Raw genomic sequence first — 143,742 nt, forward strand, 5'->3', positions numbered from 1 at the left:
CATTCTGTCCACTTCTGTGGAATTACCCACCTTGTGTGCATTCTGTCCAGTTCTGGGGATTTACTCCGTGTGTCCATTCTTCCCATCTGGGGAATTAATCTCTGTATCCATTCTGTCCATATCTGGGGGATTACAGTCTGTGTCCAATCTGTCCATTTCGGGCGAATTTCCCTCCCTGTGTCCATTCTGTCCATTTCTGGCGAATTTCCCTCTCTGTGTCCATTCTTTCCAGTTCTGGGGATTTAATCTCGGTGTCCATTCTGTCCAGTTCTGTGGAATTACCCTCTGTGTCCATTCTGTCCAGGTCTGGGGAATTTCCCTCAGTGTCCATTCTGTCCAGTTCTGGGGAATTTCCTTCAGTTTCCATTCTGTCTAGTTCTCGGGAAATAACCTCAGTGTGCATTCTTTCTACTTCTGGGGAATTACCCTCAGTGTCCATTCTGTCCCGTTCTGGCGAATTACCCTCAGAGTCCATTCTGTCCAGTGCTGGGTAAAATTGTCTTTTCTGTGACCATTCTGTCCAGTTCTGGGGAATTACTCTTAGTATCCATTCTGACCAGTTCTGGGGAATTGCCCTCAATATCCATTCTGTCCAGTTCTGGGGAATTACCCTGCTTGTCCATTCTGTTCTGTTCTGGGGAATTACCCCCTCTGTGTTCAGTCAGTCCAGTTCTGGGAAATTAACCTCTGTGTCCGTTCTGTCCAGATGTGGGGAATTACCCCCAGTGTCCATTCTGTACATTTCTGGAGAATTACCCTTAGTGTCCATTCTGTTCCGTTCTGGGGAATTACCCTCAGTGTCCATCCTGTCCAGTTCTGTGGAATTACCCTCTCTGTGACCATTATGTCCAGTTCTGGCGAATCACCCTCTCTGTGTCCAATCTGTCCAGTTCTCGGGAATTACGCACAATGTCCATTTTGTCCAGTTCTGGGGAATTACCCTCTCAGTGTCTATTCTGTCCAGTTCTGGGGAATTACCCTCAGTATCCATTATGTCCAGTTCTGGGGAATAACCCTCTGTGTCCATTCCATCCAGTTCGGGGGAATTACCCTCTCTGTGACATTTCTGTCCAGTTCTGGGGAATTACTCTCTCCGTGTCCATTCTGTCCAGTTCTGGGGAATTATAATCTGTGTCCAGTTTGTCCAGCTCTGAGGAACTACTCTCAGTATACATTCTGTAGAGTTCTGGGGAATTACTCTCTCCGTGTCCATTCTGTCCAGTTCTGGATGATTACGCTCTCAATGTCCATTCTGTCCAGTTCTGGGGAATTAGCCTCAGTGTCCATTCTGTCCAGTTCTGGGGAATTACGCTCAGTGTCCATTCTGTCCAGTTCTCGGGAATTACCCTCAGTGTCCATTCTGTCCCGTTCTGGCGAATTACTCTCTGTGTCCATTCTGTCCAGTTCTGTGGAATTACTCTGTGTGTCCATGCTGTCCAGTTCTGGCGAATTACTCTGAGTCCGTTCTGTCCAGTTTTGGGGAAATACTGTCAGTGTCCATTCTGTCCAGATCTGGGGAATTACCCTCTCAGTGTCCATTCTGTCCAGTTCTGGGGAATTACCCTGCTTGTCCATTCTGTTCAGTTCTGGGGAATTACCCCCTCTGTGTTCAGTCAGTCCAGTTCTGGGACATTAACCTCTGTGACCGTTCTGTCCAGATGTGGGGAATTACCCCCAGTGTCCATTATGTACATTTCTGGAGAATTACCCTTAGTGTCCATTCTGTTCAGTTCTTGGGAATTACCCCCTCTGTGTTCAGTCAGTCCAGTTCTGGGACATTAACCTCTGTGACCGTTCTGTCCAGATGTGGGGAATTACCCCCAGTGTCCATTCTGTACATTTCTGGAGAATTACCCTTAGTGTCCATTCTGTTCCGTTCTGGGGAATTACCCTCAGTGTCCATCCTGTCCAGTTCTGTGGAATTACCCTCTCTGTGACCATTATGTCCAGTTCTGGCGAATCACCCTCTCTGTGTCCAATCTGTCCAGTTCTCGGGAATTACGCACAATGTCCATTTTGTCCATTTCTGGGGAATTACCCTCTCAGTGTCTATTCTGTCCAGTTCTGGGGAATTACCCTCAGTATCCATTATGTCCAGTTCTGGGGAATAACCCTCTGTGTCCATTCTATCCAGTTCGGGGGAATTACCCTCTCTGTTGCATTTCTGTCCAGTTCTGGGGAATTACTCTCTCCGTGTCCATTCTGTCCAGTTCTGGGGAATTAACCTCTGTGTCCAGTTTGTCCAGCTCTGAGGAACTACTCTCAGTATACATTCTGTAGAGTTCTGGGGAATTACTCTCTCCGTGTCCATTCTGTCCAGTTCTGGATGATTACGCTCTCAATGTCCATTCTGTCCAGTTCTGGGGAATTAGCCTCAGTGTCCATTCTGTCCAGTTCTGGGGAATTACGCTCAGTGTCCATTCTGTCCAGTTCTGGGGAATTACCCTCAGTGTCCATTCTGTCCAGTTCTGTGGAATTACCCTCCTTGTGTCCATTCTGTCCAGTTCTGGGGATTTACTCCGTGTGTCCATTCTTCCCATCTGGGGAATTAATCTCTGTATCCATTCTGTCCATATCTGGGGTATTACAGTCTGTGTCCATTCTGTCCATTTCTGGCGAATTTCCCTCCCTGTGTCCATTCTGTCCGTTTCTGGCGAATTTCCCTGTCTGTGTCCATTCTGTCCAGTTCTGGGGATTTAATCTCGGTGTCCATTCTGTCCAGTTCTGTGGAATTACCCTCTGTGTCCATTCTGTCCAGTTCTGGGGAATTTCCCTCAGTGTCCATTCTGTCCAGTTCTGGGGAATTTCCTTCAGTTTCCTTTCTGTCTAGTTCTCGGGAAATAACCTCAGTGTGCATTCTTTCTACTTCTGGGGAATTACCCTCAGTGTCCATTCTGTCCCGTTCTGGCGAATTACCCTCAGAGTCCATTCTGTCCAGTGCTGGGTAAAATTGTCTTTTCTGTGACCATTCTGTCCAGTTCTGGGGAATTACTCTTAGTATCCATTCTGACCAGTTCTGGAGAATTACCCTCAATATCCATTCTGTCCAGTTCTGGGGAATTACCCTTAGTGTCCATTCTGTTCCGTTCTGGGGAATTACCCTCAGTGTCCATCCTGTCCAGTTCTGTGGAATTACCCTCTCTGTGACCATTATGTCCAGTTCTGGCGAATCACCCTCTCTGTGTCCAATCTGTCCAGTTCTCGGGAATTACGCACAATGTCCATTTTGTCCAGTTCTGGGGAATTACCCTCTCAGTGTCTATTCTGTCCAGTTCTGGGGAATTACCCTCAGTATCCATTATGTCCAGTTCTGGGCAATAACCCTCTGTGTCCATTCTATCCAGTTCGGGGGAATTACCCTCTCTGTGACATTTCTGTCCAATTCTGGGGAATTACTCTCTCCGTGTCCATTCTGTCCAGTTCTGGGGAATTAACCTCTGTGTCCAGTTTGTCCAGCTCTGAGGAACTACTCTCAGTATACATTCTGTAGAGTTCTGGGGAATTACTCTCTCCGTGTCCATTCTGTCCAGTTCTGGATGATTACGCTCTCAATGTCCATTCTGTCCAGTTCTGGGGAATTACGCTCAGTGTCCATTCTGTCCAGTTCTGGGGAATTACCCTCAGTGTCCATTCTGTCCAGTTCTGTGGAATTACCCTCCTTGTGTCCATTCTGTCCAGTTCTGGGGATTTACTCCGTGTGTCCATTCTTCCCATCTGGGGAATTAATCTCTGTATCCATTCTGTCCATATCTGGGGGATTACAGTCTGTGTCCATTCTGTCCATTTCTGGCGAATTTCCCTCCCTGTGTCCATTCTGTCCGTTTCTGGCGAATTTCCCTCTCTGTGTCCATTCTGTCCAGTTCTGGGGATTTAATCTCGGTGTCCATTCTGTCCAGTTCTGTGGAATTACCCTCTGTGTCCATTCTGTCCAGTTCTGGGGAATTTCCCTCAGTGTCCATTCTGTCCAGTTCTGGGGAATTTCCTTCAGTTTCCTTTCTGTCTATTTCTCGGGAAATAACCTCAGTGTGCATTCTTTCTACTTCTGGGGAATTACCCTCAGTGTCCATTCTGTCCCGTTCTGGCGAATTACCCTCAGAGTCCATTCTGTCCAGTGCTGGGTAAAATTGTCTTTTCTGTGACCATTCTGTCCAGTTCTGGGGAATTACTCTTAGTATCCATTCTGACCAGTTCTGGAGAATTACCCTCAATATCCATTCTGTCCAGTTCTGGGGATTTACCCTTAGTGTCCATTCTGTTCCGTTCTGGGGAATTACCCTCAGTGTCCATCCTGTCCAGTTCTGTGGAATTACCCTCTCTGTGACCATTATGTCCAGTTCTGGCGAATCACCCTCTCTGTGTCCAATCTGTCCAGTTCTCGGGAATTACGCACAATGTCCATTTTGTCCAGTTCTGGGGAATTACCCTCTCAGTGTCTATTCTGTCCAGTTCTGGGGAATTACCCTCAGTATCCATTATGTCCAGTTCTGGGGAATAACTCTCTGTGTCCATTCTATCCAGTTCGGGGGAATTACCCTCTCTGTGACATTTCTGTCCAATTCTGGGGAATTACTCTCTCCGTGTCCATTCTGTCCAGTTCTGGGGAATTAACCTCTGTGTCCAGTTTGTCCAGCTCTGAGGAACTACTCTCAGTATACATTCTGTAGAGTTCTGGGGAATTACTCTCTCCGTGTCCATTCTGTCCAGTTCTGGATGATTACGCTCTCAATGTCCATTCTGTCCAGTTCTGGGGAATTAGCCTCAGTGTCCATTCTGTCCAGTTCTGGGGAATTACGCTCAGTGTCCATTCTGTCCAGTTCTGGGGAATTACCCTCTCAGTGTCCATTCTGTCCAGTTCTGGGGAATTACCCTGCTTGTCTATTCTGTTCAGTTCTGGGGAATTACCCCCTCTGTGTTCAGTCAGTCCAGTTCTGGGAAATTAACCTCTGTGTCCGTTCTGTCCAGATGTGGGGAATTACCCCCAGTGTCCATTCTGTACATTTCTGGAGAATTACCCTTAGTGTCCATTCTGTTCCGTTCTGGGGAATTATCCTCAGTGTCCATCCTGTCCAGTTCTGTGGAATTACCCTCTCTGTGACCATTATGTCCAGTTCTGGCGAATCACCCTCTCTGTGTCCAATCTGTCCAGTTCTCGGGAATTACGCACAATGTCCATTTTGTCCAGTTCTGGGGAATTACCCTCTCAGTGTCTATTCTGTCCAGTTCTGGGGAATTACCCTCAGTATCCATTATGTCCAGTTCTGGGGAATAACCCTCTGTGTCCATTCTATCCAGTTCGGGGAAATTACCCTCTCTGTGACATTTCTGTCCAGTTCTGGGGAATTACTCTCTCCGTGTCCATTCTGTCCAGTTCTGGGGAATTACGCTCAGTGTCCATTCTGTCCAGTTCTGGCGAATTACTCTCTGTGTCCATTCTGTCCAGTTCTGTGGAATTACTCTGTGTGTCCATGCTGTCCAGTTCTGGCGAATTACTCTGAGTCTGTTCTGTCCAGTTTTGGGGAAATACTGTCAGTGTCCATTCTGTCCAGATCTGGGGAATTACCCTCTCAGTGTCCATTCTGGGGAATTACCCTCTGTGTCCATTATGTCCAGTTCTGTGGAATTACCCTGCGTGTCCATTCTGTCCAGTTCTGGGGAATTACCATCAGCGTCCATTCTGTCCACTTCTGGGGAATTACTCTCAGTGTCCATTCTGTCCAGTTCTGGGGAATTACCCTCTGTGTCCATCCAGTCCACTTCTGGGGAATTACCCTCTCTATGTCCATTGCTGTGTACGGTCTCTGTGACTATACATTATCTTTACAGTCTATCTGACTGTGTAACCTGTGTATGGTCCCTATGACTGTGAATACTCTGTACAATCTGTGACTGTAAATCCTGTATATGGTCTCTGTGATGTTGAATCCTCTGTACAGTCTATGTCACTGTGAATCCTGTATACAGTCCAAATAACTGAATCCTCTGTACAGTCTCTGTCACTTTGAATACTGTGTGCGCTCTATATGACTGTGATTTCTGTGTATGTTCTCTGTGACTATGAGTCCTGTGTATTGTCTATGTGACTGTGAACCCTGTGGATGTTCCATGCGTCCGTAAATCCTGTGTACGGTCCATGTGACTGTGAGTCCTGTGAATGGTCCCTGTGAGTTTTATTCCTCTGTATGGTCTCTGTGACTGTGAATGCTGTGTACGGTCCCGGTGTGCGTGAATCCTGTATACAGTCTCCATGACTGTGAATATTGTGGACAGTCTATGTGACTGTGAATCTGTATATGGTGTCTGTGACTGTGAATCCAGTGTACGGTCCCTGTGGCTGTAAATCCAGTGTATGGTCTATGTGAATCTGAATCCTGTATACAGTCCTTGTGAATGTGAATCCTGTGTATGGTCTCTGTGACTATGAGTCCTGTTTATGGACCCTGTCAGTGTGAATCCTGCGTACGGTCTATGTGATTGTGAATTCCGTGTACCTTCTCTCTGACTGTGCATCCTCTGTATGGTCTCTGTGACTGTGAATCCTGTCCCAATGAATGTGACTTCTGTGTACGTTCTCTGTGACTGTGATTACTGAGTAAGGCCCATGTGTGTGTGAAACGGTCTCCATGACTGTGAATACTGTGGATAGTCTATGTGACTGTGAATACTGTGTACGGTATATGTGACTGTGAATTCAGTATAAGGTCCATGTGACTGTGAGTCCTGAGTACGGTCCTTGTGACTGTGAATCGTGTGGACAGTCTCCGTGCCAGTGAATCCTGTGTACAGTCCCGGTGTGCGTGAATCCTGTATATGGTCTCCATGCCAGTGAATCCTGTGTATGCTCCATGTGACTGCAAATCCTGTGTACGGTCTCCGTGACTGTGAATTCTCTGTACAGTCCATGTGACTGTGACTTCTGTTCCCTCCTACCCCTCCTTCCTTACCACCTACCCTCTCTCTCTCCTAAATACACTAAATACACTCTCCCCATCCCATTCCCACTCCCTCTCTCCTTACACCCTACCCCCTCCTTATCTCCTACCCTCTTCCCCCTCCCTAACCTCTAAACCTCCCTCCTTTCACCCTACCCCCTCCCTTCCCTCCTTTCACCCTACCTCCTCCCTCTCTCCCTACCCCTTACCCCTTTCCCCATCCTTTCACCTACCCCCCTCCCTCCTTGCCCCTACCCCCTCCTTCCCTTCTTACCCCCACCCTCCCTCCCTCCTTAACCCATACCCTGCTACCCCATTCATTCTTACTCTCTACCCCCTCACCACCTACCCCCTTCCCCTCCCTCCCTCCTTACCCCATACCCCCTTCTCCTCCCTCCTTTTTCCCCCCACCCCCTTCCCCTCCCTCCCTCCTTACCCCGTACCCCCTTCCCCTCCCTCCTTCTTCCTCCCACCCCTTGCCCTCCCTCCCTCCTTGCCCCATACCCCTTTCCCCTCCCTCTTTTCCCCACCCCTACCTCCTCCTTCCCTTCATACCCCACACCTGCCTCCTTACTCCCCACCCCACTACTTCTTCCTTCTTACCCTCTACCCTTTACCCCTTCCCCCTCCCTCCTTACCCCCTACCGCCATCCCCTTACCACTTACCCCCTTCCCCCTCCCGCCCTCCTTACTCCTTTGCCCCCTCCTCCTCCCTAATTACCCCCGACCCCCTACACCTTCACCCTCCTCCCCGCTTACCCCTTCGCCCCCTCCTCCTCCTCCTCCTCCACCACATTCCTCCCTCCTTACCCCCGCTCCCAACCCCTTCCCTCCCTCCTTACCCCTACGCCCCCTCCTTTCCTCCTTACCCCTCCCTCACCCCTTGTCCTCCCCCTCCCCTTCCCCTCCCCCTCCTCCTCCTCTCCCTCCTCCCAACCCTCCCCCTCCCCTCCCTCCTCCCCACCCTCCCCCTCCCCCTCCTCCTCTCCCCCTCCCCCCCTCCCCCTCCTCCTCTCCCCCTCCCCCCTCCCCCTCCTCCTCTCCCCTCCCCCCTCCCCCTCCCCCTCCTCCTCTCCCCCTCCCCCCTCCCCCTCTCCTCTCCCCCTCCCCCTCTCCCCCCTCCCCCTCCTCTCCCCCTCCTCTCCCCCTCCTCTCCCCTCCCCCTCCCCCCCCTCTCCCCCTCCCCTCCCCCCTCCTCTCCCCCTCCCCTCCCCCTCCTCCCCCTCCTCTCCCCCTCCCCTCCCCCTCCCCCTCCCCCTCCCCCTCCTCCCCCCTCCCCCTCCTCCTCCTCCCCCCTCCCCCTCCTCCTCCTCCCCCTCCCCCTCCTCCTCCTCCCCCCTCCCCCTCCTCCTCCTCCCCCCTCCCCCCCTCCTCCTCCCCCTCTCCCCCTCCTCCTCCTCCCCCTCTCCCCCTCTCCCCCTCCCCCCTCCCCCTCTCCCTCTCCCCCTCCCCCCTCCCCCTCTCCCCCTCCCCCCTCCCCCTCTCCCCTCCCCCTCTCCCCCTCCCCCTCCTCCTCCCCCCTCCCCCTCCTCCTCCTCCTCCTCCTCCTCTCTCCCCTCCCTTTCCCCTCCCTTCCCTCCTCTCTCGTGACCTTGACCACGGCGTATCTTGAGTTTCGTTTCGACTCCCGTCTGTCTCCGCCCCGTCATTCCCTGTCGCCGATTGGCTTCGCTTAACGTCGGTCAGTCGGGCACTGCCAATCCGACTGCCTCTGCCTCCGCCAGCCCCGCCCCTCGCCTGCTCATTTAAATCTGCCGGAGTAGGCAGTAGCCGGTACCGGCCGGGATCGGAGTCGAGTCGTCACCGTCACACGTCGACAGTTGCTGCTTGCAACACGTCCCAGGTGAGGCCTCCTGCCACCGGCCTTTGCACGGTTCCCAGCACTCTCGGGCGCTGCAGTGAGTTAGAGTAGCTGGGTTCCCGGGGAGAGGCATCAGTGCCCAGGTTTGGGTGTGACCCAGGTGGGGTGCGTGGGTGCCCGAACTGGAGAGGTTGGGGGTGGCGGCTGCTGAAGTGTCGAGATGCTTGGGGTACAGTGGGTGAGTGCAAGGGGGTATTGGGGTTCACTGGGGCTGCAGGGATTGCGTGTCAGTGGGGTCACTGAGTTGTATGTCAGTGGAGAACAACCGGGGGTCCCGCACGCTTGGGAGTGCTGACATGCTGAGCCCAGGTTTGGGGCGGGTCGGGTCAGGTCAGTAAGACAGAGGGACTGTGGTATGTAGTGGGGTTACTGGGGCAAGAGACTGGTTAACAGGGGGAGTCAGTGTAGCAGTCTGCAGTTAGGTGAGGTTTGGAGATAGTGTGGAGTGATACTGGGGCTGGATATCTCCAGGCTTACTGGGACACGGATTGGGGTGTGAATGGACACAGGAGTTGTGGGGATACAATATGGGGTGGGTTGTCACTGATGTGGAGGATGATGTATAGACTACAGGGGGAGTAGATCCTGAGGGAGGGAGTGGGGTTTATGAATGGTAGGCTGGTTGAAGTGGAGCTACTGAATGGCCCTGCTTAAACTCTAGCTGAGGGCTCCACCCTGTCCTGTATTGGAATTAGCTGGCAAGCTTCCAGTGCCTGTGCCTTTCTCAAGGCTCCGCTCTGGTCTGTCAGTGCCGCTGCTCCCTGCCTGTGGGGTATGCCCCAGTTCCCCCTGCAACTTGGCCATGGATGAATGGACATGGACCCCAACCTCACCTTCACCCACACCCACCCCTCCTGATGCACTGTGCTTCCCAAGTTAACCCGTGCCTCACGTGAAATGCTGGAGGAACTTGGGAGCCTCTGACTGAAATATTGCCTCTTCATTTTGCTCCACAGACGCTGACTGACCTGCTCCAGCATTTTGTGCGTGTCTGTCTGTGTGTGTGTTCTACAGAGTCTCATGCCTTGAGCAGCTTCTCTCCCCTTCGTTAGCCCTCATTTCCTTAAAATGTAATTTGATCCCCATTCCGTGTACGCATGATTTCTCAGCTAAGGCATGATCTCCCTGTCCATGTCAGCTCCCTCTCCCTCTCCCGCTTCCACTTTCTACTCACTGGCCAGGGAATCTTATTCTTTAGATACTTACAGCATGATTACTGACCCTTACGATGCTACAAGCCCAAATACACTCGTGACCAATTCACCTACTGAGCCTTTGGACTGTGGGAGGGAACTGGAGCAGCTGAAGGAAACACCACACGGTCACGGGGAGAAGGCCAGACAGCGGCAGGAATTCAACCAGGGCCCCTGGCACTGTAAAGTGCTGTGCCAGTCACTATGCTGCTGTGGCTAGGAACCAGCAGGTCAGGCAGTGTCTGTGACAGGAAGATAAAGGGTTAATGTTTCTGGGACCCTTCACCCAAGCTGCGTGTGGGGGTGGGGGGGGTGTATGTAGATTACATATTGAAGCTCTTGTCTTCCACTCTAGTTGCCAGCTCTCTGTAAAACTTTTCTCACCCCCCCCCCAAACCTTTCATAAACATAAAATTCTGCAGATGCTGGAAATCCAGAGCAACACACACACAAAATGCTGGAGGAACTCAGCAGGTCAGGCAGCATCTATGGAGAGGAATGAACAGTTGAAATTTTGGGCCAGGACCTCTCATCTGGGCTGCCTCTATGGCAAGTCTTGGGGGTTGATGGCAGAACCTCCCTGGTGATCTGGGCGTTTTACCCCAACACCAGCTGCTTCTGGGGTATAATCGAAGGGCTGCCTGATGACTAGAATGATTGGGTGCAGGTTTGAGGGGGATCCTTTGGCTGATTTGCATTGATTACTAGGGAGGTTGGTATTGGGTCGCCTAGTATTTGATGTGTGTCTTTACACCCCGCTCCTCGCCCACCAGCTGGTGCCACGATGCAGACCCCAAGTCAGAAGCGGGCCACCCGCTCGAATGCCTCCACCCCACTGAGCCCCACCAAGATCAGCCGGCTCCAGGAGAAGGAAGACCTGCAGAACCTGAACGACCGGTTGGCCGTCTACATCGACAAGGTGCGCTCGCTGGAGCTGGAGAATGCTGGCCTGCGACTCCGCATCACTGAGTCCGAGACGACCGTTAGCCGCGAGGTGACCAACATCAAAGCCATGTATGAGACTGAGCTTGCTGACGCCCGGAAGACACTCGACAACGTGGCCAAGGAGAAGGCTCGGCTGCAACTAGAGCTGGGCAAACTCCGTGAGGAGTACGGTGACCTCAAGAACCGGTAGGTGCTCTTCTGGCCATCTTCTCCCACCGTCTGACTTGCAGGAAGTGGAGTGTGATGTTGGCGTTCATATCGAGGTGTAGAAGGATTTGATGCTGAGGCTTTGTAAGGTGCCATTCAGACTGCACTTGGAGTATTGTCACAGTTTTGAGCCCCTTATCTAAGGAAGGATGTGCTGGTTTGGGCAAGGGTCCAGCGGAAGTTTGAGAATGAAAGGGTTAATGTGTGAGGTGCATTTGGTGGCTCTGGGACTGTCCTTGCTGGAGTTTAGGAAAATAGGGGGCGATCTCGTTGAAACTATTGAATATAAAAGGACTAAACAGTGGATGTGGAGGAGATGTGTCTTGTAGAGGGAGACCCCAGGATTAGAGGACACAGCCTCAGAATACAAGGGTGTCCCTTTAGAACAGAGATAAGGAATTTCTTCCCCCAGAAGGTGGCAAATCTGTGGAATACATTGCCACAGGTGAAGTTGGAGGTCACCATTTGGTGTAGTTAAAACAGATTGATAGGTTCTTGATTAGTAAGGGTGTTGAATGTTACGGGGGGAGACGGTAGGAAGATGAATGAAAACCATGCCATAGGTACAAACTCTTCACACTGGCAGGATCTGAACCTGAGCCACTGGCACTGTAATGGTGTCACACTGCGTTATCGTGCTGTCCCACTTAAACTTTAATCTTAAAATATTTTATGATCTTTCTGCAAATCTTCGTTTTCAGTGTGATAATGAAAACAGCCCTGAGAATAACACACCAGCTTGTACAACCTCTGCAGGCTCTTGTGTGTCATGTGTCTCCTGTGACCCTTCCATGGAGCTCCCCTCCCATCCCTCCACACGTCATCAGTGGTTGTAGTTTCACTCCGAGGCTAACACAATGTTGGCATTCATTTTGAGAAGACTAGAAATAAAAGGGATGTAATGCTGAGGCTTTATGGCACTGGTCGGACTGCACTTCACGTATCATGAGCAGTTCTGGGCCCCTGATCTAAGAAAGGATGTGCTGGTTTTGTGGATGGTACCTGAGATTGATCCGGGGAATGAAAGGGTTAGGGTACGAGGAGCACTTGATGGCTCTGGGCGTGTACTCATTGGGGTTTAGAAGAATGGATTTGGGGGGGGTTCTTAGTTGAAACCTATTGAAATGCCTAGACAGTGGATGTGGAGAGGATGTTTCCTATAGCGGGAGAGTCTAGGGCCAGAGGACACGGCCTCAATACAAGGATATCCCTTTAGAACTGACGAGGAGGAACGTCTTTGGCCAGAGGGTTGTGACTCATGGAATTCATTGCCACTGGCAGCTGTGGAGGCTGTCATTGGGTATATTTAAAGTGGCTGGTGGCTTCTTGATTAGTTGATGCATAAAATCTTAAAGAGAAGGCAGGTGAATGGGGTTGGGGGGAGAATAAATCAGACAGAAGACTCAATGGGCCAAATACTCTAGTTCCAACCCTTTTCATGCCACGGACCCCTACCAATAACCAGTTTAGGAACCGTTGTTTAATCCTATGTGGCACCCTGCTTGCTGTGGCTCAGGCCTGGGTGTGGTCCTCAAACGCTGAATGACTAGCAGGCAAAACTTCACTAAATGGTGTGATAATCTGAGGAGCGAGGGAAGCGTCAATTGGTGCTTTGTTCTGTTGGTTTGACAGATTTAAACTGAGAAGAAAACACCCATGCCACTGTCCATGAATGTTGTCAAAATCTATTCCAGGACACAAGTTATTTGGAACATGAGACTCTGCAGATACTGGAAATACAGTAACACCACATGCTGGAGGAACTCAGCAGGTCATGAGGGTAATAAACAATCAACATCTTGGGCTAAGATCTCTCATCGTGAAGCACCTCAGCCTGAAATGTTGACTGTCTGTTCCTTTCCACAGATGCTGCCTGACCTGAGTTCTTCCAGCTTTTTGTCTGTTATTCAGGAGATGATTGGACTGATTACAAGTGTTTTTTCTTAAAACCAGTCTGTCTCAGGTGTGTGTATGGAGGAGGGTGTTTATCTTGAAGCTCGTGTTCAGGGAGTTGAGACGGGGTCCAAAGGAGGACAGATCAGGGATGTCCCGCAGCCTCTGTAGGGTGGCTCCCAAGCACGTCTGACTCTGAAACCAAGCCAGCATGAGGAAGGGAAGCAGCTGGCTTTTTCTACCATATTGTCATTGGCATAGAGACTGTGTACATTTCTGGTCACCACACTATAGGAAGGAGGTGACTGCACTGGAGAGGGTGCGGAGGAGATTCTCCAGGATGGAGGGAGAGACTGGATGTGTACCCTCTCTCTGCAGCTGATATGGTACATGATGAGAAAGTTTTTGGAATAGTGTGGATATAGTTAGAAGGAAACTTTTTTTTCTTGTCCCTCTGGCAGGGTGTTTAAATCTAGATGGCGTGCAGTTGGAGGGAGTCTGAGGAGGATTGAATCATGGGCACACTGCCTGAAGGAGTGGTGGAGGCAGACTCTCAACACATTGTAGTGTTATCTGGATGAGTACTTGAATGATTAAAGATTAGCTGCATTTGTCACGTGCAGCAAAGGATATCAAACAACTTGCTGAGGATTGTGCTGGGCAAGTGTCACCGCACTTCTTCCACCACTAACCGCAACCTGTGTGTGTTTGAACTGTGGGAGCAGCTGAGCTCCTGGGGAAATCCCCACAGTCACGGGGAGAAGGTATAAACTCCTTGGGATTCCAGCTGAATCTTGTAGCCTGCGCTGCAAAGCGATTCATTCAAGCACTGGGAATGGGATTGGTACAGATGGGGTTGGCAGGAACATGGTGGGATGAAGAGCCTAGTTCACTGTTTTCCCAAGGAATAGCCCGTGGTCCATTCAGAACTGTTAATCTTCCTGCTCCCGTCAACCTGGACCATAGCCCTCCATACCCCTCCCATCCACGCACCTATCCAAACTTCTCTTAAATATTGGTCCGTCCCACATCCACCACTTGGCCTAGCAGCTCACTTCACTCCCTCACCTCCCTCCAAGAGAAAACCCCCCTCGTGTTCCCCTTAAACATTTCACCTTTCACCCTTAACCCAGACCTCTAGTAGTCTTGCGCAACCTCAGTGGGGGCAACAGCTTGCGTTTGCCCCATCTATACCCCACATAATTTAACGATCAATCTTCCCCTTGCATTTGCCCTATCTATACCCCACATAATTTAGTGTACCCCCGATCAATCTCCCCTCTGTTCTAGGGAATAAAGCTGTAAACTAAACTAGTCAACCTTTCCTGATAACTTGGGCAGTGAAACCTCATTCCTCTTCTAAAGTACTGGGGTTTCCTGTGGCAGTGGTGTTGCCTCCTCCATCCCCGCCCCCCCACACCCCTGCCCTAGGGTGGAACTTGGGCTTCAGAGTTCACGCCCTGGTCCTGTTCTTGGAAATGCCTCTTGTTAATGAGTCTCTGGTTGCCCATTCTCCCAGGGTTTTCAGGAGAAAGCAGTTGCCCAGAGCCCTCATTCTGATGGTTCAGAAGGACACTGTTACATGGTGGTTGAACAGTCCCCCTAGTAAAATGAGATGGGCTCTTGCTCTCCCAATTACTTAACTGTGCCCCTTCCACCTTGTTTGCCCGCACTGCACTGTAACTGTAGCTCAACATTGGCTTTACTTTCCCTTTTGTCTGACCTTGATGAACTGATCTAGTGAAAGCTTGGTGTTGGGTTCTCACCGCTGTCTGTAAGGAGTTTGTATGTTCTCCCTGTGGCCGTGTGCGTATCCAAAGAGCTGCTTTCAGGGTTGGTGAGTTGTGGTCAAGCTACGTTGGTGCCAGAAGTGTGGCCACATTTGAGCTGACCAGCACAACCCTCACTCAGTCGATGCAAGTCATGCATTTCACTCTGTATTTTAATGTACGTGCAACAAGTAAAGCTAAATTTTAAAATGTTTCCCTGTATGGATGTGACTTGTTGGTACCTTGTCATAAGTGACAAAATAAACCAATCGCAAACAAGAGAAAATCTGCAGACACTGTAAACCTGGGCAACGCACGAAATGCTGGAGGAACTCAGCAGACCAGGTAGCATCTTTGGGGGGGGGGGGGAAGAGTACAGTTGATGTCTTGGGTTGAAACTCTTGGGTAGTCCTGCCAATCCCACTGTTCCTTGTATGTAAGCATTTTCCAGCCCTCAAACCACTTCTGAAGGGCTGTCTGCAAGTAGCACAGAGGGTAGAACCATTAGCTCTCAGCTCGAGGGTTTGATCCTGACCTCCAGACCCTGTGTGTAGTGCTTCCCGGTATTCCCTGCTGGTTTGCCCGGGTGCTCCAGTTCCCTTCACACCCCAGTGAGGTATGGGGCTGGTAGGTTAATTAGCTGCTGTAAAGTGTGTGTGTGTGTGTGTGTGTGTGTGAAGAAAACGAGAATTGTTGAAATGAGACTGATTTAAGATTTTCATTAAGGACCCCCACCACCCAGGACACGCCCTCCTCTCAATACTACCTTCACAGAAGAAGGTTCAGGGGGCCTGAAGAGTTTCAGGACCAGCTTCTTCCCCTTTGCCACTGGATTACTGAATGAATAATAAATCCATGAACTATCTGACTTTGTTCTATATATTTATATTTGTCATCTATTGCACTGTATTGCTACCATAAAACAAATTTCCCGACATGTCATTGATTATTAACCTGACTCCAATTAAATTAGCATGGGTTGAATATCCCGTAATAAGAAAGCATTATTTGCATTAACTCAGTATAATAGCTGGGTGTGTTATTTTCACTGGGTGGGGACCTTGAATTTATCCTGAACACAGCTCGTCACATATTCAGCAACTGATAACCTTTTCAAATTTTAAAACAAAACAAGGCCTCTCATTTGTTCAGGATCTCGGCTGGCTGTCAGTGAAATCGGTTGTAGGAGGAGCTGTTTTCAATTGGAGTTGCTTTTCTATTCTCCCTACTCTGGGCCAGTAATGCAAGTTCAAACCCTGTTGACTTGTATAACGCCCTCGCCTCGCCCTCGTCTCGCCCTGTCTCTGAACAATTTCTTCATTCACGTCCCCAGCCCACTATGTAAATGCGGCAGGAGCCACTCAGAATTAAACTGCCCTGTATGCAGACTCACACAGATTCTGGGGAGTTCTTATTGGGGGGGGGGTGTCGCTTATAGAGGAAGGGGACAATATTTAATCTTCTTGAATGTCAGCAAGGGGAGTATGCTGTCCAACCTCAGTTCTAGACTGCAAAAATCAAAACTCTAGCCAATATTTGGGGTAATAATTAATACAAGGGAGAGGGCCTTATTGACGCAACTGTGAACTTGTTGGTCAACACTGATTGGCTTAATTGAATACTCAAACTCTCAACTTGGACACTGCCCCCGGTGGGGCCCCTCGGCTTCCCGTCCGCCCCCGGCGGGGCCACACCTCTTTATGAGCACCACCAGTCCCCATTGGACTGCCCTGGAGGGGGGGGGATAATAATTATTGGCCTTGCCAGCAGCTCTCTGATCTATCTTCATCATCCCAGCCGAAGCATTTTGGTTGTGTGTGGAGCTACTGGAAAACTGTGGTTTGTACGAGCTGGGCCAGGGCGTGGCCCAGATGGGAAAGGACCACCTCAATGTTTTGTGGCACTTGGAGGCACCATAAATACCTCCTTCTGGCTACCAGGGTTTTGTTTTGTGAGGGTTAACTCCCAAGGCAAGGGGTCCTCTTTTGCCCAAGACCTAGCAGTAAATGTACCCGCTTCCCCATCCCAAGATATAGCTAAGGAAGAGAGGGTCTCCTGTCCACAATGGGAAGATTTCTAGGTTGGGTTCCCTTGATAACAGCAGGAGTGAAAGGGAGCCTCTTGGATCACTCAGCAATGGTGCTGCGCAGTTGGTTACTAATTTAATTAGTTCAGCACAACGTTGCAGGCTGAAGTGCCTGTTCCTGGTCTGTGTTCTGTGACAGTTCTGGGAGAAAAGTCTGGGAGAGTATGTTGCTTGGCGATGTTATTAATGGAACATGTTTCTAAAAATAGCTCCCCACAGATTTGTTGTGCATGCCTGAACTCTGGCTATCTGTATTGAATGTGTCCCACCACCCCCATTGCCATTTCCCCCTCCCTCCAAGTCTGTGACAGTTGACACGGGGGAATCGTATGGACCCAGTCTCCATACAGGATACAGGCCCCTTGGCTCACCGAGTGCATACTGACCATCTACCCTTCATTTTCTTCCCCCATTTCCCAACGTCCGCTGCTCACACTAGGGAGACTGTTTACAGCGCTGATGTAACCCATCATCACTGGGATGTGAGGGGGGACCAGAGCCCCTGGGGAACCCCGCATAGTCACAGGGCAGGCGTGTACACTCCACCCAGACTGCGCTCGAGGTCGGGATAGGAGCTATGAGGCACCCTCACTACCTCCTCTGGACTGGCTTGGCTCCAGCTTTATTTTTAGTCGATTTGGAAATCCAGCACAGTAGCAGAGGCTCGTCTGGCCCAATTATGCCCACGTGCCCAATTAGCCTACTAACACGGACACCTCTGGAATGAGGGTGGGAACTGGAGCAGCCGGAAGAAGCCTAGGTAGTCACAAGGAGATCGTCTAAACTGCTTGGGGAGTGGCAGGAATGTAATATCTCCTGCTACGCCCCAGCCTGCCTTGCCTAAGGGTGACCACACTAGCGGGGGTGGGGGGGGGTGCTTGAATGGGTTTTGACTGTGAAGGGTTGTCCATTAACTTTCCCTACTTTGCAGTTACTTCACTCTCTCTCACTCTCTCAAGAGATAAATTGACACTTTTGCGAGTGTCAGGACCCCTTGTGCTGCTTCTGGCTGCTTTCGGTCAGGATTATTTTATTAAAGGTCTCTGACATCTGAGTTAGAAATCTGTCTGCTGATAATGTTTGTGGTCGTTCCACTCCCAGTTGTACAGAGGTAGGTGTGTGTGTGTGGTGCATTTGCCTACCTTCAACCCCTCCACCTCCCTCCTCCCTTGCCCTCAGAGTGATGAGTGTTTCTTCCCCCCCCCCCCATGATTCCCACCAATTTGTTCTTCTGCAGACTGGCGGAGAGATTCGCCAGGATGTTGTTTGGGATGGAGGGCTACAGTTGTAAGGGGAGTCTGGACTGGCTGAGTATAGGTGGGTGACCTTGAAGGCTTCTAAAATTTGAGGCTGTGGTGTTGGAGAGTCTACGAGAGGGCATTGGTTTGACAGGACAGAATTGAAGAACGTACCTAGTTTACAGACCCTGCCCAGTTACACCCACATTTCCAATAACCTGCCAACCCATGTGGGAGGAAACAGGGGCTGCTGGAGGAAACAGAGCTGCCAGAGGAAGCCCCCCGTGGTCGCAGGCAGACTCAGCACAGGCAGCAGCGGGAATTGAACCCGGGTCACTGCTGCCGCCAGAGCATAACACTAACCACTGCACCACCGCGCTGCCCCAAACACACAAATGCATCATTTGTGTCGGTGACCAGCAGCCCGGAGGGAAGGGGGGCAGCCCATAACATAACATTCCCACAAATCACTTTTCCCTCAGGGTGCCTGGTACACAGAGTACCAGAGGCAGATGCTAAAGTTGTTTTAAAATAAATACTTGAACATGAACTTAGAAAGAAAGTAAATAGAAGACCTTTCCAAATATCGTGATTTAAGCAACCAGGCCTCGTGTTTGAGTGCCAGATCATAGATGTTTCCTACAGTGAGAGAGTCTAGGACCAGAGGACACAGCCTCAGAACTGAGGAGCATCCATTTAGAACAGAGATGAGGAGGAATTTTTTTATTTAGCCTGATGGTGGTGAATCTGTGGAATTCATTACCATAGACAGCTGTGGAGGGCAAACCATTGGGTATATTTAAAGCAGAGTTCTTGACTGTCAAAGGAGAAGGCAGGAGAATAAGATTGAGAGGGATAATCAGTCAGCCATGATGAAATGATGGAGCAGATTCGATGGGCCAAATAGCCTAATTCTGCTCCTATGCCTTGCGGTTATAGAGAGATGGGCCAAATGCAGGAAAATTGGTGTGGATGGGCATGTGGCTGGCATGAGCAGGCTGGGCCAAATGGCCTTTCCCTGCTGTATAACTGTAACCATGACAACAGAGATAGACTGCAGGCATGAGAACAGAAAGGAGTTGTGAGAGGAGAGGTTGGCTGGGTGCAAGGCAGCAAGGAAATTACTTTTGGATGAGTAAGGTACTAAATGAGTGCGGTGCGTCAGTCCTCGTAAGATGATGCTGCAATCTCAGCAGAGGAAGACGTCTGAGGATCTAAAAATGGACGGGAGTTACTAATCCCCTGGTCCCGGTGCAAGATGTGTGAGGTTCCTAGGGGAAGTTGGAGTCTCTGGTCCATACATCAGGGTGGTGCTTTGGGACGAAAACAGCAAATGCCACACTAACTTTCAAATGAAGTTTGTGGTTTCTGTTGGGAGGGGTTTTCTCTTGGACAAGGGTGGATTGGTCAGAGCCAGCAAAGAAGAATTGCATTCAAGATTTAAAATGAAGTTCTACGTTGCCTGCAGAACTTCGCTGTGTTTCACTGGCATCATTTTGCATCTGACTCATTTTCAAGGACTCATCTAGAGCTCTTCATTTATTGCCTAATGTATCTTTTTTTGTTTGCAGCTTGTTGTCTTTTGCACACTGGACATCCAAGCTGGTGAAGCATTTCATTGATTCTGTTATGGTTATTATTTTATTATAGATTTATTGGGTATGCCCACTAGAAAGTGAATCTCAGGGCTGTATTTGATAATTTACTTTTAACTTTGAACTTTCGTTATACACAATTAGTTCATTATAATAAGACTTAGTTACTGTGGGATATGTTGACTTTCATCAAGGGATTTGATAAAGTCACACTCATAGGCTTGTCACTGTTTCCAGCATCAACATAGCGTGCCCACATGTTACTGACCCTAACCTGTACGTCTTTGTAAAGTGTGAGGAAAAAGGAGCACCTGGGAGCAGGGGGAACCTGTGCTGTCATTTGAGGAATGAACAAATACCGTACAGGTGACAGCAGGAATTGAACCAGGATCTTACAGCTGGTGCTGTAGCGCGTTACGCTGCCATGCGCCAAATGGCTTTGATCCATTCTTAGACAGATGCTGGAAATCCAAGCGACACTCACACAATGCTGGAGTAACTCGGCAGAGCAGGCAGCATCCATGGGGGTTGGGGGAAGCACAGTCAACACTTCAGGTTGAGACCTTTCATCAGGACTGAGGAAAAAGATGAGAAGTTGGACCACAAAGGTGGGTGGGAGGAGAGGAAGAAGATTCCTGATCTTCCATCTTCTTGATCTAACTTCTCATCTATTTTTCCAGTTCTGATGAAGGTTCTTGGTCCAAAATGTTAACTGTTTTCTGTAGATGCTGCCTGGCCTGTTGAGTTCCTCCAGCAATTTTTTTGTTCCTTGATTAATTCTAAACTTGAGTCTTCACCCTAATATGGAACTGCCCCTCATTCGCCCTTTCTCGGCTGCTTGATGCTTTGCACACCAACTCTCTTGCTCCAGTTCAGTCGCTTTCCCCATTACTGCAACTTTGAGTGCCAATGGCGCTCGTGAATGTCTTCCTGCACTTTCCCAGATTGAATCATCCAGATCTATCCCTGCTGCTGTTGTCGTTAGTTCCATCAGGGTCCCCTGCCCTTAGGATCTAACAACTATCCCCTCCCAGCTTCTCAATTTGTCCCCCACCCACACACCTTCCCTCTCCTGCCACCTTGTACTCCTTGCTGTTTTCCCCCTTCTGTTCCAATCCTGACACATTGACTGTTTATTCCTCTGCATAGATGCTGCCTGACCTGCTGAGTTCCACCAGCACGTTGTGTTATTCTGGATTTCCAGCATCTGCGGAATGTCTGGTATAGGAAAAAGGATCTGGTGCTTTCCCAGCATGTGTGACAAATAAACTCTTGTGGGGCTTTCAGCCTGATGAAGATAGCAGAGTTTGTTATGAAACCTCGGTCATAATCGATACCTGTGCCCAGGTGGAAGCCCGAGAAGTTTGTTTCTCTGGTTTGGGAGCTTGTATCCCTTTCTGCCGATTGGCCACCTTGTCTCGCTGCTTCCTGGCAGCTGTGGAGCCTCCCAGGTTCCTGACCCTAGCGAAGAGGTGTTTGACAGACTATTATATCTGCCTCCCACCATCATCCTTGGTAGTGCATTTCAGGCACCCACCACTCTCTGTATTTATATCTTTTATTTTTAAAAAAAAGTGCCCTGTATGTCTTTTAAACTTTTTACCCCCTCTTACTTTAATGCTTAACCCTTCAGTGTTAGACATTTGGACCCTGGGGGTAAATGACACCAGCTGTCTACTCTGCCTCATGATCTTCTCCAAGGTTCCCCCACTCGGAATGTAACCCAAGTTAGTCCCACCCTCCGTCCAGCAGAACTTCTAATGCAGGCAGCATCAACTTTTTACCCCTCAAGGGGCCTTCATGGCTTGTGGGGTGGAGGGGAAGTGGGGGTTTAAAGGTGCTGTCAAATGTCAGTGTGCAAGTAAAGGTCCAGGAGGCAAGTTAGCCAGCTTGGCAACAGTGAAAAGCAGAAATTCAGCAATTGGACTTTGATTCCCAGATATGTTCTTGGCCTTTGCCCCAGCATTAGAGATAGAAGTTCTGGTTTCAAGTAAGTTTTGTGCTCATCAGTAACTGTGCAGATGCAGGTTGTGTTTCAAGAGTCCAATAAGAGTTGAATTATTGCTGTAATGTGCCCCTCAGCTCTGTGCTAGGACGTTCAAGGAGGCTTCTCACCCAAGAGATGGCAGGCAGACGGACAGCATCCAGGGAGAGAAATGGGCGGTCAGTGTTTTAGGCCGAGACCCTTCAGGGGGCTCATTTCTCTCCGTTCCGCCTGACCAGAGCTCCTCCAGCATTTCATGTGTGTGTTTCTCCAAATTTCAGAGTCCTCAGAATCTCTTGTGCCTCAAGACAGTAAGTGTATTATGTATTATGTCTATGTCACCACATACAGCACTACCCTGAGATACAGGAAAAAGTAAATAGAATTTGTGAAAGCTATGCATAAAAACTGAAATAATCAATGTGGAGGAAAAAAAACTCCAGAAACAAAAGTAAAAGACTGGAGCTGATGAGATGCAATTTGTCTTGAGTAGCAGGGAGCAAAATTTGAAGGCTGCTGAGCAATTATTTCTGGGAAGTGTTTGTAAAACTGGTTTGTTATCATTTTCACTGAGCTACAGCAATAGTACCATAGTGGTTAGCACAACACTTGCTGTGCCAGCACCCCGGCTTCGTCTGCGCTGCTGTCTAGAAGGAGCATCTATAATCTCCACGTGACCACGTGCCTTTCCTCCGGGTGCTCTGGTTTCCTGCGACATTCCCGAGGTATACAGTTGGTCACATGGGTGTGATTGGGCAGAGCGGACGTTGGGACAGCAGGGACTCTTTCTGTTGTTGTTTTTTAAAACACACCACACCAGCAGGTTCAACCGGTTATAACCCTCAACCATCAGGCTCTGAACAAAAAAAGGGTTAACTTCACTTGCCCATCACTGAAATGTTCCCACAACCTAAGGACTCTTCGAGCAACACACATCAAACTTGCTGGTGTAAGGGATGAGTAATAATGAGTAAGGGATTTGAAAGTGGGAGGGGGAGGGGGCGGGGGAGATCCGAAATGATAGGAGAAGACAGGAGGGGGAGGGACAGAGCCAAGAGCTGAATGTCCCCTGGTCCTCCTGTCCCATGATCCTCTCATACCCCTTTTGCCAATCACCTGTCCAGCTCTTGGCTCCATCCCTCCCCCTCCTGTCTTCTCCGATCATTTTGGATCGCCCCCTCCACCTCCCCCTCCCACTTTCAAATCTCTTACTAGCTCTTCCTTCAGTTAGTCCTGACAAAGGGTCTCGGCCTGAAACGTCGACTGTACCTCTTCCTCGAGATGCTGCCTGGCCTGCTGCGTTCACCAGCAACTTTGATGTGTGTCGCTTGAAATTCCAGCATCTGCAGAATTCCTCGTGTTTGCGTTATTAAGGACTCTTGGTCTTGTTTTCTCTGCTTGTTGCTTTAGTTATTATTACTTTTCGTTTTGTATTTGCACAGTTTATCTTTTGCACGGTTGAGTGGCCCAAGTTGGTACACTCTTGATTCTGTGATAGTGTTAGTTACGGAGAAAGTGCAGGTAGACAATACGCTGCAAGGGTCACGGCAAGGTCGACGGTGAGGTCCATGTTTAGAGGGTCATGGAAGGGTGTGATAACAGTGGGATAGAAGCTGCCCCCAAGCCTGGGGAAGTGAGCTTTCAGGCTCTTCGTGCCTCTGCCTGATGGGAGGAGGGAGCAGGGAGAATGGAAGCTTGTGTCATATCTGTATCTGTCATGTAATGTCCGGGGTGGGAAGGGTCTTTGATTGCTGGCCGCTTTCCTGAGGCACCAGGAAGAGTAGCTAGTTGATTTCTGTGCTGGGCCGTGATCCTTTTGTATCTTAGAGTAGTCTAACAATCTAGACTTGTGTAGGACTGTGATAGAAGTTTGAAGCTGGTGTATGAAGTGCTGAGGGGAACTTCAGAGAGCAGGAAGATGTGCACAGTTTGGTCGGCTGGCTAGAGAAGTGGCAAATGAGGTTTAATGCAGCAAGGAACAGTCACGTGCATCATGAGGAACATGGAGCACCACAGCACAGTACAGGCCCTTCGGCCCACAATGTTGTGTCAGCCCTTTAAACCACTCCAAGATCAATCTAACCCTTCCCTCCATTTTCCTACCAACCACATGCCCATCTAAGTCTCCTAAATGCCCTTGTATACTGCATCTACCACCACACTGGTGAGGTGTCCACACATCCATTACTCTCTGTGCGAAGAACCTACCTCTGACATTCCACCCATACTTTCCTCCATTCACCTTAAAATTGTGCCCTGTGGTATTAGTGATTTGTACCTGTTTGGGGAGGGGGGTCACTGGCTGTCACTCTATGCATCTTGTACCCTTCTATCAAGTCAAGTCACCTCTTGTCCTCCTTTGCTCCAAAGAAAACAGCCCTAGCTCGCTCAGCCTATCCACATGAATCATGCTCTCTAATTCAGCCAGTGTCCTGGTGAATCTCCACTGTCCCCTCTTCAGCTTCTCTCTTTCCTAAAATGAGGAGACCAGAAATGAGCCCAATATTCCAAGTGAGGTCTAACCAGGGTTTTGTAGATTGAGGCTCTCAAACTCAGTTCCACTGAATAATAGCCACCATGCACTGCCTTAACAACTCGATCGACTCGCGTAGGAACTACGAAGGATCTATCAATGTGAATAAATCCCCCTGGTCCTCCACAGTAAGAATCCTGCCAACTGGGGTCAAGTTACAGAACAGGGTAACTCTCAAAAGCCATAGGACTGGTCACTGAGGGGTTGGAAAGGCTGACGAGAGGCTCATTAACTGAGCACAGAGTGAGCTCAGCACCAAGACCTCACCCCAGAAGGATAACTGGCCCAAGTGTTGGTGAGGGTTGGAATCCGTGCGGTGCTGGTAGGGATGCTGGTGAATAAAAACAGGATGTATCAATGGGTTGGTATGGACTCAGTCCATGAGCCGAATGGTTCTGACTCTCTCACAGGAGAGGTCTGACCTCACTGCGGAAGGAGACTGGGGGGATTTGACTGGACATCTGTAACCATGAGGAAGGATGGGAATGGCCTGGGTGGGTTGTCCTGGAATGGGGCGGGGGGGGGGGAACATGGTTAGAGAGACTTGACTGTGAGGGAAGGTTTGATCACCAAGTGCAAGCAGCTCGGACTCTGCACCAGCTCATTCCTGTGGTTGTGGTTTGGTGCAGTTGGTTAGGAAGTTTCACAGCAGGGTGCCCATGTTATTCGTTTGACTTTTCTGTTGCCGGGATGCCTTCCTGCATGGTGTGGGTTCCTCTTCCCAGATGGGGCAAGGGAATCCTGGGAATAAAAATCTAGTACTCCCCATCAACACTTCTGCCCAAACAATCTTCAGGCCTCAAACAGGCCCTTCAGCCCTTCTAGACCATCCAAGCTGCTCCTGTCAGAATGGGGTTTAATTGTCTCTGCCATCAAGGCCCCAAGGCAAAGGAGAGTAATTAGTCATTCGGCCCATCAAATCTACCCTTGGGTGTTTTTGTGTGTAGCAACAGTGCAGTGCAATGCATAAAATTGCTGTAAAGTGCAAATAATAAAAATATTGAGCGCAGCAAGAGAGTGAAGTGGTGAGGTGTTCGTAGACCATTTCTAAATCTGGTGGTGGAGCGGAAGCTGTTCCTCAAACGCTGAGTGTCTTCAGGCTCCTGTAACTTGTTGATGGTGGTAGTGAGGGGAGGACGTGTCCTGGGTAATGAGGGTTGCTCGTGCTGCCACCTTCCTGAGGCATTGCCTTTCGATTTCCTCGATGGAGCTGGCTGAGTTTACCACTTTCTGCAGCTTTTTCCGATCCTGTGCAGTGGCCCCTCCGTACCAGACAGTGATGCGACCAGTTAAAATGCTCTCCATGGTACACCTGTAGAAATTTGTAGTCTTTGACAAACTTCTAATGAAGTTGAGCTGCTGTTGCACCTTTGCAACTATAACCATATAACAATTACAGCACGGAAACAGACCATCTCGGCCCTTCTAGTCCGTGCCGAACGCTTACTATCACCTAGTCCCACCAACCTTCACTCAGCCCATAACGCTTCATTCCTTTCCTGTCCATATATCTATCCAATTTTACTTTAAATGACAACATCAAACCTGCCTCAACCACTTCTGCTGCAAACTCGTTCCACACAGCTACCACTCTCTGAGTAAAGAAGTTTCCTCTAATGTTACCCCTAAACTTTTGCCCTTTAACTCTCAACTCATGTCCTCTTATTTGAATCTCCCCCACTCAATGGAAAAAGCCTATCCACGTCAACTCTATCTATCCCCCTCGTAATTTTAAATACCTCTATCAAATCCCCCCCTCAACCTTCTACACTCCAAAGAATAAAGACCTAACTTGTTCAACCTTTCTCTGTAACTTGGGAGGTGAAACCCAGGCAACATTCTAGTAAATCTTCTCTGTACTCTCTCAATTTTATTGACATCTTTCCTATAATTCGGTGATCAGAACTGTACACAATACTCCAAATTTGGCCTCACCAATGCCTTATACAATTTCAACATTACATCCCAACTCCTATACTCAATGCTCTGATTTATAAAGGCCAGCATACCAAAAGCTTTCTTCACCGTCCCATCCACATGAGATTCCACCTTCAGGGAACTATGCACCATTATTCCTAGATCCCTCTGTTCTACTGCATTCTTCAAAGCCCTACCATTTACCAGGAATGCCCTATTTTGATTAGTCCTACCAAAATGTAGCACCTCACATTTATCAGCATTAAACTTCATCTGCCATCTTTCAGCCCACTCTTCTAAGAGGTCTAAATCTCTCTGCAAGCTTTGAAAACCTACTTCATTATCCACAACTCCACCTATCTTAGTATCATCTGCATACTTACTAATCCAATTTACAACCCCATCATCCAGATCATTAATATATATGACAAACAACGTTGAACCCAGTACAGATCCCTGAGGCACACCACTAGACACCGACCTCCAATCTGATGAACAGTTATCCACCACTACTCTCTGGCGTCTCCCATCCAGCCACTGCTGAATCCATTTTACTACTTCGATATTAATGCCTAACGATTGAACCTTCCTAACTAACCTTCCGTGTGGAACCTTGTCAAAGGCCTTACTAAAGTCCATATAGACAACATCCACTGCTTTACCCTTGTCAATTTTCCTAGTAACCTCATCAAAAAATTCAATAAGATTTGTCAAACATGACCTTCCACACACAAATCCATGTTGACTGTTCCTAATCAGACCCTGTCTAACCAGATAATTATATATACCACCTCTAAGAATATTTTCCATCAATTTACCCACCACTGACGTCAAACTCACAGGCAGATAATTGCTAGGTTTACTCTTAGGACCCTTTTTAAACAATGGAACAACATGAGCAATACGCCAATCCTCCGGCACCATCCCCATTTCTAATGACATCTGAAATATTGCTGTCAGAACCCCTGCTATTTCTACACTAACATCCCTCAAGGTCCTCGGGAATATCCTGTCCAGACCCGGAGACTTATCCACTTTTATGTTCCTTGAAAGTGCCAATACTTCCTCTTCTTTAATCATCATACTTTCCATTACTACCATTGTTTCCTTTACCTTACACAATTCAATATCCTTCTCCTTAGTGAACACCGAAGAAAAGAAAGTGTTTAAAATCTCCCCCATCTCTTTTGGCTCCGCACATAGCCGTCCACTCTGATTTTCTAAGGGACCAATTTTAGCCCTCACCATCTTTTTGCTATTAATCTAGCTGTAGAAACCCTTTGGATTTATTTTCACCTTACTTGCCAAAGCAGCCTCATATCTCTTAGCTTTTCTAATTTCTTTCTTAAGATTCTTTTTACATTCTTTATATTCCTCGAGCACCTCATTAACTGCAAGCTGCCAATACTTTTTGTAGATCCCTCTCTTTTTCCGAACCAAGTTTTCAATATCCCTTGAAAGCCATGGCTCTCAAACTTTTAATCTTTCCTTTCAACCTAACAGGAGCATAAAAATCCTGTACCCTCAAAATTTCACCTTTAAATGACTGGCATTTCTCTGTTACATCCTTCCCATAAAACTGCATCAATATGTTGCACCCAGGAAAGATCTTCAAAGATGTTGACACCAGGAACTTGAAACTGTCATCTCCAAGGAGTAAACTGTACTCTTAGACTCGTATTCCCTCAGAACAGTCTGACATGCCTGTCCCCGCTTTCCTCCCCCTTCATCCCGAGGGGTTGTGGCTCCACACGTGAGCCTCCTGATCATGGGGGTGAAGGCAGGCGTTGCTGACAACTGTGTACAACCTCCTTCCTGTTTCAATGTTCCTGTGCAGTGCCCTACCCACCCGCACTACCCTCCATCCCAATGGACCACGCTTTTCCCCCGTCCCCTGCCCTTGGCTGCTGCTGATCTACAGATCTAAGTGGAGCCTAAATGAAAAGACCTTCCTTCTGGGGCAAGCAGAGGGAGGATCTGTTTGTAGTTTAGTTGTGGCTGCTGTTGCATTGGCGCAGGCCCCTGCCTGCTGCCTCTATTGCCGCCCCTGTTTCTGATCTTTTTCAGTCTGCTCAATCCAAAATGAGCTCGACAAGTTCAAAACAAAATCAAGCTGCCAACATTCCATCTTTCTTGGACGGCTTAGCAGGTTTGTTCTCCCGACGAACAGAAGAGACTGTCTGTAGCCAGGGTGGGTTGCTGGCCTCCTTGTAATACAGGAGTCCATTCCCCCCTTCCAGTCTGTGCTAGCTCGCTGAAAGAGCTCCACTCACTGCTGCTTCCCCATTTGTGGGAGAGTCTCTGATCTGAGGGCACACCCTCAGAATAAAGCAAAAGATTTAACAATTGGAAAATTGGCTTTCTTTGCCGTGTGTTCATTGAAGTAAGCAGTGAAGTGTTTAGTGCCATTGGCTGACCCTGTCCGAGGGTTGTGCTGGGCACGCTCACTCATGTTGCCAATCTTCTGACGCTAACATAGCGCGTCCTCAACCCGACTGTCATTGGAACGTGAATAAACCGGAGCACCGGTAGGAATGCCGCGTGCGTGGCAGAGTGCGTAGACTCCGTGTAGACAGCCGTGGGAACTGAACCCAGATCACTCGCCCCCGTAAAGCGTTACACTAGCATGGCGCGAGGGTGAAATTCTCCAGCCGGAGAGCGGGGTGGATCTGCAGTCTGCGTATTTAGAGGTGGCAGCCGTCCCGGATCCTGTGTTCATCCTTGTGTTAAATAGTCCTGTCTGCTACCACGTAGGCCATTCAGCCTGCTGAGTCGGTACTGGCAATCTGTCTCACCCTCTGCTCATTCTCTCCATATTCCTACCCCTCACCCACATCCTGGGGGGCTGATTAACCAACCCAACCCGCTTGTCGTTGTGCTTGTGCAGCACTTGGTGGGGGGATGGAACCACGCAGTTACGGGGAGACTCTCTCTCTCTCGCACGTGTGTGTGGTTCGCACGTTCTCTCTGCGACCACAGTGCGTTCCCCTGGGTGCTCATGTTTGGTCCATTGTGGTCCGGTATACAGCAACTGCTCTGCCTGTGACTGTCGGAAACTGCAGAGAGAGTTGTGGGCCAGCGCAGCACATCGTGGGAGTCGGCCTGGCCTCCGTCTACGCTTCCCTCTGCCTCGGGGAAACCACCCAACATCAGCGCCCTGGACGTGGGGTGGCACGTTTGCGTAGCGCAATTACGGTGGCAGTGACCCCAGTTCGTTTCCTATCGCTGTCTGTAAGGCATTTAGACATTCTCCCTGTGACTGTATGGGTTTCCTCCGGGTGCTCCTGTTTCCTCCTACATCGCAAAGACCTACGGGTTAGTAGGTTAATTGGCTAAAGGCGTGTAATCGGAAGGTGCAGGCTTGTTGGGCCAGAAGGGCCTGTATCACAGACATCCCACCTCTCCCGGAAGTTCCAGGAGCCTCCTGCAAATTAATAGTGGCTCCCTGATGCCCGCAAATTATATACAATGTCCCGGAAATTGATTTTTTAGAGAGCGAGCGCAAGAGAGAGCGCGGGTGTGAGTGAGATCGACCACGAGCGAGAGAGTTCCAGAAAAAGTCAGAGTGGCGGAGTGTTCCAAAAAAAAATATGAAACGTACGTCACCCCAGACTACACTAAAGTGAACCCCTGCCTAATAGGGGTCAAAAATAATGACAGTGTTGCTCGCTGCACTGTTTGCAACAGTGACTTTTCTATTGCCCATGGTGGGTTGAGACTGTAAAAGACATGTTGAGGTGAGTTTAACAGGTGTCATTCGTTCATTAGCATAGCTAACGTTATTTAAACTAGCTGGCTGGCTGCTAAGGAGCTACTCTATTGCAGACATCCCACGACTCCCGGAAGTTCCAGGAGTCTCCCGCAAATTGATGTTGCTACCTCCCTGAAATGAGTTTTTGCAGGGTGGGATGTCTGGCATCATTAAAATTAAAATTTAAAATGATATTCTCTCTTCTCCCCCTCCCATCGGGCAGAAGATACAAAAGGCTGAAAGCACATACCAGCTGGCTCAAGGACAGCTTCTATCCACTATTAACAGACTATTGAACAACCCTCTAGTATGTTATGAAAGACTATGACCTCTCAATCTTGCCTCGGCGTGATCTTGCACCTTACTACATGCCTGCACTGCACATTCTATGCAGCCATTACACTTCACTCTGCATTGTTGTTGTTTTACCTTGTTCACCCTCAGTGCCCCGTGCCATGGCCTGCTGGGTATGAATGGTATGCAGGATGTGATTTTCACTGCCTTGGTACACACGAATAATAAACCTGGCTGGCAAAGACACTGGGATTCAGTCACCTTTCTAATTGCCCCCTCCTGCAGGATTCCCGGATAGGATTTCACTGCTACACTCCTCCCCAGGCCTCTCCTGGCCCCGGCCATGCTCGTTGTCCATGGCAACCGTGGCCCTCGCAGCCTCCAGTAAGGAACATTACAAGGCAGCTGCACAGTTTATGGGCTTGTTTTGGCTAGATTTCCAGATGTAATCTTCACAAGAGTGGGATCCTGGGGCCTGCGCTGGGTGAAAATGTTATTTTTAAAGTGGACTGCTTTCTGTGGGCCCCACAGTGAACAAAGTGTTTGGTAGGCTGACCTTCATCAGCCAGGGCACTGAGTGTAGAAGTTGGGGCGTTATAAAGAGTTGTTTATAAGGAGTAGTTATTATAGGATGGGTATTATTAAGCTGGGAAAGTGCAGAGAAGATTTACCAGGATCATAACATGCTGGGGGGACACAATGGATCAGGCAGCATCCATGGAGGAAAGCAAATGGGCAAGACCCTCCAGGACTAGAAAGGAAGGGGGCAGAAGGCAGATTACCGAGAGGGGTAAGAGTACAAGCTGGCAGGTAAGGAGTAGGTGGGTGGATGAGAGAATGATGTGAGAAGCTGAGGGGTGATGGATGGAAGAGGTAAAAGACTGAACAAGGAGGAATCAGATGGGAGAGAACAGTGGACCATGGAGCAAAGGAAAGGAGCTGAGGAACTGAGTGGAGGGTGTGGATAAAGGGCAGGTTGTGAGGGGAAACAGACAGTGGTTACCAGAAGTTGGAGAAATTGATGTTAATGCATCTGTGTGGACAGAACCAGGCGTTGTGTCTCCAGCTGGAGACGCATCGGGCCTCATCATAACAGCAGAGGAGGCCGTGGACGGCCATGTCGGTGTGTAGCCGTGTAAAGTGGTACACTTGGGCTGCAAACAGTCCTTCCAGGTGAGGTGACCCTGTTGGGCCATCTGCATCCGGTGCTGCCACTGTGGCAGCCCCTGCATCAGAGGGACCCCCGCAGACCCGGGGACAGCTTCATTGTGACCTTTGTAACAGCAGATCCCAATTCCCACAATGACTTGTCTGTCCATGGCCGCCTGCACTGGAACAATACCTTGGATTGCCTGGGTAGTTTTCAACTTGATGGCATCAACATCGATTTCTCTAACTTCCACTCTTTACCCCCATTCCCATGGCCCCTCTCCCTTCTCTTGCCTGACTTGGCTCCCAGGAATCCCACTATCCCATGGCATTGTCTGGATCCATCTTATCCACACCCAGTGAGTGTTTTCTGTACCGTGTAATTTGAGGATGGAACAGCCAACTGGAGGAGTGGCAGTGGGGGAGTTGGGAGGAATGGGGGGGGTGATGACCAAGGGTAGGGAGTGACAATTGGATGCCCCCATGTTTGAGGCACGATGAGGCGCAAACATTAGCAATATTGATGAGTAGTTGCGGGGGGGGGCAGAATTCTAGGCATGTTGGTGAGGGATGGGGTATGTTGAAGGTGTGGGGGGAGGGCCGGGCAGAGTGTCCGTCATGTTGGTGAGGGATGAGGTATGATATGGTTGTGGGCAGAGTCACTGCCATGTTGGTGAGGGATGGGGTATGTTGAAGGTGTGGGGGGAGGACCAGGCAGAGTGTCCGCCATGTTGGGGAGGGCTGGGCAGAGTGTCAGCCATGTTGGTGAGGAAAGACAATAGTGGATTGTCCCATTTGGGGAATAGAGTGAGCATGTCCATGTTCCAGAGCAGTTGGGTCCAGAGGCTCCATGCCCTGTAGACTTCAGGAATGTTTTCTGTATCCGCAGCCATTCCATGTCTGTGATTCCACCACACTGAGCTGTGGTTTGCAGACTTTGACAAAATGTAGTCTCTCCGGGCCCTCAGCCAGCTGGGAACTTCTGTCAATCCCTGCACTTTTTCCCTTGCTTTAGATCTGTGCCGAGAGAGGAGCTGTACTTTCCAGGCTCCATTGGCAGATCCCGCAGCTGATTTTGAACGAAATTCCTCTCGGTAACGTGCTGTGGGTGGTGTACATCCGCAGTGAAACCCGAGGTCTCCAGTAATGTTTAGTAGGTCGGGCAGCGTGTGGAGATGGAAATGGAGCTGCGCCCAGGCCTGTGCTGAAATGGGCAAACCAAGCAACAATTATTGACCGACTAATACACTGTATTTCAGAATCAAATTCACTATCACAGACTTAAATGTTGTGAAATTTAATTTGTAGCAGTACAATGCAAAGACATGAAACTAATATAAAATCCAAAAATAGCAAGGTAGTGTTCATTGGCAGAGGGGAAGATGATGTTCCTGAATAATTGTCTTCAGACTAAGTGTAGCAAGTAATTCACCGATACTGTCACTCCCCAAGCAAGAGGAGGCCCCTGTATCTCAAGGCAGGACCTTTGCTCCACTCGGAACCTTCCAATCTTATCCCGACCCTGCCCCACGCCTGGGATACTGCTGCAGAACTTCCTCCTGCTCTGGAACAGCTGAACCCTTCTCTGCTCTGAAGGATTTGTCTGGACAGAGTCCGACAGCTGTTCAGCATATGTGCTCCTGCCCTAGGCTTTGCAAGTGAAAGGAAGGCCACAGCCCTATCGGAACTGCTAATCCTCATTGGGAGGTATCCATCATTAAGGGCACCCACCAACTGGGACATGACGTCTTTCCATTGCCACCATCAGACAGGAGTCTGAGGACACACACTAAACATTTTGAAAACCGCTTCATCTCCCCCGCCATTAAATTTCTGACCAGTCCATGAACAACACCTCACTGTTATTGCTCTTTTTTATGTCTTTATGTATGTACTCCGTATGTATATAATTTGAGAAATGTATATTTTCTGTATTGCACTATACTGTTGCTCCAAAAAACACAAGTTTCACAATGCCTTAGTGATGATATAGCTGATTCTGGACCCACAGAGAAAGTTTCAGTGGGCAAGCCGTGTTCACCAGCCTCCTCTCCGTGGACTCCCTCTGCACTTCTTGCTGCCTCAGTAGAGATCAAGGACCCCATTCTCCCTTCTCCCCTCTCCCTTTGGCTAGGAGATAGAAAAACCAGAAAGCAGGTAGCCGAGCCTCGAGGACGGCTTCCAGCCTGCTGTAATAAAACTATTGAGTGATCCCTGGTGTGATCAGATGGATTCTTGACCTCACAGTCTACCTCGTTATGATCTTGCACCGTATTGTTTAACTGCTCTGCACCTTCTGTCGCTGAGGCACTTCATTCTGCATTCCTCTTGTTCTGCCCGGTGCGCTGTGTAACGATCTGATCGGTGTGAAGACAAGCTCTTCACTGTGTCTCAGCACGTGATCATTCCGATTCCGACAGCCCCTCTAAACACCTGCTCCTCGAGTGAGTGGTAAAAGAGGCACTTTGTTATTTCCAGCCGACAGCTGTTTGGGCCTGATGGTCACAGCTCTGTACCAACAGCACAGGCGAGGGTGGCTTTCCCGGGCGCTGTGTCGTGACCCATATCTGTGAGAGTCTCAGCCACGGCTACAAGCTGCCACTGTAAGTGTTTGCTCTGCCAGTCCATTTCAGGCAAATTTATCAGCCACCCAGTCCCTCGGGTTCTTCTTTCCCTTTGCATCAACTCAGACAAAGAGAAACAGGCCCTTTGTCCCATTTAGTCTCTGCTGACCGAGCTGTCGCTTAGCGCTGATCTCTGTGTCCGTGTCTCACTGGTTCCCTGGCGTGTTGGTCTGGCCTGTTGCTGTGTGCCTCTTTCACATTTCCTGCATTGTGACTGCCTCAGCCACAGCTCTGGGCTGCTCCTGGGGAGCTCTGCACAAAATCACTGTATTTAAAGCAGAGCTTGATAGTTTCTTAGTCAGGGCATCACATGTTTAAGGGAGATGACAGGAGAATGGGGTTGAGAGGGATAATAAGTTGGCCATGACTGAATAGCAGAGTGAATGGGCTGAGTGGCCTATTTCTGCCACAACTTCTTATGGAGAGGCTTTGTTTTGTTCTCACTGCAGTGTGGACCTTGTGGAAGTTCTAGTGGATAGACTTTGTTCGTTCTCACTGGAGTGTGGGGGACCTTGTGGAAGTTCAGATTTAAGTTTGTCGTGGCTCACGTACTCAGGTTAGAAATGCTACAAAATTTAGCTTCCTGCAACAGCAACGCAGTACATAGCAAACACAAGTTAACATAAACTTAAATCATACTTAACACCCCACGGAATAAACATAATATCAATGCAAAATTAGAGAGAGGGAGGGTGTGGATGCTGACTAGTGTGAGGGGTAAGAAGCTCTGATACAGGTAACAGGTGCTTCCAGCCCAATTAACTTTTTTTTAACATTATGAAAACACTCAGTCCTCTTTTATTGTCATTTAGAAATGCATACATGCATTAAGAAATGATACAATGTTCCTCCAGAGTGATATCACAGAAAACAGGACAAACCAAAGACTAACACTGACAGAACCACATAATTATAACATATAGTTACAGCACTGCAAAGCAATACCATAATTTGATAAAGAACAGACCATGGACACGGTAAAAAGAAAGTCTCCAGTCCCAATCGATTCCCGAGTCCCCGACAGCAGGCGGCAAAAGGGAGAAACTCCCTGCCATAAACCTCCAAGGCACCGACAACTGACAACTGCCAATGCCGACACTGAGTCCGTCCATCCAAAAACTTTGAGCCTCCGACCAGCCCCTCCGATACAGCCTCCCGAGCACCACCCTCTGCCGAGTGCCTTCGACCCAGCCCCGGCCGCTGAAACAAGCAAAGCCGAGGATTCGGGGCCTTCTGCTCCAGAGATTCCGGTTACCACACAGTAGCAGCGGCAGTGAAGCGGGCATTTCAGAAGTTTCTCCAGATGTTCCTCTGTAAACTCACGTCCGTCTCCATCAAATCAGAATTGTGCACGGTACACTACTTGACAGATTACAGATATCATTCACCGGAGAGGCCGCACGTGCTGCGTCACGCCGTCATCTTCTCCTCCTTTTACAAGGAGTGTAGCTGTCCATTTAGCCAGGGCAGGACTCTCGAACCAGAGGGCACGGGGTGTCAGTAGGAACCCTCGCTGTGTGTGTGTGTGTGTGGCGCACATTCTCCCTGTGATCACACGCTTTTACCCCTGGATGCTATGGTTCCCTCCCCGATCTGAATGACCTGGATTAATCAGTTGATCTCTCCCCATCCCACACTGTGCCTGGGCGAGGGGTAGAATCTGAGGGGGAATAACGTTAGGATTGGTATAAATGGATGGCTGGTGGTCAGCATGGACTGGATGAGCTGAAGGGCTCTGTCCCTCTTCACTGTCCAGATCTCCTCACTGGCTCAACAGTCCCCATAACCTCCAGTTCCTTGACCCTGTCTGTATGCTAGTGGTGGCTGTCCGGTTTTCCAGCATTTCCTCCATCTTCCCTCGTTGCTCCTGTGCGCCACATTCCAGTTTGATGACCTCCATCCTTGAAAGGGCCCCAGACAGCACAACAGCTCCCTGTTGACAAGGATTGCCATCACAGAAGCTGCCTGCACAGTCTGAGCGTCCTGTCATGGTTTGGGACTAGAGAAGTTGCCTGCACTGGCTGAGTGTCCCATCACAATATTTCTGATTCAACAGCCTCACCGGTTAGTCATCCCCTCTCGGCTCAGTGTGTGCAGGGGCCCCACCCCTCCTCAGATGCTGGTTCGAGGGAGAAGCTGTTTAAAAGCAGCGGGTGGAATGTGGAACCGGGGTGGCTGTGGAGACAGGTTCATTCACAGCACCCAAAAGAACAGGTTGGAGGATTGACGGGAGTGGGCCTCGCTCCGGAGGGCCCAGTGATCCCCGTGCACTGTGCAGCTCCTGATTTAGCTGGCAGTGACTGCAGGACACGTAATTAACTCCTGGCATTTGCCTTCATTCCTCTGCCTCTGCCGTTGAGAGCCAGGGAGGGAGAGAGCACCCCAGACAATCTATTGTACTGTGCAGGCTGCTCCAGCAGCTTCACGTTTCTGTGTACGCAGTTGTTTTCCAAACAAAAAATCTGTTTATTATTAATCTGTAAAACCAGAAAACGCTGCCAAAAAAAAACTCGTCTGATCAAACAGCGTCTGTAAAGACAGAGATCAATGTTTCCAGATACTGCCTGGATTAGAGAGCACGTCTGGCGAGGTTAGGTGGAGTGAACCGTTCTTTTTCTTTGGGGTGAAAGAGGGTGAGAGGTGATTTCGTGGAGGAGTGTAAGAGGTGTAGATTGAGTAGATAGCCAGAGGCAGCTAGAAGAATCTAGAGGGTTTGAGAGAACAATGTTGAAGAAATAAAGCCTCACCCCAACCTGAAAATAAGCACTCAACAGCAAAGAGCTCCAGCTTCCACTTCAGACCCTGCAGGCCTGAATCCCCAGGTACTCCAGGTCCCTCTGTCCCTCTGTCAGACAGCCCATCCGGGGATTAACTGGCCGCTGCACTGCTACAGAGCAAGGTGCAAGATCCGGCTGTGTGCTGAGGATGGGTGGGGTTAGCTAAGGTGGAGAGATCCTGGGGCCCTGCCCGCCAAGGAGCTGCTCGACGGCAGGAGGCAGTGCAGACCCCCAGACTCCAGTTTTCAGGGTAGGTTTAGGCTGTAGGGGCGTCTGTCACTGGGGAGGGGTTCAGGCCCATGTACAGAAATGATATGGATGGGTGAGAGGGGCAGGAGAAGTGCTGAGGGGGTCCTGGAGATCACTGAACAGTGAAGGGTAAAAGTAAGGTGACCCCCACCCCCCGCCCCGTCTCCTCGGCGTTATTGTGTCAAGGGAGGGAACTGACCCGGGGGAGTCATTGTCTCCGAATGAGGGGACGGAGACGATGAGAGACAATTCCTCACCCGGAGGCTCTGTCGCTGTAGAGGTTCAAGGCAGTCGGATTCGGTGTGTCAGAGGAGTGAAGAGAGGGTAGCACAGGGGGGTATAGCCACTCCCTCACGGCCCCAGAGACCCCAGGTTCAATCCTGACCTCCAGCATTGTGTGTGAGAGTGAGTGTGTGTGTGTGTGTGTGAGTGTGAGTGTGTGTGAGAGTGAGTGTGTGTGTGCCTCATTCAAACCTTGGACCCAGAGAGACCAACAGGGGAAAGGGCAGGGCCAGGCCCTCACTGAGCTAACACAGGCTGGAAGGAGCGAATGGGCTCCTGAACAGTCCAGGCGGGTGTAGACAGTCTGCTGCATGTACACTGGGGCAGACTTGCTGGGTATGTTGGCAGCTCGATGTTTTATCTGAACTTGCTGGTCTCTCTGGCTTTCTCCCCCCCCCACAATCACTCTGTTTGTGTCCCAGCCTCTCAGGGATCTGTCTCGTTCCAAATCCCTAATCTCTGGAACGTCACTCTCGGCGTCAGCAGCTCTTGACTCACTTCTCCCAGTTTACTTTGGGATCGTGTCCATCCCGGAGCCTCTGTCAGAGGAAGTGAGACGTCACTCCTGGCCCTGAGCACCACTCCGTTTCCATGGCAATCTCAGCAAACACCAGTCACCCTTTCCATCTGACTCGGAAAGTGAGCAGAGTAACCCCGGATATCCCGGAATGGGTTCCCGCCTCCAGATTCCCAGCCTACAACGGGAGACAGCTATCCCAGGATCTATTCTGGGGCCCTGGCACATTCACTCCCAACCCCACTCTGCTCAGCCACTGACTCCTGTTTTCTCTGGAGAGAGTTTTGACATCCGTTCCTGAAACTGGGTGTCCTGTTGCCTCCGGGACAGGAGTATTACGGCCACTTTGGGTCACACAGCGTGCAGACAGGCCCTTCAGCCCAACTGGTCCATGCTGACCACCTAAGCCAGTCCCATGCCCCACATTTGGCCCATATCCCTCTAAACCTTTCCTATCCGTGTACCTGTCCGTATCCCTCTAAACCTTTCCTATCTGTGTACCTGTCCATATCCCTCTAAACCTTTCCTATCCGTGTACCTGTCCATATCCCTCTAAACCTTTCCTATCCGTGTACCTGTCCATATCCCTCTAAACCTTTCCTATCCGTGTACCTGTCCGTATCCTTCTAAACCTTTCCTATCCGTGTACCTGTCCATATCCCTCTAAACCTTTCCTATCCGTGTACCTGTCCATATCCCTCTAAACCTTTCCTATCCGTGTACCTGTCCGTATCCTTCTAAACCTTTCCTATCCGTGTCCCTGTCCATATCCCTCTTAAATGTTGTTGATGTACCTGCCTTAACCACTTCCTCTGGCAGATCATTCCATAGACTGACCACCCTCAGGGTGAAATATTTGCCCTTGTGTTCTTATTAACTCTTTCCCTCTCTGTCCCTCTGCCATCTCATTCCTCAACCCCGGGGGGGTGGGGTGGCACTGGGGGTAAACTGTCTGAATTCACCCCATCTCCACCTCTCGTGATTTTGTGTACAGCTCTGTAAATTCACCCCTCAGTCTCGTACACGCTGGGGAATCAAGTCCCAGTCGGTCAAGCTCTCCCTGTGGTCCTGGCAACATCCTTGTAAATCTCTGCATTCATTCCAGCTTTCCGGTATTTTTATGTAGCGATACACGGTGTAGGCCCTCCCGGCCCCTCGGGTAACGCCACCACAGCAACCTCTAACCACAAGACAATTAACCTCAATAGGTTCAATTTAATGCCAGAGAAATGAATTCAATGTACATCCTGAAATGCTTTTTCTTTGCAACCTGTAGCAGAGTGACCAAAACTGAACCCAGTATTCCGGGTATCCTTTATATTTTATGTCCTGCACTGTACTGCTGCTACAAAACAAGTAATTTTACAATATGCTCAGTACAAGAGGACGTGGCTTTAAGGTAAGGGGTGGGAAGTTCAAGGGGGATATTAGAGGAAGGTTTTTTACTCAGAGAGTGGTTGGTGTGTGGAATGCACTGCCTGAGTCAGTGGTGGAGGCAGATACACTAGTGAAGTTTAAGAGACTACTAGACAGGTATATGGAGGAATTTAAGGTGGGGGCTTATATGGAAGGTAGGATTTAAGGGTCGGCACAACATTGTGGGCCGAAGGGCCTGTACTATTCTATGTTCTGTATGGCAGTGATAATAAACCCGATTCTGAAACGGGGCTTCACCAGCTTGTTGCTTCAGTCCACAACCAGTCCCCAGCGAGAAAGCATGGAGTTCCACCCACATCCCCTGGCAGGTATCTGGGTGGTAGGGGTCCATGGCATGAAAAAGGAACTCAAACCCTTTGGTTTTAGTTGTGGTGATCCGTGTCTCATGGTCTTGTGTGTTGGGGGCATCCCACAAGTGTTGCCACGTGTCTCGGACCAACGTAGCATACCCACAACTTGCTAACGTTATTCATACTACTTTGGAGTGTGGAAGGAAGCCCATGGGGAGAACGGACAGGCATTGGCAGCAACTGAACCCTGGTCTTGTGGCTGGTGCTGTTGAAGGGTTATGTGAGCCGCTGAGCTACTGTGACATCCCAGTGTGGGCGCTGAGCCCCCGAGCCGTGTACCACGCTACCGGTCACCTCCAGCTCGACCCCATTGCAGTAGCAACGATGCTGCCCCTGATCACCCCATCTTTGTTTACATCCAAGTCATTAATGTACATTGCCTATAAAAAGTATTCACCCCCCCCTTGGAAGTTTTCATGTTTTATGGATTTACAACATTGAATCAGAGTGAATTTAATTTGACTTTTTTTTGTCACTGATCACCAGAAAAAGACTCTTATATGAAAGTGAAAACATTTCTACAAATTGGTCTAAATTTATTACAATTATTAAACATAATTGATTGCATAATTGTTCACCCCCTTCAAGTCAGTATGTAATAGATGCACCTTTGGCAGCAATTACAGCATTGACTCTGTGTGGATAGGTCTATCAGCTTTGCATATCTGGATGCTGCAAATTTTTCCCCATTCTTCTTTACAAAACTGCTCAAGTTCTGTCAGATTGCATGGGGATCGTGAGTGAACAGCCCTTTTCAAGTCCAGCTACAAATTCTCAATTGGATTGAGGTCTGGACTCTGACTTGGCCACTCCAGGACATTAACTTTGCTATTTTTAAGCCATTCCTGTGTAGTACTGGCTTTATGCTTGGGGTCATTCTCTTGCTGGAAAACAAATCTTCTCCCAAGTCACAGTTCTTTTGCAGACTGCATCAGGTTTTTCTTCAGGGTTTCCCTGTATTTTGCTGCATTCATTTTACCCTCTACCTTCACAAGCCTTCCAGGGCCTGCTGCAGTGAAACATCCCCACAGCATGATGTAGACACCATGCTTCACAGTGGGGATGGAGTGTTTTTGATGTGCAGTGTTTGGCTTATGCCAAACATACCATTCAGTCTGATGGCCAAAGAGTTCAATTTTGGTTTCATCAGACCATAGAACTCCCAGCTGACTTCAGAGTCTCCCACATAACTTCTGGTAAACTCTAGCTGAGATTTCATGACAGCGTTGTTTTTTTCAACAGTGGCTTCCTCTTTGCCACTCTCCCATAAAGCTACGACTGATGAAGCACCCCAGCAACAGTTGTTGTCTGAGCAACACACAAATAATGGAGGAACTCAGAAGGCCAGGCAGCATCTGTTGGGGGGGGGCGGGGGAAGAAAAGTACAGTTGATGTTTCGGGCATCTGCAAATTTTCTCTTGTTTGTGAGTTGTGTGCACAGTCACTGAAGCTTGTAACTCCTCCAGAGTTGTCGTGGGTCTCTTGGTGGCCTCCCTCACTCGTCCCCTTCATGGTGCTCTCATCAGAAGCATCGCTAATGTCATCATCATTCCCGACGGACTTCCAAGAAGAATGGTCACTCAGTTTTTGAGGACAGCCTGCTCTAGGCAGATTTACAGCTGTGTCATATTCTCTCCATCTTTTAATGATCGACTTAACTGTACTCCAAGAGTAATTTTCTTGTATCCATCTCCTGACTTGTGCTTTTCAATAATTTTTTCATGGAGTTGCTTGGAGTGTTCTTTTGTCCTCATGGTGTAGTTTTTGCCAGGATACTGTTGGACCTTCCAGATACAGGTGTATTTTTACTATAATCAAAAACACCTTGACTGCACACGGGTCTCCAAAACAGATCTTCATTTCACTAATGACGTGACTTCTCAAACCAACTGGCTGCACCAGTGATGATTTTGTGTGTCATATTAAAGGGGGTGAATATTTATGCAATCAATTACTTTGCGATTTATATTTGTAATCAATGTAGATTACTTTGTAGAGATCTGTTTTCACTTTGACATGAAAGAGTCCTTTTCTGTTGATTAGTCTAAAAAAAAGCCAAATTAAATGCACTCCGATTCAATGTTGTAAATCAATAAAACTTGAAAACTTCCAAGAGGAGTGAATACTTTTTATAGGCACTGTATCTCCCAACGAGCTGGTCCCTGCGGGGCACATTGGCTACAAACTCCACTACCCACTCTGCCTCCTATCCCTGAGTAAATTGTGGATTCAGTAATCAGCTTAGTCAATGAGAATGGGGGGGGGGAATAAAGTGGGTTGGGTGGGGTCAGAATAGAAAGATGGTTGGCTCAGAATAAAGGGCTTGCTTCAGTGGTGCAAGGCTCAGTCGACAGAGCAATCCGGCCCAGCTTTCCTGCCTCCTCCACATCCTCTTGTGGGATCTTGCTGTGTGGGGAACGCTGCCTGCCCGGGGCTTTGTCGTGTCCTTCTGACGCAGAGACTTTACCACACCCACACCATGGGCTGGTTCACATTACTCCAAATTAGCCAGACAAAGGTGCCTTGTTTGCTATCGAGCTTCCGGTTTATTAATACAAGCTGCAGAAACAGGCAGTGAGCTCTCAGGCTGCCAGCAAACATCCACCATTACGGGGAACCTCTCCCTTTCAGCTTTGTTTGTCACGTGTACATCAAAGCGGACAGTGGGATGTGCCGTTTGTGTTAATCGAGGGTGTGCTGGAGCAGGCCACAAGTGTCAGCACACATTCTGGTACCAGTACCACCTCCATTTGGCTCAGCAATCGCACTCTGCAACCTGTCCGTCCCTCGCTCCCCTCGGCTCACACCTGTAACGTAACAGCCCAGCTCCTGTACTGGGCACCCTGACTGGCAAAAGCCTGTGTGCCAGGTGCCACCTTCGCCGCCCTGTGCTCTTTCAGGGAACTATAAGCCTGTACCTCTAGGTCCCCCAGTCCTATAACACTCCCCACAGCCCCAACATTTACTGTCTAAAGTCCTGGCCTGCCTTGCGTCTCCCGTGAGTCACCACATCTTTCTTAAAAGCTTCAGTTCTGCCCGGCACCTCCCCGTTGGAGGCTCTGGCACTGAACGAGAGAAGGGAGAGCGGTTAGAAGCAAGCAGTGGAAGAAATGAGTGGATTGCGGGTTAACCAGGGGGGAACCTGTGGTCAGAATTTAGTTATTTATGCTGATTAAAGAGTTAGACAAATTCCAGCAAGGTAGTTAGGATAATTATAGTCACAAGAAAGTCTGCAGATGCTGGAAATCCTGAGCAACGCACACACAATACTGGAGGAAGTCAGCAGGCTGGGCAGCTCCTATGTATGCAGTAAGCAGCCAACCATTCAGGCCGAGCCTCCTCATCAGGACGGGAAAGGAGGGGGGAAGAAGCCAGAGTAACTAGATGGGGTGGGAGGGGAAGGAGAAGGTGTACAGTCTGGAAGGTGATAGGTGAGAGGGATGGTAGGTGGATGGGGGAGAGGAGAGGAGCTGGGAGGTGCTAGTGGAGGAGATAAAGGAATCTGATGGGAAAGGAGAGTGGACCATGGGAGACAGGGATGGAGGAAGAGAACCAGAGGGAGGTGAGAAGAGGAGGGCTGAGAGGGGAGCCAGAATGGGTCCACCCAGTCTGTGCCAACCATCACCTGTCCACTTACACCTGTCTCATTTCAGCTCTCCCAGATTCGACCCCTCGCCCACAACCCATCGACCCCGCACACTCCCAGATCAAACGCAGGTTTCCAGGGCCGGGAGGCGGCAGTCCTACTGTGTCACTGGGCCGTGTTACTGGTTCTGGCTGCGGATTCAATGCTCGAGGGTGGGCTGGTGTCAGCTCGTCAATAAAGGCCAAAGGTTAGAGGGGGTTACCCCTCAGTAGCTGCCCCCACCCCGGCTGCAGGATGCCTGCCCCGCCCAGGGTGCCACTGTGCAGCAATCCTGCAGCTAACGGAGGAACTTGTGACTAATGTCTGTGGTATGCTGGCTCCCTCTGTTGCCAAGGCAGATACAGGGTGAGTCACCAGGGGAGGCTCTGTCAGGCTGTTCTGGGAAACGACTGTCTGTCCCGCCCCCTTGAACATACATGGAGCAAACTTAATTTTACTGTCTGCCTCAACACTAGTTCACAGGCGCACCTACCCAAGGTGTAAATTAGCTTTTTGCACCAGCATAGACACTACAGCACACTGCAGGGCCTTGGGCCTACAATGTTGTGCCAACCTTTTGATCTACTCCAAGATCAATCTAACCCTTCCCTCCTATTTTTTTTAATCATTTTTAATATGCAATACCTTAATATACTGTACACTATAATGTGTATTAAAAATGATTTAAAAATAGGAGGAAAGGGCTAGATTGATTTTGGAGTACTTTCCCCTGACATCACCCCCCCCCCCCCAATACGTTCCTCTGACATTCCCCCTCATTATTTCCTCCAGTTTCCTTAAAATGGTTCCCCCTGGTGTTAGCCCTGGGGAAAGATCCTGGCTCTCCACCCAATCAATGCCTCATATCTTGCGCTCATTTTCCTTCGCTCCAGAGACAGACAGACAGCATTACAAACATCAGTCGACATAAAGCATAAAGTAATCATCGGTGTGAGAGAGAGAAATAGTGTGACTGAGATGGGGTATATGTTTTTCAGGAGCCTGATATCAGTGGGGAAGAAGCTGTTGCTGAGGCTTGAGGTGTGGGTCATCGAGAAGTGGGTATTTCCTGCATGATGTGTCCTCCTCCCTCGTGTATAGGCTCCTCAGTGGTGGGGGGGAGCTGTAACCATTATGTAAATGGCCGAGCCCCACCACTCTCTGCAGCCTCTTGGGCATTGCAGTTCCCACACCGGGCCATGTCAGAATGCTCTCCATCTGTAGGCATTTGTCAGAGTCCTCGATCGCGTGCTGAATCTCCTTGAACTTCTGAGAAAGTAGAGTTGCTGGCGTGGCTGCATCACTGGGTTGGCAGATTCTCTGAGGTGCTGACACCCAGGAACTCAAAGCTGCTCTCCCTTTCCACGGCTCACCCCTCAGTGAGGTCCGCGGGTGGGAGGCAAGGTCCCTGTATGGGAAGTTCTGTGGGTAACTGTCCCACAGTGAACTGCCTGACACAGAGCCCCACAGCATAGAAATTGGCCTTTTGGTCTAACTAGTCCACGTTGGCGAAGATCCTCATCTAAGCCACCACACGCACAATGCTGGAGGAACTCAACAGGTCAGGATTTCCAGCATCTATGGAAAAGAGTTCAGTCGTGTTTCGGGCTGAAACCCTTCATCCAGTCCTGATGAAGGGTCTCAGCTGGAAACGTCAACTGTTCTCTTTTCTACAGATACTGCCTGGCCTGCTGAGTTCCTCCAACATGTTGTGTGTGTTGCTTGGATTTCCAGCATCTGTAGATTTTCTCTTGTTTGAAGGTTCTCATCTAAGCTAGTTCAAGTTGCCCATACCCCTCTAAATCTTTCCTATCTATTTAACTGTCAATTGTCTTTAAAATGTTCTTAATGTACCTACCTGCCTCTAGCAGCTCGTTCCATAGACTGACCACCCTCTGGGTGAAGAAGTTGCCCCTCAGGTTCCTATTAAATCTCTTCCCTCCAACCTTAAACCAACCCAGGGGAAAAGACCGTGAGCATTTCTGCCCCTCATGATTTTCTACACCTCTACAGGGTCACCTCTCAATCTCCTACACTCCAGGAAATAAAGTCCTAACCTGCTCTACCTCTCCCATCGAGTCCGGGCAGCATCCTGGTAAATCTCCTCTGCGCTCTTTCTAGTTTAATGACATCGTTCCTACGGCAGGCTGACCAGACCTGAACACGATACTCCAAATGTGGCCTCACCAACGTCCTGTCCACCGGCACAGTGACCACCCGCCTTTTACACTCTGCCCTGACTGAGGAAGGCCAGAGGACCAAGAACTCCTTCACCCCATCCACCTGTGATTTCACCTTCAGGAAACCATGTACCTGTTCCCCAGGGTCCCTCTGTTTTGCAACACTTCCTGGTCCTGTTCACAGTGATAGTTCTATACTGATTTGAATTAAACTCCATTTGCTATTGCACAGCAATCTGACCCCAGTTTCCTGTGGGTCTCAGGGGGTTTGTAGATAGGAGAGGAATGTTGGGGCAACTTTCAAAGGCATTGGCACTCGCGGGTGTGCTCCAGGGAAGGGGGGGAGGGCGTGAATTGGAAGACTATGGGGATGAATTGACAGTGGGTTGAGGGAGATCAGCCAGGGTGGGGTGGGGGGGCCGTGAAGGGCTTCCATCAGGATCAACAGCTAGAACTGAGACAACAGGAACTTTCATACACACCCTGGTGAGTATTATCAAAGTCAAGGTCAGTTGGGTCGTCAGCGGCACAAGTACATTTATGTGCAGAAGAACTTGCAACAGCATCACAGCATTCACAACATACAAAGGAAACATTATACACGGTTTTTACAAGAAAAATACAATTAGAACAAAATAAAGCCCATTGGAAAGAGGTCACAAAGTTTCTGTACTCAGATGGTGATTGGGGTTGTGCCGGTCGGTTCAAGAACCGAATGATTGAAGGAAAGTAGCTGTTCCTGAACCTGGTGGGGTGGGACTTCAGGCTTCTGTATCTCCTGCCCGATGGGAGCTGTGAGAAGATGGCCTGGCCCGGATGGTGGGGATCTCTGATGATGGACGTTGTCTTCATGAGGCAGTGGCTCCTGTAGATATGACCGATGGTGGAGAGCGATGTCCCTGTGATGTATTGGACATAGTCCATGACTTTGCAGAGGATGTTGGGAAGATGGAATGAGCTGCCAGAGGAAGTCTTCAAGGTGGATACAATTACAATATTGTAAATGACACTAGTACAGTTACATAATACGAATAGGGAAGGTTTAGAGGGATACGGACAGGTACACGGATAGGAAAGGTTTAGAGGGATACGGACAGGTACACGGATAGGGAAGGTTTAGAGGGATACAGGCAGGTACATGGATAGGAAAGGTTTAGAGGGATATGGACAGGTACACGGATAGGAAAGGTTTAGAGGGATACGGACAGGTACACGGATAGGAAAGGTTTAGAGGGATATGGACAGGTACACGGATAGGAAAGGTTTAGAGGGATATGGACAGGTACACGGATAGGAAAGGTTTAGAGGGATATGGACAGGGACACGGATAGGAAAGGTTTAGAGGGATATGGTCAGGGACACGGATAGGAAAGGTTTAGAGGGATATGGACAGGTACACGGATAGGAAAGGTTTAGAGGGATACGGACAGGTACACGGATATGAAAGGTTTAGAGGGATACGGACAGGTACACGGATAGGAAAGGTTTAGAGGGATATGGACAGGTACACGGATAGGAAAGGTTTAGAGGGATACAGACAGGTACACGGATAGGAAAGGTTTAGAGGGATACGGACAGGGACACGGATATGAAAGGTTTAGAGGGATACGGACAGGTACACGGCGAGGAAAGGTTTAGTGGGATATGGACAGGTACACGGATAGGGAAAGTTTAGAGGGAGATGGACAGGAACGTGGATAAGAAAGGTTCAGAGGGATACGGACAGGTACCCGGATAGGAAAGGTTTAGAGCAGGGGCTCCCGACCTTTTCTAAGCCATGGACCAATACCATTAAGCAAGGGGTCTGTGGACCCCTGATTTAGAGGGAAATGGGCCCAATGTGGGCACCTGCGTCCAGATGATAGCATGAACGAGTTGGGCTGAAAGGCCTGTTTCCATGCAGTCATTTCTCTGGTCCCAAGGGAGAGTGGACCAAATTCATACCCTCATTCCCTTGTATGCCCACTGAGTTGCTGCTGACTCTCGGAATGGATGTTGGGGGTCCCACACAGGATTAATGTATCTGAGTGAGACTGCAGTTGAGAACACGGCTGAGCAGTGGTCCTAATCTTCTCTCCCCCTCCCCTGCTCCCATCTCCAGGAATGCAAAGAAGGAGTCTGATCTGGCAGCCGCCCAGGCGCGTCTCAGAGACCTGGAGGCCATCCTCAATTCCAAGGATGCTGCGCTCTCCACTGCACTGGGCGAGAAGAGGAACCTGGAGAATGAGTTGCGGGAGCTGCGAGCCAAGGTCGCTAAGGTAGGGGCTGGTGGGGATTGTGTCGTGAGCTGCTGCTCCTTTCCCCCGCACCGGGCGGCCTTCGAATGGCAAAGTTTATCGTCACAAGCACAAGTGTAATGAGAAACATACAGCAGTGAGAGATACAATGTTCACATGAAAAGTATTAGTTATAAATTGTGGTTATGAGTCATCCTGGGGACCAAATCCACTGTTCTCTGAAACTGACTGCATAGTTTGATAAGATTGGAGAGAAGGCATGTGGCGTGTTTGCCTTTATCAGCTCTTCAAAACTCTGAAAGTTATGTTGTAGATTTATAAAATTCTTCTTAGACCACATCTGGAGTAGCTAGGTCCAGTTCTAGATCGGTGTGCTATGAACCATCCCCTCAACTTCCCGTTCTAGGTCAGTGTGTTGTTGACCATACCCTCCATTCCTGGTTCTACAAACGTAGTTTGGTCTGTTATAAACAGTTCTTCCCATTCCCTGTTCTAGATTGGTGTGTTATTGACCATACCCTCTCCATTCCTGGTTCTAGTTTGGTCTGTTATAAACGGTTCTTCCCATTCCCTGTTCTACATTGGTGTGTTGTGATTGGCCCCCTAGATCTAGATTCCTGGATCTAGAGCAATATGTTATAGACGGCCCCAACCATTCCCAATACTAGATCAGTGTGCTGTGAACCGTAACCCCCATTCTCCATTCTAGATCAGAATCCAGAACACCCTTCTCCATTCCCGGTTCTAGATCAGTGTGCCATGAGTTATCTCCAACACTTGAGGTCTTTACTTAGCCAATGAGGGCGTACGGTGTTGCTGGTTCCTGACCAATGAGGGCACACCACATTCTCAGTGCCCAGCCAATGAGGGTGCAACATACAGAGATGTATGAATCATGAGGAGCATAGATAGGGTGAATGTGCTCAGTCCTCTTCCCCCTCAGGTTGGGGAATCAAGAACCAAAGGGAGTAAGTTTAAAATGAGAGGGGAGAGGTTTAATAGGAACCTGAGGGGTAACTTCTTCAGCCAGAGGGTGGTCAGTACATGGAACGAGCTGCCAGAGGAAGTGGTTGAGGCAGGCACATTAACTATATTTAAAAGGCATGGGAAAGGCTTAACAGGATATGGGTCAAATAGGACTAGCTTACCTAATACTGAAACTGAATACTCAGCACTGAAAGGCCTGGATAGGGTAGATGTGGCGAGGATGTTTCTATTAGTACGAGAGTCCAGGATCCAAGGACACAGCCTCGGGATAGAGGGATGAGAACTGAGATGAGAAGGAACTTGTTCAGCCAGAGGCTGGTGAGCCTGTGGAATTCAACAATCAAGTAATTGTGTATATTTAATGCAGGGATTGACAGGTTCTTGAGGGTGAGTGTTACGGGGAGGATGAAGCTGAGGAAAACAGAGCAAATTTGGTGGATCAAATGGCCCAGTTCTGCTCTCAGAGCCGAGGGGCATGGGTGAGTTCGGCCAAAGAAATTGGAATTAGTTTATAATTGTTACGTGCTCTGAGATGCGTGGAACAACTTGTCTCGGATTCCTGTTTATGGAAATCGAATTGTTAAATCAGTGAACAACAGGAATTCTGCAGATGCTGGAAATTCAAGCAACACACATAAAAGTTGCTGGTGAACGCAGCAGGTCAGGCAGCATCTCTAGGAAGAGGGATATCCTCTCGTATCGCTTTTGCCTATCACCTGTCCAGCTCTTGGCTCCATCCCTCCCCCTCCCATCTTCTCCTATCATTTTGGATCTCCCCCTCCCCCTCCTACTTTCAAATCTCTTACTATCTCTTCTTTCAGTTAGTCCTGACGAAGAATCTCAGCCCGAAACGTCGACTGTACCTCTTCCTAGAGATGCTGCCTGGCCTGCTGCGTTCACCAGCAACTTTTATGTGTGTTGCTTGTTAAATCAGTGCAATGGATTAGTTCAAGGTAAAACAATAACAGTGCAGAAGGAAGTAGGCAACAGATACAAGACCAGAACCAGGTATTTTCTATCCGATTGTTATAAGGCAGATAGTCCTGTAACAGTGGGGTGGAAGCTGCCCTTCAACCTGGTGAGTGTGATTCCAGATTTGAAGTGCGCAGATGAGAGAATGTCTGAGATGTGTCGGGTCTTTGATTCTGCTGGCTGCTTTACCAAGGCAGTGAGGAGTGTAGACAGAGTCGATGGAGGGGAGGCTGGTTTCGGTGATGTGCTGATCTGGGTCCACAACTCTCTGCAGTTTCTCGTGGTCTCGGACGGAGCCATAACAAGCCGTGATGGATCGGGATAGGATGGTTTCTTTGGTGCATCAGTAAACACCAGTGAGGGTTGATGGGGGAGTTGCTGAATTTCTTTAGCCCTCAGAACGCTGTGTGACTCACAATGGGGCAAATGGGAACCGTTGGCGGGGTGGGGGGTTCCTCCTCACCGGCACCAAGCTTTGCAACTCTTTACACTTGGGATCTTGCTGTGCCTCCCCAGCTGGAGCTGTCCCTGAGCGACACCAAGAAGCAACTCCAGGACGAGATGCTGCGGCGTGTGGAGATAGAGAACCGGGCACAGACCCTGCAGGAGGAGCTCGAGTTCCAAAGGAACCTCTACGACGAGGTGGGCCCACCGGGTGACCGACCCCAGCCCTCCGCCTCCCTAAGCAGGACTCTCCTCATTCCCTAGACCTCACGCTCTTTCTCATCCATTCAACCCCCCACCCCTCAACACGATCACACACCCCTCTGTGACGTCACTCTCCACTCCCCCAACTTCTGGTAAACTTTCTTCTCCCCCCCCCACCTTACAACAAGAATTCATCTCCACCCTCACTCTGCCCCCACCCTGCTCCTTCCTCCACTTTCCCCTCTCCCTCCACCCTCCCCCTTCCCTGTCTCCTCCAACTCCTCCCCCTCTCCTTTGTCCCTACCCACACCAAACCCCACCCCACCCCACTCCTCCTACACCGTCCCTCCTCTCCCTAACCCTCCCCAATCCTCCCAAACCTATCCCCTCCCCGTTCCTCACCCCTCGTTACCCCCATCGCCTGATCTCAGGATTGAGAGCAAGCCCAGACTCCCATGACTGTGCTCCCCGCTCCTCTCGCCCACTCCCCTCTAGTCACTCCTGGCCATATCCCTGCCTCCTTTCCAAAGCCTCTGACCCTCCACTCCCCTTTGTGTCCCCCTCGCAGGAAATCCGGGAGACCAAACGCCGACACGAGTCACGGCTGGTGGAGATCGACTCGGGCAGGCAGCGGGAGTACGAGAGCAAGCTGGCCGAGGCCCTCAATGACCTACGCAACCAGCATGAAGAGCAGGTCCGCCTCTACAAGGAGGATCTGGAGAAGACCTACAACTCCAAGGTAACTGGCTCCCCCTCTCCCATTGGTCAGGGCCGCCAGAGGGCAAGGGGCAGATGTTACACTTGAGAGAGATTGAGAGGGAGCAAGTTCGAGGGAGGTTAACATGGGGGCGGGTGTAAATTTAAAGATTAAGGCCGGAGGTGCAAGTTCAAAGGACAAGGTAAGAGGGGCAAATTCTGTTGGGATGAAGGTGAAAGGAAACAAATTTGATGGAGATTTAGGTGAGCAGGATAAACTCTATGGAGAGTAAAGTGAGAGGAGGCAAATTTAAAGATTAAGGTCAGGGGAAAGTTCAAAGTTTAAAGTGGGGGGGTGTTTGAAGGGCAACGTGGGAAGGCAAGTACCAAAGAGATTAAAATGGGCGGTTAAGATGGAAGGCAAATTCAAAGGACAAAATTGAACGGGGCAAGTTTGAAGGAGATTGTGAGGGGAATAAATTTGATATTACAGTGAGGGGGGTAAATTTGAGGGGGATTAAGGTGAGGGGGGTAAAATTGAAGGATTAAGGTGAGGGGGTAAATTTGAAGATTAAGGTGTGGGGTAAATTTGAGGGAGATTACAGTGAGGGGTAAATTCGAAGGGGATTAAGGTGAGGGGGTAACTTTGAAGAGGATAAGGTGAGAGGGGGTAAATTTGAGGGAGAGTATAGTGAGAGGAGGTAAATTTGAAGGAGATTAAGGTGAGGGGGTAAATTTGAAGGGGATTAAGGTGAGAGGGAAATTTGAAGGGGATTACGGTGAGGGGATAAACTTGAAGGAGATTAAGATGAGAAGGGGTAAATTTGAAGGAGATTAAAGTGAGGGGGTAAAATTGAAGTGGATTGAGGTGATGGAGGTAAATTTGCATGAGATCACAGTGAGAGGGGTTAAATTTGAAGGGGATTACGGTGAGGGGGGTAAATTTGAAGGAATTTAAAGTCAGAGGGGGTAAATTTGAAGGAGATTAAGGTGAGGGGGTAAATTTGAAGGGATTGAGGTGAGGGAGTAAATTTGAAGAAGATTAAGGTGAGGTGGTAAATTTGAAGGAGATTAAGGCGAGGGGGTAAATTTGAAGGAGATTAAAGTGAGGGGGTAAAATTGAAGTGGATTGAGGTGATGGGGTAAATTTGCGTGAGATCATGGTGAGGGGATTAAATTTGAAGGGGATTACGGTGAGGGGGGTAAATTTGAAGGAATTTAAAGTGAGAGGGGGTAAATTTGAAGGAGATTAAGGTGAGGGAGTAAATTTGAAGGGATTGAGGTGAGGGAGTAAATTTGAAGAGGATTACGGTGAGAGGGGATAAATTTGAAGGAGATTAAGACGAGAAGGGGTAAATTTGAAGGATATTAAGGTGAGGGGGTAAATTTGAAGGGGGTGGGGGGGGAAATTTGAAGGGAATTATGGTGAGAGGGGATAAATTTGAAGGGAGTAGATGAGGGGGCTGAGAATGCAGCCTTGTGGAGCACCAGCGTTTAGAACCAAAGGGGGTAACTTCACTTGCCCCATCGTTGAAATGTTCCCACAGACTGTGGATTCATTTTCAAGGACCTTCCATCTCATGTTCTCAATATTTATTGATTATTTATTATTATTTCTTGCTTTTTGTATGTGTACAGCTTGTTGTCTTTGTTCACACTGGTTGAACGCCCAAGTAGGTGTGGTCTTCTATTGATTCCGTTATTGCTATCATTCTATGATGGATTTATTGAGTATGCCTGCAAGAAAATGAATCTTAGGGTGACCGAGATGTACTTTGAAAATGAATTTACTGTGAAGTTAGAATGTTCACTCCCAGGAACCCGACCCTCCCAGCCTCAGCACGGTGGATGTGAACAGGAGTCTCTTCTCCGTCCCCTTGTCTAAAGTCAATGGCCATCCCGTTAGTTCTGCAGACACTGAGGGAAGGCTTGGTGAGGTAAATCTCTGTCTCCCTCGGGTACTCCAAGCCCCGCTCACCGGACATTATCGTCCTCTGTTGCAGCTAGAGAATGCCAAGTTCTCGGCCGAGCGGAACAGCAACCTGATCGGAGCGGCCCATGAAGAGCTGACCTCCACCCGCCTCAGGCTAGACAACCTGACCACCCAGATGAAACAGCTACAGAGCGAGGTAAGGGGGCCCTGCCTCGAAGGGAGGGAGGGAGCGAGCGATAGGCGCCCTTGCAGCGTGCGTGGGGGTGGACAGGCATTATCATGAACCAATCGAGAATCGTGGATCGGGGGCGATGAGGAGCCCATCCAGTCGCGAGACCGCAGATGTCACCAGCCTCTCGGCGGTCAGGCAGGAGATGCCAAGGGAGGAGAGGAGTCAGTTTTCCGGGTCTGAGATTGGGAATGGGGAAGTGGGATTAAAGAAAGGAATGTCACAGAGAAAGGTCAGCAGTGGAAGGGGTGGGTGGAATGAAAGGAAATATCTGTGGTAGGACAGGACAAGGTTGTGAGTTGGTAAGACAGATTTGGCCTCTTGGTCTGTGGGTCAGGGTGGGTCACCCAGATGTGTCGGAAGTCTTGTCCACTTATCTGTATTTAAATTAGAGTCAAGTTATTGTTACTGGACCAGGGTAGATGCACAGATTCACACAACACTCCAAATGGTCCACACTGAACTACGTTACCATCTACGCCAATCCCATTTGTCCATGCATGGCCACTATCCCTCTAAACCTTTCCTATCCCTGTCCCTGTCCGTATCCCTGTAAACCTTTCCTATCCGTGTACCTGTCCATATCCCTCTAAACCTTTCCTATCCCTGTCCCTGTCCGTATCCCTCTAAACCTTTCCTATCCATGTACCTGTCCGTATCCCTCTAAACCTTTCCTATCCGTGTACCTGTCCGTTTCTCTCTAAACCTTTCCTATCCGTGTACCTGTCCGTATCCCTGTAAACCTTTCCTATCCGTGTACCTGTCCATATCCCTCTAAACCTTTCCTATCCGTGTCCCTGTCCGTTTCTCTCTAAACCTTTCCTATCCGTGTACCTGTCCGTATCCCTCTAAACCTTTCCTATCCGTGTACCTGTCCGTATCCCTGTAAACCTTTCCTATCCGTGTACCTGTCCGTATCCCTCTAAACCTTTCCTATCCGTGTACCTGTCCGTATCCCTCTAAACCTTTCCTATCCGTGTACCTGTCCGTATCCCTCTAAACCTTTCCTATCCGTGTACCTGTCCGTATCCCTCTAAACCTTTCCTATCCGTGTACCTGTCCGTATCCCTCTAAACCTTTCCTATCCGTGTACCTGTCCGTATCCCTCTAAACCTTTCCTATCCGTGTCCCTGTCCACATCCCTCTAAACCTTTCCTATCCGTGTCCCTGTCCACATCCCTCTAAACCTTTCCTATCCATGTCCCTAAGTGTCTTTTCAATGTTGTTAATGTACCTGTCTCATATAACCTTTGTCTGGCAGTTTGTTCTATATACTGACCAGCAAAAGGGTTGCTCCTTAGATTGGGGGGGAGTAGGTTGGTGTGGACTGTCAGGAGGAAGGGGATGTTGGGTGGTGTATCATGGTTTTGGGGAGGCTGGTGTAAATCCTGTACCCATGCCTACGCACGCTTTGGGCTGCATTTGAGTGGATTTTGGCGGCTGGAGCGTCTGTGATTGCAGGGCTCTGCGTACGGCTGAGCTCCCGTCTGGAGCTCACTGGGTGACTTGGCCCTGCATCACTGCGACCCCTCCCTTTGCAAGTGTGCGCCAAGGGACGGGGAGATGAATGGAGGTGTTTTGAGCTGTGGGTGTAGAGTGAGGAGACCTGGTGAAGCTCATGGTTAACAGAACTGGCGAAGGGGGAGGGGTGGGGCTCCACACAGCGACAGGTTCGTTAGGAGCTCTGAAAGCAGACCTGTGTAGGGAGTGGCCTGGCAAGAGGAGGTGGAGGTGCCTATGGCGATGGTGGTGCTCTGCTGTTTCTGAGGCTGACCTCTGGCCTGTGCCCACCTTGTTTGAACTGTGCCTTGTTGTCATTGCTGACCTGCTGCTGACTTGTGAACTACTGCCATTATTGACCTGATGTGACCTGTTGCTATAGCTGACCTGTGACCTATCAATTGACTGACCTTTGACCTGTCGTGGCTGACCTGTGACCTGTCAATTGACTGACCCTTGACCTGTGGCAGCTGGCAGCCAAGGAAGTGAAGATTCAGGACCTGGAAGCAGCCCTGCAACGGGAGCGTGACACCAGCCGTCGGTTGTTGAACGAGAAGGATCGGGAGATGGCCGACATGCAGCGTCGCATGCAGATCCAACTCGACGAGTACCAGGAGCTGCTCGACGTTAAGCTGGCACTGGACATGGAGATCAATGCCTACCGCAAGATGCTGGAGGGGGAGGAGGAGAGGTACGGTGACCCCGTGACCCTTCCCCTTGGCCATGACCCCTACCCATTGCAACCCCCCACTCAGGTGCAACTATATCCTCCACCGACTTCATTTCCAATCCCACCCCACTGTCGAAGCCTCCCCTCGCCCGCGACCCCCATAAGCCCCACATCACCCTCGGACCCTTGACCTTCAGGAACCCAGGACCCAGTAACTCTATTGTCTCCCCGCTTTGCCCCCAGGCTGAGGCTATCGCCCAGCCCTCCGCCGCAGGTGGCAGTGTCGCGGACCAGCACCAGCCGCTCGGTCCACACCTCGCAGACCGCCCAGACCAAGAAGCGGCGTCTGGAGGAGCTGGAGGACGAAGGGCCGAGCAGCAGCATTACCCAGCATGCCACAGCCCGCGGCCGCGTGCTGGTGGACTCCATCGACCCTGATGGCCGCTTCGTCCGACTGAAGAACAAGACTGATGAGGTGAGACCACAGAGCGTCTCCCCCTCCATCTTCCAAACAATCCTCAATACCCTCCGCTTCACTCCCAACCTATCCTCAATAACCCCCCTCCTCACTCCCAACCTATCCTCAATACTCTCCTCCTCACTCCCAACCTATCCTCAATAACCCCCTCCTCACTCCCAACCTGTCCTCAATAACCCCCCTCCTCACTCCCAACCTATCCTCAATAACCCTCCTCCTCACTCCCAACCTATCCTCAATACCCTCCTCCTCACTCCCAACCTATCCTCAATAACCCCCCTCCTCACTCCCAACCTATCCTCAATAACCCTCCTCCTCACTCCCAACCTATCCTCAATACCCTCCTCCTCACTCCCAACCTATCCTCAATACCCTCCTCCTCACTCCCAACCTATCCTCAATACCCTCTGCTTCACTCCCAACCTATCCTCAATAACACTCCTCCTCACTCACAACCTATCCTCAATACCCTCCTCCTCACTCCCAACCTATCCTCAGTACCCTCCTCCTCACTCCCAACCCTATCCTCAATACCCTCTGCTTCACTCCCAACCTATCCTCAATAACCCTCCTCCTCACTCACAACCTATCCTCAATACCCTCCTCCTCACTCCCAACCTATCCTCAATACCCTCCTCCTCACTCCCAACCTATCCTCAATACCCTCCTCCTCACTCCCAACCTATCCTCAATACCCTCCTCCTCACTCACAACCTATCCTCAATAACCCCCCCTCACTCCCAACCTATCCTCAATAACCCCCTCCTCACTCCCAACCTATCCTCAATAACCCCCCTCCTCACTCCCAACCTATCCTCAATACCCTCCTCCTCACTCCCAACCTATCCTCAATACCCCCCTCCTCACTCACAACCTATCCTCAATAACCCCCTCCTCACTCACAACCTATCCTCAATAACCCCCCTCCTCACTCACAACCTATCCTCAATAACCCCCTCCTCACTCCCAACCTATCCTCAATAACCCCCTTCCTCACTCCCAACCTATCCTCAATAACCCCCCTCCTCACTCACAACCTATCCTCAATAACCCCCTCCTCACTCACAACCTATCCTCAATAACCCCCTTCCTCACTCCCAACCTATCCTCAATAACCCCCCTCCTCACTCCCAACCTATCCTCAATAACCCTCCTCCTCACTCCCAACCTATCCTCAATAACCCTCCTCCTCACTCCCAACCTATCCTCAATACCCTCCTCCTCACTCCCAACCTATCCTCAGTACCCTCCTCCTCACTCCCAACCTATCCTCAATACCCTCTGCTTCACTCCCAACCTATCCTCAATAACCCTCCTCCTCACTCACAACCTATCCTCAATACCCTCCTCCTCACTCCCAACCTATCCTCAATACCCTCCTCCTCACCCCCAACCTATCCTCAATAACCCCCCTCCTCACTCCCAACCTATCCTCAATACCCTCCTCCTCACTCACAACCTATCCTCAATAACCCCCTACACCTTCCAACCTATCCTCAATAACCCTCCTCCTCACTCACAACCTATCCTCAATACCCCCCTACTCACTCACAACCTATCCTCAATAACCCCCTCCTCACTCCCAACCTATCCTCAATAACCCCCTTCCTCACTCCCAACCTATCCTCAATAACCTCCTCCTCACTCACAACCTATCCTCAATATGCCCCTCCTCACTCCAAACCTATCCTCAATAACGCTCCTCCTCACTCCCAACCTATCCTCAATAACCCTCCTCCTCCCAACCTATCCTCAATACCCTCCTCCTCACCCCCAACCTATCCTCAATAACCTCCTCCTCACTCACAACCTGTCCTCAATAACCTCCTCCTCACTCACAACCTGTCCTCAATAACCCTCTTCCTCACTCACCCTCTCCCACTCCCTGCCCTACCCCTCCCACAACCCCCACACTCTCTAACTGTCTATCTCCACTCGACCAACTCTGTTCCCCCTTTGTAACCCACACTCCATTCCCCCTCCCTCCTGCTCTCTGCTGCCCTTCCCTCCCGTCTTGCCTTCTCTGAGCCCCATCTCCCCTCCAGCTCTACATCGTCTCACTACCCTTCTCTTTTTCCCCTTGCCCTACCCCCCTCTTCCCGCCCTGAGCCTCTAGCCCCTCACACCCACCTGCTTGTGTATCTCCCCCTCCCACTCTTCCCACTCTCTCCCCAACTCCCGTCTGCCTTCCCACACTCTCCCATTCTCTTCCCCTCCCCCCCTCCACCGTCCCCCTGACTCGGACCCCCTGTGTCTGTGTGAGCCTCACTACCCTCTTGTCACACCTCCCCCAGGACCAGCCCATGGGCAACTGGCAGTTGAAGAGGCAGATCAATGGCCGGGCCACCATCTCGTACAAGTTCCCTCCCAAGTTTATTCTTCTGGCTGGACAGTCTGTCACGGTGAGTGTCCTGTCAATTCTGTACCTCCTCCCTCTTGCAGCCCCCGGGTCTCCCCGCTCTCATTCCTCCCTCGGGCTGTCTGTGTGGGACCTGGGGACCCAGAACCCCTGATCAGTTTGGGGTAATCTGGGCTGTACAAGATGTGAGGGTGGGGGGGGGGTGGCAGGGATGAACAGGGGCTCGCGTTGTTGCTTTTGTGTCATCCTGCTGAGTATCGTGGGCACGCTATGCTGGCGCCAGTACGTTTGGCAACACTCGCGGGCAGCTCCCAGCGCTCTCTCGCAGACGACGCATTTCACCAGCACCAGATTCCGCAGATGCTGGAAGTGCGTCACAACACACACAAAACGCTGAGGGAGCTCAGCAGGTCAGGCAGCCTCCATGGGAATGAATACCTAGTCGACGTTTCGGGCCGAGACCCTTCATCAGCAGCTTTTCCCCTCTTTCTTTCCAGTGCTGATGAAGGGTCTCGGGCTGGAATGGTGACGGTTGATTCATTTCCACAGATGCTGCCTTGGCCTGCCGAGCTGCCCCAGTGTCTTGTGTGTGTTGTGACGCATTTGACTACATGTTTTAGACTATAAGACAAAGGAGCAGAAGTCAGCCATTCGGCCCATCGAGTCTGCTCCGCCATTTTATCATGAGCTGATCCATTCTCCTATTTAGTCCCACTCCCCCGCCTTCTCACCATAACCTTTGATGCCCTGGCTACTCAGATACCTATCAATCTCTGCCTTAAATACACCCAATGACTTGGCCTCCACTGCTGCCTGTGGCAACAAATTCCATAGATTCACCACCCTCTGACTAAAAAAATCTCTTTGCATTTCTATTCTGAATGGGTGCCCTTCAATTCTTAAGTCATGCCCTCTCGTACTAGACTCCCCCATCATGGGAAACAACTTTGCCACATCCACTCTGTCCATGCCTATCAACATTCGAAATATTTCTATGAGGTCTCTCCTCATTCTTCTAAACTCCAAGGAATACAGTCCAAGAACGGATAAACGTTCCTCATATGTTAACCCTCTCATTCCCGGAATCATTCTAGTGAATCCTCTCTGTACCCTCTCCAACGTCAGCACATCCTTTCTTAAATAAGGAGACCAAAACTGCCCACAGTACTCCAAGTGAGGTCTCACCAGCGCCTTATAGAGCCTCAACATCACATCCCTGCTCCTATACTCTATTCCTCTGGAAATGAATGCCAACATTGCATTCGCCTTCTTCCCCACCGACTCAACCTGGAGGTTAAGCTTAAGGGTATCCTGTACGAGGACTCCCAAGTCCCGTTGCATCTCAGAACTTTGAATTCTTTCCCAATTTAAATAACAGTCCCCATTTATTTCTTCTGCCAAAGTGCATAACCGTACACTTTCCAACATTGATGCACAGATGATAAACTTGCATCTTGAACCTTGGGTGTTGTTCTTAACCAATGCTGGGCGGTACAATTCATGGTAAGTCAAGTTTATTGTCAAGTACGGTAAGGTAGAGGTATCATGAAAAACAGCCAAACACTCAGAGTGTAACTCAGTAGGAGAGTCCGAGTTCGAAGGGCACAGCCTCAGGGAAAAGGGACGTCCCTTTAGAACTGAGAAGAGGAGGGATTTCTTCAGGCAGAGGGTGATGAATCTGGAATTCGTTGCCGCAGGACGGTGGAGACCAAATCACTGGGTGCACTTAAGGCAGAAATTGATAGGTCCTTCATTGGTTTGGGGGGGTGGGGGGGTTAAAGGTTACTGGGAGAATGAGGCTTAAGGCAAAATCAGCTGTGATTGAATGACAGAGCAGAGTCGATGGGCTGAGTGGCCGCAATAACTAAAGTCCTTATAGTCTTCACATTAGACAGAAAGTTATACCGTACAGTTTTATGAAACAGGGTGCAAAAGCAGAGAGAAAACAAAGACGCAAGTCCACAGCGTGTATGACGTGGTCTGACGGGCTTCATTGCTGAGGTAGTGATTAGGGTCGTGCCGGTTGGTTCAAGAAACAAGTGGTTGAAGGGAAGTCGCTGTTCTTGAACCTGGTGGTGTGGGACTTGTGGCTTCTAAAGATTCAAAGATTAATTTTATTATCGAAGTATGTATGCAGAATACGACTCTGAGATTTGTCTTTTCTATAGCCACAAGATACAGAAAATCATATAGGTAGGTGAGAGAAAGGCATTAATACCCCCCCACACGAAAAGAAAAAGAAACAAAAACTAGCCAACCCCAAACACCTCCAACCCCTCCCTTGCAAAAAAAACTAACAGATCACCCAAACCCCCAGGCTGCCAATTGACAACAAGAAAGAATAGGCGAGGTATGGTAAAAGCATAGAACTGAAAGTGGCCGATATGAACTACAGTCCAATCCATAAATCTCAGAATCTCGATAACCTCTCTGAGAGCTTCAGGACCCAGCAGCCCCTCTGAGAACTACCCTCTCTCCTCCGCATTTTCCTCGATGTTTCAATCTTCCTCTTCCTCCTGCCTGATGCTAGCATGAGAAGGCGGCATGGTCCAGATGATGGGAATCTTTGATGAAAGAATCCTGCTCTCCTCCACCCTCCCCTCCTTCCACGCTGGCATAGCCCACCTCGGTGCCCAGGGAAGGCTGCTCTATGGGAGGAGAGTTGCTGTGGGGTCGGACAAAGGCGGCACTCAATCACTGAATGTGTTCGAGGCTCTCAGACTGCGTCAGAAGGAACCCTAAAGCTTCAGGGTACAGGCTAATGGTGTTAGTTTATTAGTCACAGATACAGGTGCCTAGTGGGGGAATTTAGGACCAGAGGGCACAGCCTTGGAATACAAAGGTGTCCCTTTAGAAGGGAGGAATTTCTTTACCCTGAGGGCGGTGAATCTGTGGACAACGGCCACTAGGGTTGCCAACTTTCTCACTCCCAAATAAGAGACAAAAGTAGCAGTCAAATACAGGACACTTGTGTTTACCCCGAGAAAGACTACCATGACCATGAAGCCTTGCGTGGGCACCTGTGTGCGCATGTGTGACATACACATACGTGATGTGTGCATGCGTGTACATGCCGATTTTTTTCTACAAATCGGTTTTGGCTTAATCTTCCCGATTCTGTTAGTGAAACTACACTGTACATACATTATTTCTACTTTATATAGGCTGTGTATTTATCATATTCCTGTGTTTACTATATGTTAGTGTTATTTTAGGTTTTATGTGCTATTTGGTATGATTTGGTAGGTTATTTTTTGGGTCTGGGAATGCTCAAAAATTTTTCCCATATAAATTAATGGTAATTGCTTCTTCGCTTTACGCCATTTAGGCTTACGAATGGTTTCATGGGAACGCTGTACCTTAGCGGGGAAATACGGGACAAGGGCGATCCCGTATGGGACACCAATTTAGCCCAATATACGGGATGTCCCAGCCAATACAGGACAGTTGGCAACCCTAACTGCCACAGACATTTGTGGAGGTCAGGCCAGTCACTGAGTAGGCTTAAAGTGGAGGTTGATGTGTTCTTGATTAGACATGGTGTCAAAGGTTACGGGGAGAATGGGGTGGAGAGGGATAATAAATCAGCCATGATCGAATGGCAGCGCAGGATCGAAGGGCTGAGTGGTTGAATTGTGTTCCTGTGTCTTATGATCTTGGATACTGTCTGCATGAGAGGGTATGAACTCTGACTTTCAGAGTCTGGAAATCACATTACAGCTATGTAAAACTGGTCAGGCCACTCTCGGAGCATTGTGTGCAGGTCTGGTTGCCCCCTTAAAGGAGGGGTGTCGAGGCCTAGGAGAGGTTCACCAGGAGGCTGCCTGGATTCGAGGTGTGAGCTATAAGGAGAGAGTGGACAAACCCAGGCTGTTTTCTCAGGAGCAGCGGAGACTGAGAGGAGGCCTAATAGAAATTTAGTTTAGAGCCATCCATGAGTAGGTGGATTGTTCCTCCCAGGGTAGAAGTGTCAAGTACCGGAGGGTAAAGCTCTAGTGTGAGAAGAGGGAAGTCTAAAGGAGAAGTGCGAGTTCAGTTTTGTTACGGTGTTGGAGCCTGGAATGGGGTGGCGATGGAGATGCAGATGTGATAGAGGCTCTAAGACTCGTGAATGTGCAGGTAGAAGGAATTGGTGTAATTTGTCATTGTTTGACACGATGGTGAACTGTATTGTTCTCTGTTTATGGTTATCTGATCCTACCCTCTCATTTCCCTTGCCTTCCCCTCAGATCTGGGCGGCAGATGCCGGTGCTGCCCACAGCCCTCCGACTGACATGGTGTGGAAGACTCAGCGGAGTTGGGGCACAGGGGAAGATATCAAGACCATCCTGTTCAACAGCAGCAATGAGGTGAGACATCACTGTCCCTCACCCTGACCCAACCCTACCTCCCCTCCTCACCCTCACCCTAATCCAACCCTACCTCCCCTCCTCACCCTAACCCAACCCTACCTCCCCCTCACCCTAACCCAACCTCCCCTCCTCACCCTAACCCAACCTCCCCTCCTCACCCTAACCCAACCCTACCTCCCCTCCTCACCCTCACCCTAACCCAACCCAATCACCCCTCCTCACCCTAACCTAACCCAACCTCCCCTCCTCACCCTAACCCAACCCTACCTCCCCCTCACCCTCACCCTAACCCAACCCAACCACCCCTCCTCACCCTAACCCAACCCTACCTCCCCCTCACCCTAACCCAACCCAACCACCCCTCCTCACCCTAACCCAACCCTACCTCCCCATCACCCTAACCCAACCCTACCTCCCCTCCTCACCCTCACCCTAATCCAACCCTACCTCCCCTCCTCACCCTAACCCAACCCTACCTCCCCTCCTCACCCTCACCCTAACCCAACCCAATCACCCCTCCTCACCCTAACCCAACCCAACCACCCCTCCTCACCCTAACCCAACCCTACCTCCCCATCACCCTAACCCAACCCTACCTCCCCTCCTCACCCTCACCCTAATCCAACCCTACCTCCCCTCCTCACCCTAACCCAACCCTACCTCCCCATCACCCTAACCCAACCCAACCACCCCTCCTCACCCTAACCCAACCCTACCTCCCCATCACCCTAATCCAACCCTACCTCCCCTCCTCACCCTAACCCAACCCTACCTCCCCATCACCCTAACCCAACCCAACCACCCCTCCTCACCCTAACCCAACCCTACCTCCCCATCACCCTAACCCAACCCTACCTCCCCTCCTCACCCTAACCCAACCCTACCTCCCCCTCACCCTAACCCAACCCTAACTCCCCTCCTCACCCTCACCCTAATCCAACCCTACCTCCCCTCCTCACCCTAACCCTACCTCCCCTCTCTCACCCTAACCCAACCTCCCCTCCTCACCCTAACCCAACCCTACCTCCCCTCCTCACCCTAACCCAACCTCCCCTCCTCACCCTAACCCAACCTCCCCTCCTCACCCTAACCCAACCCTACCTCCCCTCCTCACCCTCACCCAACCTCCCCTCCTCACCCTAACCCAACCCTACCTCCCCTCCTCACGCTAACCCAACCTCCCCTCCTCACCCTAACCCAACCCTACCTCCCCCTCACCCTAACCCAACCTCCCCTCCTCACCCTAACCCAACCCTACCTCCCCCTCACCCTAACCCAACCCTACCTCCCCTCCTCACCCTAACCCAACCCTACCTCCCCCTCACCCTAACCCAACCCAACCACCCCTCCTCACCCTAACCCAACCCTACCTCCCCTCCTCACCCTAACCCAACCCTACCTCCCCCTCACCCTCACCCTAACCCAACCCAACCACCCCTCCTCACCCTAACCCAACCCTACCTCCCCTCCTCACCCTAACCCAACCCTACCTCCCCCTCACCCTCACCCTGACCCAACCGTACCTCCCCTCCTCACCCTCACCCTAATCCAACCCTACCTCCCCTCCTCACCCTCACCCTAATCCAACCCAACCTCCCCTCCTCACCCTAACCCAACCTCCCCTCCTCACCCTAACCCAACCTCTCCTCCTCACCCTAACCCAACCCTACCTCCCCTCCTCACCCTCACCCAACCTCCCCTCCTCACCCTCACCCTAATCCAACCCAACCTCCCCTCCTCACCCTAACCCAACCTCCCCTCCTCACCCTAACCCAACCCTACCTCCCCTCCTCACCCTAACCCAACCTCCCCTCCTCACCCTAACCCAACCTCTCCTCCTCACCCTAACCCAACCCTACCTCCCCTCCTCACCCTCACCCAACCTCCCCTCCTCACCCTAACCCAACCCTACCTCCCCTCCTCACCCTCACCCAACCTCCCCTCCTCACCCTCACCCTAATCCAACCCAACCTCCCCTCCTCACCCTAACCCAACCCTACCTCCCCTCCTCACCCTCACCCAACCTCCCCTCCTCACCCTAACCCAACCCTACCTCCCCTCCTCACCCTAACCCAACCTCCCCTCCTCACCCTAACCCAACCTCCCCTCCTCACCCTAACCCAACCCTACCTCCCCTCCTCACCCTAACCCAACCCTACCTCCCCCACACCCTCACCCTAACCCAACCCAACCACCCCTCCTCACCCTAACCCAACCCTACCTCCCCCTCACCCTAACCCAACCCTACCTCCCCTCCTCACCCTAACCCAACCCTACCTCCCCTCCTCACCCTAACCCAACCCTACCTCCCCCTCACCCTAACCCAACCCAATCACCCCTCCTCACCCTAACCCAACCTCCCCTCCTCACCCTAACCCAACCCTACCTCCCCTCCTCACCCTAACCCAACCCTCCTTCCCCCTCACCCTAACCCAACCACCCCTCCTCACCCTAACCCAACCCTCCCTCCCCCTCACCCTAACCCAACCCTACCTCCCCTCCTCACCCTAACCCAACCCAACCACCCCTCCTCACCCTAACCCAACCCTACCTCCCCATCACCCTAACCCAACCCTACCTCCCCTCCTCACCCTCACCCTAATCCAACCCTACCTCCCCTCCTCACCCTAACCCAACCCTACCTCCCCATCACCCTAACCCAACCCAACCACCCCTCCTCACCCTAACCCAACCCTACCTCCCCATCACCCTAACCCAACCCAACCACCCCTCCTCACCCTAACCCAACCCTACCTCCCCATCACCCTAACCCAACCCTACCTCCCCTCCTCACCCTAACCCAACCTCCCCTCCTCACCCTAACCCAACCTCCCCTCCTCACCCTAACCCAACCCAACCACCCCTCCTCACCCTAACCCAACCACCCCTCCTCACCCTAACCCAACCCTACCTCCCCTCCTCACCCTCACCCTAATCCAACCCTACCTCCCCTCCTCACCCTAACCCAACCCAACCACCCCTCCTCACCCTAACCCAACCCAACCACCCCTCCTCACCCTAACCCAACCCTACCTCCCCATCACCCTAACCCAACCCAACCACCCCTCCTCACCCTAACCCAACCCTACCTCCCCTCCTCACCCTCACCTTAATCCAACCCTACCTCCCCTCCTCACCCTAACCCAACCCTACCTTCCCTCCTCACCCTCACCCTAATCCAACCCTACCTCCCCTCCTCACCCTAACCCAACCTCCCCTCCTCACCCTAACCCAACCCTACCTCCCCTCCTCACCCTAACCCAACCCAACCACCCCTCCTCACCCTAACCCAACCCAACCACCCCTCCTCACCCTAACCCAACCCTACCTCCCCCTCACCCTAACCCAGCCCTACCTCCCCTCCTCACCCTCACCTTAATCCAACCCTACCTCCCCTCCTCACCCTAACCCAACCCTACCTCCCCTCCTCACCCTCACCCTAATCCAACCCTACCTCCCCTCCTCACCCTAACCCAACCCTACCTCCCCTCCTCACCCTAACCCAACCCAACCACCCCTCCTCACCCTAACCCAACCCAACCACCCCTCCTCACCCTAACCCAACCTCCCCTCCTCACCCTAACCCAACCACCCCTCCTCACCCTAACCCAACCCTACCTCCTCCTCACCCTAACCCAACCCTACCTCCCCCTACCCTAACCCAACCCTACCTCCCCCTACCCTAACCCAACCCTACCTCCCCTTCTCACCCTAACCCAGCCCCCCTCACCCTAACCCAACCCTACCTCCCCTCCTCACCCTAACCCAACCCTAACTCCCCCTCACCCTAACTCAACCCTACCTCCCCTCCCAGTGACCCCAGACCCAGGGAAGGCCATGCCTCTCCCACCGTGATCCATCCAGCGCCCATCTGAAGTAACACACACAAGATGCTGGAGGAACTCAGCAGGCCAGGTAGCACCTAGAGAAAAGAGTTAACAGTCGATGTTTTGGGCCGAGACCTTTCAGATGAAGACTCTCAGTTCAAAACGTCAACCAACACCCAAAATGCCGACTGTTTACTCTTTTCCATAGATGTAGCCGGCCTGCTGAGTTCCTCCAGCATTTCATGTGTGGCTTTAGATTGCCAGCATTTGCAGATTTTCTTGTGTTAGTGATACACCATCCACCTCAACAGCTTCTTCCAATGGTTGTAGGATTACTCCTTCCCTCCCGAACCCTCCCCACCTCCCACCAAATACCTCCATCCCTCCAACCCTCCCCACAGGGAGACGGCAACCCTGTCCAAGTATTCCTTGTCAACAGGCCCTTCAGCACAGCCAGTCCGTGTTAACAATCGACTGACCCTTTACTGTCCCAGACGGTGGGGGAGGGGGATGTCCCAGACGGTGGGGGTGGGGGGTGTTCCAGACGGTGGGGGAGAGGGTGTTCCAGATGGTGGGGGGCGGTTCCAGACGGTGGGGGAGGAGTATGTCCCAGACGGTGGGGGAGGGGGATGTCCCAGACGGTGGGGGTGGGGGTTGTTCCAGACGGTGGGGGAGGGGTGTTCCATGGAGGGAGGTGTGTGTCGGCGGGAGGGGGAGAGTGAGGTGTGGGAGTGTGGTTGGCCGGTTCTGGGCATTGACCGATTGTTCTTATCCTGTCCCACCAGGAGATGGCGATGCGTAAGGTGACCCGCTCGATGGTGATTAATGACGATGATGAGGACTTCGATGGCGAACTGCGCCGGCGCGATGTGCACCAGGTATAGGCAGTGAAGCCACCGAGGAGCCAGCGGCGAGTGGATCAGTTCCCCTCGTCCCTCACCTCCCTCTGCCCTCGCCTCCCCCTTCGCCCTCCTCCCTCGCCTCCCCCTTCGCCCTCCTCCCTCGCCTCCCCCTTTGCCCTCCTCCCTCGCCTCCCCCTTCACCCTCCTCCCTCGCCTCCCCCTTCACCCTCCTTCCTCCCCTTCACCCTCCTCCCTCCCCCTTCACCCTCCTCCTTCGCCTCCCCCTTCACCCTCCTCCCTCCCCTTCACCCTCCTCCCTCGCCTCCCCCTTCACTCTCCTCCCTCCCCTCGCCCATTTTCCCTATCCACTCCCACCCTGGTGAGGGAACGAGGAGGTTTCTGTGCCACACCACGGACAGGTGCCCTCCGTTGCTGATGAACCTCAGGTCTTGCCCTGTGCTGATGCCATCCTAGTGATGATGCCACACCCACACCCCCATCCCTCTCCCACAGGCTCCGTGTGGGTGGGCCAACCTGCAGCTCCAGCATGCAGCCAACTGGCCGAGCGGCCTGAGGATTTGATTGGATGCCAGTGATTTAACCCCGCGTGGTGTGGCATTTGGGAGGGGTGCCTCCATGTTTCCCTGCCCTCTGACTGTTCTCTGCCTGTATGGGAAAGGGTGGCTCGTTCCTGTGGAGGAGGTGGGGGTCAATGGGTGGAAGACGGGCTTGTGGGAGGGGGTTTGAGTGTTGGGGGAATCTCCTCACCTTCTAACCCCTGTTTCTCTCCCTACCTCCTCGGGCTTCCGGTACCTGAGTGAGATTTGGCCCTTCCCCGTCCTCCCTGTCCACTGCATCCAGTGGAAGGCACTCAGTGAGACTTCTGTTCCGGGGAAGGAACCCTCGCCCACGACACAGAACCCCTCATCTCTGCGTGCTTCCCAGATTTGGAGCACACACACCTCTCCTGCTTGTTTCAGCACCCTCCCCTCACCCCAACCCATCCCCTACCCTGCCCAACGTGGTCCTCTGATCAGCCCCATGTCCACGCTCCTCTCTCTATCTGCTCAGTTCCCTGCCCTCTGTCAACAGCATCTCCTCCCCTGGCCTGAGGCAACTGGGTTTCTATCTCCCTCCCACCCACCCAACCTTGAGAGCAGTACCACCTCAGGCTTGAGTGGTGGGGGTTCCTCACCCATTCATCAAGCCTCCACCTAGTTCCATTGTCCTGAACCATCCCACGTCCCTTTAATTTTCTCCCCCACCACTCCCCTCCATGCAAAAACTCCACTTGAACATTCCTGAGACTCCTGCAAGGGGGGGGGAAGAATTCCAAAGATTCCACACCCTCAGGATGAAGTTGTTCCTCCTCATCTGCGCCCTGAGTGGTCTACTCTTCATTCCAGGGACACCCCCCACAACATGTTGCACACCCCCTCCCCACCAGCTAATGATGTCACCTTCTCTCCCCCTACGCTCCATCAGAATTAACTACCTTGCCAAAAGGATCCTCCGGACAGACCCGCAGGGACTGGTCTGAGATCTCCAGACAGTAAACAGTCACTCGGTCGGAATTTGAAACGTAAAGGACTCCAGGCACGAATTCACACAGTTTGACCGGTTGGATGACTCTCCCAGCCACAACTGATCTTTGACTTCCCAGTCCACTGATTGATCAAACCCCCCCAAACCTGGCCTCACTTTGGGACCCCCTCTGGCCCTCTTACTGAATAGAATGATGGCCTGAGGGTTAGGAAGAGGGTTTACCCTGTCCAAGTGGCCAATCCCTCCCTGGACAACGAGGGATGCCAACAGACCATCCCTCTGTTCTGTAAACCCCAGCCTGCGAAGGTCAGGGCCCCTCCTCCCTGCATACTTCTTTCCCCATGGCATAGGGAGAAGGAGTTGTGCAATAATTCCCAGCTGGAGGTCTAACCACCAGTCTCCGAAACTCCCCCAGGTCTCCTCTCGAAAATCTGTGGGCCTCCCAACCCGGTCGGCCGCTGAGCACCGCTGGGAGCTGCCCAACTGCCCATGCTCAGGACAGAGGGGAAGAAATCCCAAATCCTAAACAAACCCAGCCAGGGAGAAGGCTGGGAATTCTGCCCTGATACAGGATACTAGCTGATCTGTGCCACACAGGTTATTCTGCCGTTCGCCTTGAGAATTTTTTTTTTCTCTGTCCAAAACATTTCAGGCAACCCTTTCCCTCCCCAACACTTCAGCCTTGGCCAAGGGTTGGTGATCCCAGTCTGAAAGAACTGTTCCTTGAAAAATGCCTCCCCTGGCTGTCGGCAGTGATGCTGAGATCGATAGAACGGTTTCAGATTTGACTATAGACAGTCCCCTCCATCATTACAGACCTGTCCTCATTGTCATTACAGACTCTTCCTAACCTGTATCCCTACGTTACACACTTCCGTCCATTACAGACCCTTCCTAACCGGTATCCCTATGTTACACACTTCCGTCCATTACAGATCCTTCCTAACCTGTATCCCTACATTACACACTTCCGTCCATTACAGATCCTTCCTAACCTGTATCCCTACGTTACACACTTACATCCATTACAGATCCTTCCTAACCTGTATCCCTACGTTACACACCTCCGTCCATTACAGACCCTTCCTAACCTGTATCCCTATGTTACACACCTCCGTCCATTACAGACCCTTCCTAACCTGTATCCCTATGTTACACACCTCCGTCCATTACAGACCCTTCCTAATCTGTATCCCTACGTTACTCACTTCCGTCCATTACAGATCCTTCCTAACCTATATCCCTACGTTACACACCTCTGTCCATTACAGACCCTTCCTAACCTGTATCCCTATGTTACACACCTCCATCCATCACAGACCCTTCCTAACCTGTATCTTCATATTACATACCCCCTCCAGCTATTACAGATCCTTCCTAATTAGTATCCCTGTATTGCAAACCTCTCCATCCATTATAGACCCTTCCTAACAAGTATGTATCTTATTACTGACTCCTCCACCATTACAGACCTTTACTAACCATTATAAGTCATTACAGACCTTCCTAGCAATTAATCTTTGTTATTACAACCCTCCCTCTATCACAAGACCTTTGCTAGCCATCAGTATCCATTATTACATGCTCTCTCTAAGCATCAGTCCCCTTGTTATCACACACTCCCTGCCTGCCATAATGCTGATATTGCAGCCCCCTGTTCTTCAGTGTTTCAGTTATTACAGACCCTCCCTTGCCACCAGTATGCCTTATTATTACACGCTTCCTTCGCGGGGAATATCTCTATTACATGCCCAAACTTCAACCTGCCAGCTTGAATGGACCCCCCCTCCCCCACAACTCTCCAGACCTCCCGCCCAATGCGTCTTTGCAACATCCTCACCAAGGGCCAACTCCCTGGAAAGGTTTGTATGGACCGCAAGCTCCCCTCAGCTCAGGTCGCTCTCTGTCAGGCTGTCATTCAGCTATCTGCCATCTCAGTCCTCTGTATTTCCAAGATCGTTCTCAGGAACGAGGCGTCAGGATTTCATGGTGCGTTAGGGATGTCATCATAGCTGAAATGTTGGTTTATAAGTTGTCGATAATCCGATTGGATTCAAATTAAATTAGATTCACTGCGAAGTTCTGTATCCAAAGCTGTTTTGTTTAAATAAAAAATAATCTTGAAAGATTACAGCTGTCTCCTTCGATTTCTTTAATGACTTCCTGATTTAAAGAGACTGATTTAGTTTCCTGCTGGATATTAAAATAAATTCTGATTTAATTAGTTAAATTGATTAGTCTGGTATTGAGGTACTCAAACCAGTTGTTTCTTGAGGGGTTAAAAATTAGGAGCAGCTGTTTCCAGATGTGAAGGGAGGGAGATAATGTCACAGAGAGGGGTCTTGTCTAGACCTGATCCGGGATGCATGGCCTAGCAATCGGGCTAGAGCAGGGGGCAGAGAGAGCGATGAGGTTAGGGCAGGGTGAGAGGGCAGTGGCCAGCCAAATAGTTATTTAGTGACGATGTGTCTGTTTAAGTTTTGATATCAGGGTTTGGCCCCTAGCCTTTCTCCAGAGCGCCATGAAATTCTAGCCATCTCCACCCTTTCCCCACCACTCACCTAAGGCCATCCTGTTCCCCCCCCCTCTCTCTCCCCCCACCCTCCCCCCTCTCCCCCCTGAACCTTCTTTTGGCTCTGTCTGGGCTCTCAAGTTTGGACCAGAAGGTGGGTCGGCTGGATATCCTCGGGGTGTCTGACCCCTCCCACACCGCCGTCAACCCCCCCAACTCCTGGCTGTGGATCACTGGGGTGCTCAGGCCACACAGAGGGGTTGGTGGTGGCCCAGGAGTGGTTGCACTTTCATTCCCACCTCTAAAATTCATGTCAACTCCCCTCCTCCGCCTCCTGTTATCCCAAATCTGAGTTCCCCCCTTCAAGGTGGTTTTCAACTTGTACACCGAGGACCCTCTGTCCCTCAGTGCTCCCTACCGTTCACAATGTGTGTCCTACCCTTGTACACCAAGGTCCCTCTGTCCCTCAGTGCTCCCTACTGTTCACAGTGTGTCCCCTACCCTTGTACACCAAGGTCCCTCTGTCCCTCAGTGCTCCCTACTGTTCACAGTGTGTCCCCTACCCTTGTACACCGAAGTCTCTCTGTCCCTCAGCACTCCCTACCGTTCACAATGTGTGTCCTACCCTTGTACACCGAGGTCCCTCCGTCCCTCAGTACTCCCTACCGTTCACAGTGTGTGTCCTACCCTTGTACACCGAGGTCCCTCTGTCTCTCAGTGCTCCCTACCGTTCACAGTGTGTCCTACCCTTGTACACCGAGGTCCCTCTGTCCCTCAGTACTCCCTACCGTTCACAATGTGTGTCCTACCCTCGTACACCGAGGTCCCTCTGTCCCTCAGTACTCCCTACCGTTCACAGTATGTGTCCTACCCTTGTACACCGAGGTCCCTCTGTCCCTCAGTACTCCCTACCGTTCACAGTATGTGTCCTACCCTTGTACACCGAGGTCCCTCTGTCCCTCAGTACTCCCTACCGTTCACAGTGTGTGTCCTACCCTTGTACACCGAGGTCCCTCTGTGCCTCAGTACTCCCTACCATTCACAGTGTGTCCTACCCTTGTACACCGAGGTCCCTCAGTACTCCCTACCGTTCACAGTGTGTCCTACCCTTGTACACTGAGGTCCCTCTGTCCCTCGGTACTCTCTACCATTCACAGTGTGTGTCCTACCCTTGTACACCGAGGTCCCTCTGTCCCTCAGTACTCCCTACCGTTCACAGTGTGTGTCCTACCCTTGTACACCGAGGTCCCTCTGTCCCTCAGTACTCCCTACCATTCACAGTGTGTGCCCTACCCTTGTACACCGAGGTCTCTCTGTCCCTCAGTACTCCCTACCGTTCACAGTGTGTGTCCTACCCTTGTACACCAAGGTCCCTCTGTCCCTCAGTGCTCCCTACTGTTCACAGTGTGTCCCCTACCCTTGTACACCGAAGTCTCTCTGTCCCTCAGCACTCCCTACCGTTCACAATGTGTGTCCTACCCTTGTACACCGAGGTCCCTCCGTCCCTCAGTACTCCCTACCGTTCACAGTGTGTGTCCTACCCTTGTACACCGAGGTCCCTCTGTCTCTCAGTGCTCCCTACCGTTCACAGTGTGTCCTACCCTTGTACACCGAGGTCCCTCTGTCCCTCAGTACTCCCTACCGTTCACAATGTGTGTCCTACCCTCGTACACCGAGGTCCCTCTGTCCCTCAGTACTCCCTACCGTTCACAGTATGTGTCCTACCCTTGTACACCGAGGTCCCTCTGTCCCTCAGTACTCCCTACCGTTCACAGTATGTGTCCTACCCTTGTACACCGAGGTCCCTCTGTCCCTCAGTACTCCCTACCGTTCACAGTGTGTGTCCTACCCTTGTACACCGAGGTCCCTCTGTGCCTCAGTACTCCCTACCATTCACAGTGTGTCCTACCCTTGTACACCGAGGTCCCTCAGTACTCCCTACCGTTCACAGTGTGTCCTACCCTTGTACACTGAGGTCCCTCTGTCCCTCGGTACTCTCTACCATTCACAGTGTGTGTCCTACCCTTGTACACCAAGGTCCCTCTGTCCCTCAGTACTCCCTGCCGTTCACAGTGTGTGTCCTACCCTCGTACACCGAGGTCCCTCTGTGCCTCAGTACTCCCTACCATTCACAGTGTGTCCTACCCTTGTACACCGAGGTCCCTCAGTCCCTCAGTACTCCCTACCATTCACAGTGTGTCCTACCCTTGTACACCGAGGTCCCTCAGTCCCTCAGTACTCCCTACCGTTCACAGTGTGTCCTACCCTTGTACACCGAGGTCCCTCTGTCCCTCGGTACTCTCTACCATTCACAGTGTGTGTTCTACCCTCATTAGATTCCCACAGTGCATCACGTCACACTTACCAGGATAAAACTGCATCTGCCACAGCTCTGCCCAACTTACCATCTGCCAGTGAAAAGAAAGTTATTTCTTTCGCCTCCAAATCCTGTGCCATCTGCAAGCTTACTCATAAGACATAGGACCACAACTGGGCCATTCAGCCCATCGAGTTTGCTCTGACATTCCATTATGGCTGATTCATTGTCCCTTCCAACCCCTTTCCTCATGCCTTTTCCTCGTAATCTTTGATGTCCTTACTAATCAAGAGCCTATCAGCCTCTGCTTTAAACGCTCCCAATGTCTTGGTTCCCACAGAGGTCTGTGGCAATTCCTCTTACAGTCACGTCAATGCTTTTAGTATCAGACAGGAATATCTACTGTCCATTTCCCTCCACGGATGCTGCCTGACCTCAGCTTCTTCAAGCATCCAGATTCCACCATCTGCAGTCTTTGGCGTCTTCCTCTGTACCTTGCCCGTGTGTGTGTCTCTAAGAGCCTGTTAACTGCAGTGACTGTAGTTCCATCACCTCCTCTGGCAGCACTTTCCAGATATCACCCACTCTCTGTGTGAAACACCAGCCCCTCAGATCCCCTTTCAAACTCCTCCCTCTCCCGTAAACCTGGACTGTCTTGTTTCTGAACCTTTCCCACCCATGGGGTAAAATATTTTACTATCTCTGCCTCTCTTAATCCTATACACTTCCATCAGGTTCCCCCTCTGCTCCAGGGAAAACAAGCCCGGCCGGTCCAGTGACCGAGGCCTGAGCCCTTCCTCCCAGTCCCCTGAAGCAAGTGAGGAGGAGCTTTTCTTTTTAATGGGCAGACTGAAGGGAGGGCTATTTTAAAATGGCAGGGATGGGTTGGAGGGAAAGGAAGAGAGGAGTCTTTGTAACAGATAACCATTCCAGTTACAGGGGTGCTGGCTGTTCCAGGAGAAGGACATTTGGCCTGTTGTCCCAGTAGGGCAATACCAGCAGACCGCACTGCTCCACCCTCCTTATAGGCTGTTGTCAAACAAGACCCCTTTCCAAACTCCAGCCCACCATCCCCCCCAGACTATGATTCTCAGACTTCTGCTGTGTTAAGGATCCTTTCTTTAAGGCTTTGTCCTTGTATCCTTCCCAGGAACAGGTCCTTTGGCCCACCCATTTACACCTATCCCTATTTCAGTCTCCCCACATTCCCCAGATTCTTTCCCTCACCACAAAACGGGGGCAATTTAAACCATCAACCCTGTATGTCGTTGGGACGTGGAGGGAACCAAAGATCGCAGGGAAAACCCACCCGGTCACTGAGAGAATGGGCAAATTCCACAAAGACTGACACAGCCTATGGAATGAGCTGCCAGAGGAAGTGGTTCAGACAGGTACATCAACTATATTTAAAAAACAGTTGTACAGGTCCACGGATAGGAAAGGTTTAGAGGGATACGGACGGGTACACAGATAAGAAAGGTTTAGAGGGATACGGACAGGTACACGGATAGGAAAGGTTTAGAGGGATACGGACAGGTACACGGATGGGAAAGGTTTAGAGGGATACGGACGGGTACACGGATAGGAAAGGTTTAGAGGGATACGGACAGGTACACAGATAGGAAAGGTTTAGAGGGATACGGACATGTACACGGATAGGAAAGGTTTAGAGGGATATGGACAGGGAGACGGATAGGAAAGGTTTAGAGGGATACGGACGGGTACACGGATAGGAAAGGTTTAGAGGGATACGGATAGGTACGTGGATAGGAAACATTTAGAGGGATATGGACAGGTACACAGATATTCAAGGTTTAGAGGGATATGGACAGGTACACGGATAGGGAAGGTTTAGAGGGATACGGACAGGGACACGGATAGGAAAGGTTTAGAGGGATATGGACAGGTATACGGATAGGAAAGGTTTAGAGGGATACGGACAGGTACACGGATAGGAAAGGTTTAGAGGGATATGGACAGGGACACGGATAGGAAAGGTTTAGAGGGATACGGACAGGTATACGGATAGGAAAGGTTTAGAGGGATAAGGACAGGTACACGGATAGGAAAGATTTAGAGGGATATGGACAGGTACACAGATATTCAAGGTTTAGAGGGATATGGACAGGTACGTGGATAGGAAACATTTAGAGGGAAACGGACAGGTACACGGATAGGAAAGGCTTAGAGGGATACGGACAGGTACACGGATAGGAAAGGTTTAGAGGGATATGGACAGGTACGTGGATAGGAAACATTTAGAGGGAAACGGACAGGTACACGGATAGGAAAGGCTTAGAGGGATACGGACAGGTACACGGATAGGAAAGGTTTAGAGGGATATGGACAGGTACACGGATAGGAAAGGTTTGGAGGGATACGGACAGGCACACGGATAGGAAAGGCTTAGAGGGATATGGACAGGTACACGGATAGGAGAGGTTTAGAGGGATATGGACAGGTACACGGATAGGAAAGGTTTAGGGGGATATGGACAGGTACACGGATAGGAAAGGTTTAGAGAGGAACGGACAGGTACACGGATAGGAAAGGTTTAGAGGGATACGGACAGGTACACGGATAGGAAAGGTTTAGAGGGATATGGACGGGTACACGGATAGGAAAGGTTTAGAGGGATACGGACAGGTACACGGATAGGAAAGGTTTAGAGGGATACGGATAGGTACGTGGATAGGAAACATTTAGAGGGAAACGGACAGGTACACGGATAGGAAAGGTTTAGAGGGATACGGACAGGTACACGGATAGGAAAGGTTTAGAGGGATACGGACAGGTACACAGATAGGAGAGGTTTAGAGGGGCATGGGACAAACCTGGACAAATGGGACTGGCTTAGATGGGAATCGTGGTCGACATGGAGCAGTCGGGCTGAATGGCCTGTTTCAATGTTGATATACCTAAGCCCACGCGTCCCGAGACCGAGAGAGAGTGTCCTCTGGGGCTGGTGGATACTGCAAGGGTTGGCGTGTGTCACAGGAAGTCTTGTTCTAATTTCTAATCTGTGTAAATATCCTGATAATTAAACCTTTAATTGGTGTGGGGTCGGTGGGTTAATCAGTTACTGTAAAGTTGTCCTCAGGTATGTCAATGAGGGGCAAACAGGTTACGGGGACACTAACGGGGCCTGGGATCAGCCACGTGTCGGCTCTGGAGACCAGACCCAGCAAGGAGGAGCCCCTTTCAGCCTCTAGGCTCTACCACCCGGTAACCCACCTATTGAACCCGTCTAATCAAAGGACCATTTGCAATGACTAGGTAACCTATGGACTGTGGGAAGGAACTGGAGCACCCAGGGGAAACCCTGTAATTCTCACAGAGGGCACCGGAATTGACCTCTGAACTCCGCCCCTTTGCGCTCATCGCTGTGTTCCCATCATGATCAGTTCTTGGAAACCGGTCCCGACAGTAGGGCTCAGGGAAGGACTGCGAGGGATACGTCAGGAGGAGAGGATTCCAGATGATCTGGAGGGTATTCCCTGGAGTTTGGAACGTTCAGTCTGAGGTTGGATCTCGGACGGGGAGAGGACAAGGATGAAATCCCTAGTCTGGGTATCAGGAGCAAAGTTTGAAAGACTAGTACAGCACAGGGGCATGTCCTTCAGCCCACAATATCCGTGCCAAGTTAAACTAATCACCTGCCTGCATATGGTTCATATCTCTCCATTCATGTGTCTACTTCAAAGCCTCTGTGTCACCTGCCCTCACCACCATCCATGGCAATGCAATTCCAGGTACCTAACACTCTCGGTGCCCCACATATCTCCTGTAAACTTTCCCCTCTGCACTGTAACAAGGATTACCCCTCAGTAATGATGATCACAGTTGGACACAGAGCAAATCTGTATTTAGTGACAAGTTCCTTATTGTCTCAATTAAAAGCACATGAATGTACACAACCAAATGCCTGAGTGTACATCTACTAAGTTTCCCTGATCCTCCATGAACAGTCAGAGAATAGAAAAGCGGAAGTAGTCTAATCTCTGATGTGCAGTCCTCCACGCCTGTGATGGATGGTCTTCAGAGAGTTGTCACTGCTTTGCCTTCGAAGATCTGGACTTTTAAACACCTCCTATCAGTTCAAATGTTCCATTTCAATCTCATTGGCTCTAGGTTATTCTTATTCAATCTTCTTGGCTCTAGTCCAAGCCAGCATCCATTTATTGCCCCCCTCCACCAGTGACAACTAGTAATTTACGGCTCTCTGTTCTAAATCAGTTACCAAACCAGTAACGAGCTGGAATCACTCGGGGCAGACACAGACCCCACCACTCACTAACCTGCATGTTATATCCAGCCGAAGAACACCTGACAAATAACTTCTTATTGGGAAATGACCTCTAGTCCAACTGATTACGTTCTTTCAGCCAAGCAAAACTGGTTCACAAAATGGAGGATACAGAGCAGCTTCAAAAAATGGCTTCGACCGTTCCTTTGACCTCATGGCAAGAACAAAGACAATTGGTCTGTCTGCTTCCACTGTCCCTGAACAATTTGAATTCACTGATTTGTAGACTGTAGTTCTTTCTGGCCAGCTGCACTCTCTAATACTGGACTTTTCTCAATCAGGAGAAAGATTCTGGCTGTCTACCTATGCAGCTTATAATTTTTGAACCTCTATCAGGTCTCCCCTTAGCCTCTGTCACTCCAGGGAAAACGATCTAACTCTGTCTAAACTCGCTTTATAGCAGCACGTGTTCTCTAATCCGGGCAGCGTCCTGGCGAACCTCTTCTGCACCCTCTCTAAAAGTATCCGCAAACTTTCTGCAATGGAGCAACCAGAACTGAATGCAGATGTGGCCTAACCAGACTTTTATAAAGTTGTAACGTAACTTTGTTACTCTTGAACTCAGTGCTTTGACTAATAAATGCCATGAACCTTCTTCACCCTGTCACCCTGTGCAGCCACTTTCAGAGAGCTGGGTGGGCTTGGACTCGAAGATCCCTCTGTCTATCGACACTGTTAAGAGTCCTGCCACGAACAGTGTACTGTCCTTTACACTGGAACACCTCACACTTAGCTGGGTGAAGCTCCATCTGTCACTTTGCTGACTGTATCTGTTACTGATCTGTTTCCCACTGGGTCATAGAGCAACTTTCAACTCGTGCAGAGAATTAGTGGGTGGGGGGGGACTTTGAATGTCTCTGTGGGCAGTGCCTTGGGACTGACACACTGGTGGATGGGAGGTGCGGTAAGGTGACAGGAACTGGACACAGGTCAGTTAAGGCTTTAGTGGACAGGAGGATGGAGAAGGATCAAAGCCCTACTCCCTTGGAAAAGACGCAAGATATGGGGCAGAATCAGGCTGTTTGTCCCATCCAGTCTGCTTCCTGGCTGATATTTTTATCAGCCCCCATTCTCCATATCACCCTTAGCATCCTCACCAATCAAGAGCCTTTCAATGTCTACCCAACGTCCTGGCCTGTATGGCAACTATTTCCTCAGAAACATCCTGAGGGATGTTGTGTCCCAGAGGGAAGATGAGTTACGTTGGTGTTGGGAGATGTTGGCGGGCTGAGGAGCGGAGGGGGGGCAAATCTTTGGAGGTAGCGTCTGAGGACTGTAACACCAAACTGGCTGCGACCTCTCTCACACCACAAGGGCAGAACTAATGCATTATTCCCTTTTAAAACTTAAAGAATCCACTGACGACGGTGTCTGGTGCTGCCTCTCTCCTTCCACCCGTTGGCACACAGTTGGGTGGACTTTATCCCAGGTTCTCTGGGGGAGGGTTCTGGCTCCTCAGAGCTGCCAAGCTGATCACCTGGGGGGAAGGGCTAGCATGGACTCAGTGGGCTCAATGGTCTCTGACCATGAGCTGCAATTGCAGGCTGCGAGCAGCGGTGGCACGTGTGGTGGAGGAGCGTCGGCGGGTGTGGCGGGGGACGTGTGAGGGGGGTAGGGAGCATGTTGAGGGGGTTGGAGGCAGGGTGCATGTTGGAGGGCGGAGGGAAGTTGAGGGGAGGGATGGTGTTGATAGGTGTTGGCGGGGGAGAGCGCTGGGGAGGAATTAGGAGCTTGGGAGCATGTTCAGAGTCATGGGGGGAATTGAGGGGAGAGTTTGTGTTTGGGGATGAGGAATTGGGGTGGGGGATCCCATTGGTAGGTGTTGGAGGGACGAAGCACATGGGGGGGGATCATGGAGGGGAGGAAGGGACTGTATGCTGATACCTCTCCTCCTCCACCTCCCCCCCCACTGACAGGCGGCCCACAGCGCCGATGCTGAGTACAACCTGCGTTCCCGTTCCACGGTGTGCGGATCTTGTGGGCAGCCGGCCACCCCACCCCACGAGTCGACCCAGAGTCAGCAGAAGACCACGGTGATCACCGGCCCCACCTCCCGGCAGACGGTGACCAAGTCCTACCGCAGCGTCAGCAGCAGCGGGAGCAGCGGAGGAGTGGGAGGGGCGGCGGAGAGCCTCCTCCACCGAACATACCTGATGGGGCAGGACCCGATTGCAATGCAGGTCAGTGAGGGCTGGTCGTACCCAAAGTCCCCCCTCCCACACACACAAGCTGGTCACAGAGTTGGTCCCTCATTCCCCCTGCTTTTCACATCGTCCCAAAGAATAGCCCCACTCACCCCCATCACTTTCAGTCCAACTGGTCCCAGCTGACCAATATTCCCAACTAAGCCAGTCCCATTTGCCCACGTTTGTCCGTATCCCTCTAAACCTTTCCTATCCGTGTACCTGTCCGTATCCCTCTAAACCTTTCCTATCCGTGTACCTGTCCGTATCCCTCTAAACCTTTCCTATCCGTGTACCCGTCCATATCCCTCTAAACCTTTCCTATCCGTGTACCCGTCCATATCCCTCTAAACCTTTCCTATCCCTGTCCCTGTCCGTATCCCTCTAAACCTTTCCTATCCCTGTCCCTGTCCATATCCCTCTAAACCTTTCCTATCCGTGTACCTGACCAAGTATCTTTTACATGTCATTAATCTACCAGCCGCAATCACTTCCTCTGGCAGCTCGTTCCATAGACTGACCACCCTCTGGGTGAAGAAGTTGCTCCTCAGGTTCCTATTAAACCTCTCGTCTCCCACTTTAAAGCTGTGCTGTCTAGCTTTTGATTCCCCTGCCCTGGGGGAAAGGACTGTGCATGTTTATGCCCTTCATGATTTTGTACACCTTCCTGTCTCTTGCCAAATGGTGACGTCCCAGCCTTTATCTCAGTCCCTCGATTGCTGGCAACAAGCTCTTCAATCTCCTCTGCAGTCTTTGCAGCGTCGTGCCATCTATCCTACAGCAGGGTGAGCAAACCTGGACAAAGACAGCCTCACCAATGACCTGTACAACTGCAACATGCCCTGACTTACGAAGGCCAGCTTTCAATACCGCCCCACCTGTGATGCCATGTTCAGTGACCTCTATGTCTCCGTGTTCCACAACACACCCAGGGGCCCTGCCATTCCCTGGGGAAGTCCCGCCCTGGTCTGACTTCCCGAAGTGTAACAGCTCACACACCTGGATCGAACTCCGCACGCACAGGAGGTTCTGCAGGCACTGGAAATGCAGAGCAACACACACAAGATGCTGGAGGAGCCCAGCATCGCGGGAGGGGAATACAGAGCCGATGTTTCGGGGTGAAACCTGCTGAGGGGGGCTGGGCCCGAAACCGCAACTCTTTATTTATTATGTATTTACTGAGCGGAGTCGGTCCTTCTGGTGCTTTGAGCCAGGCAACCCCCCCCCACAACCCCACAACCCTGACCTGTTACAGTGACCCGTTAACCTACCCCATAGGAGCACCCGGGGAAACCCACGCGGTCACAGGGCCGATGTACAGACACTCCTTATAGAGGAGTGGTGAAACTGAACTCCACAGTCCAGATCGCGCCCCCCCCCCCACCGCCCCAGGTGTAATCGCGTCCTGCTGACGGCTACGCTCCTGTGGCGGACATCCCTCTCCATACTGCCGCCTGGCCTGCTGAACTCCCCCAGCACTTTGTGTGGGATACTCTGAACTCCATCCGCCATTCCTTGGCCCACTTGCCTGACTGATGAAGATCGCCCTGTAATTTTTGATCGTCGTCATTAGATTCCTCGCCACTCTCTGCAAAGTGATCATAAGCAGTATTAGGCCATTTGGCCCATCGAGTCCGCTCTATCATGACCTGTCAACCCCATTCTCCTGTCTTCTCCCCATAACCTTTGACACCCTGACTGATTAACAACCCCTGCTTTAAATACACCCAGTGACTTGCCCTTTACAGGTGTCTGTGGTAATGAATCCCACTACCGTCTGGCTAAAGATATTCCTCCTCATCTGTTCTAATGAGATGCCATTCTGTTTCAAACTGAGGCGGTGATTAGAGTTGTTCAGGAACCGAATGGTTAAAAGGAAGTTGCTGATCCACGCAGAGCTAGAAGTGCTTAGCAGGTCAGGCAGCATCTGTGGAGGGAAATAATGGTTGGCGTTTTCAGCCGAGACCCTTCATCAGGACTGTTCTTGAGCCTGGTGGTGTGGGACTTCAGGCTCATTTACCTCATTCCGTGTGCCCCCCACCCAATCTTCTCCAAGGCCCATGCTCGGCTCTGTGAAGCCTTTTGGGTTCATCCTTGGCCCAGAGAGAACAGAATTCATATCCACCCTGGGGAGTCCACAACCCAGTGGTACAAATAGTAAAGTCTCCAATTTCAGGGCATCTGTTCCCCTACGTCCCTTTTCTCTCTCCCTATGGTCCTCCTACGTCCACGGCAGCCAAACATCGGTCTGTTTCCGTCCCCCTCCCCCAACCACTGCTCCACCCCACCAACAGGAGCGAAGCTACTCCTGTCCTGCCATTCCCATCTGCCATCCTCACCTCCCAAGCTCCACGATCCTCTCCCATCAGATACTCAATCCCAGCCTCTGTCACTATCCCCTGCTCTCCCCTCCTTCTCCTGCCTACCAGCCCCTCCTCACCTGGATCCACCCATCACCTCCTAACCTCTGTCGCTGTCCCCTCTCACCTCTCCTCCTCCTGCCTACCAGCCCCTCCTCACCTGGATCCACCCATCACCTCCTAGCCTCTGTCGCTGTCCCCTCTCACCTCTCCTCCTCCTGCCTACCAGCCCCTCCTCACCTGGATCTGAGACCACTCAAGAAGAGCTTCAGTCCAGCTGTTATCAGACTATTGAATGGTCCCAGTGTACAGTAACCTCACAATCTACCCTGTCATGGCCCTTGTACTGTATTTTCAGCCTGTACCACACTCTCTCTGTAACTGAAACACTTTTTTCTGTTATTGTTTTACCTCAGTGTACTCATTTGGTGAGATTATCTGATGTTCGGAACAAAGTTTTTCACACTGCCTCACTGTACATGACAATTAACCAATTGCCTGTCAGCTGGATCCACCCTCCACCTGCCCCTTCCCTCTTTACATCAGCCATCCACCCCCTACTCTTTCAGTCACAACCCAAATCAATGACTGTCCCAGCTCCCCTCTCCCCCCGCTGATGTTCCCCAATCCACTGAGCTCTGTCAGTGGTTTGCCTGTTGCTATGTCTGGCATGGACCCCTACAACTAAACAAGCTGCTGATTGGTTTGCCTGTTGCTATGTCTGGCATGGACCCCTACAACTAAACAAGCTGCTGATTGGTTTACCTGTTGCTATGTCTGGCATGGACCCCTACAACTAAACAAGCTGCTGATTGGTTTGCCTGTTGCTATGTCTGGCATGGACCCCTACAACTAAACAAGCTGCTGATTGGTTTACCTGTTGCTATGTGTGGCATGGACCCCTACAACTAAACAAGCTGCTGATTGGTTTGCCTGTTGCTATGTCTGGCATGGACCCCTACAACTAAACAAGCTGCTGATTGGTTTACTTGTTGCTATGTGTGGCATGGACCCCTACAACTAAACAAGCTGCTGATTGGTTTACCTGTTGCTATGTGTGGCATGGACCCCTACAACTAAACAAGCTGCTGATTGGTTTGCCTGTTGCTATGTGTAACATTGACCTCTGCAACTAAACAAGCTGCTGATTGGTAAATTAATCTCCGTCACTGTGAAATGAAATTAACCACGATGGGAGCTCAGTCCGCCTGTTAAGCCAAACGCACCTCTTTCCCCACCTTGTCTCAGGCTGAGCTCAGCCCAGAGTTGGGGCAAGTATGTGGGAACCGGAGCAGGGAGACACTGTGCAAAGACTCCCCTCCTCCCCCTCCACCCCCCCCCCCACTCGAGGGGCGAGAGTGCAAAGGGGTACCCGGACAGGAGTCTCGGACACCACAGTGCCCACGTATGCATGTGTGGACCTGCTGGAGTGACGGGCTTCACCCCAGGCACAGCCTCGAAAACCTCTTCCCAGCTGACGCTTGTGATTGGAGGGCAGGCAACTGCAATTTACCCCTTCCCATGATCCACCCCGTTGGACTCCCTTCTCTCTACATTTCTGTAATCCTCCTTGACCCACTCTAGCTCTTACACCTGTCCTGTCTCTGGAACCCCTTCTGGCCCCTGCACCCCGCACTGTCTCTGTAACCCCTTCAGGCCCTACGCCCCCCTCTATCTCTGTGACCCCCACCGGCCCCTACACCCCTCCCCGTCTCTGTAACCCCCTCCAGACCCTACAACCCTCCCTGTCTCTGTAACCCCCTCCAGCCCCTACACACCTCCCTGTCTCTGTAACCCCCTCCAGCCCCTTCCCCCCTCCCCGTCTCTGTAACCCCCTCCAGCCCCTACACCCTTCCCCGTCTCTGTAACCCCCTCCAGCCCCTACACCCCTCCCTGTCTCTGTAACACCCTCAGGTCCCCTACACCCCTCCCTCTCTCTGTAACCCCTCCAGCCCCTACACCCCTACCTGTCTCTGTAACCCCTCCAGCCCCTACACCCCTCCCTGTCTCTGTGACCCCCTCCGGCCCCTACACCCCTCCCTGTCTCTGTAACCCCTCCAGCCCCTACACCCCTCCCTGTCTCTGTGACCCCCTCCAGCCCCTACACCCCTCCCTGTCTCTGTAACACCCTCCAGCCCCTACACCCCTCCCTGTCTCTGTAATCCCCTCCAGCCCCTATACCCCTCCCTGTCTCTGTAACCCCTCAATCCCCTACACCCCTCCCTCTCTCTGTAACCCCTCCAGCCCCTACACCCCTACCTGTCTCTGTAACCCCCTCCAGCCACTACACCCCTCCCTGTCTCTGTAACCCCCTCCAGCCCCTACACTCCTCCCTGTCTCTATAACACCCTCAGGTCCCCTACACCCCTCCCTGTCTCTGAAACCCCCTCCAGCCCGCACACCCCTCCTGTGTCTGTAACCCCCTCCGGCCCCGGCACCCCTCCCTGTCTCTGTAACCCCCTCCAGTCCCTACACCCCTCCCTGTCTCTGTAACCCCCTCCATCCCCTACACCCCTCCCTGTCTCTGTAACCCCCTCCGGCCTCTACACCCCTCCCCATCTCTGTAACCCCCTCCACCCCTCCCTGTCTCTGTAACCCCCTCCAGTCCCTACACCCCTCCCTGTCTCTGTAACCCCCTCCAGTCCCTACACCCCTCCCTGTCTCTGTAACCCCCTCCGGCCCCTACACCCCTCCCTGTCTCTGTAACCCCCTCCGGCCCCTACACCCCTCCCTGTCTCTGTAACCCCGTCCGGCCCCTACACCCCTCCTTGTCTCTGTAACCCCCGTCCCCTACACCCCTCCCTGACTCTGTAACCCCTCCAGCCCCTACACCCCTCCCTGTCTCTGTAACCCCTCCAGCCCCTACACCCCTCCCTGTCTCTGTAACCCCCTCCACCCCTCCCTGTCTCTGTAACCCCCTCCAGTCCCTACACCCCTCCCTGTCTCTGTAACCCCCTCCAGTCCCTACACCCCTCCCTGTCTCTGTAACCCCTCCAGCCTCTACACCCCTCCCTGTCTCTGTAACCCCCTCCGGCCCCTACACCCCTCCCTGTCTCTGTAACCCCCTCCGGCCCCTACACCCCTCCCTGTCCCTGTAACCCCGTCCGGTCCCTACACCCCTCCTTGTCTCTGTAACCCCCGTCCCCTACACCCCTCCCTGTCTCTGTAACCCCTCCAGCCCCTACACCCCTCCCTGTCTCTGTAACCCCCTCCGGCCCCTACACCCCTCCCTGTCTCTGTAACCCCCGTCCCCTACACCCCTCCCTGTCTCTGTAACCCCCTCCACCCCCTACACCCCTCCCTGTCTCTGTAACCTCTCCAGCCCCTACACCCCTCCCTGTCTCTGTAACCCCCATCCCCTACACCCCTCCCTGTCTCTGTAACCTCACCAGCCCCTACACCCCTCCCTGTCTCTGTAACCCCCATCCCCTACACCCCTCCCTGTCTCTGTAACCCCTCCAGCCCCTACACCCCTCCCTGTCTCTGTAACCCCTCCAGCCCCTACACCCCTCCCTGTCTCTGTAACCCCCTCCAGCCCCTACACCCCTCCCTGTCTCTGTAACCCCTCCAGCCCCTACACCCCTCCCTGTCTCTGAACCCCCTCCAGTCCCTACACCCCTCCCTGTCTCTGTAACCCCTCCAGCCCCTACACCCCTCCCTGTCTCTGTAACCCCTCCAGCTCCTACACCCCTCCCTGTCTCTGTAACCCCTCCAGCTCCTACACCCCTCCCTGTCTCTGTAACCCCTCCAGCCCCTACACCCCTCCCTGTCTCTGTAACCCCCTCCAGCCCCTACACCCCTCCCTGTCTCTGTAACCCCTCCAGCCCCTACACCCCTCCCTGTCTCTGTAACCCCCTCCAGCCCCTACACCCCTCCCTGTCTCTGTAACCCTCTCCAGCCCCTACATCCCTCCCTGTCTCTGTAACCCCTCCAGCCCCTACACCCCTCCCTGTCTCTGTAACCCCCTCCAGCCCCTACACCCCTCCCTGTCTCTGTAACCCCTCCATCCCCTACATCCCTCCCTGTCTCTGTAACCCCTCCAGCCCCTACACCCCTCCCTGTCTCTGTAACCCCCTCCAGCCCCTACACCCCTCCCTGTCTCTGTAACCCCCTCCAGCCCCTACACCCCTCCCCATCTCTGTAACCCCTCCATCCCCTACACCCCTCCCTGTCTCTGTAACCCCCTCCACCCCCTACACCCCTCCCTGTCTCTGTAACCCTCTCCAGTCCCTACACCCCTCGCTGTCTCTGTAACCCCTCCAGCCCCTACACCCCTCGCTGTCTCTGTAACCCCTCCAGCCCCTACACCCCTCGCTGTCTCTGTAACCCCTCCAGCCCCTACACCCCTCCCTGTCTCTGTAACCCCCTCCAGCCCCTACACCCCTCCCTGTCTCTGTAACCCCTCCAGCCCCTACACCCCTCCCCATCTCTGTAACACCCTCCAGTCCCTACACCCCTCGCTGTCTCTGTAACCCCTCCAGCCCCTACACCCCTCGCTGTCTCTGTAACCCCTCCAGCCCCTACACCCCTCCCTGTCTCTGTAACCCCCTCCAGTCCCTACACTCCTCCCTGTCTCTGTAACCCCCTCCAGTCCCTACACTCCTCCCTGTCTCTGTAACCCCCTCCAGGTCCCCTACACCCCTCCCTGTCTCTGTAACCCCCTCCAGTCCCTACACCCCTCGCTGTCTCTGTAACCCCTCTAGCCCCTACACCCCTCGCTGTCTCTGTAACCCCTCCAGCCCCTACACCCCTCCCTGTCTCTGTAACCCCCTCCAGCCCCTACACCCCTCGCTGTCTCTGTAACCCCTCCAGCCCCTACACCCCTCGCTGTCTCTGTAACCCCTCCAGCCCCTACACCCCTCCCTGTCTCTGTAACCCCCTCCAGCCCCTACACCCCTCCCTGTCTCTGTAACCCCCTCCAGCCCCTACACCCCTCCCTGTCTCTGTAACCCCCTCCGGCCCCTACACCCCTCCCTGTCTCTGTAACCCCCTCCGGCCCCTACACCCCTCCCTGTCTCTGTAACCCCCTCCGGCCCCTACACCCCTCCCTGTCTCTGTAACCCCCTCCAGCCCCTACACCCCTCCCTGTCTCTGTAACCCCCTCCAGCCCCTACACCCCTCCCTGTCTCTGTAACACCCTCCAGTCCCTACACCCTACCTGTCTCTGTAACCCCCTCCAGCCCCTACACCCCTCCCTGTCTCTGTAACCCCCTCCAGCCCCGACACCCCTCCCTGTCTCTGTAACCCCCTCCAGCCCCTACACCCCTCCCTGTCTCTGTAACCCCCTCCAGCCCCTACACCCCTCCCCGTCTCTGTAACCCCCTCCAGCCCCTACACCCCTCCCTGTCTCTGTAACCCCCTCCGGCCCCTACACCCCTCCCTGTCTCTGTAACCCCCTCCAGCCCCTACACCCCTCCCTGTCTCTGTAACCCCCTCCAGCCCCTACACCCCTCCCTGTCTCTGTAACCCCCTCCAGTCCCTACACCCCTCCCTGTCTCTGTAACCCCTCCATCCCCTACACCCCTCCCTGTCTCTGTAACCCCCTCCAGCCCCTACACCCCTCCCTGTCTCTGTAACCCCCTCCAGCCCCTACACCCCTCCCTGTCTCTGTAACCCCCTCCAGCCCCTACACCCCTCCCTGTCTCTGTAACCCCCTCCAGCCCCTACACCCCTCCGTCTCTGTAACCCCCTCCAGCTCCTACACCCCTCCGTCTCTGTAACCCCCTCCAGCCCCGACACCCCTCCCTGTCTCTGTAACCCCTCCAGTCCCTACACCCCTCCCTGTCTCTGTAACCCCCTCCAGCCCCTACACCCCTCCCTGTCTCTGTAACCCCCTCCCAGTCCCTACACCCCTCGCTGTCTCTGTAACACCCTCCAGCTCCTACACCCCTCCCTGTCTCTGTAACCCCCTCCAGCCCCTACACCCCTCCCTGTCTCTGTAACCCCCTCCGGCCCCTACACCCCTCCCTGTCTCTGTAACCCCTCCATCCCCTACACCCCTCCCTGTCTCTATAACCCCCTCCAGCCCCTACACCCCTCCCTGCTGTCTCTGTAACCCCCGCCAGCCCCTACACTCCTCCCTGTCTCTGTAACCCCCTCCAGCCCCTACACCCCTCCCTGTCTCTGTAACCCCCGCCAGCCCCTACACCCCTCCCCGTCTCTGTAACCCCTCCAACCCCTACACCCCTCCCTGTCTCTGTGACCCCCTCCAGCCCCTACACCCTCTCCCCGTCTCTGTAACCCCTCCAACCCCTACACCCCTCCCTGTCTCTGTAACCCCCTCCAGTCCCTACACCCCTCGCTGTCTCTGTAACACCTCCAGCCCCTACACCCCTCCCTGTCTCTGTAACCCCTCCATCCCCTACACCCCTCCCTGTCTCTGTAACCCCCTCCACCCCCTACACCCCTCCCTGTCTCTGTAACCCCTCTCCAGTCCCTACACCCCTCGCTGTCTCTGTAACCCCTCCAGCCCCTACACCCCTCCCTGTCTCTGTAACCCCCTCCAGCCCCTACACCCCTCCCTGTCTCTGTAACCCCCTCCAGCCCCTACACCCCTCCCTGTCTCTGTAACCCCCTCCAGCCCCTACACCCCTCCCTGTCTCTGTAACCCCTCCAGCCCCTACACCCCTCCCTGTCTCTGTAACCCCCTCCAGCCCCTACACCCCTCCCTGTCTCTGTAACCCCCTCCAGCCCCTACACCCCTCCCTGTCTCTGTAACCCCCTCCAGCCCCTACACCCCTCCCTGTCTCTGTAACCCCCTACACCCCTCCCTGTCTCTGTAACCCCCTCCAGCCCCTACACCCCTCCCTGTCTCTGTAACCCCCTCCAGCCCCTACACCCCTCCCTGTCTCTGTAACCCCCTCCCCCCTACACCCCTCCCTGTCTCTGTAACCCCCTCCGCCCCTACACCCCTCCCTGTCTCTGTAACCCCTCCAGTCTCTGTAACCCCCTCCAGCCCCTACACCCCTCCCTGTCTCTGTAACCCCCTCCAGCCCCTACACCCCTCCCTGTCTCTGTAACCCCCTCCAGCCCCTACACCCCTCCCTGTCTCTGTAACCCCCTCCAGCCCCTACACCCCTCCCTGTCTCTGTAACCCCCTCCAGCCCCTACACCCCTCAACCCCTCCCTGTCTCTGTAACACCCCTCCTCTGTAACCCCTCCAGCCCCTACACCCCTCCCTGTCTCTGTAACCCCCTCCACCCTACACCCCTCCCTGTCTCTGTAACCCCTCCAGCCCCTACACCCCTCCCTGTCTCTGTAACCCCCTCCGCCCCTACACCCCTCCCTGTCTCTGTAACCCCCTCCAGTCCCCTACACCCCTCACCCCTCCCTGTCTCTGTAACCCCCCCACCTACACCCTCCCTGTCTCTGTAACCCTCCGTCTCTGTAACCCCTCCAGCCCCTACACCCCTCCCTGTCTCTGTAACCCCACCCCTCCTCCTGTAACCCCTCCCCTCTCTGTAACCCCCCTCCAGCCCCTACACCCCTCCCTGTCTCTGTAACCCCTCCACCCTACACCCCTCCCTGTCTCTGTAACCCCTCCAGCCCCTACACCCCTCCCTGTCTCTGTAACCCCTCCAGCCCCTACACCCCTCCCTGTCTCTGTAACCCCTCCAGCCCCTACACCCCTCCCTGTCTCTGTAACACCCTCCAGCCCCTACACCCCTCCCTGTCTCTGTAACCCCTCCAGCCCCTACACCCCTCCCTGTCTCTGTAACCCCCTCCAGCCCCTACACCCCTCCCTGTCTCTGTAACCCCTCCAGCCCCTACACCCCTCCCTGTCTCTGTAACCCCTCCAGCCCCTACACCCCTCCCTGTCTCTGTAACCCCTCCAGCCCCTACACCCCTCCCTGTCTCTGTAACCCCTCCAGCCCCTACACCCCTCCCTGTCTCTGTAACCCCCTCCAGCCCCTACACCCCTCCCTGTCTCTGTAACCCCCTCCAGCCCCTACACCCCTCCCTGTCTCTGTAACCCCTCCAGCCCCTACACCCCTCCCCCTGCTCTGTAACCCCTCCAGCCCCTACACCCCTCCCTGTCTCTGTAACCCCTCCAGCCCCTACACCCCTCCCTGTCTCTGTAACCCCTCCAGCCCCTACACCCCTCCCTGTCTCTGTAACCCCTCCAGCCCCTACACCCCTCCCTGTCTCTGTAACCCCTCCAGCCCCTACACCCCTCCCTGTCTCTGTAACCCCTCCGCCCCTACACCCCTCCAACCCCTCCAGCCCCTACACCCCTCCCTGTCTCTGTAACCCCTCCAGCCCCTACACCCCTCCCTGTCTCTGTAACCCCTCCAGCCCCTACACCCCTCCCTGTCTCTGTAACCCCCTCCAGCCCCTACACCCCTCCCTGTCTCTGTAACCCCTCCAGCCCCTACACCCCTCCCTGTCTCTGTAACCCCTCCAGCCCCTACACCCCTCCCTGTCTCTGTAACCCCCTCCAGCCCCTACACCCCTCCCTGTCTCTGTAACCCCTCCAGCCCCTACACCCCTCCCTGTCTCTGTAACCCCTCCAGCCCCTACACCCCTCCCTGTCTCTGTAACCCCCTCCGGCCCCTACACCCCTCCCTGTCTCTGTAACCCCCTCCAGCCCCTACACCCCTCCCTGTCTCTGTAACCCCCTCCAGCCCCTACACCCCTCCCTGTCTCTGTAACCCCCTCCAGCCCCTACACCCCTCCCTGTCTCTGTGACCCCCTCCAGCCCCTACACCCCTCCCTGTCTCTGTAACCCCCTCCAGCCCCTACACCCCTCCCTGTCTCTGTAACCCCCTCCAGCCCCTACACCCCTCCCTGTCTCTGTAACCCCCTCCAGCCCCTACACCCCTCCCTGTCTCTGTAACCCCCTCCAGCCCCTACACCCCTCCCTGTCTCTGTAACCCCCTCCAGCCCCTACACCCCTCCCTGTCTCTGTAACCCCCTCCAGCCCCTACACCCCTCCCTGTCTCTGTAACCCCCTCCAGCCCCTACACCCCTCCCTGTCTCTGTAACCCCCTCCAGCCCCTACACCCCTCCCTGTCTCTGTAACCCCCTCCAGCCCCTACACCCCTCCCTGTCTCTGTAACCCCCTCCAGCCCCTACACCCCTCCCTGTCTCTGTAACCCCCTCCAGCCCCTACACCCCTCCCTGTCTCTGTAACCCCCTCCAGCCCCTACACCCCTCCCTGTCTCTGTAACCCCCTCTGGCCCCTACACCCCTCCCTGTCTCTGTAACCCCCTCCAGCCCCTACACCCCTCCCTGTCTCTGTAACCCCCTCCAGTCCCTACACCCCTCCCTGTCTCTGTAACCCCCGCCAGCCCCTACACCCCTCCCTGTCTCTGTAACCCCCTCTGGCCCCTACACCCCTCCCTGTCTCTGTAACCCCCTCCAGCCCCTACACCCCTCCCTGTCTCTGTAACCCCCTCTGGCCCCTACACCCCTCCCTGTCTCTGTAACCCCCTCCAGCCCCTACACCCCTCCCTGTCTCTGTAACCCCCTCCAGCCCCTACACCCCTCCCTGTCTCTGTAACCCCCTCCAGCCCCTACACCCCTCCCTGTCTCTGTAACCCCCGCCAGCCCCTACACCCCTCCCTGTCTCTGTAACCCCCTCCGGCCCCTACACCCCTCCCTGTCTCTGTAACCCCCTCCAGCCCCTACACCCCTCCCTGTCTCTGTAACCCCCTCCAGCCCCTACACCCCTCCCTGTCTCTGTAACCCCCTCCAGCCCCTACACCCCTCCCTGTCTCTGTAACCCCCTCCAGCCCCTACACCCCTCCCTGTCTCTGTAACCCCTCCAGCCCCTACACCCCTCCCTGTCTCTGTAACCCCCTCCAGCCCCTACACCCCTCCCTGTCTCTGTAACCCCCTCCAGCCCCTACACCCCTCCCTGTCTCTGTAACACCCTCCAGCCCCTACACTCCTCCCTGTCTCTGTAACCCCCTCCAGCCCCTACACTCCTCCCTGTCTCTGTAACCCCCTCCAGCCCCTACACCCCTCCCTGTCTCTGTAACCCCCTCCAGCCCCTTCACCCCTCCCTGTCTCTGTAACTCCCTCAGCCCCTACACCCCTTCCTGTCTCTGTAACTCCCTCCAGCCCCTACACCCCTCCCTGTCTCTGTAACCCCCTCCAGCCCCTTCACCCCTCCCTGTCTCTGTAACCCCCTCCAGCCCCTACACCCCTCCCTGTCTCTGTAACCCCCTCCAGCCCCTACACCCCTCCCTGTCTCTGTAACCCCCTCCAGCCCCTACACCCCTCCCTGTCTCTGTAACCCCTCCAGCCCCTACACCCCTCCCTGTCTCTGTAACCCCCTCCAGCCCCTACACCCCTCCCTGTCTCTGTAACCCCCTCCAGCCCCTACACCCCTCCCTGTCTCTGTAACACCCTCCAGCCCCTACACTCCTCCCTGTCTCTGTAACCCCCTCCAGCCCCTACACTCCTCCCTGTCTCTGTAACCCCCTCCAGCCCCTACACCCCTCCCTGTCTCTGTAACCCCCTCCAGCACACCCCTCCCTGTCTCTGTGCAGCCCCTACACCCCTCCCTGTCTCTGTAACCCCTCCAGCCCCTACACCCCTCCCTGTCTCTGTAACCCCCTCCAGCCCCTACACCCCTCCCTGTCTCTGTAACCCCCTCCAGCCCCTACACCCCTCCCTGTCTCTGTAACCCCTCCAGCCCCTACACCCTCCCTGTCTCTGTAACCCCCTCCAGCCCCTACACCCTCCCTGTCTCTGTAACCCCCTCCAGCCCCTACACCCCTCCCTGTCTCTGTAACCCCCTCCAGCCCCTACACCCCTCCCTGTCTCTGTAACCCCCTCCAGTCCCTACACCCCTCCCTGTCTCTGTAACCCCCTCCAGCTCCTACACCCCTCCCTGTCTCTGTAACCCCTCCATCCCCTACACCCCTCCCTGTCTCTGTGACCCCCTCCAGCCCCTACACCCCTCCCTGTCTCTGTAACCCCCTCCAGCCCCTACACCCCTTCCTGTCTCTGTAACCCCCTCCAGCCCCTACACCCCTCCCTGTCTCTGTAACCCCTCCATCCCCTACATCCCTCCCTGTCTCTGTGACCCCTCCAGCCCCTATACCCCTCCCTGTCTCTGTAACCCCCTCCGGCCCCTACACCCCTCCCTGTCTCTGTAACCCCCTCCAGCCCCCTACATCCCTCCCTGTCTCTGTAACCCCTCCAGCCCCTACACCCCTCCCTGTCTCTGTAACCCCTCCATCCCCTACACCCCTCCCTGTCTCTGTGACCCCCTCCAGCCCCTACACCCCTCCCTGTCTCTGTAACCCCCTCCAGCCCCTACACCCCTCCCTGTCTCTGTAACCCCCTCCAGCCCCTACACCCCTCCCTGTCTCTGTAACCCCCTCCAGCCCCTACACCCCTCCCTGTCTCTGTAACCCCCTCCAGCCCCTACACCCCTCCCTGTCTCTGTAACCCCCTCCGGCCCCTACACCCTACCTGTCTCTGTAACCCCCTCCAGCCCCTACACCCCTCCCTGTCTCTGTAACCCCCTCCAGCCCCTACACCCCTCCCTGTCTCTGTAACCCCCTCCAGCCCCTACACCCCTCCCTGTCTCTGTAACCCCCTCCAGCCCCTACACCCCTCCCTGTCTCTGTAACCCCCTCCGGCCCCTACACCCTACCTGTCTCTGTAACCCCCTCCATCCCCTACACCCCTCCCTGTCTCTGTGACCCCCTCCAGCCCCTACACCCCTCCCTGTCTCTGTAACCCCCTCCAGCCCCTACACCCCTCCCTGTCTCTGTAACCCCCTCCAGCCCCTACACCCCTCCCTGTCTCTGTAACCCCCTCCAGCCCCTACACCCCTCCCTGTCTCTGTAACCCCCTCCAGCCCCTACACCCCTCCCTGTCTCTGTAACCCCCTCCGGCCCCTACACCCTACCTGTCTCTGTAACCCCCTCCAGCCCCTACACCCCTCCCTGTCTCTGTAACCCCCTCCAGTCCCTACACCCCTCCCTGTCTCTGTGACCCCCTCCAGTCCCTACACCCCTCCCTGTCTCTGTAACCCCCTCCAGTCCCTACACCCCTCCCTGTCTCTGTAACCCCCTCCAGTCCCTACACCCCTCCCTGTCTCTGTGACCCCCTCCAGTCCCTACACCCCTCCCTGTCTCTGTAACCCCCTCCAGCCCCTACACCCCTCCCTGTCTCTGTAACCCCCTCCAGCCCCTACACCCCTCCCCATCTCTGTAACTCCCTCCAGCCCCTACACCCCTCCCTGTCTCTGTAACCCCCTCCAGCCCCTACACCCCTCCCTGTCTCTGTAACACCCTCCAGTCCCTACACCCCTCCCTGTCTCTGTAACACCCTCCGGCCCCTACACCCCTCCCTGTCTCTGTAACCCCCTCCAGCCCCTACACCCCTCCCTGTCTCTGTAACCCCCTCCAGTCCCTACACCCTCCCTGTCTCTGTAACCCACTCCAGACCCTACAACCCTCCCTGTCTCTGTGACCCCCTCCAGCCCCTACACCCCTCCCTGTCTCTGTAACCCCCTCCAGCCCCTATTCCCCTCCCTGTCTCTGTAACCCCCTCCAGCCCCTATTCCCCTCCCTGTCTCTGTAACCCCCTCCAGCCCCTACACCCCTCCCTGTCTCTGTAACCCCCTCCAGTCCCTACACCCCTCCCTGTCTCTGTAACCCCCTCCAATCCCTACACCCCTCCCTGTCTCTGTAACCCCCTCCAGCCCCTACACCCCTCCCTGTCTCTGTAACCCCCTCCAGCCCCTACACCCCTCCCTGTCTCTGTAACCCCCTCCAGCCCCGACACCCCTCCCTGTCTCTGTAACCCCCTCCAGCCCCTATTCCCCTCCCTGTCTCTGTAACCCCCTCCAGCCCCTACACCCCTCCCTGTCTCTGTAACTTCCTCTGGCCCTACACCCCTCCCTGTCTCTGTAACACCCTCCAGCCCCTACACTCCTCCCTGTCTCTGTAACCCCCTCCAGCCCCTACACTCCTCACTGTCTCTGTAACCCCCTCCAGCCCCTACACCCCTCCCTGTCTCTGTAACCCCCTCCAGCCCCTACACCCCTCCCTGTCTCTGTAACCCCCTCCAGCCCCTACACCCCTCCCTGTCTCTGTAACCCCCTCCATCCCCTACACCCCTCCCTGTCTCTGTAACCCCCTCCAGCCCCTACTCCCCTCCCTGTCTCTGTAACCCCTCCATCCCCTACACTCCTCCCTGTCTCTGTAACCCCCTCCATCCCTTACACCCCTCCCTGTCTCTGTAACCCCCTCCATCCCCTACACCCCTCCCTGTCCCTCCCACACCCTGTCTCTGTAACCCCTCCATCCCCTACATCCCTCCCTGTCTCTGTAACCCCCTCCAGCCCCTACACCCCTCCCTGTCTCTGTAACCCCCTCCAGTCCCTACACCCCTCCCTGTCTCTGTAACCCCCTCCAGCCCCTACACCCCTCCCTGTCTCTGTAACCCCCTCCAGTCCCTACACCCCTCCCTGTCTCTGTAACCCCCTCCAGCCCCTACACCCCTCCCTGTCTCTGTAACCCCTCCAGCCCCTACACCCCTCCCTGTCTCTGTAACCCCTCCATCCCCTACATCCCTCCCTGTCTCTGTAACCCCCTCCAGCCCCTACACCCCTCCCTGTCTCTGTAACCCCCTCCAGCCCCTACACCCCTCCCTGTCTCTGTAACACCCTCCAGTCCCTACACCCTACCTGTCTCTGTAACCCCCTCCAGCCCCTACACCCCTCCCTGTCTCTGTAACTTCCTCTGGCCCCTACACCCCTCCCTGTCTCTGTAACCCCCTCCAGCCCCTACACCCCTCCCTGTCTCTGTAACCCCCTCCAGCCCCTACACCCCTCCCTGTCTCTGTAACCCCCTCCAGCCCCTACACTCCTCCCTGTCTCTGTAACCCCCTCCAGCCCCTACACTCCTCCCTGTCTCTGTAACCCCCTCCAGCCCCTACACTCCTCCCTGTCTCTGTGACCCCCTCCGGCCCCTACACCCCTCCCTGTCTCTGTAACCCCCTCCAGCCCCTACACCCCTCCCTGTCTCTGTAACCCCCTCCAGCCCCTACACCCCTCCCTGTCTCTGTAACCCCCTCCAGCCCCTACACCCCTCCCTGTCTCTGTAACCCCCTCCAGCCCCTACACCCCTCCCTGTCTCTGTAACTCCCTCCAGCCCCTACACCCCTCCCCGTCTCTGTGAACCCCTCCATCCCCTACACCCCTCCCTGTCTCTGTAACCCCCTCCAGCCCCTATTCCCCTCCCTGTCTCTGTAACCCCCTCCAGCCCCTACACCCCTCCCTGTCTTTGTGACCCCCTCCAGCCCCTACACCCCTCCTTGTCTCTGTAACCCCCTCCAGCCCCTATTCCCCTCCCTGTCTCTGTAACCCCCTCCAGCCCCCTACACCCCTCCCTGTCTTTGTGACCCCCTCCAGCCCCTACACCCCTCCTTGTCTCTGTAACCCCCTCCAGCCCCTACACCCCTCCCTGTCTCTGTAACCCCCTCCGGCCCCTACACCCTCCCTGTCTCTGTAACCCCTCCATCCCCTACACCCCTCCCTGTCTCTGTAACTCCCTCCAGCCCCTACACCCCTCCCTGTCTCTGTAACCCCCTCCGGCCCCTACACCCCTCCCTGTCTCTGTAACCCCCTCCAGCCCCTACACCCCTCCTTGTCTCTGTAACCCCCTCCAGTCCCTACACCCCTCGCTGTCTCTGTAACCCCCTCCAGCCCCTACACCCCTCCCTGTCTCTGTAACCCCTCCATCCCCTACACCCCTCCCTGTCTCTGTAACCCCCTCCAGCCCCTACACCCCTCCCTGTCTCTGTAACCCCCTCCAGTCCCTACACCCCTCCCTGTCTCTGTAACCCCCTCCATCCCCTATACCCCTCCCTGTCTCTGTAACCCCCTCCAGCCCCCTACATCCCTCCCTGTCTCTGTAACCCCCTCCATCCCCTACACCCCTCCCTGTCTCTGTAACCCCCTCCAGCCCCCTACATCCCTCCCTGTCTCTGTAACCCCCTCCATCCCCTACACCCCTCCCTGTCTCTGTAACCCCCTCCAGCCCCCTACATCCCTCCCTGTCTCTGTAACCCCTCCATCCCCTACATCCCTCCCTGTCTCTGTAACCCCTCCATCCCCTACACCCCTCCCTGTCTCTGTAACCCCCTCCAGCCCCTACACCCCTCCCTGTCTCTGTAACCCCCTCCAGCCCCTATTCCCCTCCCTGTCTCTGTAACCCCCTCCAGCCCCTACACCCCTCCCTGTCTCTGTAACCCCCTCCAGCCCCTACACCCCTCCCTGTCTCTGTAACCCCCTCCAGCCACGACACCCCTCCCTGTCTCTGTAACCCCCTCCAGCCCCTATTCCCCTCCCTGTCTCTGTAACCCCCTCCCTAACCCCTCCGGCCCCTACACCCTACCTGTCTCTGTAACCCCCTCCAGCCCCTACACCCCTCCCTGTCTCTGTAACCCCCTCCAGCCCCTACACCCCTCCCTGTCTCTGTAACCCCCTCCAGCCCCTACACCCCTCCCTGTCTCTGTAACCCCCTCCAGCCCCTACACCCCTCCCTGTCTCTGTAACCCCCTCCGGCCCCTACACCCTACCTGTCTCTGTAACCCCCTCCATCCCCTACACCCCTCCCTGTCTCTGTGACCCCCTCCAGCCCCTACACCCCTCCCTGTCTCTGTAACCCCCTCCAGCCCCTACACCCCTCCCTGTCTCTGTAACCCCCTCCAGCCCCTACACCCCTCCCTGTCTCTGTAACCCCCTCCAGCCCCTACACCCCTCCCTGTCTCTGTAACCCCCTCCAGCCCCTACACCCCTCCCTGTCTCTGTAACCCCCTCCGGCCCCTACACCCTACCTGTCTCTGTAACCCCCTCCAGCCCCTACACCCCTCCCTGTCTCTGTAACCCCCTCCAGTCCCTACACCCCTCCCTGTCTCTGTGACCCCCTCCAGTCCCTACACCCCTCCCTGTCTCTGTAACCCCCTCCAGTCCCTACACCCCTCCCTGTCTCTGTAACCCCCTCCAGTCCCTACACCCCTCCCTGTCTCTGTGACCCCCTCCAGTCCCTACACCCCTCCCTGTCTCTGTAACCCCCTCCAGCCCCTACACCCCTCCCTGTCTCTGTAACCCCCTCCAGCCCCTACACCCCTCCCCATCTCTGTAACTCCCTCCAGCCCCTACACCCCTCCCTGTCTCTGTAACCCCCTCCAGCCCCTACACCCCTCCCTGTCTCTGTAACACCCTCCAGTCCCTACACCCCTCCCTGTCTCTGTAACACCCTCCGGCCCCTACACCCCTCCCTGTCTCTGTAACCCCCTCCAGCCCCTACACCCCTCCCTGTCTCTGTAACCCCCTCCAGTCCCTACACCCTCCCTGTCTCTGTAACCCACTCCAGACCCTACAACCCTCCCTGTCTCTGTGACCCCCTCCAGCCCCTACACCCCTCCCTGTCTCTGTAACCCCCTCCAGCCCCTATTCCCCTCCCTGTCTCTGTAACCCCCTCCAGCCCCTATTCCCCTCCCTGTCTCTGTAACCCCCTCCAGCCCCTACACCCCTCCCTGTCTCTGTAACCCCCTCCAGTCCCTACACCCCTCCCTGTCTCTGTAACCCCCTCCAATCCCTACACCCCTCCCTGTCTCTGTAACCCCCTCCAGCCCCTACACCCCTCCCTGTCTCTGTAACCCCCTCCAGCCCCTACACCCCTCCCTGTCTCTGTAACCCCCTCCAGCCCCGACACCCCTCCCTGTCTCTGTAACCCCCTCCAGCCCCTCTTCCCCTCCCTGTCTCTGTAACCCCCTCCAGCCCCTACACCCCTCCCTGTCTCTGTAACTTCCTCTGGCCCTACACCCCTCCCTGTCTCTGTAACACCCTCCAGCCCCTACACTCCTCCCTGTCTCTGTAACCCCCTCCAGCCCCTACACTCCTCACTGTCTCTGTAACCCCCTCCAGCCCCTACACCCCTCCCTGTCTCTGTAACCCCCTCCAGCCCCTACACCCCTCCCTGTCTCTGTAACCCCCTCCAGCCCCTACACCCCTCCCTGTCTCTGTAACCCCCTCCATCCCCTACACCCCTCCCTGTCTCTGTAACCCCCTCCAGCCCCTACACCCCTCCCTGTCTCTGTAACCCCTCCATCCCCTACACTCCTCCCTGTCTCTGTAACCCCCTCCAGCCCCTACACCCCTCCCTGTCTCTGTAACCCCCTCCAGTCCCTACACCCCTCCCTGTCTCTGTAACCCCTCCATCCCCTACATCCCTCCCTGTCTCTGTAACCCCCTCCAGCCCCTACACCCCTCCCTGTCTCTGTAACCCCCTCCAGTCCCTACACCCCTCCCTGTCTCTGTAACCCCCTCCAGCCCCTACACCCCTCCCTGTCTCTGTAACCCCCTCCAGTCCCTACACCCCTCCCTGTCTCTGTAACCCCCTCCAGCCCCTACACCCCTCCCTGTCTCTGTAACCCCTCCAGCCCCTACACCCCTCCCTGTCTCTGTAACCCCTCCATCCCCTACATCCCTCCCTGTCTCTGTAACCCCCTCCAGCCCCTACACCCCTCCCTGTCTCTGTAACCCCCTCCAGCCCCTACACCCCTCCCTGTCTCTGTAACACCCTCCAGTCCCTACACCCTACCTGTCTCTGTAACCCCCTCCAGCCCCTACACCCCTCCCTGTCTCTGTAACTTCCTCTGGCCCCTATTCCCCTCCCTGTCTCTGTAACCCCCTCCAGCCCCTACACCCCTCCCTGTCTCTGTAACCCCCTCCAGCCCCTACACTCCTCCCTGTCTCTGTAACCCCCTCCAGCCCCTACACTCCTCCCTGTCTCTGTAACCCCCTCCAGCCCCTACACTCCTCCCTGTCTCTGTGACCCCCTCCGGCCCCTACACCCCTCCCTGTCTCTGTAACCCCCTCCAGCCCCTACACCCCTCCCTGTCTCTGTAACCCCCTCCAGCCCCTACACCCCTCCCTGTCTCTGTAACCCCCTCCAGCCCCTACACCCCTCCCTGTCTCTGTAACCCCCTCCAGCCCCTACACCCCTCCCTGTCTCTGTAACTCCCTCCAGCCCCTACACCCCTCCCCGTCTCTGTGAACCCCTCCATCCCCTACACCCCTCCCTGTCTCTGTAACCCCCTCCAGCCCCTATTCCCCTCCCTGTCTCTGTAACCCCCTCCAGCCCCTACACCCCTCCCTGTCTTTGTGACCCCCTCCAGCCCCTACACCCCTCCTTGTCTCTGTAACCCCCTCCAGCCCCTATTCCCCTCCCTGTCTCTGTAACCCCCTCCAGCCCCCTACACCCCTCCCTGTCTTTGTGACCCCCTCCAGCCCCTACACCCCTCCTTGTCTCTGTAACCCCCTCCAGCCCATACACCCCTCCCTGTCTCTGTAACCCCCTCCGGCCCCTACACCCTCCCTGTCTCTGTAACCCCTCCATCCCCTACACCCCTCCCTGTCTCTGTAACTCCCTCCAGCCCCTACACCCCTCCCTGTCTCTGTAACCCCCTCCGGCCCCTACACCCCTCCCTGTCTCTGTAACCCCCTCCAGCCCCTACACCCCTCCTTGTCTCTGTAACCCCCTCCAGTCCCTACACCCCTCGCTGTCTCTGTAACCCCCTCCAGCCCCTACACCCCTCCCTGTCTCTGTAACCCCTCCATCCCCTACACCCCTCCCTGTCTCTGTAACCCCCTCCAGCCCCTACACCCCTCCCTGTCTCTGTAACCCCCTCCAGTCCCTACACCCCTCCCTGTCTCTGTAACCCCCTCCATCCCCTATACCCCTCCCTGTCTCTGTAACCCCCTCCAGCCCCCTACATCCCTCCCTGTCTCTGTAACCCCCTCCATCCCCTACACCCCTCCCTGTCTCTGTAACCCCCTCCAGCCCCCTACATCCCTCCCTGTCTCTGTAACCCCCTCCATCCCCTACACCCCTCCCTGTCTCTGTAACCCCCTCCAGCCCCCTACATCCCTCCCTGTCTCTGTAACCCCTCCATCCCCTACATCCCTCCCTGTCTCTGTAACCCCTCCATCCCCTACACCCCTCCCTGTCTCTGTAACCCCCTCCAGCCCCTACACCCCTCCCTGTCTCTGTAACCCCCTCCAGCCCCTATTCCCCTCCCTGTCTCTGTAACCCCCTCCAGCCCCTACACCCCTCCCTGTCTCTGTAACCCCCTCCAGCCCCTACACCCCTCCCTGTCTCTGTAACCCCCTCCAGCCACGACACCCCTCCCTGTCTCTGTAACCCCCTCCAGCCCCTATTCCCCTCCCTGTCTCTGTAACCCCCTCCAGCCCCTACACCCCTCCCTGTCTCTGTAACCCCCTCCAGCCCCTATTCCCCTCCCTGTCTCTGTAACCCCCTCCAGCCCCTACACCCCTCCCTGTCTCTGTAACCCCCTCCAGACCCTACACCCTCCCTGTCTCTGTAACCCCCTCCAGCCCCTACACCCCTCCCTGTCTCTGTAACCCCCTCCAGCCCCTATTCCCCTCCCTGTCTCTGTAACCCCCTCCAGCCCCTACACCCCTCCCTGTCTCTGTAACCCCCTCCAGCCCCTATTCCCCTCCCTGTCTCTGTAACCCCCTCCAGTCCCTACACCCCTCCCTGTCTCTGTAACCCCCTCCAGCCCCTATTCCCCTCCCTGTCTCTGTAACCCCCTCCAGTCCCTACACCCCTCCCTGTCTCTGTAACCCCTCCATCCCCTACATCCCTCCCTGTCTCTGTAACCCCCTCCAGCCCCTACATCCCTCCCTGTCTCTGTAACCCCCTCCAGTCCCTACACCCCTCCCTGTCTCTGTAACCCCTCCATCCCCTACATCCCTCCCTGTCTCTGTAACCCCCTCCAGTCCCTACACCCCTCCCTGTCTCTGTAACCCCCTCCAGCCCCTACACCCCTCCCTGTCTCTGTAACCCCTCCGGCCCCTACACCCCTCCCCGTCTCTGTAACCCCCTCCAGCCCCTACACCCCTCCGTCTCTGTAACCTCCTCCAGTCCCTACACCCCTCCCTGTCTCTGTAACCCCCTCCAGTCCCTACACCCCTTCCTGTCTCTATAACCCCCTCTGGCCCTGACACCTGTCCCAGGGGCAAGTTTTTTTTTTATCTCTGAGAGCCCTTCCCCTCCCCCAGATCGCAGATTCCATGATAGTGACCATTTCCCTCAGGTATCCGGGCCCCTGAGTCTGGGATACCCTCCCGACAGGAACTCCTTGAATCCCGCCTTCTCATCCAAAGTGACCCTTTCTTTGGGTTCAGTTACACCTGAGGTGCTATTGGATAGACTGCAAGGCTCATTGCTGTGGGGTGCCGGGGTCATGCCCAGGACAATGAGGTCACGAGCCAAATCAGGCTAGGGTGGTGTTGTCTGCTAGAATCGACGGAGCTGTTAACCGGGTGGGGTTGCATGAGCTGTGGTCCATGAGTGGTCTTGTCCCTCTGACACTTCCTCCCGATCCACATTCCTACCCCAGACTTGTCGACCACTTACCAAAGCCCGTTCGACTTCAGAGGCCAATTGATTATTGGTAATCTTTTCAGTCCGCTGGCGATCACTCTGATCAGAATCAGGTTTACATTAGTTGTGAAATTTATTGTTTTGTGGCAGCAGTTCAGTGCAGGCACGACAAGTGATTAACAATTAATTAAATTATTATATCGTACCAAAGAGGAACATTGAAGTGTTGTTCACGGGTTTATGGACCAGTCAGAAATCTGATGACAGAGGGATAGTGAGGTGTTGTTTATGGACCAGTCAGAAATCTGATGGCACAGGGATAGTGAGGTGTTGTTTATGGACCGGTCAGAAATCTGATGACAGAGGGATAGTGAGGTGTTGTTTATGGACCAGTCAGAAATCTGATGGCAGAGGGATAGTGAGGTGTTGTTTATGGACCGGTCAGAAATCTGATGGCAGAGGGATAGTGAGGTGGTGTTCACGGGTTTATGGACCGGTCAGAAATCTGATGGCAGAGGGATAGTGAGGTGATGTTCATGGACCGGTCAGAAATCTGATGACAGAGGGATAGTGAGGTGTTGTTCATGGGTTTATGGACCGGTCAGAAATCTGATGACAGAGGGATAGTGAGGTGTTGTTCATGGGTATATAGACCGTTCGGAAATCTGATGACAGAGGGATAGTGAGGTGTTGTTTATGGACCAGTCAGAAATCTGATGGCAGAGGGATAGTGAGGTGTTGTTTATGGACCGGTCAGAAATCTGATGGCAGAGGGATAGTGAGGTGGTGTTCACGGGTTTATGGACTGGTCAGAAATCTGATGGCAGAGGGATAGTGAGGTGTTGTTCATGGGTTTATGGACCGGTCAGAAATCTGATGGCAGAGGGATAGTGAGGTGATGTTCATGGACCGGTCAGAAATCTGATGACAGAGGGATAGTGAGGTGTTGTTCATGGGTTTATGGACTGGTCAGAAATCTGATGACAGAGGGATAGTGAGGTGTTGTTCATGGGTTTATGGACCGGTCAGAAATCTGATGACAGAGGGATAGTGAGGTGTTGTTCATGGGTATATAGACCGTTCGGAAATCTGATGACAGAGGGATAGTGAGGTGGTGTTCACGGGTTTATGGACCGGTCAGCAATCTGATGACAGAGGGATAGTGAGGTGGTGTTCACGGGTTTATGGACCGGTCAGAAATCTGATGACAGAGGGATAGTGAGGTGTTGTTCATTGGTTTATGGACCGGTCAGGAATCTGATGACAGAGGGATAGTGAGGTGTTGTTCATGGACCGGTCAGAAATCTGATGACAGAGGGATAGTGAGGTGGTGTTCATGGGTTTATAGACCGTTCGGAAATCTGATGACAGAGGGATAGTGAGGTGGTGTTCACGGGTTTATGGACCGGTCAGAAATCTGATGACAGAGGGATAGTGAGGTGATGTTCATGGGTTTATGGACCGGTCAGAAATCTGATGACAGAGGGATAGTGAGGTGTTGTTCATGGACCGGTCAGAAATCTGATGACAGAGGGATAGTGAGGTGTTGTTCATGGGTTTATGGACCGGTCAGAAATCTGATGACAGAGGGATAGTGAGGTGTTGTTCATGGGTATATAGACCGTTCGGAAATCTGATGACAGAGGGATAGTGAGGTGGTGTTCACGGGTTTATGGACCGGTCAGAAATCTGATGACAGAGGGATAGTGAGGTGGTGTTCACGGGTTTATGGACCGGTCAGAAATCTGATGACAGAGGGATAGTGAGGTGTTGTTCATTGGTTTATGGACCGGTCAGAAATCTGATGACAGAGGGATAGTGAGGTGTTGTTCATTGGTTTATGGACCGGTCAGGAATCTGATGACAGAGGGATAGTGAGGTGTTGTTCATGGACCGTTTATGACCGTTCGGAAATCTGATGACAGAGGGATAGTGAGGTGGTGTTCACGGGTTTATGGACCGTTCGGAAATCTGATGACAGAGGGATAGTGAGGTGGTGTTCACGGGTTTATGGACCGGTCAGAAATCTGATGACAGAGGGATAGTGAGGTGGTGTTCACGGGTTTATGGACCGGTCAGAAATCTGATGACAGAGGGATAGTGAGGTGTTGTTCATTGGTTTATGGACCGGTCAGGAATCTGATGACAGAGGGATAGTGAGGTGTTGTTCATGGACCGGTCAGAAATCTGATGACAGAGGGATAGTGAGGTGTTGTTCATGGGTTTATGGACCGGTCAGAAATCTGATGACAGAGGGATAGTGAGGTGTTGTTCATGGGTATATAGACCGTTCGGAAATCTGATGACAGAGGGATAGTGAGGTGGTGTTCACGGGTTTATGGACCGGTCAGAAATCTGATGACAGAGGGATAGTGAGGTGTTGTTCATGGGTTTATGGACCGGTCAGAAATCTGATGACAGAGGGATAGTGAGGTGTTGTTCATGGGTTTATAGACCGTTCGGAAATCTGATGACAGAGGGATAGTGAGGTGGTGTTCACGGGTTTATGGACCGGTCAGAAATCTGATGACAGAGGGATAGTGAGGTGGTGTTCACGGGTTTATGGACCGGTCAGAAATCTGATGACAGAGGGATAGTGAGGTGATGTTCATGGGTTTATGGACCGGTCAGAAATCTGATGACAGAGGGATAGTGAGGTGTTGTTCATGGGTTTATAGACCGGTCAGAAATCTGATGACAGAGGGATAGTGAGGTGGTGTTCATGGGTTTATGGACCGGTCAGAAATCTGATGACAGAGGGATAGTGAGGTGTTGTTCATGGGTTTATGGACCGGTCAGAAATCTGATGACAGAGGGATAGTGAGGTGTTGTTCATGGGTTATGACCGGTCAGAAATCTGATGACAGAGGGATAGTGAGGTGTTGTTCATGGGTTTATGGACCGGTCAGAAATCTGATGACAGAGGGATAGTGAGGTGTTGTTCATGGGTTTATGGACCGGTCAGAAATCTGATGACAGAGGGATAGTGAGGTGTTGTTCATGGGTTTATGGACCGGTCAGAAATCTGATGACAGAGGGATAGTGAGGTGGTGTTCACGGGTTTATGGACCGGTCAGAAATCTGATGACAGAGGGATAGTGAGGTGGTGTTCACGGGTTTATGGACCGGTCAGAAATCTGATGACAGAGGGATAGTGAGGTGTTGTTCATTGGTTTATGGACCGGTCAGGAATCTGATGACAGAGGGATAGTGAGGTGTTGTTCATGGACCGGTCAGAAATCTGATGACAGAGGGATAGTGAGGTGGTGTTCACGATGACGGGATTTGGTGTTATGGACCGGACAGAAATCTGATGACAGAGGGATAGTGAGGTGGTGTTCACGGGTTTATGGACCGGTCAGAAATCTGATGACAGAGGGATAGTGAGGTGTTGTTCATTGGTTTATGGACCGGTCAGGAATCTGATGACAGAGGGATAGTGAGGTGTTGTTCATGGACCGGTCAGAAATCTGATGACAGAGGGATAGTGAGGTGGTGTTCATTGGTTTATGGACCGGTCAGGAATCTGATGACAGAGGGATAGTGAGGTGTTGTTCATGGACCGGTCAGAAATCTGATGACAGAGGGATAGTGAGGTGGTGTTCACGGGTTTATGGACCGGTCAGAAATCTGATGACAGAGGGATAGTGAGGTGGTGTTCACGGGTTTATGGACCGGTCAGAAATCTGATGACAGAGGGATAGTGAGGTGTTGTTCATTGGTTTATGGACCGGTCAGGAATCTGATGACAGAGGGATAGTGAGGTGTTGTTCATGGACCGGTCAGAAATCTGATGACAGAGGGATAGTGAGGTGGTGTTCATGGGTTTATGGACCGGTCAGGAATCTGATGACAGAGGGATAGTGAGGTGTTGTTCATGGACCGGTCAGAAATCTGATGACAGAGGGATAGTGAGGTGGTGTTCATTGGTTTATGGACCGGTCAGGAATCTGATGACAGAGGGATAGTGAGGTGTTGTTCATGGACCGGTCAGAAATCTGATGACAGAGGGATAGTGAGGTGGTGTTCACGGGTTTATGGACCGGTCAGAAATCTGATGACAGAGGGATAGTGAGGTGGTGTTCACGGGTTTATGGACCGGTCAGAAATCTGATGACAGAGGGATAGTGAGGTGTTGTTCATTGGTTTATGGACCGGTCAGGAATCTGATGACAGAGGGATAGTGAGGTGTTGTTCATGGACCGGTCAGAAATCTGATGACAGAGGGATAGTGAGGTGGTGTTCATTGGTTTATGGACCGGTCAGGAATCTGATGACAGAGGGATAGTGAGGTGTTGTTCATGGACCGGTCAGAAATCTGATGACAGAGGGATAGTGAGGTGGTGTTCATGGGTTTATAGACCGTTCGGAAATCTGATGACAGAGGGATAGTGAGGTGTTGTTCACGGGTTTATGGACCGGTCAGAAATCTGATGACAGAGGGATAGTGAGGTGTTGTTCACGGGTTTATGGACCGGTCAGAAATCTGATGACAGAGGGATAGTGAGGTGGTGTTCACGGGTTTATGGACCGGTCAGAAATCTGATGACAGAGGGATAGTGAGGTGTTGTTCATTGGTTTATAGACCGTTCAGAAATCTGATGACAGAGGGATAGTGAGGTGGTGTTCACGGGTTTATGGACCGGTCAGAAATCTGATGACAGAGGGATAGTGAGGTGTTGTTCATTGGTTTATAGACCGTTCGGAAATCTGATGACAGAGGGATAGTGAGGTGTTGTTCACGGGTTTATGGACCGGTCAGAAATCTGATGACAGAGGGGAAGAAGCTGTTCCTGGAATGCTGAGTATGTGTCTTCAGGGTCATGTATCATTTCCCTGATGGTAGTAATGAGAAGAGGGCATGCCCAAGAGGGTCTCGATGATAGATTCCTACTTTTGAAGATGTCGTTGAGGGAGGGGAGGGTTGTGCCTGTGATGGATCTGGCTGAGTGTACAACCCTCTGCAGCCTCTCCCAATCCTGAGCACTGGAGCGTCCACACCAGGCAGTGATGCATTCAGTCAGAATGCACATCGACTGTCGAACTGCTCATCTTTGGTGGTATACAAAATCCGTCTAAAGTCTTCACAGAGCTCTAATGAATCATAGGACCTGTTACCCACTCAGGAGTGGAAATATCGTAGTCTAGAGCGTTAAACCAGGGCAGGCCTTCACTCTGAATGCCTGGGTCCTGGGGAGTGTCGTAGCACAGAGGGGCCAGCGGGTTCAGGTACGTCGTCCCTGAAAGGTAGACAGGGCAGTGAAGAAGGTGTTTGGCTGGCTGGCCTTCACATTACAGCAGTGTAGGATTTTGGCCGGACTGCACTCGGAGTACTGTGCACAGTTGTGGTCACCCAGCTCAGGAAGGGAGTCGTGCAGTCCCCAGAGGGGCCATTTAGCCCACTGAGCCTGCATCATGGCTGATCTATCGTCTCTCTCAACCCCATCATCCCGCCTTCTCCTTTTGCGGCCCTGACTAACCAAGAGCCTGTCAACCTCGCGTTTCATTCCAACGTATTCCGTAAGGATCTGTCCAATGAGTCCGGGTGCTCCGGTTTCCCTCCGCACCAGTTAGTAGGTCAACTGCCCTGTGATTGGGCTGGGGGCAAATCGGTGTGTTGCTGGGTGATGTGGCTCGAAGAGCCCGTCCCCTGCTGTAACTCGAAATAAATATATGCACCCAGCGGTCTGGCCGCCAATGAATTCCACAGATTCACCACCCTCTGCTGAAAGAAATCCCACCCATCTCTGTTCTAAAGGGACAACCATATTTTAATTTGAAACAGTAATTGGTATGTGTTGTGAAGCCCTGTCTAATGGTATAATAGTGTATGGCTGTGAGATTGTAGTCATTTGAATACTTCCGTGCATATCTGAAAAGCAAGGGTGTGATGAAACTGGAGAGAGGGGCAGTAAATATTGGGGCTGGGTCATGGTCAGTACAGACACGGCACGGTGAAAGCCTGTTACCGTACTGTCTCAGTCAGTGTCCCGTTCTCCAGGGCCAGCCGCACAGCATCATCCCGCAGAAGTCCGAGAGAAGTGACCGCAGTGTGGGGGTAGATGGGGAAGGGGAGGGTGAACGCTGCGTTACAGGGACGGGGCTGGGGAAGTGGTGGGGGCAGGCAGTGCCGAGTGAGGGTCACCCTGCTGCCCCACTCCCCAACTCCCCCGGCTCTTCCGATTGGAGGGTTGCCATAGAAACCTCCTGTTTTTCCCTCCCCCCGAACAGGTCCTTCAGAATCTCTGGGCCAAAGACTCCTGGCTCCCCACCGACGTCCCGGAGGCTCTCCCCACCCCCGAGGCGCCCTCCGACCCGACTCCCGCCGGCGGCAGCGACTCGGGGCGGGGGAGGGCCCAGCTCGGCGAGGGGGCCGGCCCCAGGCGCAGGCCGGTGAGAGTACGCTCGTCCCCGCGGCACAACAAGGGAGTGCCACCCCGCCGCTTTGGGCAGAGTACAGCGTCCCGCACCGGAGGCAGAGGGGCCAGGACTCGCCGATAGACGCCCCCTCCCCGTACCCACCCCTTGTCTCCCCCCCTCGAACCCGGCGGAGGGGCGCTGACCTCGGAGTATGTATGGCGTGTTCTGTGTCGCAGGCGACGAGGTTGTGGGTGGGGAGGAGGGCAATGTGTGTCTGGGGTGGGTGGGGGTGGTGGGACGGTGATGGGCTGCAGAGGTTCTCCGGAGCGTGGACAGGTCCTTTGCCCCTCACCCACCACATTGGCCAAAGTCACGGACGATCGACCCCACCCACCGACATTCCTCAGCCCCGTCTATCCCGAATATCTGGGCAGACAGATCTCCAGCCATGACGACCACTGTTCCATCTGCGTCCACCAGTCCTGTCGAGTTCTCTCCCATTCTGTCCCCCCCACTCTCCTTCCCATCTACCTTTCTGTCCTGTCTCCCCACCCCCCGTGCCATCTCCCCACCCCCCGTGCCAGCTCCTCACCACTCCGTGCCAGCTCCTCACCACTCCGTCCAGTCTCCCACCTCTCTGTCCTGTCTCCCCACCCCCCCGTGCCAGCTCCCCACCCCCAGTGCCAGCTCCCCACTCCCCCGTGCCATCTCCCCACCCCCCGTGCCATCTCCCCACCCCCCGTGCCAGCTCTCCATCCCCCGTGCCAGCTCCTCACCACTCCGTCCAGTCTCCCACCTCTCTGTCCTGTCTCCCCACCCCCCGTGCCAGCTCCCCACTCCCCGTGCCATCTCCTCACCGCTCTGTCCAGTCTCCCCACCCTTCCGTCCAGTCTCCCACCTCTCTGTCCAGTCTCCCAACCCCTGTGTCCCATCTCCCCACCCCTCTGTCCAGTCTCCCCACCCTTCCGTCCAGTCCCCCACCCTCTGTCACATGTCCCCACCCCTCCGTCCAGTCTCCACACCCCCCGTGCCATCGCCCGCCCTCTGTCACATGTCCCCACCCCTCCCATCCCAGCGAGCTCTAACCTGGAGGGGTGGCTTCCGACCCCCATGCAAGTTAGACAGGAACTCTCCGACCCATTTGGCCGACCCCCAAGTCCTGCACATCCATCACACCAGAGTATGGCCCCTGCCCCTGGATTCCCTCGATTTCCAGAAGTCCATCAACTCTGAACTCAGAGAAGGAGACTCCGGAAGGAGTGTATTCCATGGGTTCTCTGTCCTCAGCCTGATCCTAAACCACCCCACCCCCAGCGTGGGGGTGGGGGGAGATACCCTCCCCATCTGGCCCCATCAGAAGTCTAAAAGGGATTTCCCCTCATTTTTCCCCAATTGCAGACAGCACATTTCCAGTCACCTCATCTCCCTCAAAACCCTTCGTCCCTGGACCCTTCCCCAAGTCTGGTGCATCTACACCACACACCCTCCGTGGCAAGGATCAGGGGACCAGAATGGTGCCCAGTCCTCTTGGTATACTCTCACCAGGGCAGTGAGATACCCTCTCTCGTACTCAAAGCCACTTACCCTTCCCAGTGGTTGCTGGGACAGTGGTATTAACTTGGGATGTCCTTTCTAATCCTTGTAATAGTATCATACTGTGTCCTCTCCCTCGGCATGGAACAATAGATGTGACTGACCATTACTGAAAGGTTTTGAACATCATTTGAACTTGTTCCTATTCTGCAACCCAACACCCCCTCCCAGTTCGTCGGAGAAATCTGTCCATCTCTGCTTTGGGTTTGAGAATTTAAGGTACTATGTTCCGTTCGGTTCAAGGGTGGATTGTTAGGTGTGATGATAGCATTTGCAAAAGTTTGTTTCATTTTTAATTAGTGTCATAAAGTTCATAAACTTGTGGATTATTGAGAAAGGGCGTAGACTTGAAATGGGCAAGAGTCACAATCCCAAGCTTTTTATTCCTTTTTTTTGGCTTGTGCCTGCGTGTGCGTCTGCGCGTGCGTGTCTGTCCGTGTGAATCTGCACGTGCGTGTCTGTCCGTGTGAATCTGCGTGTGCGCGTCTGTCCGTGTGAATCTGCGTGTGCGCGTCTGTCCGTGTGAATCTGCACGTGCGCGTCTGCGCGTGTGAATCTGCACGTGCGCGTCTGCGCGTGTGAATCTGCACGTGCGTGTCTGTCCGTGTGAATCTGCGTGTGCGTGCGTGTCTGTCCGTGTGAATCTGCACGTGCGTGTCTGTCTGTGTGAATCTGCGTGTGCGTGTCTGTCCGTGTGAATCTGCGCGTGCGTGTCTGTCCGTGTGAATCTGCACGTGCGTGCGTGTCTGTCCGTGTGCATCTGTGTGTGTGCATTTGCGTGTCCATGCGTGCGTCCGTGATGATCGATTTTTCATGGCTTTTACAAGGCGCGGAGCGAGAGAGAGACTGTGTGGGGCGCCACTCCTCACGCAGACAATTTCGCAGTATTTTTCCCTTTATTTTACGAGGTCGAGTTGCGATCTCGACACTCAACCCGGCACGGATGGAATGTACTCGGGACCGGACCCAACTGGTTTCGAACCTGGGAACCTCCGCTCCCGGGTCCGGTGCCGATGTCGTTGCGCCACCAGCCGGCCCCTTATTCCACTGCCTGAGATCCATGTGACAATCCAGCATTTATTGCCTGTCCCTCGCTGCCAGCATTTATTGCCTGTCCCTTGCTGCCAGCATTTATTGCCTGTCCCTATCTGCCAGCATTTATTGCCTGTCCCTCGCTGCCAGCATTTATTGCCTGTCCCTATCTGCCAGCATTTATTGCCTGTCCCTCGCTGCCAGCATTTATTGCCTGTCCCTATCTGCCAGCATTTATTGCCTGTCCCTTGCTGCCAGCATTTATTGCCTGTCCCTATCTGCCAGCATTTATTGCCCGTCCCTATCTGCTAACATTTATTGCCTGTCCCTATCTGCCAACATTCATCACGCATCTCTAACTGCCAGTACAAGATATCTGTATAGCTAATAGTTGATGTAAGCCTACCAGCAAGTACATCTTACCCTCCATTTGCTTATTCCAGCTTCTTCCCCACTCCTTTCCAGCTTCTTCCCCACTCCTTTCCAGTCCTGATGAAGGGTCTCAGCCCAAAACGCCGATTGTCCATTCCTCTCCATACACGCTGCCTGACCTGCTGAGTTCTCCAGCGTTTTGTGTGTGTGTGCATCCGCAGTGTCTCTTGTGCTCATGAAGTACAAAGGGGAATACTGTGCCTCTGAGCGGTGCATGGTTGACGCAGACATCCGTGAATGAGAGAATTGAAAAACAGGCAGGCTTCAGTGTTGAAACTAGGGGAAAAAACCTTAAATTCATCGGGAGTAAAATCCCTGGGTCAGAAAATCTCAAATATTTGCAGTGTCCCTGACAGAAACAGATTCTTCCTCAAATGAGGACTCCGGTCTCCCATTATTCTGAACCCGTGCCTTTTGGTGAATGCTTGAATGCAGAGTCAGAATTTTCCACCTTCTGTGCGTAAGCACTGCCCTGTGATGAGCCAACTAGGCTCCAGGCCCAAGCGTCCATGAACCCGTCAGGCAGGGCCTTCCAGATTGTAGACCATCCCCTCTCAGATCCCCTCGACGCCCCCCCCAACACTAAACCTATCCCCTCTGGTTTTAGATTCCTCTGCCATATGAGAAAAGTTACCTCCTAGCTGTAAATCTGCCCAGCTCTATCAGTCCCATCCAGCATCCTCTATTCCAACTTGTCCCGTCTCTCCTTGTAACTGAAACTCTCAGTCCTGGGCAGTCTCCTCTGCACCCTCTCCAGTGCAGTCACCTCCTTCCGAGAGTCTGGGACCAGAACTGCACACAGTGCTCCAGCTGTAGCCTGACCAGTGGTTTCTAAAGTTGGACCATAACCTCCCTGCTCCTGTATTCTGTGCCCCGGCTAATGGAGACAAGTTTCCCGTAAACCTTCTTCACCCCCTGATCTGTGCTGCCACCTTCAGGAATCATTCGACTCGTACACCGAGGTCCCTCTGTCCCTCAGTACTCCCTACCGTTCACAGTGTGTGCCCTACCCTTGTACACCGAGGTCCCTCCGTCCCTCAGTACTCCCTACCGTTCACAGTGTGTGCCCTACCCTTGTACACCGAGGTCCCTCTGTCCCTCAGTACTCCCGTTCACAGTGAGTCCTACCCTCGTACACCGAGGTCCCTCTGTCCCTCAGTCCTCCCTACCGTTCACAGTGTGTGTCCTACCCTCGTACACCGAGGTCCCTCTGTCCCTCAGTCCTCCCTACCATTCACAGTGTGTCCTACCCTCGTACACCGAGGTCCCTCTGTCCCTCAGTACTCCCGTTCACAGTGTGTCCTACCCTCGTACACTGAGGTCCCTCTGTCCCTCAGTACTCCCGTTCACAGTGAGTCCTACCCTCGTACACCGAGGTCCCTCTGTCCCTCAGTACTCCCTACCGTTCACAGTGTGTCCTACCCTTACTTAAGCCTCCCAACATACATCCCCTCACACGTATCAGGATTTGTCACCCCCACCACTGAGGGATTCGGATCATTGTCCAACTGATGCAAGATGACCAGGAACGCAGCGGTGTTGTAATCGGGGCCTGGGTTGTGGGTGGTTGTCTTTTGTGTGTCCCCTTGGACTAACCAATTGCTTTTTGTTTCTACAGGGTGGTAACCGTGGCGACCCTCGGAACTGTGCAATCATGTAATGGGCACACGCCGTGGAGAACCTGTGATTTTTCAGACCAGAAATTTTTTGAGCATATTTTGTATAACAGGAATATTTCTTTAAAGAGATTGTAAGCTTGGCGAAAAATATTTTGTTGATTTGATGCTCTCCGTGAGCCCTAGTTTCTAAATGATTCTGTAAGGTGCTCTGAATTGGGATGGATTGAGAATGGGTTGTAATTCCTTTTGACTTTAGCATACACACTGTCACTCTCTCTCTCTCTCTCTCTCTCTCTCTCTCTCTCTCTCTCTCTCTCTCTCTCTCACTCACTCACTCACACACACACACACACACACACACACACACACACACACACACACACAGTAAGAAGCCTATGGGCAATGAATTAAATATCTTTCTCTAACCAAACCAATTCCGTTTTTCTGGGCTACACTGAGGCATACAGCACCAAAAGAGGCCTTTCGTCCTTTCGTCCCACCCTGTCTCTGCTAGCCTTCAAGTGCCTATCTTTCATACTTTTGGTCCCCAGCAGCTTGACTTGGTGATTCAAGTTCTTGTCTAAATGTCGCAGAGTCTCCCAGAACGAAAACAGGCCATTCAGCTCAACGGGTCCGTACTGACCAAGATTCCCGTCTAAACCAGTTCTATTTCCCTGCATTTGTCCCACATCCATCCAAACCTTTCCTATCCGTGTACCTGTCCGTATCCCTCTAAACCTTTCCTATCCGTGTACCTTTCCTATCCGTGTACCCGTCCGTATCCCTCTAAACCTTTCCTATCCGTGTACCTGTCCATATCCCTCTAAACCTTTCCTATCCGTGTACCTGTCCGTATCCCTCTAAACCTTTCCTATCCGTGTACCTGTCCGTATCCCTCTAAACCTTTCCTACCCGTGTCCCTGTCCATATCCCTCTAAACCTTTCCTATCCGTGTACTTGTCCGTATCCCTCCAAACCTTTCCTATCCGTGTACCTGTCCGTATCCCTCTAAACCTTTCCTATCCGCGTACCTGTCTGTTTCCCTCTAAACCTTTCCTATCCGTGTACCTGTCCGTATCCCTCCAAACCTTTCCTATCCGTGTACCTGTCCATATCCCTCTAAACCTTTCCTATCCGTGTACCTGTCCGTATCCCTCTAAACCTTTCCTATCCGTGTACCTGTCCGTATCCCTCTAAACCTTTCCTATCCGTGTACCTGTCCATATCCCTCTAAACCTTTCCTATCCGTGTACCTGTCCGTATCCCTCTAAACCTTTCCTATCCGTGTCCCTGTCCAATTGTCTTCTACATGTTGTTAATGTACCTGCCTCAGCCACTTCCTCTGGCAGCTCGTTCCATAGACTGACCCCGCCCGCACCCCCCCCCCCGCCAGATGAAGAAGTTGCCCCTTAGGTTCCTATTAAACCTTTCCCCTCTCAGATTAAACCTGTGCCTCTAGTTATTGATTCCCCAACCCTGGGAAAAGACTGTGTACATTAACCCTATCTGTCCCTCTCATCATTTCAAAAACCTCTCATGAAGGCCACCCCTCATTCCCTACATTCCAGTGAAAAAGAGCCCTGACTTGCTGAACCTTTCCGTGTAACTCAGTCCCTTCGGGGCTTGGCATCCTTGTAACTCTCCTCCTCACACTTTCCAGCTTCAGGGCATCTTTCCTATAGCAGAGTGACCAAAACCAAACACAGTACTAAAGACAAGAGATTCTGCAGATTCTGGAAATCCAGAGTAACACACACAAAATGGATTGTTTCTGTGCTACTGCTTCATAACTATACTGACCACCCCTTGGGTGAAACTGTCAGCCCTCAGCTCCCTGTCAATTGTACCTGCCTCAACCACTTCCTCTGGCAGATCATTCCATATACTGACCACCCTCTGGATGAAACATTTGCCCCTTGGTTTCCTACTAAATCTTTCTTCCTCCCCTTAAACCTCTGCCCTCTAGTTTTCATTCCCCACCCTTGGGGATAAAGACTGTGGGCATTCACCCTATCTATGCCCCTCATGATTTTATACACCTGTATAAAGCTCTTCCTCAGTCTATGTTCTAAGAAATAACATATTAGCGTGCTCAATCTCTCCCTTAACTCAGTCCATCGAGACCTGGCAATATCCTCGTAAATCTCCTCTGCACACTTTCCAGCTAAATGGCATCATGCCTGTGGCAGGGTGACCAAAACTGAACACGGTATCCACAGTGTGGCCTCACCAACATCTGTAGAACTTCAACATAACCCTAACTAAAGATTAAACTTTGTGTAAAAGCTTAAACTTAAGCTAAAAAATAGTTAAAATAAAGTTTAAACTTTAGAAATGAAGTTTAACTTTAAACTTTTAACCTTCAACTTAAAACTTTAACTTAACTGTCTGATGAACTGTCTGATATATCATCAACACCTTCTCCCCACTCCCCAGATCTTTACTAAGTTTATCCAACTTCCATTTAATTCCTTTCAATTATCCCACCCCCACCTCTCTCCAGGGTGGAGAAAAACTCTTGGTGTGAAGTGAGTGCCCCTCCATCTAATCGTAACCCCCCCACCCCATTTGAGACCCTCCCACCATTGGAAACATCTCAACAGCTCAGGGCCTGAGAGAACACGACAGATCGACAGATGTGTCTCGCCAGGGTCTGAGCCGCCACGCACCTTTCACCATGGTTTACCAAAGGAGTGACGCATGCCCCGTCTCTATGCCTTCAGCTGGCTTGTTTAACCCTTTGCAATCCAGGAGACTGGCTGAGCTCGTGGTTACTCCCAGTGCGGTCCTGACGAGGAGCTTCTGGCTGCAGAACAGGGAGCTGAGGGACCAGTGGAAGGAATGTGGGAATTTCCAGCCCCGTCACTTCTCCTGATTGGGCCAGCTAGGATGGGGGTCTGATTTCTTTCCAATTACGGAGGGGGATTTGTGGAGTGGGGCAACAATCGCATCTTCTTCCTCTTGCCCCCCCACCATTTAGTCCTGGGCAATCGGAATCTGAGCTGCCCTTGGCCCCTACTGGGATGTCTGAAAGCTGATCCAACACCGGCTGCCACCTGGAGACTGTACTGGGTGCTGGCTGTGCCCATGCTGGTTACCTTGACCCGTTGGCACTGTACTCTGAATGCCTGTACTGATCTCTGGTCCCCTTTCTGCCTGTACCAGTCAATTAGCCACCTGTACTGATTGCTACGGCAACCTGCTCTCCAGTGCCAGTCGCTAGGCTCTCTTGGGTGCCTGTATCTGTCTCTACTGGTCCCCTGGGTGCCTGTATCAGTCACTACCTCTCTCCAGGATGTCTGTATCACTACATCTCTCCTGGGTGCCTGTATCAGTCAGTACTGGTCCCCTATGTGTCTGTATCTATCATCTCTCGGGTGCCTGTACTAGTCACTATTGGACCTCTGGGCAACTGTACTAGTCAGTGCCTGTATCTTATCTATCCGTATTGGTTTCTTCTTGTACTTGTCTGCCTGCACTATCCTTTTCCTGTCCCCATCTCCCTGTACTGAGCACTGCCTGTCCCCATCCACCTGTGCTAGTCTTTGCCTGTCCCCATCTGCCTGTGCCAGTCTTTGCCTGTCCACATCCACCTGTACTAGTCTCTGTCCCCATCTCCCTGTACTAGTCTTTGCCTGTCCTTATTTGCCTGTACTAGTCTCTGCCTGTCCTCATCTGCCTGTACTAGTCTCTGCCTGTCCCCATCTGCCTGTATGTCTGTGCCTGTACCCATCTGCCTGTACTAGTCTCTGCCTGTCCCCATCTGCCTGTACTAGTCTCTGTCTGTCCCCATCCACCTGTACTGAGCATTGCCTGTCCCCATCCACCTGTACTGAGCATTGCCTGTCCCCATCTGCTTGTATGTCTTTGCCTGTCCTCATCTGCCTGTATGTCTTTGCCTATCCCCATCTGCCTGTACTAGTCTGTACCTGTCCCCATCTGCCTGTACGTCTTTGCCTGTCCCCATCTGCCTGCGTCTTTGCCTGTCCCATCTGCCTGTATGCCTGTGCCTGTTCCCATCTGCCTGTCCCCATCTGCCTGTACTAGTCCCTGTACTAGTCGTTGCCTGTCCCCATCTCCCTGTACTAGTCTCTGCCTGCCCCCGTCCACCTGTACTAGTCTGTACCTGTCCCCATCTGCCTGCATGTCTTTGCCTGTCCCCATCTGCCTGTATGCCTGTGCCTGTTCCCATCTGCCTGTACATCCCCATCTGCCTGTACTAGTCTCTGCCTGTCCCCATCCACCTGTACTGAGCATTGCCTGTCCCCATCTGCCTGTATGTCTTTGCCTGTCCCCATCTGCCTGTGTGCCTGTTCCCATCTGCCTGTACTAGTCTCTGCCTGTCCCCATCTTCCTGTACTAGTCTCTGCCTGTCCCCATCTGCCTGTATGTCTTTGCCTGTCCCCATCTGCCTGTATGTCTTTGCCTGTCCCCATCTGCCTGTACTAGTCTGTACCTGTCCCCATCTGCTTGTACTAGTCTGTACCTGTCCCTATCTGCTTGTACTAGTCTCTGCCTGTTCCTCATCCGCCTGCACTGAGCATTGCCTGAACTAATCTTTGCCCGTCCCCGTCCACCTGTACGAGACCCAGTTGCACCCCAGAAGAAATGCTTACCTGTATCCTTACACATCTTCACTGTACATCTCCACAGCTCCCCTGTCTGCATCTGAGATATTTCAGTGAGGTTGCCCCTGTTCTTCCAAACCCATTTGTGTGGCTGGGAATGTTGCCTCACTCCTAGTGTGTGGGATCTGGGTGGGAACGCAGGGAGAATAAAATAGGATATGTAAAGGATCAGTGTAAATGGTGTGGGCTAGCATGAACTAAGCAGGCTGAATGGCCCGCTTCCATGCTGTGTGACTGGAGGATGGCCCTGGAGGTGAGGGCGAGTAAATTCCTTCACTTCACCCACTTTCTCACTTCCGCAAGAAGCTGTTCGGGGGACAAACGCCGTCGGCTTCTCACAGAAACAGACCAGGCCAGAATTTTCTACCCAGGGAACCAGGACAAAGTGGCAGCTGTGTAGCGCAGTCGGTAAAGCCGCTGGCTCACGGCCCCAGAGACTCAGGTTCGATCCCAGCAGCCGACATTGTCTATATCTGTGGGAGGTCCTGAGACCACATGGGTGCCCCACATCCCAACCACGTGCAGGAGATCGGTGGGTTAATCGACTGTTATAACGTGTGTGGGTAAGTGTCAGGGGCGGCGGTGGAAATGTGGGGAGAATCGAATGGGGGATTTGAGAGCCGAGTGTGGGGGAGTAAGTTGAGGAATGAGGGTTGCTCGGTGAGAGCAGGCAGGACTCCAGGGGGACAAAGGGCTTCTTTCTGCCAGTGAGGGGAAGTCGCAGGGTTTACGGTGCTCTGTGTACTCCCAAGCCTGCCCTGGAAAGAGAGCATACTCCCAGCCTGTGCGGAGAGAGAGGTGAGCAGAGGCTGGGCTTTTTGTCCTTCCCCCACAACTAGGGAAGGTTGGGGAGGAGAGAGGTGTCAAGGATGCAGAGAAAGGGAAGAGTGTCTGGGTAGGAGGCAGGACAGACCAAACGAACCAATGGTGACTGGTCTGAGGAACTGGGAAAGAATGCAGGAAATATAACAGCCGGGCCGCTGGTTGCTGAACGGTGATGACTCTGGAAGGCAGTCAGAAAGGCCGGGAAGAGAGGGAGGCAGAGAGTTGAGGTGAAAGGAGGCGTTTGGTTTAATCGACTGGGGGAAGGTTTCCTGCACTGTGCTGGAGTGATCTGCAACACTGCCCTCGCCAGAAGGATGCAATGAAACTAGGCTAGCTTGCTGCTTGATGCAGGAACTGCGCAATTTTTTGCATTTGCTTTTTCTAAAATTGTAAAGCTAAAGCTTTGGCAGATTATTTTTACACAGGAAGTAAGTTTTGTGCAAAAGGTGCTTTTTAATAAACTTTCAAATATATAACTCACTGAAGCATGCTTGAGGTTTATTCTGAGAGAGATGAGGCCTCTGTCAGTTGGAGTCAACCATGGATGTTGTGTCCTCGCTGTCTAGATACACAAGACAGGGCAGTACGAAATCGAGAGCGACCTGTTGCCCATGCAGGAAGCTGCCCCTCGCCACGCCTCTGATGAACCCAAAGGAACGGCAGAGACCGATACAGTTCGGCACCAGCAGCGTCGCCGGAGTTGCCAGACAGCGTTGAACTCAGTGTAGGGACTGCCTCAGGGACACAGGCCCCGGAATTCACTCCTGAAGCCTGCCCCATGGGTGGGAATGGCTGCAAAACAGCGGAGGTTTGAGATCAGAGTTTTCCTTCTAGGTGAGCTGCCAACCACGGCTGCCGCGTCCCATCCACCTGAAGCAGCTGGTTTTAAGGCGCCAATAACCTGCCTTTGCCCCGTCTCCTGTCAGTGGAAACAGTTCCGCCGGGCAGGAGCCGGACTTGGTTCTCAGAGGCTATTTGAGGTGCACGCCATTGGGAGCATTTAATAGGTAGAGGGAGCTTATTCCCATGATCACCCCCAGCTATATCAACCTTAAGAAACCAGAATTATTCTATTCCTTGGGAAAAAGATGGCGAAGGCAGGAAGCAATTAAAGGCACAGAGGAGGCCTTTCAGCCCTTTGAGTCTGTGTTTGTCCCCAGAGGCTGTGGCCTGACCAATGGTTTATAAAGTTGGACCATAACCTCCCTGCTCCCATATTCTGTGCCCCAGCTAATGGAGACAAGTTTCCCCTAAACCTTCTTCACCCCCTGATCTGTGCTGCCACCTTCAGGAATCACTCAACTTGTACACCGAGGTCCCTGTCCCTCAGTACTCCCTACCGTTCATAGTGTGCCCTACCCTCGTACACTGAGGTCCCTCTGTCCCTCAGTACTCCCTACCGTTCACAATGTGTGTCCTACCCTCGTACACTGAGGTCCCTCTGTCCCTCAGTACTCCCTACCGTTCACAGTGTGTGTCCTACCCTCGTACACCGAGGTCCCTCTGTCCCTCAGTACTCCCTACCATTCATAGTGTGTCCTACCCTCGTACACTGAGGTCCCTCTGTCCCTCAGTACTCCGTACCGTTCACAGTGTGTCCTACCCTGTTAACAAAGTCACCAGAGAGATGCAGTTGGTGATATAAAAGATATTCAAGTCTTTATTTGGGACACACACAAGCTGGCAGCCTGTGGATGCCAGGAGAGGGGAAGGGGTGGGATTGAGAATGGTAGAGCAGACTTGATGGGCCAAATGGCCTAATTCTGCTCCTATGTTTTCTGGTCTTCTGGAGATGGATTACCAGAAGGAGATAGACAGCAGAATGACGTAGTGTCATGACAACAACGCAATGTTAGGCAAACAAAAGAGATGGTCGGTGACTTCAGGAAGAGGGGAGAAGAACTCACTTCTCTCTATATCAATGTTGAGGTGCAGAGAGTTGAGAGATTCAAGTTCCTAAGTAAGCATGATCAACTCCTTCTCCTAGTCCAACCAGGCAGAGACTCTATTTCCTCAGAAGGCTAAGGAAATCCAACAAATCCTTTGAACATCACCAATTTTTACACACACTCACTCTCACTCACACACACACGCACACCCACTCCCGCACGCACACCCACACCCCTACACCCACCCACCCCTCCCGGATACGCACGGCTCGGTAGGACGATTGCGCTGCCTGAGACCACAAGAGACCATGGGTAAGTGTGAGTCATGGACACAGCTCAGCCCATCACAGAAACCAGCCAGCATAATTGAAGAGCACGTTCACCCCAGACAGTCTCTCCTCTCTTGCTCCCCCACCACCCCCAACCATCAGGTAGAAGATACAAACACCTTGAAGGCACGTACCACCAGGTTGAAGGACAGTTTCTATCCTATGTCCTGTACAATAGATGAACTATTAAGTCCATTAACGTCCATTAAGTGAGGGACTGGGAATTCTCTGTGAGCCCAACAGGCCAAAAGTCCTCCTTCCACCTGACAAGTAAATATGACACCACCAAATTCAGCACCAGTTCCCGTGTCTCCTCATTCCCCCTGCCCCTTTAGACACTTTGTATAAAACTTTAAACTCTTTAAATCTGGGACATCACCAACCATTCTAATGAACATCTGCAGATACCCTGTTGAAAGCATCCTGATCGGCTGTATTCTGGCCTGGTACCCTGACCGGCCGGCTGTATTCTGGCCTGGTACCCTGACTGGCCGGCTGTATTCTGGCCTGGTACGCTGACCGGCCGGCTGTATTCTGGCCTGGTACCCCGGCCGGCTGTATTCTGGCCTGGTACCCCGGCCGGCTGTATTCTGGCCTGGTACGCTGACCGGCCGGCTGTATTCTGGCCTGGTACCCCGGCCGGCTGTATTCTGGCCTGGTACGCTGACCGGCTGGCTGTATTCTGGCCTGGTACGCTGACCGGCCGGCTGTATTCTGGCCTGGTACGCTGACCGGCCGGCTGTATTCTGGCCTGGTACCCCGGCCGGCTGTATTCTGGCCTGGTACCCCGGCCGGCTGTATTCTGGCCTGGTACGCTGACCGGCCATGTCGCAGCCTGGTACAGCAATTCCAACACAACACAAGAACATGAGAGCTGCAGGGTGTGGTGGACACAGGCACTGCCCTCCTGACCACTGACAGCATCTGCAGGACTGGATTAGGTTAGATTTGCTTTATTTATCACACATACATTGCAGTACTCAGTGAAATAGTTCATTTGCATCCAATCAAATCAGCGAGGAGAAGATCCCCCCATCTGGGCCAGGCCATCTTCTCACAGCTCCCATCGGGCAGGAGGTACAGAAGCCTGAAGTCCCACACCACCAGGTTCAGGAACAGCGACTTCCCTTCAACCATTCAGTTCTTGACCCAGCCGGCACAACCCCGATCACCATCTCAGTAACCTAACACTGCGGACCAACTCTTACACAAGGTGTGGAACCTGGACCTCTGTACCTCCCTCTGTAACTGGATCCTTGACTTCCTAACCAGAAGACCACAATCTGTACAGATTGGTGATAACATATCCTCCTCGCTGACAATCAACACTGGCGCACCTCAGGGTGTGTCCTTAGCCCAGTGCTCTACTCTCTCTATACCCATGACTGTGTGATGAGGCATAGCTCAAAAACATCGATAAGTTTGCTGATGATACAACCATTGTTGGTAGAACCTCAGATGGAGATGAGAGGGCGTACAGGAGCGAGATATACCAACTAGTGGAGTGGTGTCACAGCAACAACCTGACATTCTATGTCAGTAAGACGAAAGAGCTGATTGTGGACTTCAGCAAGGGTAAGACGAAGGAGCACATACCAATCCTCATAGAGGGATCAGAAGTGGAGAGAGTGAGCAGCTTCAAGTTCCTGGGTGTCAAGATCTCTGAGGATCTGACCTGGTCCCAACACTGACACAGCTGTAAAGATGGCAAGACAGTGGCTATATTTCACTAGGAGTTTGAGGAGATTTGGTTTGTCAACTAAAACACTCGAAAACCTCTACAAATACCCCGTGGAGAGCATTCTGACTGGTTGCATCACCGTCTGGTATGAGGGGGCTACCACATAGGACCGAAGTAAGTTGCAGAAAGTTGTAAAGTTAGTCAGCTCCATCTTGGGTACTAACTTCTGTAGAATCCGAGACACCTTCAGTGAGTGGTGCCTCAAAAAGGTAACGTCCATTATTAAGGACCCGCATCACCCAGGACATGCCCTCTTCTCATTGTTACCATTGGGAAGGAGGATCAGTAGCTGAGGGCACACATTCAGTGATTCAGGAACAGCTCCTTCCCCTCTGATTTCTGAATGGACATTGAACCCATGAACCCTACCTCGCTACTTTTTTTGTTTCTGTTACTTGGCACCAATTATTTTACCTTAACTATCTAATAGACACATATATACTTGCTGTAATTCAGTTTTTGTCTCTATATTTATTTATCATTGTACTGCTGCCATGAAGTTAACAAATTCCATGCCATATGCTGGTGATATTAAACCTGATTCTGATTACGTGACCAAGGACTTGTTTTTTTGCACTCGTCTTTTGGCACTAATATTGTATTTTGCACAATCTTGTATTCTCTTCACTTGAAAAAAGGTGTGTGTATAATTTATGTAACACATACAAAAAAAAGCTGGAGAACGCAGCAGGCCAGGCAGCATCTATAGGAAGAGGTACAGTCGACGTTTCAGGCCGAGACTCTTCGTCAGGACTAACTGAAGGAAGAGCTAGTAAGAGATTTGAAAGTGGGAAGGAGAGGGGGAGATCCAAAATGATAGGAGAAGACAGGAGGTGGGAGGGATGGAGACAAGAGCTGGACAGGTGATTGGCAAAAGAGATACAAGGCTGGAGAAGGGACAGGTTCATGGGACGGGAGGCCAAGGGAGAGAGAAAGGGGGAGGGGGTGGGTAAATAAATAAATAGATAAATAAAACAGATGGGGTACGAGGGGGAGGTGGGGCATTAGCGGAAGTTAGAGAAGTCAATGTTCATGCCATCAGGTTGGAGGCTACCCAGACGGAATATGAGGTGTTGTTCCTCCAACCTGAGTGTGGCTTCATCTTTACAGTAGAGGAGGCCGTGGATAGACATGTCAGAATGGGAATGGGATGTGGAATTAAAATGTGTGGCCACTGGGAGATCCTGCTTTCTCTGGCGGACAGAGCGTAGGTGTTCAGCAAAACGATCTCCCAGTCTGCGTCGGGTCTCGCCAATATATAGAAGGCCATATCGGGAGCACCGGACGCAGTATATCACCCCAGCTGACTCACAGGTGAAGTGTCACCTCACCTGGAAGGACTGTTTGGGGCCCTGAATGGTGGTAAGGGAGGAAGGGTAAGGGCATGTGTAGCACTTGTTCCGCTTACAACGATAAGTGCCAGGAGGGAGATCAGTGGGGAGGGATGGCGGGGACGAATGGACAAGGGAGTCGCATAGGGAGCGATCTCTGCGGAAAGCAGAGAGGCGGGGGAGGGAAAGATGTGCTTAGTGGTGGGATCCCGTTGGAGGTGGCGGAAGTTACGGAGGATAATATGTTGGACCTGGAGGCTGGTGGGGTGGTAGGTGAGGACAAGGGGAACCCTATTCTTAGTGGGGTGGTGGGAGGATGGAGTGAGAGCAGATGTACGTGAAATGGGGGAGGTGCGTTTGAGAGCAGAGTTGATGGTGGAGGAAGGGAAGCCCCTTTCTTTAAAAAGGGAGGACATCTCCCTTGTCCTGGAATGAAAAGCCTCATCCTGAGAGCAGATGCGGCGGAGACGGAGGAATTGCGAGAAGGGGATGGCTTTTTTGCAAGAGACAGGGTGAGAAGAGGAATAGTCCAGATAGCTGTGAGAGTCAGTAGGCTTATAGTAGACATCAGTGGATAAGCTGTCTCCAGAGATAGAGACAGAAAGATCTAGAAAGGGGAAGAAAGTGTCGGAAATGGACCAGGTAAACTTGAAGGCAGGGTGAAAGTTGGAGACAAAGTTAATGAAGTCAACGAGCTCAGCATGCATGCAGGCTTCATTAACTTTGCCTCCAACTTTCACCCTGCCCTCAAGTTTACCTGGTCCATTTCCGACACCTCCCTCCCCTTTCTAGATCTTTCTGTCTCTGTCTCTGGAGACAGCTTATCCACTGATGTCTACTATAAGCCTACTGACTCTCACAGCTATCTGGACTATTCCTCTTCTCACCCTGTCTCTTGCAAAAATGCCATCCCCTTCTCGCAATTCCTCCGTCTCCACTGCATCTGCTCTTCTCCTATCATTTTGTATCGCTCCCCCCCCCCACCCCACTTTCAAATCTCTTACTATCTCTTCTTTCAGTTAGTCCTGACGAAGGGTCTCGGCCCGAAACGTTGACTGTACCTCTTCCTAGAGATGCTGCCTGGCCTGCTGCATTCACCAGCAGCTTTGATGTGTGTTACCTCAGAGTTTCAGTCTCGTCTGGAGTCCTCCCTCCTTCCTCTCTTCCAGCTATGGTGATGCACCTTCATCCGTTTAAAGGTGCCGTACCTGCCTGCTTGAGAATTGAGTCTGCCATGTCCTTCAGAAGATGGTGAAATTGCTAGTTCATTAAGACAGTTCAAAGCTACGTTGCTAAAGGGAAATTACAGGCTGCAGGTTGCAGTGAGAGAAGTTCAGCAGGGTATATTAAGAAGTTTTGTAAGTAGCCCACAATACGTCTCCATAGTTCACCATCTTCCCCCACCCACCTGGTCTCGTCTATCACCTTCCTTCCCCTCCCCTACTTTCTTATTTTGGCTTCTTCCCACTTCCTTTCCAGTCCTGAGGAAGGGTCTCAGCCCGAAATGTCAACTATTTATTCACTTCCACAGATGCTGCCTGACCTGCTGAATTTTTCCAGCATTTTATGTGGGTTGCTCTGGATTTCCAGTGTCTGCAGAATATCATCCCACCTGCCTGCGCATGGGTCCGCATCCCACTATTCCCTTCTTCTTTATGTACCTGCCTGAAACACTTCCATCACCAACCCTGCAGCACATTACTGGTACCCTCCACTCTCTGTGTAGGAGAAGACCTGCCTCACACATCTCCTTTAAACTTTCCTCACCTCACCTTAAATTAATGCCCTCTGATGATAGACATTTCCACCCTGGGAGAGCATCTGTCTACCCGCCCTATGCCTCATAATCTTATAAACCTCTATCCTGGTTTCCCCTCAGCCTCCGTCGCTGCAGGGAAAACAGCCCCAGTTTGTCCAGCCTCTCCTTACAGCTCATGCCCTCTGACCCAGGCAGCATCCTGGTGAGCCTCTCCTCCGCCCTCTCCACATCCTTCCTGTAGTGGAGTGACCAGAACTCCAGATGTGCCATAGCCAGTTGCCACATGACTCTTCTGCTCAATGTCCCTCGTGATGAAGGCAACCTCACACTCATTGTCAGCAAGACCAATGAATTGATTGTGCATTTCAGAAGAAGAAGTTGGGAGAATACACACCAGTCCTCATTCGGGGATGAGTGGTGGAAAGGGTGAGGTGTCAAAACTCAAAGGATCTATGCTGACGCAACACATTGATGCAAGCATGAAGAAAGCACTCTGACGACTCTACTTCATTTGCAGTGTGAGGGGATTTGGCACGTCACCAAAGACTCTAGCAAATTCCTACAGGTGTACCGTGGAGAGCATCACAGCCTGGTGTGGAGCTCCAACGCTGAGGATCACTAGAGGCTGCAGAGGATTGTAGATTCAGTCAGCTCCATCACGGGCTCAATCCTTCCCACCATTAAGGACATCTCTAAAGGTTGTCGCCTCAAGAAAGTGGTGCTCATCACCATCTAGGACACGCTGCCTTCTCGTTACTACCTTAGGGAGGAGGTGCAGGAGCCTGAAGACCCTCACTCAGCAATTCAAGAACAGCTTTTCCTATTCTGCCATGAGATTTTTGAATGGTCCACGAACTCATGAATACTCTATTGTGTTCCCTTCTTTAGCATATCCATCTATTTTGGTAACAAAGAGTAATTTCATGTTTTGCTCAGTACTGCTGTCCACAATGATAAACCTGATTCTGACAACTATATCTATTTGCGTTGCCACTGTTGGGCGTTGTGGAGATCTGTAGAGGCTGGAATTCTATATTAACAAAGAGCAGAGAACGTGGGGATTTATCATCAGGTCAGGCAGCATCTGTGTAGGGAGAATCAGAGATGTTTTGCAATATTTATTTATTTTTGTACCTCATGGTAATTTTATGTATTGCACTGCACTGCAGCCCTAAACAACAAATTTGACGATACGTCAGTGATAATAAACTTGATTCTTTAGACCGCTTCATCAGAAGTGGAGAAGACAAAAAGGTCTTTCAACCAGAATGTAGGGCAGAGATGAGACAAGCTCAATAAGTCTCTGATGTATAAAGACTCTCTCTCTCTCTCATGTTCACATGTTTTACAGCCAGAGAGTCATACAGTACAGAACGAGACTTAATATTAAACTTTGGTCCAACTTTGAGTACAACAGGAGGAATTCTGCAGATGCTGGAAATTCAAGCAACACACGTCAAAGTTGCTGGTGAACGCAGCAGGCCAGGCAGCATCTCTAGGAAGAGGTACAGTCGACGTTTCCGGCCGAGATCCTTCGTCAGGAGATGCTGCCTGGCCTGCTGCGTTCATTAGCAACTTTGATCTGCGTTGCTTGAGTACTACACCCTTTCTGCCGATCAGGACTACAACTCCCGGCATGCGTGGCGGGGGACGGCGGTTCCCGGCAGACGCTGCGCGAACGGGACGGCCAAGCCTCGCGAGAGCGGGCGGGCAATGGCGGGCGCGCGGTGACGGAGCCGCCGCAGCCGCCGCCATGTCGCTGGTGGCCTACGGGAGCAGTGATGAAAGCGAGGGCGAGGGGGAGCCCCGGGCCGGGCCTGGCACTGCTGCCCGTGGGCCTCAGGGCCGGGCCGCCGCCCCCGGAACCCAACTCTTGCTCTCCGTCACTAGAAAGCGGAGCGAACCAGTGCGGATCAGCGCCCCGGCTTTGCGGGCGGGGGTGAGTCCGGGCGGTGGGTGCGGATATGCACGATGGCAGGGGGCAGGGAGGATCCCAGGGTGCGGGAAATTTGATCATTGCCTCCCCCCCGCCCCACCACTGCCCTTGCCCCTCCCTCCGAACACCCTCCCCTGACCCCCGCCCTCTGAACACCCTCCCCTGACCCCCGCCCTCTGAACACCCTCACCCTGACCCCCACCCTCTGAACACCCTCCCCTGACCCCCGCCCTCTGAATACCCTCCCCCTGACCCCTGTCCACTCTCCCCTGACCTCCACCCTCTGAACACCCTCCCCCTGACCCCCGTCCATCCCCCTCCCTCTGAACACCCTCCCCTGACCCCTGTCCATCCCCCTCCTCCGGAACACCCTCCCCCGACCCCTGCCCTCAGAATACCCTCCCCCTGACTCCCACCCTCTGAACACCCTCCCCCTGACCCCCACCCTCTGAACACCCTCCCCCTGACCCCCACCCTCTGAACACCCTCCCCCTGACCCCCACCCTCTGAACACCCTCCCCCGACCCCTGTCCATCCCCCCTCCCTCTGAACACCCTCTTCCCGACACCCGTCCATTCCCCCTCCCTGACTCCCGTCCATCTCACCCCTCCCCCTGGACCCGTCCATTCCCACCCCCCCCCCCCAGCCCCTGTCCGTCCCCTTCTCTACCTGGCCCCCATCCCCCCCCCCCGGACCCCGTCCATACCCTCTCACTCTCAACCTGATTGCCCCCTCATTCCACCCGACTCCCCTCCCCCTCACCCACCCGACCACTGTGTGTCAGTGGTGTAACCCAGATAGCCTGTCACAGTTCCTCAGTGAACAGTAGACCTGAGTTAGAAAAACAAATAATGTGGTTGAGAATATGTCGTCAACTTGTTTGGGTCCATACCTTCGGGTGTGGTTTTGTTTTGTTTTGTTTTGTTTGGCTTTTGTCCTGTCAGGATGAAGCCACATCTGGTATAACTGGATATTTATTCCTCATCGCTGACAATCAGCACAGGCCCATCTCAAGGATGAGTGCTTACCCACTGCTCTACTCTCTCTACATCTACGACCGAGGCTAGGCACAGCTCAAACACCATCTGTCAGTGTATGTGTGTGGGGCACATCCTCAGTCGAGTGAGTGTGGAACACATCCCGCAGTGAGAGTGTGTGTGTCAGATACATTCCCCAGTGAGTGTGTGTGTCAATACGTCCCCAGTGAGAGAGAGAGTGTGTGTGTGTGTCAGATATGTGCCCAGTGAGAGAGAAAGTGTGTGTGTGTGTCAGATATGTGCCCAGTGAGAGAGAAAGTGTGTGTGTGTGTCAGATATGTGCCCAGTGAGAGAAAAAGTGTGTGTGTGTGCGTGTGTCATATACGTCCCCAGTGAGTGAGAGTGTGTATGTATCAATATGTCCCCAGTGAGAGAGAGAGAGAGTGTGTGTGTCGGATACGTCCCCAGTGAGAGAGTGTGTGTGTGTGTCAATACGTCCCCAGTGAGAGTGTGTCTGTGTGTCAATATGTCCCTAGTGAGAGTGTGTGTGTCAATATGTCCCCAGTGAGAGTGTGTGTGTCAATACGTCCCCAGTGAGAGTGTGTCTGTGTGTCAATATGTCCCTAGTGAGAGTGTGTGTGTCAATATGTCCCCAGTGAGAGTGTGTGTGTCAATATGTCCCCAGTGAGAGTGTGGGTGTGTGTGTGTGTCAATACGTCCCCAGTGAGAGAGTGAGTGTGTGTGTGTCAATACGTCCCCAGCGAGAGAGTGTGTGTGTGTGTGTCAATATGTCCCCAGTGAGAGTGTGGGTGTGTGTGTGTCAATATGTCCCTAGTGAGTGTGTGTGTGTGTGTGTGTGTCAATGCGTCCCCAGTGAGTGTGTGTGTGTGTGTGTGCGAGAGTCAGTATGTCCCCAGTGAGAGTGTGTGTGTGTTGGATTCGTGCCCGGTGAGAGTGGGTTAAACGGCTGTCGTTCGATGATCAGGATTTCTACCTGTAATGAAAATCAATGGAAGTTTGAAGCTGAGACAAAACAAAATGCTTGAAAAAGCAGGTGTCATGTCACAGTTACTGCTGAGCATTCATACTGGCCCTGCTACTAACTCAGTTTATACACATTCCCATCACAGAGTGGTGATGTTTCAATAGTTAACTGGATGACAGAATGAGCCCTTCAGTTCAAAGCTGCTCTCGGAGCAGTCCCTTTACCCAATTTACTTCCCTTTACCCCATTTCCATATACCCCATTTTAATTTTCCTTCATCTCTGTCAACAGCTCCATGATTCTAACGCAGGGGTTCCCAATCTGGCTTCCACGGCCTCTTGCTTAATGGTATTCGTCCTTAGCATTAAAAAGGGTGGGAGACCCCTTTCCTAATGATTGGCTCATCCAGAGGATTAAGATGCATTGAACCCATAGTGACTGCTGTTTGGATTCAGAACTGCCCATAGAAGACAGGAGTAGTTCTGTAGCAGGACCTCTGCTGTTTGTGAATTATGTACAGTGACATGCAAAAGTTTGGGCACCCCGGTCAAAATTTCTGTTACTGTGAATAGCTAAGTGAGTAAAAGATGAATTGATCTGCAAAAGTCATAAAGTTAAAGATGAAACATTCTTTTCAACATTTACACAAGATTAGTGTATTATTTTTGTTTTGTTCAATTTTAGATTGAAAAAAAGGAAAGGAGCACTATGCAAAAGTTTGGGCACCCTAAGAGATTTGAGCTCTCAGATCACTTTTACCAAGGTCTCAGACCTTAATTAGCTTGTTAGGGCTATGGCTTGTTCACAGTCATCATTAGGAAAGGCCAGGTGATGCAAATTTCAAAGCTTTATAAATACCCTGACTCCTCAAATCTTGTCCCAACAATCAGCAGCCATGGGCTCCTCTAAGCAGCTGCCTAGCATTCTGAAAATTAAAATAAATGATGCTGACAAAGCAGAAGTCTATAAGGAGATAGCAAAGCGTTTTCGGGTAACCATTTCCTCAGTTCGTAATGTAATTAAGAAATGGCATTTAGCAGGAACGGTGGAGGTCAAGTTGAGGTCTGGAAGACCAAGAAAACTTTCTGAGAGAACTGCTCATAGAATTGCTAGAAAGGCAAACCAAAATCCCTGCTTGACGGCAAAAGACCTTCAAGAAGATTTAGCAGACTCTAGAGTGGTGGTGCACTGTTCTACTGTACAGCGACACCTGCACAAATATGACCTTCATGGAAGCGTCATCAGAAGAAAACCTTTCCTGCATTTTCACCACAAAATTCAGCATCAGAAGTTTGCAAAGGAACATCTAAACAAGCCTGATGCATTTTGGAAACAAGTCCTGTGGACTGATAGTTAAAATAGAACTTATTGGCCGCAATGAGCAAAGGTATGTTTGGAGAAAAAAGGGTGCAGAATTTCATGAAAAGAACACCTCTCCAACTGTTAAGCACGGGGGTGGATCGATCATGCTTTGGGCTTGTATTGCAGCCAGTGGCACGGGGAACATTTACTGGTAGAGGGAAGAATGAATTCAATAAAATACCAGCAAATTCTGGAAGCAAACATCACGCCGTCTGTAGAAAACGCCGAAGATGAAAAGAGGATGGCTTCTACAACAGGATAATGATCCTAAACACACCTCAAAATCCACAATGGACTTCCTGAAGAGGTGCAAACTGAAGGTTTTGCCATGACCCTCACAGTCCCCTGACCTAAACATCATCGAGATTGACCTCAAGAGATCAGTGCATGCAAGACAGCCCAAGAATCTCACAGAACTAGAAGCCTTTTGCAAGGAAGAATGGGCGAAAATCCCCTAAACAAGAATTGAAAGACTCTTAGCTGGCTACAGAAAGCGTTTAGAAGCTGTGATACTTGCCAAAGGGGGGTGTTACTAAGTACTGACCATGCAGGGTGCCCAAACTTTTGCTTCAGGCCCTTTTCCTTTTTTGTTATTTTGAAACTGTAAAAGATGGAAATAAAAATGTAATCTTGCTTAAAGTATTAAAGAAATCTTTAACTTTATGCCTTTTGGAAATGCCTTTTACTCACTTAGCTATTCACAATAACAGAAATTTTGACCAGGGGTGCCCAAACTTTTGCATACCACTGTAAAGGAGCCGGATGAATTGTGGATGTGTGGACTTAATTAGTTTGTCGATGACACAAAGGTTGATGGTGTGGGAGATTGCCAAGGGACACATTGGGTTATTGATCAGTTATAGATGGAGACTAATCCTGACAAGTGTGAGGTTTTGTACTTGGGGAGGTTGAATGTAAGGGGAAAGTATTTAATGGTAGGACCATGGACGGCATTGATGTACTGAGGGATCTTGGGATCCAAGTTCATAGCTCTCTGAAAGTGATGGCGTAGTAAAGAAGGTGTGCTCTATGCTTGCCTTTATTAATTAAGTGTGAGGTGGTACACTTTGGAAGGACAAACTCCAAGGCAGAGTACAAAGTAAATGGCAGGATACTTGGTAGTGTGGAGGAGCTGAGGGATCTCGGGGTACATGTCCACAGATCCCTGAAAGTTGCCTCACAGGTGGATAGGATAGTTAAGAAAGCTTATGGGGTGTTAGCTTTCATAAGTCGTGCGATAGAGTTTAAGAGTCGCGATGTAATGATGCAGCTCTATAAAACTCTGGTTAGGCCACACTTGGAGTACTGTGTCCAGTTCTGGTCACCTCACTATAGGAAGGATGTGGAAGCATTGGAAAGGGTACAGAGGAGATTTACCAGGATGCTGCCTGGTTTAGAGAGTATGCATTATGATCCGAGATTAAGGGAGCTAGGGCTTTACTCTTTGGAGAGAAGGAGGATGAGAGGAGACATGATAGAGGTGTACAAGATAATAAGAGGAATAGATAGAGTGGATAGTCGGCGCCTCTTCCCCAGGGCACCACTGCTCAATACAGGAGGACATGGCTTTAAGGTAAGGGGTGGGAAGTTCAAGGGGGATATTAGAGGAAGGTTTTTTACTCAGAGAGTGGTTGGTGTGTGGAACGCACTGCCTGAGTCAGTGGTGGAGGCAGATACACTAGTGAAGTTTAAGAGACTACTGGACAGGTATATGGAGGAATCTAAGGTGGGGGCTTATATGGGAGGCAGGGTTTGAGGGTCGGCACAACATTGTGGGCCGAAGGGCCTGTACTGTGCTGTACTATTCTATGTTCTATGTTTAATTACCTATCTGCAGCTTTATAAAACTGGTTAGGCCACATCTGGAGTCAGTAATCCAGATTCAGTTCTGGTCATCCCATTACGGGAAGAACACAGAGGCTTTGGAGAGGGTGCAGAAGAGGTTCATTAGGATGAGAGGAGAGGTTGAACAAACCTGGGTTATTTTCTCTGGAGTGGCGGAGGCTGAGGGAGACCCAATAGAAAAGGACATAGATAGAATTGATAGCCAGATATTTCCCCAGGGATGAAATACCGGATACTAAAAGACATGCATTTAAGGAGAGAGGAAGAAAGTTCAAGGGGCAAGATTGTTTTTACACAGAGTGGCGAGTGTCTGGAACGTGCTGCCGAGGGTGATGGTGGAGGCAGATACAAATGAGATGTTTAAGAGCGTCTTGGAGAGGCACATGAGCAATATGGGGTTGTGTAGGCAGATAGGATCAGGCTGAAGCAGTTCAGCACAACATTGTTCTGTTCTACACCTCATGCACACCCTGGGGGGAATTTATAGCAGCTGATTAATCCACCAACTTCACATGTTGTTCGGATGCGGGAGTAAAACAAAATAGCCAGGGAAAACCCAGGTAGTCAGAGGGGGAACGTGCACTCACACACAGGCATGCCTACACACACACGCAGGCAGGCAGACACTGGCACGCAAACATCATCGCCCCATTGTCTGCCTGATCTTTTGAAAATCACAGCTATCCATTCTCCACATCCCCCTGGGGATAGGGTACTCCAGAGATTCAACCCCTCTGCCACAAGTCCGAGTTTCTTTCCCCCAGCTGGCTTAGACTCGATGGGCCGAATGTCGTGAGACAAGGTGAAGTATTTTGTGCCTGGGGAGTTTGATGTGGTCCAGTGTTTTCAGGTGATGAAAGGATGAAATATCTTTATTGTCATTGCATAGTACAATTTGTCATGCACCAATACAGTGAAAATGAGTTTGCAACTCCCATACTCAATGCTATAAAACAACAAATAAAATAAATACACAATAAATAAAATCAAGTACCCAGCCAGTACAAGCAATGTCCAGCAGTACAAAAGCACAACTCAGATGCATGACAGACATAAAACCAGTATTAAAGTAGCAATATAACAAATTTATGGATGATGCTTGATCGATTAGTTCAGAGCAATTATAGTTCTGGGGAAGAAGCTGTTTTTCAGTCTGGAAGTGCGGACATAGAAAATCTTATAATGTCTGCCAGATGGAAGAAGTTCAAACAGATGTGTGTTATATGTGGCACACACGGTAGCGTAGCAGTGTGCATGGCGTTTTGCAGTGTTAGATATGTGAAAAGAAAAAGATTGGTTAAGACAAATGTAGGTCCCTTACAGTCAGAAACAGGTGAATTGATTATGGGGAGCAAGGACATGACAGACCAGTTGAATAACTACTTTGGTTCTGTTTTCACTAAGGAGGACATAAATAATCTTCAGGAAATAGTAGGGGACCGAGGGTCTAGTGAGATGGAGGAACTGAGGGAAATACATGTTAGTAGGGAAGTGGTGTTAGGTAAATTGAAGGGATTAAGGGCAGATAAATCCCCAGGGCCAGATGGTCTGCATCCCAGAGTGCTTAAGGAAGTAGCCCAAGAAATAGTGGATGCATTAGTGATAATTTTTCAAAACTCTTTAGATTCTGGACTAGTTCCTGAGGATTGGAGGGTGGCTAATGTAACTCCACTTTTTAAAAAAGGAGGGAGAGAGAAACCGGGGAATTATAGACCGGTTAGCCTAACATCGGTGGTGGGGAAACTGCTGGAGTCAGTTATCAAGGATGTGATAACAGCACATTTGGAAAGCGATGGAAATGATCGGACAAAGTCAGCATGGATTTGTGAAAGGAAAATCATGTCTGACGAATCTCATAGAATTTTTTGAGGATGTAACTAGCAGAGTGGATAGGGAAGAACCAGTGGATGTGGTATATTTGGATTTTCAAAAGGCTTTTGACAAGGTCCCACACAGGAGATTAGTGTGCAAACTTAAAGCACACGGTATTGGGGGTAAGGTATTGGTGTGGGTGGAGAATTGGTTAGCAGACAGGAAGCAAAGAGTGGGAATAAACGGGACCTTTTCAGAATGGCAGGCAGTGACTAGTGGGGTACTGCAAGGCTCAGTGCTGGGACCCCAGTTGTTTACAATATATATTAATGACTTAGACGAGGGAATTAATTGCAGCATCTCCAAGTTTGCGGTTGACACAAAGCTGGGCGGCAGTGTTAGCCGTGAGCAGGATGCAGGGTGACTTGGATAGGTTGGGTGAGTGGGCAAATTCATGGCAGATTCAATTTAATGTGGATAAATGTGAGGTTACCCACTTTGGTGGTAAGAATAGGAAAACAGATTATTATCTGAATGGTGGCCGATTAGGAAAAGGGGAGGTGCAGCGAGACCTGAGTGTCATTATACACCAGTCATTGAAAGTGGGCATGCAGGTACAGCAGGCGGTGAAAAAGACGAATGGTATGCTGGCATTTATAGCAAGAGGATTGGAGTACAGGAGCAGGGAGGTACTACTGCAGTTGTACAAGGCCTTGGTGAGACCACACCTGGAGTATTGTGTGCAGTTTTGGTCCCCTAATCTGAGGAAAGACATCCTTGCCATAGAGGGAGTACAAAGAAGGTTCACCAGATTGATTCCTGGGATGGCAGGTCTTTCATATGAAGAAAGACTGGATGAACTGGGCTTGTACTCATTGGAATTTAGAAGATTGAGGGGGGATCTGATTGAAACGTATAAAATCGTAAAGGGATTGGACAGGCTAGATGCAGGAAGATTGTTCCCGATGTTGGGGAAGTCCAGAACGAGGGGTCGCAGTTTGAGGATAAAGGGGAAGCCTTTTAGGACCAAGATTAGGAAAAACTTCTTCACAGAGAGAGTGGTGAATCTGTGGAATTCTCTGCCACAGGAAACAGTTGAGGCCAGTTCATTGGCTATATTTAAGAGGGAGTTAGATATGGCCCTTGTGGCTACAGGGATCAGGGGGTATGGAGGGAAGGCAGGTACAGGGTTCTGAGTTGGATGATCAGCCATGATCATACTGAATGGCGGTGCAGGCTCGAAGGGCCGAATGGCCTACTCCTGCACCTATTTTCTATGTTTCTATTAACAATCCGGGTTCAATTTCCGCTGCTGTTGGTAGGGTGTTTGAATGTTGTCCCCTTGACTCTGCATTTCCCCTGGGTACTCTGCTCTCCTCCCCCATTCCAAAGACATACAGGTTAGGGTTAGTGGATTGTGGACATGGTATGTTGTTGCCGGAAGCATGGCAACATTTGTTGGCTGCCTTCAGCACATCGTTGGACTGCAAACGATGCATTTCACTGAATGATTTGATGTACATGTGACAAATAAAGCTAATCTCTTCAAAGTTTTCTTTTGTGTGTGGGGAGTGCATTGTGCAGTTTTGTGGGCACACACACCTAGTTTCAGTGTTGTAATTCCACACCCCAAAGAGTCTGGGTGTCTCACTGGGGTTTAAACCTGCCTGGGAGGGGAAGCTGGGTTGGGACGGAGGGAGCTAGGAAAGGAAGGATGGAGAGCCGGAGAAGCTGAAAACTCCAGCATGGACCATACCGTCTGTTGTGCATCACCTATTGAAGGGGCTTGTCTGCCCGTGGTCTAAGATGTCATCGAGTGTTTCCCCATTAACACCCCGCTCCTTTCCCTTACAGTCGGACTCAGATGATGATGAGCCATTTCAGAAGAAGACAAGTCAGGTGAGTGTGGGGTCTGGAGAGGCAGGGCTGGGTGGGACCGGGTGGGGGGAGATGAGATGCAGGGTTTGGCCAGATTTCCCTTGGGAGGGTAGTGAGTGAGTCAGAGGTACTGTTGCCAGTTTACCTGTCTGACTACTGTGTAGTTCCATTCCAATATAGACTGCTAAATGTCAAGGGCAGTGACTCAATCCGGCCATGGATGTGAGCTCCCCGTCTCAGATTCAAGTTCATTGTTGTAGGTGCACATACACAGAGTGTAAACACCATGAAAATTAGCTCTTCACAGCAGTAGCTCAGTACGTTGCATACATGACAAATGTGAACATAAATTATACGTATGTCAGCTACATGACAAAATAAACATAACAATATCAGCACAAGTCCCACCCCTCTGAAGCAAGAAACAACCTGCTGCAGGAACTGAGGGGTTAAACAGCATCTGTTGGCGCGGTGCTGGGGAAGGCAATGTCAAGATTTTAGGTTATTCCCAACTAAGGTCAATGTTCAATGTAACAAAGTGGAGTCTTTGGCCATATGCACCATATGTAAGCACAGGTGCAATGGAAACCTATAACATCATAGATAAAACATCACAAGAAAGACATTAAATACGCATAAATTATATGCATTTTTATTTACAAGAAAGAACATAATTAGAACAAAGACAAAGTCCATTGTAGTGCAAAGTGGTCACAGTGTTTCTGTACTGAGGTGGTGATTGGAGTTGTGCCGGTTGGACCAAGAACCGAACGGTTGAAGGGAAGTCGCTGTTCCTGAACCTGGTGGTGTGGGACTTCAGGCTTCTGTACCTCCTGCCTTCGGGAGCCGTGAGAAGACGGCCTGGCCCGGATGGTGGGGGTCTTTGGGTGTTGCCTTTTTGAGACAGCACCATCTGTAGGTGCGACCGATGGTGGGGTGGGTTGTGTCCATTACTCTGCAGTTTATTTCATCCCTGTGTATTCAGGTTGTGGTAGCAGACCGTGATGCAACCACTTTAAAGATTAGATGCTTGTTAGAGTATTCAGTGATATGCCAGACCTCCTTCACCTGAGTTGCTGATGCTGGGTTGCCCATTTGCAAGCCTGTCTGTTTCATTTGTTTGCCCCTCCCTGCTTTTCTATTCCAGGGCTCAGGAACGGGAACGGGGCTCTCTTCTCTGCTGCCACAGCCACGCAACCTGAACGTGAAGGAGACGAACCGCACCCTGCTGCCCCACTCCCTCAGCAAGGTGACGGGCCGCGCAGCTACCGTCACCACCACACCCTCGCCTTCTGCCATCAAGGCCGCCTCCAAGAGTGCTGCTCAGCAGCTGGCCAGGCACATCATGAACGAGAAGGCAAGCGACGGCGAGGAGGAGGACGACGAGGAGGAGGATGAGGACGACGAGGGAGAGAGTGCTGGCTTCTTCTCACTGCCTGAAAGGGAGCCGCCACCTGGAAGCAGGACTGAACCATACCCGGACATGGGGGCAGAGGAGAGCCCGCTGGCAGCTGGTGCCCCAGGTGATTCTGCTGATGCCCCCAACCCTGCTGATGCCCCCTTGGAGTTCAACCGGAGCACTGCCTCCCTGGGTGACAACGCCTTCCCGGCTGCCAGCAGTTCACCGTTAGAGCCTGGGCCAGAGTTCGGTGGACAGTACTTGGACTATAATGCACAGGGGACCCAGCAGAGTGAATATTACCAGGTCAGTGGAGGAGGTTGTGGGCTCCCAGAGAAGGACAAGAACATTATGAGAGAGTGTGTGGAGTGTGAAGCATTGAATGTAGAGGGTGACATGTTGGGCCTTGAGTGCAAGGTGCTGAGCACGTTGCGTAGGACTTTGAGTGTGTTGCATCGGATGTGGAGTAGAGGAGGTGGAAGGGTGTAGAGTATTGGGTGTTGGGCGTAGAACATTGAACATACATCACTGGGCGTAGGATGTTGAGCTTACGGCGTTGCGCATAGGTTGTAGATCAGTGAGCCTACGCCGTCAAGCATAGGGTGTAAGACATTGAACCTGTGTCATTGAGAGTAGGGTGTACAACTTTAAACGTGACGTTGAGCACACAACGTTGAGTGTAGGTTGTAGAACATCGAGTGTGGTTTAGGATATTGAGTGTAAGCTATTAAATGTAGAACAGAGTGTTAAATTGGGGCATTGAGCGTAGTACGTTGCATGAAAGACATTGAGTATAGGGCATAGGACCTTGAGCATAGATTGTTCAGAGCATAGGGGTGCAGAACTTAAAATGTAGAATGCAGAGGCTAGAACCTAGAGCATAGAGAGATGTTGAATTTAGAGTACGAACAGATCCCTTGGCTCCTGGTGTCTCTGCCAAGTGACCAGGGCGCACTGCCCGAGAGCCCAGTTCCATATCCCTGTACGGGTGATGTTCTTCGAGCCCCGACTCTGCAAACTCCAGCTCTGAGGGAGTGCTGCATTGTCAGTGACACCACCTTGCAGAGCAGGCACCACTGCCCCCTCCTCCGGCATCCACTGGCATGACCAGAACATGGGGAAAAAACCTGCAGGGAAGATTTTGGAGGGCAGCCCAGCGGCACAACAGGTAAAGTTGCTGCCCCATAGCTCCAAAGACCCAGGTTCAATCCTAATGTGTGTGTAGTTTGCATGTTCTCCTTGGGCCCTGCGTGGGTTACTCTCGGATACTCTGGTTCCCTCCCATGTCCCAGTGACATGTGGGACATAGAACATGGGTAGTTTAATCAGCCACTCTACATTCCACCCCCCCCCGCCACACCGGTGCGTGGATGAGGGGTGGAATCTAGGGAGAGTTGGTGGGGATCTGGGGAGAATGAAATGGAATCAGAATAAATGGGTGGAAGATGGTTGGTATGGACATGGAGTCATAGAGATATGGCACAGAAATAGGCCCTTCAGCCCATCAAGAAACTACTGATCATTTACACTGAACCTATTTTATTGATCTTACTAGCTGTTCTTTCAGTTAGTCCTGACGAAGGGTCTCGGCCCGAAACATCGACTGTACCTCTTCCTATAGATGCTGCCTGGCCTGCTGCGTTCACCGGCAACTTTGATGTGTGTTGTTTATTGATATCCTTGCCAGTAGTTGTCTCCTGACCAATATCAAAGACATTCTGACCATAAGTAATGAAGCTGTTTGTGGGATCTTGCTGTGCCCAGGTTGAGTTCCCTACTCTGCATTCCTGGGGTTGTGGGAGGTGTCTCAGGAATAAAAACCCTTGCATTTGCACCACTGGGTCCTGTGCCCGCCCTGCGACACAAGACTGAAAGACTGAAGTGGTTAAGGTGTTATATAAAAATCCAGTGAGGATTAATAGCGTGTGTGGCCCAGTGGCACAGCAGGAATAGCTGCTCGCTTAGGGCTGCAGACACCCAGGTGCAATCTTGCCTTCTGGCTGTGTGTGTGGAGCTTCCACGTTCTCCCTGTAACCCTGTGGATTTCCTCTGGGTGCTCGGGTTCCCTCCCACATGCAGGGTTGGTGGGTTAATCTGAAATGGCCATTCCAAAGCATGAATTTTCATTTTTTAAACCATTCTGTTGTTGATCTATTCTTGTGTTTTGGACTGTTGTCTTGTTGCAACATCCAACTTCTATTAAGCTTCAGGCGATTGCAAGCTGCCCAGTCCCTGAGGCAGTAAAGCAGCCCCAAACCATGATGCTCTTTCCACCGTGCTTCACAGTTGGGATGAGATTTTGGTGTGCCGTGCCCTTTTCCCTTCAAGCATAATGGAGTGCATTTCTGCCAAAAAGTTCAACTTTTGTCTCATCTATCCACAGAACATCTTCCCCCTTCCTTTGGTGTGAAGGGTCTCGGCCCGAAACATTAATTGTTTATTCATTTCCATAGATGCTGTGTGAGTGAGTTCGTGAAAGGTAACAAACAGGTTGACTTCCCTGCCCCACCAAGACAGCAGCACAGCAGCAGCAGCAGATCATCCCAGTGTGTTCATGGAACAGTACAGGCCCTTCAGCCCCCGATATTGTACTGACCTTTTAGCCTGCTCCAACATCAACCCTTCCCTCCTGCAACGCCTGCCAATCTTTATCATCCTTGTGCCTCTCATAAGAGTTTCTTAAATGTTCATAATGTATCTGCCAGCACCTGGAGGAACATGCAGACTCCACACGGACAGTGCCCCAGATCCAGCATTGAACCCAGGCTACTGGAGTTGTGAGGAAACTGCACTACCCTGTGCGTCACCGTCACAGTAATGCCCTGTTTTTACTGTTCATCCAGTGCAGAGCTAGCTATTCTTGCCTGTGTGTGGGTAGCAGGTGATCCCAGGTGTAAATGTTATTTGTCATCCCTGATTAACAGTAAACATACGGTGAACACTTAACAGACTCCCCGTGTTGCACAGAGAGTGATGGCCACCGATCCTCGCTGATGGTCTAGGTACTCTCGTTTAAGGAGTTTTGCACTGCAGTTAAACGCTGCTTTGTTTAATTAGCTTCGTATAGCAGGAAAGCTGGCACTTTTCCTACCTCCCCCACCCATGCTCCTGGCCCTTCTCCCCCCCAATCCATACACCTGGCCATTTGACTCCACCCCCATCGATACACCTGGCCATTTGACTCCGCCCCCATCCATACACCTGGCCATTTGACTCCACCCCATCCATCCATACACCTGGCCATTTGACTCCACCCCCATCCATACACCTGGCCATTTGACTCCACCCCATCGATCCATACACCTGGCCATTTGACTCCACCCCATCCATCCATACACCTGGCCATTTGACTCCACCCCCATCCATACACCTGGCCATTTGACTCCACCCCATCGATCCATACACCTGGCCGTTTGACTCCACCCCCAGTCCATACACCTGGCCATTTGACTCCACCCCCCCATATGACTCCACATCCATGCTGTTGTACCTGTCCACACGATCGCCATTTATCTACATTAGATGTGGCGCCTTCCTTCCAGAGATTAACTTCAGTTGTTCGTCAAACACACCAGTGAAAAGCATTGTTTGTGACAACAACCAACATAGTACGGCAATATGCTGGGGCGCCATGCTTCCTGCATCAACGTAGCATGCCCATAATTCACTAACCCTAACTCGTATGTCTTTAGAATGTGGGAGGAAGCCAGAGAAAACCCAGGTGGTCACGGGGGAGCATTCAAAACCTTACAGAGGCTGGTGAGAAATGAATCCCAGTCGCTGGTGCTGTAGGGTCACTACACTACCGTGTCAGCCTATGAATCCACACTGCCGTGTCACACTGTGAATCCCAATCCTTGGTGCTGTAAAGTCACTACACCACCGTGTCACCCTGTGAATCCACACTACCGTGTCACCCTGTGTCTGAGTTGATTCAAACATTTGTCTAGATGCTGTTTCATTTGGTGTTATTATCACATTCAGTAAAAAGCCAAAAGACAGATCATTCCATTTGTCGAGGTCCTACAAAAGGGAAGTGGAATGGAGAATAGCACCATACAGTCAGACAAATAAAGCATAAAGGCCACAATGAATTAGATTGGGAGATTAGGAGTTGATCTTTTACTGTATGAGAGGACTGTTCTAAAGTCTGATAACAGCGAGTAGAAGCTGCCATTAAGAACCTCCACCAACCCTCATGCAGTGCATTCCAGGATCCAACTCCCCTCGCTTCTCAGCCACTTGAATCTCACCTTAAAGCTATTCCTTCCTCGGCCACCTCTACTCGGTAGAAGATTTTTTTGTATCTCTCAGGTCGTAGAACAATACAGCACAGGACAGGCCCTTTGGCCGTTGATATTGTGCTGACCTTTTAACCTATTCCTTGATCATTCTAGCCCTTCCCTCCTTCCGAACCCTGTGTTTCTCTCATCCATGTGCCACCTAAAAGTCTCTCAAATGTCCCTAATGTATCAGCCTCCCACCACTCCGAAAGGTGCATTCCAGGCATCTTACACTCCCTGTGCGTAAAACAAAACCTACCTCTAACATCTCCATATTGACCTTAAAAATAAAAGGCTCTGGCTGTCCACTGCCTTTTAACGATCTTGTACACCTCTGTCAAGTCACCTCTTCAAGTTGACTCCATCAAGTCACCAGTCAGGTCTCCCTGGGGATAAACAAACCCAACCTATCCAGTCTCTCCTTACGAATAAGACACTTGGGATTTAAATCCCTCCACTGCCCTCATGGGATTTGAACTTGTGGCTTGTTCCTTGGGGCTACTTAGCTGCTGACACAGATCCTGGGCTCCATAGTGACCCACTCAGCCTGTGTTGACTAAACGCACACCGTATATAACACAGACTGGAGCCCTCTGTCCCTTGCTCCCCTGCCTTTGTTATTTAATTGGCTTCATACAGGGCAAAACCTGGCTCTTCACTCCTCCCTTTGTTCGTGCTGATAGGTGGGGAGGGGTGCAGCAAAGCAGAGGGGAAGGGGAGCGAGTGCTGAACTTTTAGTACACGAGAAGTCCATCTAGGAGTCTGAAAACAATGGGGCAGGAGACAGGAGACCGGATGAAAGGTCTCAGCCCGAAACGTTGACAGCTTCTACCCCTCTGTTACCACACTCTTGGTTGGTCTTCTCACACACTGAAAGCTGACGGGCTGAGATCCTTAATCAGATCTCAGCCTAAAGCGTCGACTCTGTATTCTCTTAGTCATAGTCATACTGTATTGATCCCGGGGGAAACTGGTCTTCGTTACAGTTGCACCATAAATAATTAA

The 143,742-nt window shown here is 52.2% G+C and overlaps 2 protein-coding genes across 3 annotated transcripts in view; both read left to right on the forward strand.

Annotated features, from left to right (window-relative positions):
- The first annotated feature begins 8,640 nt into the window (after positions 1-8,640).
- lmna (lamin A) lies at positions 8,641-114,149 on the forward strand. Of its 2 annotated transcripts, XM_063041944.1 has the most exons (14): positions 8,641-8,772; positions 10,757-11,114; positions 47,487-47,643; positions 50,098-50,223; positions 50,798-50,968; positions 52,929-53,054; positions 55,058-55,278; positions 55,501-55,732; positions 58,030-58,137; positions 62,324-62,443; positions 67,059-67,151; positions 79,712-79,975; positions 108,954-109,291; positions 113,758-114,149. In XM_063041944.1, exons 2-13 carry the CDS (start codon positions 10,768-10,770, stop codon positions 109,221-109,223), a joined length of 2,235 nt encoding a protein of 744 aa, XP_062898014.1. In that variant the 5' UTR covers positions 8,641-8,772; positions 10,757-10,767; the 3' UTR covers positions 109,224-109,291; positions 113,758-114,149. The 2 variants fall into 2 exon arrangements, with proteins under 2 accessions (XP_062898014.1, XP_062898015.1); XM_063041945.1 differs by lacking the exon at positions 108,954-109,291.
- Positions 114,150-127,938: 13,789 nt separating this feature from the next.
- The window catches only part of prcc (proline rich mitotic checkpoint control factor), a 26,683-nt gene continuing 10,879 nt past the window's right edge, over positions 127,939-143,742 (forward strand). Inside the window, exons 1-3 of the mRNA XM_063041941.1 lie at positions 127,939-128,199; positions 137,032-137,076; positions 138,203-138,760. Coding sequence (XP_062898011.1) covers positions 128,014-128,199; positions 137,032-137,076; positions 138,203-138,760 — 789 coding nt within the window. The 5' untranslated portion in view covers positions 127,939-128,013. The remainder of the gene's footprint in view (positions 128,200-137,031; positions 137,077-138,202; positions 138,761-143,742) is intronic.

The sequence above is a fragment of the Mobula hypostoma genome, chromosome 2 (assembly GCF_963921235.1).
Source record: "Mobula hypostoma chromosome 2, sMobHyp1.1, whole genome shotgun sequence".
In the NCBI taxonomy this organism is placed as follows: Eukaryota; Metazoa; Chordata; class Chondrichthyes; order Myliobatiformes; family Myliobatidae; genus Mobula; species Mobula hypostoma.

Coding starts and splice junctions, on each gene's coding strand:
- lmna (XM_063041944.1), top strand. CDS start 10,768: ATGCAGACCCCAAGTCAGAAGCGGGCCACCCGCTCGAATGCCTCCACC. Junction 11,115..47,486: donor TACGGTGACCTCAAGAACCG/GTAGGTGCTCTT, acceptor TCCCATCTCCAG/GAATGCAAAGAAGGAGTCTG. Junction 55,733..58,029: donor TGAAGAACAAGACTGATGAG/GTGAGACCACAG, acceptor CACCTCCCCCAG/GACCAGCCCATGGGCAACTG.